Here is a 144,179-nt window from a genome sequence, read left to right as displayed (position 1 = left end):
TAAGAGATAATTATAAATTCCTTTGGTGGGATCCACCAGATATTTTCTGGAAAAAAAAAGTTATATGATGCATGCAGAACAACAAGAATAGCACTGGGGCAGAGGCCAGGTTTGAGCCTTTCCCAGCCCGCCTGCTGACCCTGGCTCAACCCTCTGCCAAGCCATAATTAACTATATTCAGTTGGTGTTAAATGACACCATAGCTGATTTTTCTCCTAAGTAAAAAGGTAAAATTAATAAAACAGGCCATCCTCCAAAAATCAGATGGCATTAGAGATTCTAACAGCATAAGAGGTAGTTATATATGACAAATAAATGACATGTCAGTTCCTCAAATTCCCTGGACCTTATCCTCCTTTATGGGAAGCCATTACTAAAGTTATGATCATAAATACCTTGTTGATTGTATTACTTGACTCCTGTATATTTAGTTGATTCTACAGATACCATCCACTGTGGGATAGATTCCAAGACAAAAAGCTAAACTTGGCCCTCAAACCCCACAGGGAGACCTTCTTAGCATGACTTTTCATGTTTTCAACAACAGAGATAAAAATAACAATCTGATCTTTTAGCAGTGAAACTTGGAGCTCTGAGACAGGTAAACCGACACAAGGTAGAACTGCCTGAGCCTCTCCTGGACCATGCTTCAAATACAGCAAAAAAAAAAAAAAAAAGTTGGGCAAGAAAGTGCCCCAATCCTGGAGTTCCTTTGGGCCCTTGCCCCAGAGCTATTAAAAGAGCGACTGTCCTAGCCACCAGGGAGTGGATAAGCCATCCTCTTAACTTCTAGCCCTCATGAGAAATTTCATCATCACCAGATTCACTGCTGACAGATTTCCTCGGACTTGCTGCTGAAGGCTGATGGGGTTCAGGGTCCACAGCCCCCATTAAGGTGTCCTTCTCAGAGCCCCAAGTCCCACTAGAGGTCTCAGGTAAGACATTCTCTAAACTTGTGGACAAAGAGGCCATGTATAGGGTTCTTCCTGAGTTTTCAGGCTGCTATATTAAGTCCTCAGTCTCTATAGGGGTGTTGATGGCCAACCTATGCAGCCTTTAGAGACAGGGCCTATTCCATGAAGGTTCCAAACTTGCTTCTTCTCTGGTTGATCCCATAGTTTGAGAGATACCTCCAATCCCACCTATGTTCCCCATGCCATGCCTATTTTAATTCATCTCAAGGATCCTTCAAATTTTTCTTGTGTTCCCCAATTCCTATAGCTTCCAAACATTTACAGAGACTCAAACCTATAATGAAGCACCTTTTTGAAAATGTTTTTCTTAAACCTACCCATTTACCCTGTAATACTCCCATTCTCCTGGTGCTCAAGCTTGATGGGTCTTATCCTCTGATACAAGACCTTAGGGTACTCAATAGTGCTGTTATCCCAATCCACTCAGTAGTGCCAAACCTTTATACCATACTCTCTCATATTCCTCCCTCCACCACTCACCTTACAGTGCTAGATTTTAAAAAATGCCTTTTTATTCCTTTGTGCTTATACAGACTAACCCAGACACTCTGAGGTCTCAGCAGCTTACACCTGTTATCTCTAGTAAAACTTCTCCTCACACAGGCTCCATTGAGATGCTCTGAATAGGAAATACACTCAACCCAAAAGAAAGTTAATACACTGAAAGTCAAAGATGAGAAAACAAAGCTATATGTGACAGGAAACCAGAGAGAAATAGGGACAATTCATCCAGCAGCCGCCGATAGACTGGAAAGCTACGACACTTTTGGACAGTGTGGAACTACACAGCTGGAAGGAAGGAAAACCCTATGACTTTAGTAAGTAAAGGAGTACAGCTCAAGATCAAACTCAAGGGTAAAAAGGTTCAGCAACACTCAGATAGACAACAGGCTGGCCCCCTATTCTAAAAACTAAACGGGCTAGTGAGACCCAAAACATACAAAGCATCCTGAGACGGGGAAAGGTGAAAAATAGCCTAAAAAAGGAAGGCAGAGGTCATTGTTAATTGTGTATCAGGACTTAAAAGTCACAGTAGTCTTATCTCTCTGTTTAGTGTGATTTTATTTTGTTCTGGTCTGTCCACTCATATCAGATTTGAGGGCACAGACATCTAACCCCAAAATAGCAGGTTATACCATGGTAACTATCCTTAATTTCCTATTAACTTAAACTGAAACCCTGTATTACTTACATTGTCTTACTATGACTGATCTTATTTGAATCTGGTTTGTTAGACTGAGGTTTTGCCTTGGTTGATTTTATTCAAATTTGGTATGCTTGATAGTATCAAGTCTAAAAGTAGAGGCAACTACTCTGAAGATGACAACATGTAAAAGATATCCATACTGGTTTTGATTATTCACTGCTCTCAAATTCTACAATGTCTTCAAAGTTGTGTTTTTATAAAAATAGCTATGTAATGCTATGCTTAACTGTATTAAGCCTGATGATATGGACAAGTCTATTGAAAATAACAAGAGAAAGCATAGTAACTATGGTAGATCACCTAATATTGTGGTCTTATATGTCTTTTTTATTGCATGTTTTTCTAGGAATTTGTTTTGTTGTCTTATAATGATCTGTTTTTCCTTATAATACAGAGAGGATAGATATGCATGTAGAAATTCATACATGGGAAGAATTTTTTAAAACCATTTACAGGAACAGATTATATAATGCATGCTGTAATGAACAGATACTCTAAAGAAGAGATACTAAGAAACCCAATGCTAATTCTGTAACAGTATGATATAAATTCTAGCAATACTATTATTACTGTTCAGAGTGATATTAGTCTAGTCTCTTAAGTTTAATATCAGCATATGTAAAGATAAGGACAGCTACTATGAAGAGAATGAGAGACATTATGGTAGTCGTTATTGATTTCCCCAATGTCAGGTCTTGAAGACCTAAAAAGCCTTCATCATCCTGTAATCATTTGATTAGTTCTATAATATGCAGTGTGTATTCAATGTATGTGAAGATGGGGACAACTATTTGGAGAAAACTAGAGATAATAAGATAGACAGTGAAGATCTCCAGTGGACTTGCTTTGAAATCTGTATTTCTTTAAATTGTTTCTTTATGAACTGTTTCGATATGTTTAATCTTACCCTCTTTAAGATAAAAAACAAGTGTGTAGGACTGATGACCATATTACTAAGTTTTTGTTGGATCATTGAGGAGAACTGTTGGCAGTATCACTATTTGAATGTCACTTTGTATGCTTTAATTTGGTAACCTGAACAGCTATTTCTAAGATGACAGTATGTAACTTATCAACTAGTGATTTCTTACTGTTTATTTTTCTGTAATTCTGTATTATTTCTATCCTTTTTTCTCTGTTTATTTTTGTTTTTTTCCTCTTTAAATAAAACAACAACAACAACAAAACAAAAAACAAAAAAATCCTCTCCTCAGGGATACATAGCACCCCCTTCCTTTCCTATTCATCAGTTTCTCAGACACAACCCTGGTCAAGAGTAACAGATAGGTTTTACACACATGCCCTGCCAAAAAACCCTCAAATATGTTTTCAACTTTCTTTGTACTTTTTCAGGATACTTACTAAAGAACTGTTATGGAAAATCCTCCCAAGGACTACAATCAAGATAAAAGAGCCCATACCTGGTCTTCTTGGCAACCCCAATAGTGGTCAAAGTTGCTAGACTGCCATCCTGGTTCTATATCACTCAAGTGGTGCCCTAAGTCTAATCATCTTTTTTGTCCACTCATCTCCACCTCACCAAGGCCTCACAGCCACATCCCTCAGGCTAAGTCAAGTTTTGTTATCCAATTTGGTTTCTAATTTCTTACATTCTATTAATTATCCTTTTTGCAGCAGGACTCTCAACAGTCTTTCCTAAAGATTCCCACATCATGCGTAAGACCATCTTCATATTTTTCCACACAACAACTGTCTTAGTGCTCTCTACCCTCAGCTGTTGGTAAAACATGACATCCTTAAAGGCTTAGGCTCTTACCTTCCCTATAGTGACACAGCCATGGCCATCCCCACCCCTCCTATTCTTTCCAGTTCAACTCCTGGTCCAGAGACAAGTTCTAACTACCTACCCTCTTAACTTTTGCCCTTTCAAATGGGGGAATAATCACCTTTCATAACTTCACTCCTCCTAACTGCACACTTATTTTTCAGAATTCTACCTCACCGTGGTAATGATTTTACATATCCAAATCAAAGACACCTTTCCTTCTACCTCATCTGGGTCCTTAAATATGACAGTGGCCTGCCTCCTCATAACACCTTGTCTCTTTGCTTTCCTAGTCTAACATGTGGGCATTCACTGATGATAAAGCTGTCCTGGCTAAAACACCTGGCACCAGCTTCTACATGGGCATCAACTGTCATCCCGTCAACCCTCCTAAACCCCAATACAGTACCCCCTTTCAGCAGGAAGTAATAAAAGAAAGAAAAACTTTGCCCTTTCCCTAATAATAAAAAGACAGGAATAAAAGGGTTTTGCCCTGAACACTGCAGCATTGGGAGGCTGGGAGGCGGAACCAAGGGGCTCTATCCTGAGGTCATCTTCCCCACCCCTAGGCAATTTACCTGTGGCATGAAATGAATTGCAGTGGGCTACTGGTGCATCAGTAATGCCTCTTAGGCACCACCCCAGACCAAAGCTATATATATGCCCCCACACCACGTGCCCAGCAGAGAGAAAAGCCAGACCTCAGTGGTCGTGGGGTTCTCTCTCTGTCTGAGAACCCCACGACCACTGAGGTCTGGCTTTTCTCTCTCTGCGTTATTAGAATAAAGGCCACTTTTATTTCCTATTTCTATCTTTTTAGCCACGCTGAAAATTCTGTCACTCAGTATGATCACTTGGGGCTTTATAAATAGGAGGAAACTACACACACACACACACACACACACACACACACACACACACATTTTGGGTAAGCATGAACCATGCCTCGGTACAGCAGTACAGCCCTCTCCAGTCATAGTCCTTTCTTTCCCACCAGGGGACCGGAATTCTGGGTATTGCTTTTGTCATTTCCTCAATTTTCTTTGACTGCTTACATGTATATTTCTAATGGTATATTGCTATGTGTTTTATGCTCTCCTGACACTACTTTGCCTCTCGACATTGTGTTTTTATGAGTCATTGATCTCACTGTGTCAAGCTGCTCCTTTTTCATTTCTACTGCTGCTAGTATTCTAGCTTTATAAGTATACAGCAATTTAGTCAATCTCCTGTTGATGGGGATTATTTTACCTTCTCATACTTGCTGTAAGTTGGTAAAAGTTCTGAAAAGATAAAGACAAAACTGAGGAAAAGCATTTCAAAGCATTCAATGTCTCTTTCTATTTACTTCACCTTCTTCCTGGCAAATGAATCGCTCTCACTGTCATGACCTAATTCCAAGGGCGAGTTCCTGGGTGGAAGGGATTGTGATGCTGAACATGTACTGTGTATTGTTCAGTGCTTTGAATAATGCATTATTGATGATGGATAATTATTAAATAACAACAGTAACCAATTTTATGTACTGTGGGGAGGTTAGGGCTTTTTGGAAAACAAAAACTCATACTAACTTAAATGGATATATATATCTCGTGGAAATTTAAAGGAAGTACTTAGAGCTTTCAGCTTGAATCCTGTGTCGCTGCCTTGCCTCACTCCCAGAAAGAGAAGCTTGTGGTGGAAATATGGTTACTGTTTGGCTCAAATATCTACTTCATTTTACTCATCTTTTTTCTGAGAAAAAGGGAACATCCCACTTCTTCCTAGTGCTAATATATGGAACCTGTGGTAACTGGGTAATATTTTAATGGACTTTGCTTAAGTGGATGCAACCCTGCTTGCTTCAAATATCCTGGAAATTTTAATGTAATAGACGAGCATCCTCTAAAGGACAGGATGCTAGGCATAAAAGAAGTCTCCTGTACCACATTGTTCAGGTCACGTTCCTAGGCTTTGTGTTTTTAAATATTTTGTTTATTATGAATATACTGGGATCTTGGACTAAACAAAAATAACCTTTAAAAGTATGTACTGCCAATTAATCATACCATTGGGAAGAATCGAATTTAAGTTTATAGTCTATTATATGGTTACACTTTTTCTTTGGGACCAAGAATGTTTTCAAATAAATGGAAAAACTTATGAGGCATTTTGTTGAGTGTTTGAATCATAAAAGCATTCAAGTTTCAGGTGCTGATTGTCATAGTATCCTTGCTGTGAAAATCCTTGTGATAAAACTTATTTTACTGTCAGTTAAGTGCTTCTCTGACAACGTGGGTATATGCTGATTTGCATCTCACTGTGCATGAAACTTGGTTGGGTTTATGTTGCCTGCTGCCTGGAGTGTTTCACAGCCCCTTCCATCCTCCCAATATCAGTCTTCCTCAATTATGACAGAACTTGGGAGAAGATTCTGAGTTACCTCCTGTTGCATTCTGTATCCCATCCACCTTATTTATCATTATTTGGAACCCTTCCCATGGTGCCAGTTATTAGGGGTCCCGGCAGTAAGTCCCCAGTCTCCTGCCCAGTCTTGCAGTGCACAGTGGAAAGAGAGAGCAAGAGGCAAAATAGGGGTACAGTGGGGCTCTGGGATGACCGGCTGTTCTCAGGGAACAAAAGGCCATCTTTAGTCACTACACTTGAGTCGGGGACAGTGAGTAAGGGCAGTAGGTGTTTCTGGAGGCGTAGTGATGACTACGGTGGGTGTGGAAGGAGAGCAAAGTGTTCTCCAAAGGACAAAGACAAGAACGAGATGTGGCACTAAGGATATGGTAGTTTCCCCAGGTGCCCTGTCATCTTCAGCAGGTCTTGTCTCTCCTGTGAGGGCCACAGCAGGCATTAGCTGTAGGGTTTCCAGCTGTGACCAGAAAGCAACAAAGCTTCCTCGTTCCAGACTGACTCAAAGGCAGGACAAGAACAGCCTTGGACATCCGCTAGACTCCATTTATAATTCCTGGTCCCCAATACCCTATATTCTTTTATTCTCTTGATTATGCAGGCTGGCTTTAAGGATAACTCTAGCATAAAAGACTCTGATGTTTTTACAACATGGGCTCACCAAGTTGCTTACACTAGTCATCTAGTCCATTGCTGACACCCACAGCTTATAGGAGGAAAGAGGTTTAATTTGGCTCACAGATTCAGAGGCTCAATCCATGGTTAGTTGGCCCCAAGAAGACCCTAGTGAAGGGCCTGATAAAGCAAAGGTGCTCACTTCATGGCAGTCAGGCAGCAGAGCAGTGAGAGATACCCAGCAGCCCAGGGACCCACCTCCATCTGGGCTGTACCTCCTAACAGTACACTCAGCCACGAGCCTCGAGGGATGAACCCGCCATGAATATAGTGGCCCAAAATCCATCTCGCCTCCTGGAGCCTTTTAATCCAATCGAACTGACCATCCAGACTGACTGGCAAAGTGCTCAAGCTGCTAATTTTCTTACAATCCATATTGAAGTTGCTGCAAATACAATTTTGCATGACTGTATTATTTGCTTGAAGATACTTATGCTGCTGTATGCTCAGCAGTTTTGAAATGCTTAATGCTTAACGCCTGCTGATGGATAATCCTCTTTACACATGGCTTTGTTGTTAAGTTATACTGTAAGGTGGATTTTAACCTTTTCTCTTGTGATTTCTTTATATACTTCATGAATATAACACTTGTCAAATATCTTCCCCAGCATATTTTATTTTGGCTTTGAGTTCTTTTCTGTATAGAGACCTCCCAAGTTTAGATACTTTAAAAGAAAACTAAGGAAGTATTTTCAAGTCATAAAGGCATTTTTTTCAAAAGAATGGGTAAAACAAGAAGAAAATTTATTAGTATTATATGTACAAATGTGCTAGGGAATTCCAGAGATAGAGATAATCAGATCCTGTATGGGGAATTATTAAAGCATTTTGAAGAGGTTCTACTGAGGAGAGGAAATATATCTTTCAACATAAACTGGATATAATTTAACAGTTATAACTAAGGAGAGTGAAGATGGTCCACTCCAGATCAAAGAAACTTCATAGAAAGTATAAAGCAGCCCAGGAAACAGAATTTAATATGGTACAGTTATTCATTTCTTTTAACAAATATTGGTGCTCACTCTGTAAGAAGTACTACCTATGTAGGCACTGGGTAAACAAGAGGTTAAGGAGAGTACAGGATGACCATCGGATAGTCTTGGCTTCTCAGGATTTCCTTTCCTCTTCTTGTGTATCATTCTCAGAATAACTGTAGCACACTCTTAAATGAACATCCTGATATGGAAGGGGTTACCTGAAACTGCTCATCTCTTCCTGGCCCTCTTGGGACAGGATGCCCGCCACATTTTGACCCAGGGGTCACCTGACTTCCAGGATATAAAGCCCAGAACAGAGTGCTTTCTGGATCTCTCCATGGGGCATGGATAGGTGGGACTTTCTCCACTCTTAGCAGATTGGGATTCTGTTGTCCTTTCTGCCCATCTGAGAGTAGTAAACCTATTTCCTGTAGAGAGAGAGAGAGAGAGAGAGAGAGAGAGTGTGTGTGTGTGTGTGTGTGTGTGTGGTCTGGGAGGTAGTAAGCTGGATTAAGATGCTGCAGCTGTCTTTGCTCTCCTGAGTGATGGAGTCCTCCCGTGGAGTGCTCTGCTTCCCGGATCCTCTGGAGAAGTTATCCTCCAAACAGACACGGCTGCCTGCTCAACAGCTCAGTCTGGATGTTTCCACTTACACACCTAAAATCGAACACATGCTGCTGCTCCTTGTGACTCTCTTCTCCTCTTGAGGCCGTCGGTCATTCCCACTGTAAGCTCAAAGTCATGGAAGCTGGTTCCTCCCCTGTTCATGTCCTCTTCTACAGAAGAGTGGACAACACATCACACATTTCACTGTGACAGTACTCCCAGGGCTTTAGAGCTACAGAAGTGAGGAAAAGAGGCACAGATAGTGAGAAATTCCTGGTGCCCCCATTCTGGCACTATCCAGCAGTATGGGTAGTGTCTGCGGTGCCCACGGCATCTGGCCCGGGTTTTGTGAAGAGTTGTGGTACTTAGTGTTACTCCCTCTTCTAGAATGATCTTTGTTTTCTTCCATTTTCCAAGTCTGGCCTTATAACTTATATCCTGCTATAGACTAAAGGAGTATGTCTCCTTGATTTCATATTTTGAAATCTACCCTCCAGTGGGAGGGTATTTGGTGGTGAAGCTTTTGGGAAGTGATTAGGTCACAAAAGTAGAGCCCTGATGAATGGAATTAGTGCTTTACAGAAGTCCAGCCCCAGTGGCTTCGCTCACAGTAAGAAACTGACCATAACTGGTGTTGAGGTTTGTTCTCATGGACAGAGCTTTGGAAGGGACTAAGTTTTGGGGGCACCATAGTTAAATGCGGTCTGGCTAGAGGAGGCTGTTTACTCTGGCACATGAGCTGGTGGAGTGTGTCTCCATTCCTGCTTCCTGCTTTGCCTTTCTGATTCCGGCTACCGTGATGTGAGCTGCTTCCCTCGTGCCAGGCCCTTCCACCATGCTGTAAAAGATTCAAGGGCTGAACAGACCAAGATCCTCCATTCTGAGAACTTCCTAAGTCTTCCTGTTTTTTTTTTATTGTGGCAAGAACACAACATGTGATCTGCCCCCCAACAGATGTTTAAGTGCACAATGCAATGTTGTTATCTATAGACATAATGTGGTACCTCAGATCTCTAGCATTTATTCATTTTTCATAATGAAACATTTAATTAGCAACTCTCGGTTTTCCCTTCCCCCCAGCTCCTGGCAACCACTATGCTAGTCTTCGCTTCTATAACTTTGGCTATTTTAATACCTCACACAAACACAATGACTCAAAATTTGTCCTTCTGTGACTGGATTATTTCACTTCCATAGTGTGCTCCAAGTTGATTCCAGTTGTTGCATATTGTAGAATTTCTTCCTAATTTGAAGCAGAACAGCATTTTGTTGTATCTTTTAGTGTAATAAATTTTTTTCCTTTTTATCGGTACCAGGGATCGAACTCACGACTGCCTGCTTGCAAGGCAGGCGCTTATGCCGCTGAGCTAAATGCCCAGCCCTAGTGTAATAAAATTTTTAACGTATACATTCATTGTAGTTTGTGAGTACCCCTCCCTTCACTGATGAACCGTCTAAGGCAATTCTCAGTGTGTCCTCCCCCACCCTGCTCACCTGATCTGGCACCATGTGACCTCTGGCTGTCCCCCAAAGTCAGAATGACCCTGAAAGGTAAATGTTCTTGACTGATTTGGGACATGGAGGCAGCCATAGCAGCTCAACTGAAAACTCTCATGAAAGAGGACTCTCAGAGCTGCTTCAGAGAGTGGTAAGACAGACTGGAGAGTACGTGAAGTGAGCCGGAGATTTCTGAGGGCGGTTAGTAACACTGTACCATTTACTGCAGTAAGCTTTAAGTCTTAAATATTTAATATATGTTTAGACCATGTCTTGTATATGTATATTTTTAGACTGTACCTTTTAAAGCCATTATGCACCAATAGACATACTGGCTGCTACCGCATCTTGACTATTGTGGTTATGCTGCCAGGCAGAGTGCTAACATCTCTTTAAAACCTTTATTTCTTTCTTTTGGATGAATATGCAGGACCAGGATTACTGGGTTATATGGTAGTTTTAATCTGTTGAATGTTTATGTGATTCTTTAAGAAACATCTCTCCAAGTCCTTTGCCTATTTTTCAGTCAAGTTAGGTTTTTTTTGGCTGTTATGATGTGGAAGTTCTTTGCATGTTTTGGAAATTAACACTTCATCTGATAAGGTAAAACTATCACTGGAATTTGGAAAGAGATTGAATTTGTACATTTCTTGGGTAGCATGGACAGTTTAACAATATTAAGTCTTCTGACTGATGACAATGGGATATCTGTACAATGGGATATCTGACAATGGGATATTTATATCTTCTTTAATTTCTCTCAATGTTTTATAGCTTTCAGCATATGATCTTATAATTCCTGATTGATTGTTTTTGATCATTGTAAATGGGATTGTTTTCCTAATTACCATTTTCCTCAGTAAGTACAGGTGGTGCACTAGAGTTCCATGCCGCGTCCCCTGAGTCTAGGTCTGATGCCAGCTGCTGCTGACCCGAACATTTCTATACTGAGTACATATGAGTACAAGTGGAAATTTAGTACAGTAAAAGACACATTGCCATGAGTCCTCATCAAAATCCTTCTCTCATTTAAACATACTTATCCCATCAGTCTTTCCGCAGCTCTGAAAGTCCTTTTTTCTGTTTTAGTTGTGCTGTCCTGGCTGCCTCCTTTTTCTGAAACCCTTCAAGACGTTTCCCTTTCACGTCATTTTGACTTGGTGGGAGACCTAGAGTCATATGGTAGCAGAGTCTGTGAATAAGTTGTGTGAAGATATACAGCAATATTTTTGTTTGGTGCTAGGGATCGAACTCACGACCTCACATTTGCCAAGCAGGCACTTACACTGCTGAGCTAAACCCCTGGCTAATACAGCAATACTTTTCCAAACCTACTTTTCACTGCATGGCATATGGCAGTAACATTCACCACATTTTTTATCATGCCTCATCATAACACTCAGGAAAGAGGACTCCCAGAGCTGCTTCAGAGAGTGGCAAGAGGAATGGGCTAAGTGTGCTTAAAGGAAGTATTTTGAGTGCAATTAATGGCAATGTGTCTTCTACTGTAACACATTCAAAATATTTAAACATTCACTGTACATGTTGCTCCCACCTTACACCATATCCCTTGACGTGAGTGATTTTTTTAAATAGCATTCTTTTCAAGGCCTTTTCTGGTGCTACATGAACCTGTTTGCGGCCTTACAACACAGCCTGAGAGTGTGGAGTTACTGCTCTGGGAGCTAACACAGATACGTTATTCCAGAAGCTCCTCAGAGGTTCTAATACAGCTGTCATCCACAGTGCAGTTGTGACAACCCATTCTATTCTTGGTTTTTAAGTTTATTTTTGCAGCACTGGGGATTGAGCCCGACAGCTCATTCAAGTGTAGCATGCTTTCTGCCCTGAGCGCATGTACACCTTTGATCAACTTTTAGATCAACTTTTCTAACTTTCCTATTATGCTTCGCACCTCTGTCAATCCAGCTTTGTGGTATCCACTCACAAAGTTCCGCAACTCCTTATCTCAGGTTCTGCCTTCGGGGAAATTTAAACAGATACTAAAACTAGTCTCTTTATTTTCAATCAAATACACAGATAATCTCCACACTGGTGTTCCATGTCTTGAGTAATAGCACCATTAATGGTGGGTAATAAGAGAACCAATCATCAGTCGTGTTTTGAGGATTAAATAGATTTTAACATGTTATGGCTTATTAAAATGACCCCCACCTAGTCTCATGTGTTCAGAAGCAGTGCTTTTGGAGAGTAATTGGATTATAGGAGTGTTTCTCTCATCAGTGAATTAATCCATCGATGAGTTCAAAGGTAAATGTGCCATGGGCATGGAGGGCCAGATTAGAAGAGATGAGTTACTACAGGCCGATCTGGAGGGTTAAATTCTTGTCCCCAGCTCCTCCCCTCTTTTTCTGTTTCCTTGTTACCATTGGTTGAGCTTTGTTTTGTTTTGTTCTACAACACCCAGCCACCATTCTGTTTCTGCCTTGGAGCTGGCCAACCATGAACTAAACCCTCTGAAACTGAGACTCAACATAAATTTTTCTTCCTTAATGCTGAAGATGTATTTTGTCCCATTCATGAAAAATTGACCAATGCAACATGTAAAACAGGTAAAATATGACCTGGAATATAGATGTATTATATAAGTATTGGTTTTAAAATATTATTAGCCTGTTACTGATTTCAGATTAGGCACTACTTTTTCAAGGAAAGCTTCCTTAACTTCTCTAAGTCACTCAAGATTATACATTCCGGACTATTTCCCACATTTCAGAACAGAACAGTAAAGTGAAACAAAACAAGATAGTGATAGGACAGTAGGAAATCCTGCATACTGTTATCCTCTAATTAGTTGCTCAGGCTACCAACCCCAGACTCGCAAAGTTAATCAAACTACTTAAATGTCAGGTCACTTCCTCAGTTCAGTTATTATGGTCTCAGCCTGTGTCACACCCAGTTGCTCACAGGGGAGAGAGGTGTGAGGCGTAGGTTCTCCTCGCCCAGCAAGGCTGCCAGCCCTGGTTTTCTTATTTTTGCTGAATTCCTGAATCTCTGTCTTCATGGGCTTCAAGTCTCAGTTCAGATCGCTCCTGTGTCCACGGCACCCGCCCCCTCCTCCTTCTCTTCCTCATGATGCTGTGTTCCAGGGTCTGGATATCAAACTTGGAGAGGTGTTTTCTCTGCTGCTCACATCTCCATTTTCCTGAAGACTCTCCCACATTTCCTTTAGAGTAACACCACAAAGTTCTGTATTTGTTTTTGTAATTTTTTTCTAAATCTAGAAATTGACCACATGGGAATTCATTGTATTATTTTAATTGAAAAGAATGGATAACATCAAATTTATACACATTTTATGATGCAATTGATACAATTAACATACAATAAGCTGCTTATGTTTAAAGTGAGAGTTTATAAGCGTTGATATAGTATAAAGAAATATCACCATAATAAAGCCTATCAAAGTTTTCTGTATTTCCACAGCTCTCAGTCTCTAGAAATATTGTTATTGTTGTTACATTGGCTGGGTGATCAGCATATCTTTATCTCAGCCATATTCTTAGATCATAGTTTAGTTTTGTGTAAAGTTCTAGTTTTAGATTTCTTTCAATTCTATGAAAAGATGACTTCATTTTATTCGCGCTTGCTGGTTTTACTCTTGTGTCTCATATGATTATTTCACTAATGCCTTTTTCTATAATTAGACTGTAGATTCTATGAAGGCAGAAATCATGCCCTTCTAATACATATTCATTAATGTTGAATGAGTTTTAAAATGAGGCAAGAGCACAAAGATGTTTGAGGTAATATTCTGGATGGCTTTTAATGCCAGTTTGAAGAGTCTATATTATATTCAGTAAGCAAGACGGTTACACAAAGTTTTAAAATAGTATAATGACATCATCAGACCAGCATTCTGCAATGCTTATTCTTATGGCAGCACCAGAATGACAGTGGGATTCTATGACAGCTGTGCTGGATACACTGGGGAGCGGAGACTGATGAGAAGACCAGGGTAGCAGTGTAGACGGGAAATGAGGGGCTGAACTCAGATGCTGAGGGTCGGCCTGCAAGTGAAGACAGAATCAAAGCAGGACAGAGCTTGACAAGGGCACGGACTCAGTCAACAGTGTGTTCTAAATTTCAGATCTGGAGGACTGGGAGCTGGTGCACCAAGAACAGAAATAGTGGATTTCAGACAAGCAGACAGATGGTCCGGGTGAGACATATGTTCTGAGTTAGCATTTAAATGGCTTTGGTTTGAGGTGCTTTGGGGATATTCAAATAGGATGAATAGGAAAAAGCTGAAAATGTGTCTGCAGAGCTCCAGGCAGAGGTCACGACAGGAGGCAGGTTTCGAACAGGCCGGTCAACTATGGCGCATGCTTATCCTGCCCTCCACCCACCAGCTGAGGCTGGGCTTTGCATTTTTAAATCCTGGTGGAAAATAATGTTTCCTGACCGATTAAAATTCAATACAATTTAAATCTTAGTGCTCACAAATGGTTTTATTGGAGTGGAGCAATGCTCCTTCATTGCAGACGAGCGCTTCTATCCTACGGTGGCAGGTAGAGAAGCCACCCTACAAGGCTTGCAAATCCTAAAATATCTTCTGTGTGCCTCTGTACTGATAAGCTTTTCCACTGCGGACCTACGCCGCTGAGTTGTCCTGTCCTACCTCTTGTACGGCCAGAATGGAGGACAAAATGTAGCAGTAGTCGCATTGCAAAAACACCACGACAGACATGTCACTTCTTTTACAATTGTAAGTATTTTGATGAGACACTCATACATATTTCTTAAAATGTGCACATAAAAGCTCCATTTTATAAACAGTATTGTATTAAAAAGACTTAAGTATTTTAGGCATAACCAAGCATATTTGCAGCTTGAATGGAGTCAGGTCCCAGGCCTGCAGTGGACACGCAGCTTATTACCATCAGCAGACGCGCTGCACCCGCCCAGCTCAGGCGGGGCGGGGCAGAAGGTGCGCTCCTCGGCCACACGGGGGCGCCGTCCGCAAGCGCAGCGCTCGCCCAGGCTAAAGGCGCTGTCTGGGTTTCCCCGAGCCAGTCCGCAAGTGTAGACTGGGAGCTCCGCCTTCCTACACCGAGAGCTGCCCAATGAGCGCGAAGAGCGAGAGTGCGGAGGGAGGCTGTGCACGTTTGTCCTCAGATCAGGATTTAATGATCTGCCTCTGCTTGAGTGCTTGCCCAGCGGGCCCGAGGCCCTGGCTGGGCTCAACCCCAGCACCGTGCAAAGAGAAAACAAAACCAAACTGACAAACAACATGAACGACTTACTATAAAAACAAGTCCAATAAATACATGGGCTGGGGATTTAGAGTGCTTCAAGCACTTGCTTGGTAGGCATGAATTTGTAAGTTCGATCCCTGGTACAAAAAAAACAAAACAAAACAACAACAAAAAAACCCCTCCAAAACCCCGCCCTCTTCCCCCCAAAAACCCCAAGTCCAACTAGAAGCTTGAATACACTTTCTGTTGCGGTTAAAGTGGGTAAACACAAATGAATCACTGTTCCTTTTTTGGGGGGGAGGGAGATTGATATAATTAACTCATCCTTAATGGTTTTTTGTAATTGAGGCTAATTTTATTTTTGTTTATAATCAGATCACGGCTAGCCGATTTGCAGAACAAGGCTCCACTGACAATGATTGGAATGTTCTTAGTTTCTAACAAGAACAAGGGTTCTTGTGAGGGTCTGCAGAAAGGCGACTCAGTGCTGAGCTGGCCCAGCAGGTGGTGACATTCTTGCTCTCTGACTGCAGAGCCTGCTCAAGCCCGCTGACCTCATTACGGGGAGGCCGTGGACAAAGCACAGGGCATTGAGAATTACAGTCGCTGTCACCTTGTCCTTATTCTTAATCCTTGAATTACAGGTGCAGAGAGAAAAAAATCTCAACAAGAGAGCTACACTGGGTCGCGGAGCTTCCCAAACTGGTTCAGTCAGAGCTGGAGCTGAGTGAATACCCATTGGAGGGTTCTTCTGAAGGACAAACTGCAGACATGACACTGATTCCAAGTGGAGATTGACTAAGACACCGCCTTGCTGGCCACCGCTGTCCTGACCACCCTCCTGTCTGAGCATTCGGTGGCTGGGCTCTAAGCAGTGGACAGGAAGTGCTGACCCGTGACTTCTGTGACATCCCCGGGTCCTCCTCGCCCTCTCTTGGATCACGGAGGAAAGGTCAGCAGCCATCAGAGCAGCGTGGAACGGAGGCTTCCAGCCCACGACCGAGGAGGCCACACCAGAGAGCTGCTGTGGTGTGCACCTGGCTCTCCCATCCGGCTCCACAGTGGGTGGGCCTGCACGTGCCAGCCACTGGCTGCTCAGAGACCCCAGGTCTGCAGAGACCATAATGTGCCACGTAGTTTTCCATCTTTATAGTTTGGGCTAATTTGTTACTCAGTAGTGGGTGACTAATTCATGGTTATGGGACACTATGCTTTATTGGCATAATATTTTCTATTGAAATGCTAAGTAAAAACATTAAAACAACACTTCTTATAAAATTATAAGCATTTCCTGAATGTGGAGAAGAAAGTGGGAGGTGAGGGGTTGAGAACGGTTATTCAGCGATCTTCTTACCTCTTGCCATTAATTAACAAGTAACCAAGTAATTCCAAAGAGTTAGATATTTTCATTGGAATTTGTCAATAAGACACTTAATTAACAATTTAGTAAGTACTGTGTATGTTTAACCTTAAATAAGTAGCTGTCATAGTAAGAGTGGTCATAATAACGTTTGAGTTACAGTAGCTAATACTGTGCATGGATTGTGTGATTTGTGGGCAGAATGTAGGCCATGTATTAAGTGGATATTAGAAGTGAGACTTTAGTCACATTCACACAAACTGTTAAACTATTACCGTAATGATGCTTGATGTTCAGGACAACTGAATACAGCAAATTGTCTTCACTGTGAAGAAGTTCAAACTTAGTGATAAAAATTCTAAAACAGCCGGACTCACCGTGCTACTATAATGAAAGTGTATGAAAAAAACACTTTTTGAAGTTTCTGTGCCCTGCTACTTCTGGTTTGGTGATAGACCCCAAAGTAAAATGTAAAAGCATTTCCTTGAGGAGATTTCAGGTGTGGTCAGGATGGCTTTAGTTTTTATGCTGTTTAAAAAGCAGTAATTATACCACTGTCTGTCCAGGACTCAGCCCCCATGATCTTTGTGCCCACACTCAATGCATGTGACCAGTTTGATACCTTGACTTTAGACATGCAAATAAATCACTGTGACACTTTAGAACTCATTGAGCTATAATTCATATCCTATAAAATTAAAACCTTCAAATTACATGATTTAGTAGCCTTTTAGCATACGATCACCATGCCTCAAAGAAACTCAAACCCATTAGGAGGTACCTTTTTTCCTTGGTGAAGTCCCTGGAATTCATTTTGTGAATCTGGGTATTTCATATATCAGTAAGTGAAACCAAAGGATATACAGCATCATACCAAAGCGACAGATGAGCACCCATGTTTATAGCAGCATGGTTTATAATAGCTAAATCTTGGAAATAACCCAAATGCCCATCAACTGGAGAATGGATTAAAAAAAAGAATGTGTTTTTTATACAATGGAGTACTACTTAGCCATAAAGAAGGATAAACTTGAGACATTTATAGCTAAATGAACCTTGAAACCGTACTCTTTTTTTTTTTTTTTTTTTGTCTTTTTTGAGACACGGTCTCGCTATGCAGTTCAGCCTGGCCTTGAGCTCACTTTGTAGCCTAGGCTGGTCTCGAACTCACAATGATCCTCCTGCCTTGGCCTCTCGAGTGCTGGGATTACAGGCGTGAGTTGCCACGCCTGGCAAAACCATACTCTTAAGCAAAATAAATTGGATGTCTTTTTGGTGAGAAACTGAAACTGTAAATAAGAACTAAAATATATGATAGGTGTTGTGAAATAGAAAGTAATTGTTCAAAGGGAACGGGGAACAAGGGGCAGGATAGAAGGCAAAAGAAAAAAATGAGGAAAAAGAATAAAAGGGAAACAAATCTTTGTGAATATCGGGAGAGGTATTGACGAGAGGGGAGAGAATGGGAAAAAGAAAGAGGAACTAAGATGTATCATGCACGGGTACAAATTCCCTATGATGAATGTGATCATTATGCACATCTCAATTGTACCAATAAACTTAATTAAAAACAAAACTCTAAAAACCCTACAAAGGACTGTGACTTTCTGTGCCAGTGTCTTTGGTTTACCTAATATTTCAAGGCGTGCCCATTTTGCAGCATGTGTCAGCACTTTGCTCCTCTTTGGCTGAATAATCACCATTATGCTGCCAGACCTCTTGTTTAGCCCCCCATCAGCTGGCTGGACTTCGGGGTTGTTTTCAGTTTGGGCTGCTTATGAATAATACTGCGATGAATATTCTCGCACAGCTTTTTGTGTAGATGTGTGTTTTCACTGGTTGTGGGTACATGTGGCAAAGTTCAACTGCTGGGTTGTATGGAAGTTTTGTTGAGGTCTTTGAGGAACCACTGAATGTTTTCCATGGCTGTTGCATGATCTCACATTCTTAGCAGTAGTGTGCAAAGTTTCCAGTGCTATCCTGACTCTGCACATTACTGCCTGCATCCGACTCTGGCATCCTAGAGGATGTGAGCTAGCATCTCGCAATGCTAACTTTCATTTCCTAATGACTAATTATGGTGAATATTATTTCAAGTACTTTTTTTACATTTGAAAATGAAAATAATTTGAACCTCATTCCTGTCTCCTATTAATCAAAACATTGGTAAGCATAAATATAAAAGTTTAAAGAAATTGTGTATGAACTTGCAATCTATCTATTATTATTATTATTATTATTATTTTTTTTTTTTGGTGCTGGGGATCGAACTCATGACCTTGCGCTTACCAGGCAGGCGCTTAAGCCACTGAGCTAAATCCCCAGCCCCTATCTATTATTCTTATGTTGGCTGCATCCAGTTGTATAGGCCCAGTCTTGAGTAGGAATTATGCAGAAATTAGTTGCACTGCTGTTAAGAGTGCTGCCTGCCCACATCCCTTCTTAGATACCCAAATACCCAGGAGTTGGGATTTCTTGTTTTGGGCAGCTGTAACCATACAGGAACGGCCTCTGTAAAATGTGGAATTACAAAGAAAACAAAAGACGTGAGTTAAAAATATATGAGAACTTCTTACGGACACCATATTTTTCTATATTTCTGACCTCGCTAAAATTGTAGAGAGCAAATAATGGTAGTATGTGTGGGAATGTTGATGCTACGAATCTTATTTATTTTGATTTATTCATTAGTATGTTGTCTATGTTGTTACAGAAATTTAACAATATCTATCTTGTGTTCATAAGATTAACACTCGTTTATTATAGAAAAATTTAGAAGCAAAAATACAAAAGGGCAGAGAAAAACAACCAGTCTTACATCCTTCAGAAATAGATAGGACACGTTTTAAAATAATTTACTTTTTTAGTTAGTTAATATACAGACCAAAATAAAAAAGGATGTTCAGTCTTTCTTTCATCCTGTGTTTCAGAAGCAACCTCTAAGAGCATCTGACACAATCTTTGAGTTATGCAGCCACACACACACCCGTGTAGATACACGTCTTCTGAATGTGCTTTAAGATTCCTCCTTAAAGTATTGATGAAAGTAATAAATTATAGAAAGTTTAAAGAATAGTCCATTTTCCTGTCCAAACTGATTTCTTTTTATTTTTATGTGCCTTATGTTGATCCTATTTTTGCCTAATACCAGTCTCTTTGTATGGATCCAAAAATCACTGTTTTCAATCCCATTTTGATTTGATTTTAGTGTAGGCAAGACATGTGGATCTATAGTCATTCTTCTGCACATGGACACTCATTTTTTTTTTTTTTTTTTGGTCTTTTTGAGACAGGGTCTCGCTGTGCAGTTCAGGTTGGCCTTGAGCTCACTTTGTAGCCTAGGCTGGTCTTGAACTCATAATGATCCTCCTGCCTCAGCCTCCCGAGTGCTGGGATTACAGATGTGAGCCACCATGCTCAGCTACTAAAGAGCTACCTTTTACCTGGCTTATGTTTTTAGTTCCTTTATTGGAGGCCACAGAGCTCAGCACGCCAGGGCTATTCCTGCATCCTAAATTCTATTCCACGTCTGTTTTTGCACCTGTACCCAGCTGTTTCTAGCACTGCGGTTCTGTAGTGCGACTTGAGATCTGGGATCCATTCCTCCTGCTTTGCTCTTGTGACTCAGGATTGCTTCTGGTTCCACATAAATTTTGCGATTTTTTTTCCTAGTTCCCTGAAGAATGCTGTTGTTATTTTGATTGGGATTGTGTTAAATCTGTATATCAGTTTTGGTAATATGGCCATTTTGACAATATATTACCCAGGAACAGGGCATGTCTTTTCATTTTTAGATGTTCTCTTCGATCTGTGTCACAGTGCTATAGTTTTTATTATAAAAGTCTTTCACTTTGGTTATGTTAATTCCTAGGTAGTTGATTGTTTTGAAATTATTGTGAACAAGATTGTTTTCCTGATTTTGTTCATGGTGGGCTTATTGTTGGTGTACAGGAATGTGACTGATTTTGGATCCTGTTACTTTGCTGAATTTATTAGCCCAGGAGGCTTTCCGTGGAGCTTTTTGGGATTTCTGTGTAGAGGATCATGTCACGTGTGAAAAAGGGTAGCTTGGCTTCTTTTTTCCCAGTATGGTATTCCTTTCATTTCTTTCTCTTGCCTAGTTGCTCTGTCTAAACTTTTGAGCAGTATATTGAATAGGACTCATAAGTGCAGACATCTTTGTTTTGTTCCTGATTATAGAAGAAAAGCTTTTAGTTTCTCCCCATTTAATATGATGGTAACAGTGGGTTTGTCATAAATGACTTTTGTCAGTTTGCAATAAGGCCATTCTAAACCGTTTTTGTCAGTGATTTTTAAAAAATCATGAATGGATGTTGTCTTTTGTCAGAGGCTTTTTCTGCACCTATTGAGAACTACATAATTTTTATTCTTATTTCTGTCCATGTGATGCGTTATATTTATTGATTTATGCATATTGAACGATCATTGGATCCCTGGGATAAGGTCAACTTGGTCATGACATGTGCTAGTTTAAGGAGTTTGTTGAATTCTGTTTATCAGTGTTTTATTGAGGACTTCTGTGTCTATGTTCTTTAAGGAGGCTGCCTACAGTTTTCTTTTTTAAGTCCTTGATCAGTTTTGCTCCCAGGTGATGCTAGCTTCCAGGAATGCTCCGTTCTTTTCCATAGTTTCTCTGGAACTCCTAGCTTTCCTGTTGGCTCCTTATTGATTCCTGCAGCTCTTTTTCTTTTTCTTTTCACTAAGTTGTTTTCTAGGTGTTCTAATTACAGGTCCTGGAGAGGCTCGCATGTGCTGCTAGACTTCACTCCACAAAAGTATCCCCAAGCCCAGCCAAGCCCAGCCAAGCCAAGCTAAACCAAACCAAACCAAACCAAAAACAAAAACCAGTATTAAATTTTTGTTGATGGTTTCCCTTAAGAAAGTTTACTTTCACAACATGTCCTGCAAAACAACTCCAGTAGTTACACAAAGAATGTTTTACCTTTCAAGACTCTCTTGAACCTGCTCCAAACACTATGGTGACCTCCTCTAGCAACTGGAAAGGTATTTGAAATTCTATTTCCTTTTGCAAAAGGGGCAATTTCTCAAGTAAGCCTTAGCTAAGATGGATTTCTTGTCGGGCAGCAGCATGGACATCACCTTGACAGTGAGTTACTGATAGTTGCTTCCTAGGACCTAAGATTTAGGTATTTCATTGTTGATGACTTATAGCCTAAAAATACACAGAAGTGGCACTATTTCTGTACTTTTGTTTGAATAGGCAATAAACTCAACTCTCTGGAATTTGTCACTGACATTTTAATAAATTCTTTCAAGCCCACAGCTTCCGCATGCCTGCCACACACTCTTCCCGGAGGCGGGTCCCCAGCCTGCTGCGACCACTGCCAGGAAATCTGAGGCGGTGTCAGACTATGGAACAAGGAATCATTTTCTTTCCACCTTTTTCTTTCAATTCTTTTTTCCTTTCAAAAAGAGAAAACTATTATTCACAAAACTAATTTTCTTTTTGTACCTTTCTCTTACCTGTAGTTCATAATATCTAATCATCTCATGGTATCAGAAATTAAAATTTCTGTAGCAAATTACTAGAGGCTCACTCTCTGGATTAAAAGAGGGGAACCCATATAATTTAAATACATAGTGTAATTTGAATTGTTTATATCTACAGTCTGCATTACTAATAAAAGTCTCTTAAAGCGATAATCATATTTATTGCATGCTTTTCTTTATCACAGTCAGTAATAAACTTTAAAAATTTAAATAATTTCAAAAGCATATCACTGAGTCATAGGCATTTCTCTTCAGTGGTCTGACTTCAGCTATAACATAAAGGCGCCAGGGAAGAAGGGAACCAGCACAGGACTAGAGCAGCTTCCGGTCCTGAGCAATGAAGCCGCGCTCACTTGGGCAAGTCGTTTTAGTAATGGAGCCATCTAAAGCACGCAGCTGGCTTCGATGATGTTCAACGTCGTTCTCAACTTGCGAGGCTGAGGTTTTAGCTCAGAAGCATTGACAGGCTGAGAAATAAGGCTCCGGGGTTGGGGGAGGGGAAACACTAGGGTCACTAAGGCCAAAGAGAAAATACCAGGGAGGTGCGCACCAGCAGACAAGGCCTGAGACAAACCTAGCTTGCATTTCCTTACTTACCTTTGAAAATCTGTGCGTGTTTTCAGGGCACAATGACTACGGTTATCGCGGGGAACTGCTGCCTGTGCATCACACATCTTAACTCTTTTTTTTTTTTTTTGGGTGCTGGGACTTGAACTCAGGACCTTGTGCGAGCCAGGCAAGCGCTGTGCCGCTGAGCTGCGTCCTCGGGGTCCTGACCCTTTACTTCCCTTTCCCTCCTTCCATTTCTTGCTCCCCCTCCGGTTAGAAAATCTCCCCTTCGCTCTTTATTTCTACCGCGAGTTTGCACACAGGCGCCGCCCCGTGGGACTGGAACCCGGGGTCCCATTCAGTGCACGTAGCGCCGGGCCCTCGCGCTTTCCCGCAGGCGCCCGCCCACTCCCGGCTCGCCTCCCGAGTGGCCGCAGGACTGAGCCGGGAGCCCCGCGGGAACGAGTTGCACATCCGGCCTGCGCCCCCTCTGTCACCCGGCGTCTGGGGCAGGCCTGACCGCTCATGTGGTGTCTACTGTAGCAAGTGAACATGCTTTGGAAATTTCCATGTTCAAGGCCAGCGGCCCATGGAAAACAAGCATTTTACTCACTCAGAGAAACTCAGCATGTTGACTTCCTTCTTAGGGATTCATAGATTTCATTAAAAAATAAAACTTTCCCGCAAGGCAGATAATAGGCAGAGGTTAGAGGAATTTAATGCACTGAATGGAAAAATTAGCATACATTTAAAAAGACCTTTTATTATTACAGAGTATATGTGCTGCATTCTAGAAATTAAGCAAAACTGATGAGAAAAATATACGTCAGAGACTTCCACTGTTGACACTTTACTGTCTGAAAAAAATTATATAAAAATTAAAATATGTAAACATAAAAACACAATGTGTGGTAAATATAAATAACATTAACAAAAATCAAGATATGTTTTAAAAATTACATCTCTGAGAGTTGGATTCAGCTGTTTACAAATAGGGAAACCAAGGCACAGGTTGACTCCGAGAGGGAAGGATTATAATACTAGCCATGGAGGGAGGCTGAGGCAGTCAGGATCACAAGTTCAAGTCCCACCTGGGCAGCTTAGCAAGACCTTGCCTCAAAATAAAAATCAAAAGGGCTGGGGACATAGCTGAGGGAGAGCGTCCTGGGTTGCCCGATCCGTGAGGACTCTTGCTTTTCCTCCATTGCACACACAGCCTTACAGTTAGGTCGCCTCCCTCGGGAGGATGCGACCTGGAGGAACAGCGAGCCCGCCGGTGGAGGCCCGCAGCTCCAGGCGTGCAGAGCTCTGCTGGGCGCCAGCTCCCTCGGCGAGAGGAAACAGGAGCTGCCCTCCGAGCAGCTCGCAGACCGCTGCAAGCACTGCACTCACAGGGCACCGGGCACCTGCTTGCCCGGGCACAGCCCTTGGCGACCTGCTGATGAGCTAACGGTACCCCCGGTGGGCCGGTCTGGGGGCGCAGTCTGCAGAGACCCTGCGGTGCTGCGAGGCCGGCAGGTGACACCCAGGTCTGCCCAGGAGTCTCTCTAAGGCGATCCAGCCCCGGCCCTCTAGCGGCAGGGGCAGGCACAGCCATCCATCCCTTCCCTGGGTCTTTCCGGGGTTCCCAGGAGGCGGGGACCCGGCCTGGCCCTCGGGGTCGCAGGCTGCAAGCTCAGAGACCCGGGAGACGCCGGTCACGCGGATCCGTCCTTGCGCGCCAGCTCACTGAGTTGCACCAGGATGTTTAGATTCCTATTCTCCCCCCACTCTGGAAATTATTAAACATTAAGCAAACGCTTACATGGAAAGTTACGCATCAGTATTTTTGTCAAACGAGTGTGCATTTATATGAATTTTAGCTTGCTGCCTGTCTTAGTTACTTTCTATAATTTTTTCTGAGGCAAAATACCAGACACCAAAAGTTAAAGGAGGAAAGGTTTCTTGTTTTTTTCTTTTTCTTTTTTTTTTAGTTCTCTTGATAGATTTTTTTTTAATTTAAAGAGAAAAAAAAAACAGAAAAAAGGGGTAGAAATAATACAGAATTTCAGAAAAATAAACAGTAAGAAATCATTAGTTGATCTTAGAAATAGTTGTTAAAGTTACAAAATTAAAGCATACAAAGTGATATTCAAATAATGACACTGCAAACAATTCTCAGTGATCCAACAAAAACTTAGTAATATGGTTATCAGTCCTACATATTTGTTTTTTATATTAAAGAGGGTAAGATTAATCATGTCAAAACAGAACAAAATAGTTCATAAGGTAATAAAGAAACACAGATTTCAAAGCAAGTCCACTGGAGATCTTCACTGTCTATCTTATTGTCTCTAGTTTTCTTCCAAATAGTTGTCCCCATCTTCTCCCACATTGAATGCATGCTGCATATTATATAAATAATCAAATCATTACAGGATAATGAAGGCTTTTTTAGGTCTTCAAGATCTGATTTTGTGGAAGTCAATAATGACTACCATAATGTCTCTCATTCTCTTCGAAGTAGCTGTCTTTAACTTTACATATGCTGAAGTTGAACTTAAGAGACTAGACTAACACCACTCTGAACAGTGAGTAATAGTATTGCCAGATTTTCTATCATAATGTTACAAAATTAGCATTGGGTTTCTGTTCATTACATTGTACATTATATAATCTGTTCCTGTAAATAGTTTTAAAAATTCTTCCCATGTGTGAATCTCTACATGAATATCCTTTCTGTATTTTGGGGAAAAATAGATCAAAACAAGGCAACAAAACAAATTCCATCTCTGCCTCATCTTCTTGTTTCTTTTTATTTGTACGTTTTAGATATTCATAGTGATCACAATCATCATGAGGAATTCGTACCTGGTGTGATATATCGCAACCCCCCCCCCAGCTCCTCTTCCTACTACAAAAGATTTGTTTCTATTTTTTCTTCTTTTCTTCTTCCTTCCTTATTTCTTCTTTCCCTCCTCCCTTGTTCCTCTTCTCATTTGAACATTTTCTTCCCATTTCTCAATACCTATTATACATTTTGGGCTTTATTTACATTTTTGGTTTCTAACACCAGGGAAACTATGTGATATTTACACGTGTCCAATTTATTTCACTTAACCAGTGTCTTAGTTACTTTTTACTCCTTGCTGAGATGAAATACCTGAAGCCCCAATTGGGAAAGGAAAGGTTTATTTCTTAGTTTTTGGAGGTTTCAGTCCACATTCAGTTGGCTCCAAGGCAGGCGGGCATGGCTAGGCCGCTGCAAACAGCAAACAGGAACCAGCAAAGAGCCAGCCACACCTTCTTCCTGCCATTACATCACATCCTGGCTCCACCCCTATGTGGGTGGAGCACTGACACCATCAGTCCAGGCACTAGACAATGAACCAATCACAAATGCACAGTGCAGACTTATGAGGCCTGGGGGCCACAAACATAAACCATGACAACCAGTATGTCCTAGAAGTGTATTCCCTTACCTAGAAATGTCTCAAGTTTATTCTTCTATATGGTCAGTTGGTAGGCATATGGGCTCTTCCCAAGATTTAGCTATTACAAACTGTGCCGCTATAAACAAGGGTGTGCGTGTATTATTGTGGTATGATGCTTTGGATTCTTTTGGGAAGCTACCAAGAAGGGCAATAACTGAGTTAAATGGAACCTCCAGTCTTAGTGTTTTGAGGAATCTGCACACTGATTTCCACAGTGGTTGCACCAGTCTACACTCACACCAGCGGTGGAGAAGGGTTCTCTTTACACCCTGTTATTGGTTGCTTTCTTGGCAATAGCCATTCTTTCTGGGGTGAGGTGGAATCTCAGTGTTGTTCAATTTGCATCTCTTGAATGACCAGTGATGATGAACATTGTTCATATATTTACTTGCCATTTCTAATTCTTTGTGTGAGAAGTGTCCATTTCAGATTCCTATTTTTGGATTGAGCCTTTCAATTTGGAGGTCTGATTCTTCTGAGTTCTTTATATATTTTAAATATTAGTCCTTTGTGTGAGGAACAGCAGGAAAAAATCTTACCCTCACTATGGGCCATTTCTTCACTCTGTTGATGGTTTCCTTTGTTGTACAAAAACTTTTTAATGAAATGAGATCCCAGTTGTTGATTCCATATGATCCTACGTGGGGTTTTGCTCTTAGTCTTTGGTTACATCAATGTCTTCAAGAGTTCTACCTACACTATCTTCCAGTAGATTTAATATTTAAATCCTTGGGGTCCATTTTGATTTTAGTGTAGTACATGGTGAGAGACATGGGTCTAGTTTTAATCTTCAGCATCTAAAAAGCCAGTTTTTCCAGAAGCATTTACTGAAGAGGTTCTCTTCTTTCTGGTAAAGGTATTTGACTCCTTTGCCAAAGGTCAGATGGATGAGTGTTTTGAGGGTTGCTTCTGCATCTTTTAATCTGTTCCATTAAGCCTCGGGTCTGTGTTTTTGCCCGTGCCATGTGGGTTTTTTTTTATAATTACAGTATCTTTGTAGTATAATTTCAACTCAGGGATTGTGATGGTCCACACCTGGCCTTTGCTGCCCAGAATTGCTTTTGCTATCCTAGGTGTCTTCTGGTTCTAAATGAGATTTAGAGTTGTTCTCTAACTTTGTGAGTTATGCTATTGGAATTTTTTGGGGATTGCATTAAATCTGTATAACAATTTTGGGAGTATGGCCATTTTCACTATATTGGTTCTTCCTATCCAAGATCAAGGAATATTTTCACATTTTCTTTTCTTTTTTTCTTTTTTGGTACTGGGGATTGAACTTACAACCTAGAGCTTTCCAGGCAGGTTGGCTTTGCCATTTGGTGCTTATGCTGCTGAGCTAAATCCCTGGCCCTTATTTTTTTCATTTTCTGATGTCTTCTTCAATCTCCTTCTTCAAAGCAGTATAGTTTTCAATGCAGAGGTCTTTTACCTCCTTTGTTAGACTGATTCCTAGGAATTTCCTAGGAATTTTTTGGATGCTATTATGAAAGATGTTGTTTCTATAATTTCTCTCTCAGTGAGCTTGTTATTTGTGTACAGGAAGGTAATTGATTTTTCAGTGTTGACTTTGTATCTAGGTACACTACTGAATTTGGTCATTAAGTCTGGAAGTCTTGGTGGAGTTTTTGGGGAGAGGATCATGTTATTCATAAATAATGAAAATTTAATTTCTTTCTTTCTAATCTTATTCTTTTATCTTGTCTAATTGCTCTGGCTAATATTTCCAGAACTATATTAAATAAGAGTGGTGACAGTGGACATCCTTGTCTTGTTCCTAATTATATAGTGAGAGCTCTCAATTTTTGTTCATTTAGTATGATGTTGGCTATTGGTTTGTCATAGATGGATTTTATCAGATTGAGATAAAGCTCATCTGTACGGTTTTTCATGAACAAATGTTGGACTTTGTCAAACGAATTTCTGCATCTATTGAGATGACCATATAGTATTTGTCTTTGGATGTGTTGACATGGTATATTACATTTATTGATTTGCATATACTGAACCTTCCTTGCATCCCTAGAATGAAGCCTACTTGGTCATAGTGTAATCATCTTGATGATTTGCTGTATTCTGTTTGCCAGTATTTTATTGAGGATTTTTGCATCTATGTTCATTAGGGAGACAGGCCTGCAGTTCTCTTTTTAAATTGGACCTTTCTTTGGCTTTGGTACCAGAGAAATGCCTGCATCTAAGAACTAACGTGGGAGTGTTGCTTCCTTCTTAATTTCATTGAAGAGTTTGAGAAGCAGTGCATTATGTCTTCTCTAAATTTCTTATAGAATTCAGCAATGAATCCAAAAGCCTGGGCTTTTCTTTGTTGGTAGGTTTTCCAATTACATCTTCAATTAAATTGAGTGATATTGGTTTAGATTTTTTATATCTTTTTGATTCAGCTTTGGTAATTCATATATATCTAGAATCTCTATTCTGTCCCCCTCCATCTTGTTAGAATACAGGTTCTTTAAGTAGGTATTAATAATTTTCTATATCTCTGCAGGGTCTATTATGATTTTTCTCTTTTCATTTCTAAATACATGCATTTGAGTGTTTCCTTTTTTTTTTTTTACAAACTTAACTGTTGGGAGCCACCACATTGCCGAGCCGCCGCATATAGCGATCATGCGGCCTGTGGTAAAGAGCAAAGCCTGAGTTAGATTACCCCTCCCATCGAGCACGTTAGTTTCCTGCTTACCGCGTAAACAACCCGCTCAATAATATGTTAGCCAATCAGCTTGCCTTGCTTACTTTAATATGATTGGACACTGTATCCGTATATATACTGGTGCCACCCCTGGGGGGGAAGTAGAAGCCCGGAAGGAGCCGCGGAGAGCGGACCGGTAGAGGCTTCGGAGCGAAGCACGGAAGGAGCCGCGGGGAGCGGACCAGAGGAGGCTTCGGCTGGGAGCGATCCCAGGGCAGGCTGTACGGAGAGAAAATAAAAGAAAAGGTTGTCCACTGCCAGACTTTGTCGTGTGTCCTTCCTGCCGGCCGGGAGCGACATCGACATTTGGAGGCCCGCACGGGGAACAACTGATCACCCCCGAGACGTGGTAGTGGACAACGTTCCTTGATACAGCACTGCGAGACAGGTGAGCAGGGGATAAACCTGGGCCCTGGGTGGCGCGCACCTACAGGGTTTTTAGACTCCCCTCAGGCTCACGCGTAAGTGGCGGATTTTTGGGCCTCACGCGGTGAGTAACATATTAAATATGGGTAACGTACCGAGTAACGACACCCAGCCCTTGGTACAGGTCCTCCGGAAGCTCTTAAAGTCCAGAGACCTCAAGGTGGGACGCAAAACGCTGGAGAGCTTTTTTGAGGAGACTGATAGTTTCGCTCCCTGGTTCTTGCCCACAGGGCACTTAAACCTGCCCTCGTGGGAGAAGTTGGGCAGGGATCTTTCTCTAGCGGAAAGGGAGGGCGGGGCTTCGGTCTTCGCTCGGCCACTGTGGGAAATGATATATGCATGCTTGAAGAGCGAGGGTGGTTGCAGGGAAGGTTCTCAAGAGCTCATTAAAGTGCGTAGGGCATTCGAACAGGCCCAGTCAGGGAGCTCCCGGGAGGGGTCCGTCAAAGGAGACAAAGATATAAAGGAGGAAGACGGGGCTCAGGCCTCGGAGTCGTCTGACTCCGAGAACGAGGAAGGCTTAGACAACGATGAGACCAAGGAGCCTAGATGCCAAGAATTGCGCTCCGCTCAACTTGGTCTGCGGAGGAGTAGAGAGCTCCTGAGCACCCCCTGGCGCGAGAGGGAGGCGAAGCCTTCCGCCCCACCTTGGGGGCTGTTCCCGGAAGCGATCCCTCGCCACGAGGCGGCCGCGTGGGAGCTCCCTCCCCTTTCGCCAGAACAGGAAGTGATGCACGGGCCCCATTTTCCGCCCAATCACGGCCGCCGTCTTATGCTCCGCCGCCGGCGGGTCGGTATTTTTACAGGCGGCTTTGGCAGGGGGGACGTTTGTCTCATGAGGTACATCCACCACCTGGGATAGATAGTGGCCCCTACGGGATATTTCCTGTACAAGTAGCTATGGGCCAGGGACGTAATGCATGGGAGCCTTTTGAGATAAAGCAGATTAGAGAACTTAAAAATGCAGTTACAACCTTTGGGCCGACTGCGCCTTACACCATTGCCATGCTGGAGAACCTGTCTTCTGGGCCCCTCACCCTCGCGGACTGGATTCAGCTGGCAAAGGCGTGTCTGCCCTCGGGTAGTTACCTGGATTGGCGAGCCTGGTACGCAGAGTTCTCTGCAGAGCAGGCTGAGAGAAACGCCAGTCGGGGAAACCGGGGGTGGAACAAGGAAATGCTTATGGGAGAAGGTCGGCACGCTGATGATCAGACTCAGTTCCCCGGCGCTGTCTATGAACAAATCAATGCCATAGGGCTCCGCGCCTGGAAGCAGGTAAGTGGTGCCGGAACAGCCTCCTTGTGTCTTTCAAAAATAATTCAGGGTACCACAGAGCCATTTGTTGACTTTGTGGCCCGAATGCAAGATGCTGCCAATAAAATATTTTCTGATCCGGGAGTGGCTCGACTGCTGGTAAGGCAGCTGATTTTCGAGCAATGTACAAAGGAGTGCAAGGCAGCGATAGCCCCTCATAAGAACAAGGACCTCAACACTTGGATTAGGATATGCAGAGAGATAGGGGGGCCGCTCTCCAACTCGGGAGTGGCTGCTCTCCTGGCCGCGGCTGTACAGCAGAGGGGACCTCGCGGGTCAGGAGGGGAATGTAAGGCCAGAGGGTGTTTTGCCTGCGGGGAGCCAGGACACATTAAACGTCACTGCCCAAACAATGCAGATGCTAGGCCCCGTCCTAGGAATGAAGAACCATATGTTTGTGGGCGATGCAAGAAGGGATCACACAAAGCTGAGGAGTGTAGGTCGGTCTTTGATGCTCAGGGCAACCGTATTTGTGGACGAGATGCTAGAGAGCCAAAAAACGGCCAGAGGGGGCCCCCCTCACAGGCGGGCCCCCGCCCCAGAGACAGGACAGCTCAGGATGGCAGCCTTCAACAAGGGCCACCCCTGGGTCAGCAGGTGTGGACCTCAGTGTCGCCTCCAGACTTATATTAGTGCCTGACATGGGTGTTCAAGTGGTTGAAACCACCTTTAAGGGACCGTTACCCGAAAATTCCGTGGGTCTGGTGATCGGGAGATCCTCCACGGCCCTTCGGGGTCTCACAGCAGTCCCGGGGGTCATAGACTCAGACTACACAGGACATATTAAAATTATGGTTCAATCTCTTGTGGGTACTATGGTAATCAATAAAGGAGACAAGATAGCGCAGCTCTTGCTGCTCCCCAGTCTCCACAAGAGATTTCCCTCAAAGCAGAAAATTAGAGAAAGTCAAGGTTTCGGTTCCTCAGGGGAAGTCTTCGAGGGACTCCATATGACACTTGATAAAAGGCCCATGCTCTCACTTAAGGTCAATGGCAAGAATATAACAGGGCTCCTAGATACAGGAGCTGACCGTTCCATTATCTCCAAAAAGGATTGGCCTTCCAACTGGCCCACCAACACTGCAGATAACACGCTGCAGGGCCTGGGGATGGTGTCAGCTCCTCAGGTTAGTGCTTCAACCCTGCTCTGGTGCGATGAGGAGGGTCATCAGGGCCATTTCCAACCATTTGTGTTGCAGTTGCCAGTGTCTCTATGGGGAAGGGACATCCTCACTCAGATGGATGTCACGCTTACGTCAAACTGCTCCCCCCAGGCTAAGGATATACTCAGGAACCAGGGATATACCCCCGGCAAAGGCTTGGGCAATGCCCTACAGGGTCGGACATCCCCAATACCAGTAGAGAACAAAAAAGGTAGGCAAGGGCTGGGTTTTTCTTAGGGGCCGCTGAAGAAGCTCTCCTACCCACTTCGATTAAAATCACCTGGAAATCAAATGATCCGGTCTGGGTACCTCAGTGGCCCCTGCCTAAGGAGAAGCTATTAGCCTTGTCAGAAATAGTCAGTGCACAACTTAGATTAGGACACATTAAGCCGTCGACCTCCCCATGGAACACCCCCATTTTTATAATTAAGAAAAAGTCTGGCAAGTGGAGGCTGCTCCATGATCTAAGGGCGGTCAACGCGCAGATGCAGTCCCTGGGGGCGGTCCAGAGGGGGCTGCCAGCTCTCTCAGCCATCCCTCAGTCTTGGCCGATTTATGTTATAGATCTTAGAGACTGTTTCTTCTCAATCCCCCTGCATCCAGAGGACACCCATAGGTTCGCCTTTACTTTACCCACCATTAACCAAGAAAGCCCTGATCTCAGATACGAGTGGATAACGCTGCCCCAAGGTATGGCCAACAGTCCCACTATGTGTCAGATTTACCTTGATTCCCTACTGGCCCCCCTACGGAAATCCTTTCCCAAGATAAGATGTGTGCATTACATGGACGACCTTTTGCTCAGCGGCAGGGACCCAGACATGCTAAATAATATGCTCGGCCAGTTGGTCGAGGCCCTGAGACAAGCCAATCTGCATGTTGCCCCCGACAAGATTCAGGGAGGAGAAATGGTGACCTACTTAGGCGCGAGAATCTCCCCTATGCTAGTCTCTCCGCAGAAGGTCACCATTAGGACGGATGGCGTTAGGACCCTAAATGACATGCAAAAGCTATTGGGAGACATTAATTGGATTAGGCCATATTTACATATACCAAATTCAGATCTCAAACCCCTGTTCGACCTTCTGAAGGGAGACCCAGATATAGCCTCCCACAGGAGGCTCACTCCTGAGGCAAGAGCTGCCTTACAGAGAGTGGAGGAAGCCTTAGGTGGGGCTACCTTACACAGAATTGAACCAGGGCGACCCTTTGATGTCTGTTTGCTACAGACTAGTCTACAGCCCACAGCGGTGATTTGGCAGAAAGGACCACTACTGTGGATACACCCTAAGGTCTCACCTGCAAAAGTCATAGAGCATTACCCGGAGGCAGTCGCTTCATTGGCCCTTGAAGCGTATGATAGAGCTGTCCAACATTTTGGCTCAGGACCACAAGCCATCCGAGTACCCTATACCGCCAGCCAGATCAAGACCCTGGCTGCCTGCATAGATACTTGGGCCATTTTGAGATGTGTTTTCCATGGGGATATAAACAATCAATACCCTAAAGACCCTATCTTGTCATTTGTTACTCAGCACCCTGTAATTTTTCCAAAGGTTACTGCCTCTGAGCCATTAGTCCCAGCAACTACAATATATACAGATGGCTCCAAGACGGGGATAGGCGCCTATGTGATCCTAGGCAAGCCCCCGGTTACCATACAATTTGAACCTGATCAGCCTCAGGTGGTGGAACTGCAGATCGTTAAAATGATTCTTGAACGGTTCTCAGGAGCCATTAACATTGTCTCCGATTCTAGGTATGTGGTCAATGCTATGCAAGTGCTTGAGACTGCCGGTTTAATTAGATCCACTTCCACAGTGGCTGGGCTGTTCCTGTCTATCCAGACATTGCTCCAGAACAGACACCATAAGGTCTTCACCACCCACATAAGAGCACATACATCCCTGCCAGGGCCTATGGCACAGGGGAATGCGGCTGCTGACACTGCCACTCGCCCGTTATGGATTTTTACCTTACTAACACCAATCGAGCGAGCCCGTGCCTTCCATGATAAGTTTCATGTCAATGCCAGGACACTAGCAAACCATTTCCATGTTTCCAGAGCAGATGCACGAGATATCGTGCGACTATGTGGCTCCTGTGCCACATACAAACCTGCCATACCGATGGGAGTAAACCCTCGAGGTTTGATCCCTGGTGATGTTTGGCAGATAGACATCACACATATACAGGAGTTTGGGACTCTTAAATATGTTCATGTTTCCACAGACACCTGTTCTCACGTCATATTTACAACAGCAGAAACAGGTAAAAAAGTGTCTAATGTGATCAATCATTGCCTGGCGGCTTGGGCCACATGGGGCAAACCAAAAATATTAAAGACTGATAATAGACCAGCCTATATAGGCAAAGCCTTCAATGAGTTCTACAAAATGATGGAGGTTCAATTAAAACATGGTATCCCATACAATCCCCAAGGTCAAGGAATCATTAAAAGAGCCCATAAAAGTCTCAAAGCAATTCTAGCTAAACAAAAAGGGGGAGTAGGCCAAGGCCTGGCCCCAAAGGCACGATTATCCATGGCACTATTCACACACAATTTTTTAAATTTAAATAATGATAATTGCTCCCCAGCTGTGGAGCACTGCAACCCTTCCCCCAACCATAAAGGGTGGGTGAAGTGGAAAGATGTCCTGACAGGACAATGGATGGGCCCGGATCCAGTGGTCAGCTGGAACCGAGGTGCGGTTTGTGTCTTCCCACAGGAATCGGGACGAGAACCACTGTGGGTACCGGAGAGACTGACACGGGCGACAAAGCCCTCGACTGAAGACCAGATCTGCCCTACCGGAGATCCATCACAGACCAACCAACAAGATGAATAGAAATAGCGGTAGCCCGAAATGGACAAGAAGATCCTCAGGCATATGCATGGCTCGCTCGCCTAGCCTACGACCGAGTCTAGGGACGGTGAGCTTCCCACACTCCTCCTCTAAAAAATTATGATATAGCAGGGTAGATGAGTCAATGACGGGTAAGAGCATGCCTCCCCAGCATGACTCAACCTAAGACAGGCCCTACCCCATACCGCACGAAAGCCGCTGAATTACTAGGTTCCGCCCGAAGCAAATGTCGCCCCGGGGGGATCATGCGGAGCGACATGAGTGTATGCCTGTGTGCATCCAGGTTCCGTCTGGTTCCTTCCTGGCCCTGGAAAAAGCACGAGGGCCTCGGGGCCTCGGCAGACTCGGGGACGGCCGACCTGGGCCGACGCCTAGAGCCCTTGGTGGGCCTCCTATCAGGGCATAGGCCTCTACACTCAATTCAGGACGGGCTGCGATGCGTAGACTTATTTAAAATAAAAAAGGGGGAGATGTTGGGAGCCACCACATTGCCGAGCCGCCGCATATAGCGATCATGCGGCCTGTGGTAAAGAGCAAAGCCTGAGTTAGATTACCCCTCCCATCGAGCACGTTAGTTTCCTGCTTACCGCGTAAACAACCCGCTCAATAATATGTTAGCCAATCAGCTTGCCTTGCTTACTTTAATATGATTGGACACTGTATCCGTATATATACTGGTGCCACCCCTGGGGGGAAGTAGAAGCCCGGAAGGAGCCGCGGAGAGCGGACCGGTAGAGGCTTCGGAGCGAAGCACGGAAGGAGCCGCGGGGAGCGGACCAGAGGAGGCTTCGGCTGGGAGCGATCCCAGGGCAGGCTGTACGGAGAGAAAATAAAAGAAAAGGTTGTCCACTGCCAGACTTTGTCGTGTGTCCTTCCTGCCGGCCGGGAGCGACATCGACACTTAACTAAGGATTTGTCAATTTTATTTACTCTTTCAAAGAACCAACTCTTCAATTCATTGATTCTTTGTATTGCTTTTGTATACACCATTGTATTAATTTGTTCCTTGATCTTTGTAATTTCCTCCCTCATGTGAGCTTTGGACTTGACTTGCTCTTTTTTTTGTAGAGGCTTGAGATTCAACATCAGGTTGTTTTTCTGATACAGCTATCTACTGCTATAAATTTCTCTTGTAAGACTGTTTTCATTGTGTCCCATAACTTCTGGTATGTTGCACTGGCATTATCATTTAATTTTAGAAATTGTCTAATTTCTTCTTTAATTTCACTTGGACTCATTGGTTGTTCAGGAGGGTGTTATTTAATTTACATGTGTTTATGAATTTCTTTTGCCATTAATTTCCAATTTCATTGCATTATGATCTGATAATATGCATGGGAAATTCCTTTGTATTTACTTAAGCATGTTCTATGAGCGACTGTGTGGTCTATTTTGGAGAATGTCCCATGTGCCATTGAGAAGAATGTGTATTCTGATGTTCTAGGATGGAACACTCTGTATATATCTATTAAGTCCATATGTTCAAAAGTTTGGTTAAGTTCTGAAATTTCATTGTTTCTTTTTGTCTAGTTGATCTCTCTATTTGTGATAGAGGGGTACTGAGGTCAGTCATTAAAATTAGTACTTATTTTTCTTGTCTGTTAATATTTGGTTTTTTTAGTTGAATGTGCCAGTATTTGGTGCATATATATTAATCATTTTTTATTCTTCTTGGATTATTATCTTTACAAGGATGTAGTAACCTTCTTTGTCTGTCTTAATCAGTCTTGGCTTGAAATTCACTTTTGTCGGAAAAGAGAATAGCTACCCCTGCTTTTGTTTTCCAGGTTTCTGTCCCATAGAGTATTGTTTTCCATCCTTTGGCTTTTAGTCTATGAATTCATTTTTTAATTAAATGTGTTTCTTGTGTGCAGCATATTGTTGGCTCTTGCTTCTTCATCCATTCTGCCAGTCTGTTTTTTTTTTTGATTGGTGAACTGAGACCATTAATATTGATGGTTATAACTGATATGTATTGATTTATCCTTGTCATGTTATTTTCCTATTGTTTGTTTCCTTTTGGTACCCACTGTTTAATTGCTTGTATTGCCTGTTTGATGCATTCTATTGTGGTTCATGGAATTACTGTAATCTTTGTTATCTCTTTCTAGAATGTCCTTCAGAACCTATTAGAGTGCTGGTTTGGTGGTCAATAACTTCCTCAGGTGTTCTTTGTCATGAATTATCTTATTTTTCCATCAATTTTGAAAGACAGTTTTGTAGAGTACATCAATCTAAGTTGGAGTTTGGGGCCTGAAATTCTTCACTCCAAGATTTCCTTGACTGAAGAGTTTGTGGTGAGGAGTCTGCTGTGACTCTGATGGGTGTCCCTTCACACGTGATTTGTTTCTTTTCTCTAACAGCTTCTAATACTCTGTTCTTGAGTTGAATTTCTGGAATCTTCACTACCATATTCTTTACTTTTGGTGAGCTAGAAGTCTGGGGTTGCATCTTGCTTGATCATAGCTAATTGGAGTTCTATACACCTCACTTATCTGTATGTCAAATTCTTTTTCCCTGCTTGGGAATATTTTTGCCATTACTTCTGTGAACAAGTCTTTCATTGACTCCAATCAATCTTATGTTATTCTTTGCATCATCTAGCAGGTGTTGGATTGAGTTTTCATGGTCCCTAGTTGTTTAAGAAATTGGTTTTTTCATGATCACTAACTGCAACACTGACTTCTGTATCTGACATTCTCTCTTCTCACTAGCCATTATGCTACATATAGGTTCAATGGAATTTTTTCTGGATATCTGTTTCAATCTTCTTCATGGATTTCATTTCTTTCCTATGTTGAGTTTTCATAATTTCCATCACTTTCCTAAGCTCCTCTATTTCTTTAAATCTGTAACTGTTCTAGAGTCATTGTGTCTTTTGTTATGGCCACAATCTCTGAAATTATCTGAAAAACTATTTCTGCTTTAATTTTTTTCTAGAGCTTCATTCATTTGCTTTGTTACTTCTTCTGTTACTACTTCAGAGAGTTCAAGTAGGTGGCTTTTGGATTGTTCTGCTTCATTGCCTCTGGGTTTGCTTTTGGTGAACTAGAAGTCTGGGTTGCATCTTGCTTCTGTGTCTTTTCATTTTCTTTCTTTCTTTTTTTTTTTTTAGCTAATTCTTTGTTCATGTTTTTAAAGCAGGTAGGTTTTTTGCTAGTATTGAGAACCCTTAGGAAATGACCATGTCTCACAGATATCTTCTAAGTGGAGCTGCTTTTTGGGTTTTGAGTCTGTTGCAAGATCCTGCCTCTTCAATTTATTAGGAATAAGAAGTTTCTATCTACTTGGCCCAGTCCCTGGTTCTTTGGCACTGCCCACGGTATTGTCATAAGACTCTCAGAACAGATTAGAAACAAGGCTGGGGGACAATGAAAGATTACAAAACTTTCTTAATTGCAGGCGCTCCTTTGCTCATACCAGAGGATTTGATTCTCACTTTGGATCTTTCCTGGGTCCCAGGGACTCGTTTCCCTCTTTCCTCTCTTCCTCTTGTTGCTGTGTTTCAGCTTCTTGACACGCTACCTTGGAGAGGCTCTTTCTGTGCTGCTCACCACTCTGCCATCCTCCTGGAAGTCAGGGAAGTTTTATTTAGCTCACAGTTTGTAGGTTTCAGTCCATCGTCAGCTGACTTCAAGGCAAGGTGGCCTGGCAGACAGGCATCACATGGGAAGACAGTTCATGGTGGATAGGAGATAGCAAAAAACAAGCAAGCACACAACAAGCTTCTTTCTGTCCCTTACATTTTGTTCAGGTTAGGGGCTGGGGATTTAGCTCAGCGGCATAAGTACCTGCCTTGCAAGCAGGCAGTCGTGAGTTCGATCCCTGGTACCGATAAAAATGAAAAAAAGACAAAAAAAAAAAAAAAAGATTCTCAGGCTGGTCGCAAGATTGTTGTACGTTTTGTTCAGGCTAGGGTGATGTCACCCCAATCAGTGAACTGCTTTAGTAATCATCCACCCTTAATCCTACTAACCCTAGCATTGCACCATGAGTCAGTTGCACACTGTAGTTTCAGACATCTTTGCAAATGTTCCACCTATGACCACATGAGTCTTTGGGGGCATTATCTTGATATAACCTATCATATTGCTGTAAAATAAAATTTAAAAAGAAAGGGAAGAAAATGAAGTCATTAGAAACACAAATTAATTTATAGAAAAGGGAGTAATGTAGTTACTGATATGACTAAGGTTTCAAATGAAATTTACTGAAATTATTATTATTATTGTTATTGGTACCAGGAATCAGACTCATGACCTCGTGCTTGCCAGGGCAGGTGCTTACGCTGCTAAGCTAAATCCTCGGCCCTTGAAAATTTTTAAATTTTAATTTTATACTAGTTTTAGATTGACAGAAAAGTAGCAGAGATGATAAAGGGTTCCTGTGGACCCAGCACGATTGCATCCTGTTGTTGATCTCTTGCCTTTGTAATGACCCATACTGACAAATGATCAGGGGTGGTATCTGGGATCCCCCGTTCTGCGCAGTCCCTGTGTCCCCTTAGTGCTCACTGGTCTGCCACAGTCTCTCAAACTGACTTTGAAGGGTTGTGGCAGTTTGGGGCAGGATTTGTGATGCAGCCTGGGGTCACGGGTGCTGAGTGGCAGTGTAAAGGGGAATCCTCTTCCCCTCCCATCAAGGGTGCCTGCTCTCCTCCCAGCTCTCCACAGTACCAGGAGCTCGGTGACCCAGCCAAGGTAGTTTGTGTCAGGCTGCAGCACAACCCTACCGCTCCCTCTGCTGTGTCCCACTCTGTGTTCTTTGAAAGGGAGAGTGGGGAGTTGGGCTCCACTGTTGGGGGGGGGGTCAGTATCTACATGATTGGGAAATGTGTTGGCCTTTTGCTGTTTATTTATATAATCATTTATTCCTATGAATACTTTGTGTTTTGTATTACTTTATATGTTTTGCTGTTCAGATTATTCTAGCTTTGGTTGTTGGGAGCTCTTTCAATTGGATTTTATTATCCCCCACCAAACACGAGTGTGTGTGTGTGTGTGTGTGTGTGTGGTGTGTGGTTTTAGCATTTCTTCACTCCCTGGCACTATATATTCCAGGCTAATTCTGTATATTTCCTGCCCAGCACTAGAATAAACCATTTCTCCTGGAAGGCTTGGCTCTTTTTAAAGGATTGGAAACAGAGATGTGAGGCCTGGTAGGCTTCTCACTACTGAAATACTAGTTACTTTAGGCCCTCTCCACTTGGAAAGATATTTGCATGAATTCATTCATAGCACACATACACATCTGTAATTATTTGTCTTTATTCATAAGCATCTTTGTTAAAGATGAGCTCATACTGCTGTCCATTGTACGATATTTAAAGAAAAAAACTGTCAACAGATGGTATCTCTTAGCAAATTCTATTTCAGTTTGCTGTGATTATAATCCAAATCTACTCAAAATTCAGTGTCTTGAGTCCATTCCCTAGGCCTCCTCTGACGATCAGGTTGCATGGAAATAGTTCTAGGAGCATCCCCTGTGCAGAAGCAAAGAGCAGTGAGCATCAGGAGAAACAGGCAGAGGTCCCATTCTTCTGGCGTGAGCATTTCTGGCAGTGTCTGACAAAGAGCCGGGCCTTACCTAGAAAAAAGAGTGGTTTTAGCAGCAGTTTGTCTTGCTTGATTTGGAGTTGAGAGGGCACCACCCAGCACCAGGAAATGGTGCTAGAAAAACACCTATAATCTAAAACAAATATGACAACCAACCTCTTTTCCTTTTTATTTAGGTCTTCCTCCCATTGCAAAAATAATGCCTTCTTTCTTGCTTTGGGGATTTTCATGCCAGATTGGTGCGTGCCATGGCTGCATGATGGACTTGGGTGTAGAAATAGGGTAAGGAAGGGAAAGCTCCACATGCTTCCATGGCAGAGGAAGGTCATTGTGAAGGTCAGGTCGTCAGGTGGCCTGCGAAGTGTCTCAGGAAGAAATGCCTGAGGAGAAGTGTGTTTGGCCAAGATCAGTAGCATTTGAACACCTTATCCAAATATCTGCAAACATAGCATGACAGTTACAGAAAATGTGGGAGAACCAGTTTTGAAATATTCTAAGAGACGGCATTAAAGATAAGCCATAGCTTTCCATAAAAATTCATATCCATAAACATCTGATTTGAAATGAGATTGGCTAAGAAACTTTCACTCCTTAGGCAGAAAGAAGAATTACTTTGAAAACCAAGAAAATATGAAAGAGAAGCCCAGGACAGAGCAACATAATTGAAGGCTTGCTGCAAGAAAGAAAGACTATTGGGCCATAATATGTATTTCACATGTTTTTGCAGACTAAAAAGATAAGATTTTCATGAAAATAATGTTTAATAATATGTGTTAATCACTTTACTTAGTATATGTGACCTGCTTATATACAGAGTGTACTCCTGTGTATACGTTTTGAGTAGGCATTACACTGGTAGAATTATATTTAATTTGATCAAATATTTTAAGTGCGTATTGAAAAATATAACATAATGGACTAAAAATGCACTCTGAAAACAAAGTGAGCTACAGGATGTGATTTTATGAATCTATCATGATACTCTTAGCCTGTGCATTGCGGTAAAAGTCAGAACTGCCTTCAGAATTGATTTCATTTTGCAAATGTTCAAACTCATAGAATTATGTGTGTTTTGCCGATTGTGGTTTTGCACCCAGATTTGCTAAGGAAAGAGGGGCTACAGAAAATCCATAGTACTGGGGTAAGTGCCTGAAACCAAGTACTTGTAAGGTGGGTAGCACAGAACACATTTCAGTTTTGTGCATTAACTTTTTGAGTTCATTTTTATTTTTATGATCATGTGAATTCATTATCACTAAGAGTTGGAATTAACAAGAAAATCCAGAGAGATTTTAGACATGAAAAATTGGGAACAGAAAATTGTTATAGAATTTCCTTTATTTACCTACCTTTCGACAACAACCAAGAGATTTTATGGCTCTCAGTTTGTGAGCTTCCCAAAGGTAGGGAAGAAGACCACCTCCTTTCTTTGTATGAATGTTTATATTGATAATAGTGACTCTTGGAAAAGTTCACACAGGCAGGGCAGTATGATAATGTATGCAGTGATTTATTCAGTCATAATTACCTCTTCACAGATAAGGAGTTAAAGGGTTTAGAGATCTGTAGTAATTAGCAGGACCAAGCCTCACATTCAAGTGTGACCTAAAGAATCTTTTATCTGAAAGCTTGTTTGGACATTGTCATATTTTCTTATAACCCGAGGGGAAAATCGTGCCTGAACACAGCTATAGGTTCGGTATATGACTGGCTCGGGGCCACTGTCTTGCTTGATCTTGCCTGCTCCTAAGAGTTTTTATCCAGGTATAAAAATAACTCTTAGGGGCCCCCAAACACATTCTGGACTAAGACTAGAGAAAGCTCTTTTAAGGAGCCTGCTGATTTACCAAATCTGGCTGCTGAGTTCCTCAGTGCTAAAAATAACTAGGAAAGTCATGGTTGGGGGCCAAATTTCCAAGTCATAAATCAGTTGCAATTGCAAGTGGGGGCGGGGGGCACAGGATATGATTTCTTTATAAGTGAGTTCTGCTCTGCCATTGAAGATCTTGTTTCAAACATCCTCCAAAAGTTTGAGGATTAAAATTGCTCGGGGACTTGAGGCAAGAGTCTGGAACGCACAGCAGAGGATTAGGAACTCTCATCTACTTCTAGGCTTGAACCTGCCCGGCCCCATGATACACTGGGATCTCTGCTTACATAGATTTTATTCTGTCCCAGTTTGTCTACTTGCGTTAGATTTGAGGGCACAGACAACTATCCCCAAAACATTAGGATATAGCCAGTAATCATATTTAATTTCCTATTAACTTAATCTGGAGCCCTGTATGACTTATACTGTTTTATCATGACTGATCCTAGGTAAATCTGGTTTGTTTGATTGCTGTTTGGTATCGACAGATTTTATTAAAAACTGATATGATTGATAGTATCAAGTCTGAGAGTGTAGGCAACTACACTGAAGATGACAAGACTCACTAAGATACACATTCTGTTGCCTGTTTTTGAAATTTTATACTATATACAAAGTTGTGCTTTTATTAATACTGTTAGGTACTGATATATTCAATTATACTATGTCTGATGATATAGCCAATTCTATTGAAGATAACAAGAGACAACACAGGAACTATGGTAGAACTCCTTGTACAATGGTCTTGTATGTCTTTTTTGTTTCATGTGTTTATAGGAATATGTTTTGTTACGTTTCTCCCTCTAATATAGAAAGGATAGAAATACATGTTAAGACTCATGCATGTGTAGAATCTATAAACAGTTTATAAGAACTGATCTTATGACACATGATGAAATGAACAAATACTTTGAAGAAAAAGAGATACTAAAGTACCCAGTGCTGATCTTGGAATGTCATAATGTGAAACCCAGCAACAGTACTATTCTTTGTTCAGAGTGATATTAGATTGCTTGGGTTTGTTCAATCCCACCATAATTGAAGATATGGATAACTGCATGTATGTTTAAGTGTATAGGATTGATAACCATTTTTCTAAGTTTTTGATAGATAGTTGAACAGAACTGGTTGCAATCTCACTGTTTGAATCCCCACTTTATATGCTCCACTTTAGTATCTTGAATAACTATTTGTAAGAGGACAATCTGTAATCATCAACTAGTGATTTCTTACTGTTTTTTCTTTGAACGTACGTATTATTTCTACCCGTTTTCTGTTTTGTTTAGTCATTATTTAAATAAATTTTTTTAAAAAAACACTACAGTACCCAGTGCTGACCCCGGAGTGTCATGATGTGAAATCCAGCAATACTATTATTTTTTGTTCAGAATGATTTTAGCCTGCTTTAGTTTAATTTCAACATAATTAAAGCTATGGATAACTGCATGTATGTTTAAGTGTATAGGATTGACAACCATGTTACTAAGTTTGTGTTGGATAGTTGAACAGAACTGTTTGCAGTCTTGCTGTTTGAATCCCCATTTTATATGTTCCATTTTTGTATCTTGAACAACTATTTGTTAAATGACAATATGTAAACATCAACTAGTGATTTCTTACTGTTTATTTTTTCTCTGAATGTATATATTATTTCTATCCATTTTGTTTTGTTTAGTTTTTCTTTAAATTACAATAAATAAATAAATAATTTTTAAAAAAAGATATGCTGGGATGAGGACAGTTTGACTTGATGTCTCCTGAGGCCCTGCCGGACAGCTTCTTAGCCTCAGTGTGGTCTGAGCAGCTTGTATGTACAGAATCTCACTTAGCCTCAGTGTGGTCTGAGCAGCTTGTATGTACAGAATCTCAGAAATTTCCCACTCCTGTAAGCAATGGCCTTTTAACTAGAGGAATCATTTGATTATCTAGTCCTGATAGCCTCGGGTCTTTGCGGGGTCCCTAGACTTACGAGTTAGCCAACTAATGCTACACCCGACTGGAGACCTGCTTCCTGGAAGAGGGGCCAGGCATCAAACGGAACAGAGGCCTTCTTAAGAAGGAGTTTGTGGCTGAGTAATTTTCATTTTTTTAACAAACTATTTTCATGAGTCCATGTTTGCAGTCCGCGATGACATGCCTTCTGCATCCAATGACCTCAGGTCTTTTTACCTCTCCAATCCCTACCTCCCCGTCCCCTCCACGGTGGGTGAGGAGAGAGGAGAATGGGATGCAGAGGATGCAGTCATGCTGCCCCATCCTCCCTTCTGAACTCATTGACTTACTCTGACGGCAGCTGGGTATGCTGCTGGATGGCAACCTGTGGCCTCAGCCTCCCTGAAAATCGCTTTTCAGCAGAAGTGAGCTGCTTGACCCAGCATGCGACATCCCTGAGGACCATGGCATTTCAGAGCACCTCAGGGGCTGCTCTGTGCCGCCTGCCTCTTGGCCCGAAGCAGGGATACAGGCCAGGCGCACCCTAAGCTGAAGTCTCGGGTCAGCTTCCCAGGAAGCTGCTCGTTTCATGCACAGGATGTCCTGACATCCACGTTTCCCTCACAGCTTCTCAACTTCGCATGGTGTGGAAGCAACACGTCTTTGATGGAGAGTCCACCTCGCATGCCACATTTGATCTTTCCAGGCCGGGTGCTGGGCAGTGGCAGGAGGCCACAGCTGCTGGTCCCCGACTCCATGGGTGAGCAGCAGAGGGTTACAGCACTGTGGTGCTGAGCTGGGCAGTTCTGCATTGCATTCATCAGGATGCAGCCACACGGTAAGCCGAGAAGTATCTGTATATTGGGTTTTCGTGTAGGATTTCAGTTAAAGCAAATTAAAAATCTTTGAAAATCTCTGGGTTCACATTAAACAAATGTTTCACTTAATATGAAAAGTTACCATTATAGTTTTATGTAAGACTAATATCCAAGGAATGTTTTCCATTTGTAGTTGTTCATCAACCTTTGCTTTTTAAAAAAAAGCCAATTTTTATTAAACTTATGTGAGTGAAAGTTTCCAGTAACTAAATTATTATTATTGTTATTGGTACTGGGAATTGAACTCAGGATCTTACACTTGCCAGGCAGGCGCTGCATCACTGAGCTACATGGCTGGCCCCACTAATCTGTGTTGATATGTGCTACCTAATGTGTAACCTTGGGCCTTTAAAAAGAGAAAATATGTTAAGTAATACAAACATAGCTATTTTAAATATTGCGCGCCTAAAACCAGGAAAGCGTATGAACAGAAGCAATCGTGATAGACCACAAAAGGGCATCTGGTGGATGGCACATTGCCTGGAACACATCCCTCTTCTCCCAGAAAAAAACTTATTTAAAGGTTTTGTTATAAATCATCTATGGGGTTAATAAGTAAATGATACGCAGACTTTTCTTCCATTAGAAAACTTCTACAAAAATGAATCAAACAAATATATCAAAGCATATCACAGAAAAGATACCTATAGTCTTATGATAAGTTACCTTATTCTGTGGTGTTTTGGAAAACTGGCAAAGAAATTTCCAACTAAGTTGATGAAAGGTTAAATGAAAAGACTTTACTTATTGAAAAGATAACTGAAATTTTGTAGGCATCTGAATGACTCTTTCTGAATCTTAGTGAGCCTCTTCAGAATTCACTCACCAATTCTAACATAGGTAATAATCAAGACAGCAGAAAGGAAAAAATATGGCTTGGAGGCAGAGGTCCTTTCCACTTCTCTTTTGCCCCAAAGGCTAGATACACAGATACACACATCAGACCTTGGCCTTCTGACCCAGCAGTGGGGATGAGACAAGTGGACAAACAAGGAATCTCAGGTCACTTTGGAAATTTCCAAGCTTGATGCAGCAACACCAGACTGACTAGTAGAACATCCTACTGGGAGTCAGGGACACTCAGAGACGTAAAAGAGCATATTTATTAGGAAGAATAACAAAGTAATTCATATACATGGCACTCAACATGTAACATGTGCATTACTAGACACTGAATTTATTCGCAGCCTAAAATATCAAGTTTAGAAATGTAAGAAGGACTGCTTCAGAGATTTTCAAAAAATTAAAATTTAGCAAAGGTCTATTGAAAAATATGGCAAAATATGAAATTTTAGTAGCATCAGTGACCAAATACACTGTAAAATATCCTTTTCGGAGCAACAGTGAGTCAACCAATGTGACAAAAGACAGATTTTTTCCTAAAATTACAAGTGTAGAGTAGCAATATGGTATATGCGTGCAAGCAGCAAAATTCTTCCATTAAAAGTGAATGAACCTTACAAATAAATGTATACATAAAACTACTTTCTTTATGCACAATATTTTTGGAGTCCAAGAGCTCTAAAGTCAACCAAATCTAGAAATTCTTTGTTAATGGGCCATGGAGAGAACATGAATACATGGAATTGATTTACTCACCTGACGTGTTCTGAGCACCTGTTCTGTGTCAGGTGTTGTGTCAGGCACCAGGAATGGGATTATGGACGTGACAGACACGTTCCCTGCTGTTGTAAAGTCCACTGGCTAATGCGGGAGCTGACAAAGCAGTGATTACAGTACAGTGTGAGACGTGCTAGCGGGAAAGCACAAGATTCCACACGTGGACAAATAAGCACACAATGGGGTAACAAGACCGGACTTGAAGGAGTCAGAAGCTTTCCTGGAGCACACGATGTCTAAGGTGAAGATTTAAGGCTGTGTGGGTGTTGGTCAGTTCCATAGGGAGGGATTAAAGTAAGTACATGTACAATGTTCTTAAAGTATGTTTCTTTCAAAGAACAAACATTTATTTTCAGTAGAGCTGACTCTTGGAAAGGGTTGGTACTATAATGTATTAGGTGTGAAAAAATCAGTTCTTGAAGAGTCTTGCAGAAAATGTTAATGGAGCCAGGGCTTTATCATAATGGCAGCAAAAGCCATTAAAATAGTTAGGTTATGATCAGAGTTATGTTTGAGAAAGATTGCTGATCACACAGTAGGAAATGAAGGCAGGGAGCTCAGAATCCTGTGATAGAATTCCAGGTGAGGTGATTATGGTAAGCTCTAAGGGATGCTGGGAATGAAGAGAAATAGATTTCAGACACTTTTAGGAATGAAATAGGACTTGGTACTGTGATTGGTTATAGGTGGGCGTGCAGGGGAGACTGGTTAAGGATCCCTCTCCAGTTCCTACTTGAGCAACTGAGGAGAGAATGGTGTCATTAGTTTGGAAGGTTACACAGCATAATACTTGGCTGAAGGGTGCTGAGCTCTTTCTGGACACGCTGCGGTCTCAGGGATAACCAAGTGTCAACACCGAGTAGTCTGTGTAGCACTCTGACCCGGAGAGACAGCGGGGGACTTGCTAGCATGGGAATGGTACTCCAAGCTAGGGTTGTGGTGACATTGCTCCAGGCAGGGTGGAGAGTGCTGAAAGGGCAGGATGTTGGACTGAGCCCCAAGAAGCACCGGACATTAAGTGCCGGGCAGAGAAATGGATTGAAAGGACTCTAGGTCTGCTACTAATCCTGAAGATGAATTCGTGTATTATTTTACATCCTTGGCAGTTAGCACTAAAGGTACTAACCGATATGAGTCTTACTTGGTTTGTTTTCTTCTTCCTTCACCTTGTAAAGCCACACGCTGGTACTGAGAGCATTTTATTTTATAGAGAATAAAAAAATACAAGTGATACAGAATTTCAAAACAAGATTGGAAATTGAGCTCATTTTAAATAACTTGAAATCAATGAACATTTGTAAAATAACTTAAAATTTAATCTACTAGCCGCCCTCGACTGCCCAGTGCCCGGCAATCTGGGCTTAAGTGACCGGGGACCCTGGCCGGAGTACCAGTGCCCGCTTCTGTGTCCAGCTCTGTCTGCATCCAGGACACCGCACCCTCAGTGCCGTTCCAGCTCCCCAAGCAGGCCAGGGTTTGCTCTGGGATCAGCGGATGAAAGGAGATGCTCCCGAAGGGAGCCATGGCTCTGCAGGGTCAGCAGGGAGACACGCACACGCGTGTCTTTCACACCACGACATCCCTTCTGGTTCTCTTTCCTGTCCACAGGCATGAAGAAGGCACCGGGAAGCAGCCAGGGCTGCAGGTCTGCTTGCTGTGCTCACCCCACCCCGCCGGATAAGCTGCAGACCTGGTGTCACTGAGGGCTGAAGCTGCACAGCGGGCCGCAGGCCAGTCCAGCCCCCGGCCAGGGCCCCGGGGCTCAGCATGGATCAAGCTCACCAGGACGGGCACTGAGCAGGTTTACAGTAATGGGAGGTTGATTTTCTCATGTAGCCACTGTATTCAGTATTCACAGATCTGACCCTTTCCTCTGGGCGAAGTACACATTAATTATCTAATAACCTTTGTATCCCATCTTCTGTTTCTTTTTGGCATTTAACAGTTTCTCTGGCTTAGATTTGAGGTTGAAATAACTAAGAATAATTTTCAATCTAATTTCTTATACCATGAACCAAAGAAATTAAGTTTCATGTCAAGACATTTGTACATTCTATAGTGTAATATATTTCTTTAAAGAAAATATTTAATCTTCCTCAAATAAACGTAATTTTCTCCTACATGAGACCAAAAGATTTGATGGCATACTGCATAAACCAACGACACAGGTAGAAAGGAGAGCAGCAGCACACTCCCCATTTCTCTCTCTAATCTAATAACACCCCATTAAACACCAGTGCGCAGAGGCACAGTCCGCACATCGGACTGAATGACATGGGAACTCGCGTACAGCAGGCAACCACAGGTGCTGGTGGACCCAGAGTGGTTATTATTATACTACATTGTTTTGCATTCCTAAGGGAAATTAAAAGTCCAGGTAGTTTTATAAAAGAATGCACATATTAATATTTTATGCAAATATCAAAAAAATCTCACATCTACTGAAAATCTTGCAAATGTACTGTATACAAATGAAAACGTTTTCCAAACGCACTTACACTAAGCTCATTAAGTTTGCTATAAAAATATTGTAAACCTAATAAAAACACAATAATACAGTACAAAGCGTTTTGTTTTTCAGAAGTCAAATTTTAAAAGATCTGTATTTATACAAATGTAAAATGCTTCTTTCTGTCCCTGATTGGTATTGTTTAGAGTTGTCTGATTTTAGAAATCTAAACTAAATGTTTTCCTTTTAAAGATTTTCTTTCAGCATAAAAGATGGTAAGAACTCGCAGAATAAATTTTTAAAACTAGATTGGTCAGAAACTTTACAGAGTGGAACAGCAAACACTCTTACAGGTTTTGGTTATTGCCACACCCAAAATGAAAATGCCCACTGCCTAGGTACTCAGACTTCTAGATAATTACCTTAACTACCATTCTTTTGTTCTTGAAAGTGTAAAGATTTTAGGTTCTCTAGGAAAATCAAAAATATCACTAAAGTCATATTCTATTTTCAAAATATACTTAAATAAAATCTCACACTGCTAAATTAATACACATTTATAACATGGCAGCCAAGTACTTAGTGATTTGGCTTTAGATTTGGAAGAATATTATAATTGGCTGTTAAGTGTCAAATTTAAGGATCTGATTTTGTATTATACTACTATACTTTCCAATACAGATATCAAAGAAAAGTGACCTGAAAGTTTTTCTTAGAATACCTATAAATTATAGATCAGTTTCGGGGGGGGGATTCATGTTAAGATAGTAAATATATAGTTTTAAATCTTAGAACAATTGTTATAAAAAAGTATAAAATTATAAATTTTTGAAAAAAATACACTGAAAATGTCTAAGAAAAATCTGCAACTTGTTGGATACAACAAACTATGTATTACCATGGGGTACAGCCAGCTATGGGCTTGGCTGATGAGACTTCAAACACTCACAAAAAGTAATTAGCACCAAAACTGTCTACAACCTCAAATGATATACTGAAGAAACTCTAGGGCCAGGCATTATGCTATTAAGAAAGAGTATTTAGCCTGAGAACTTTCCCCAGCAATAATAAACATATTCTTTTCAATCTTTAGAAAATGTGCTAGCTTTGTTCATTTTTACCACTAATTAAGGTAGTGTATGATAACTATCATTTAATCTTGGCTTGGGCTGAGCAAGGACAATACCAATACAAGTATTCCTCAAATAACAGAATTATCTGATGAAGTTGGAGGTGGTGCAGCTTTCAAATTAAAACTTTCAAGCTCATTTCCTTTTTCTTCTAAAATGTTTTATTGAACTCTTTATAAAAACTATATTGCTTGACTTGAACTTCATGTATTATTTCCCCTGCTGTCTGGTAGTGTTAATTAAGATGTAGCAGAGTGTCAGAGGTGTCTAAAAGTGGGTACAGATCATAGGAGCGAAACAAGGGTTTTGAAAAAGCTATGTATATTCAAAATATGTGTCCAACTTTGTCATAACCAAGAGTTTAGTTTTGTTGTGAACAACAGTCACTTAGAAATTTAATTATAAAACAGCCAGCCACACATTCTGAATCAAGTCAAACATTTTTGGCTTTCAAAAAGCCGAAACATATAACTTCATCTGTTACACACACTGCTACCAAATGTCCAGCAATTCAGTTGACCACGTTTTACTGCTGAACACAAATAATGACAATGCACAGCATAGCCACTAGTCCAAGGGCTTGTAGGCCAAGGAACCAAAGCATCAGCCAAAAGAAAATGACCACTACTGGCTCCACAATTAGCTCTCCAAAATACATCCTTGTGAAGCCCATGTTGAGGAGATTTTTGTTCAGTTCGCCAAAAAGTGTTCCCATCTTTTTGTAATCATCTGCAACAGGCTCAGCAGTGTGGTTTTGTGATTCTTCAATATCCTGAAGAGAGAAAAAAGGCAAAACAAAATATGAACATAAAATGGACTTATGAAAGGTCTTTTCGAAAGTAACAGCTATCTCACGATTCTTTCCTATCTTTGAAGATACTGGGCATACTTCTGATAATCATTTAGTGAGTGCTTGTTAACCCAACAGGAATGTTCCTTCTGCCTGACATATACAGCACTGCCCATACCTGCCCTCTTAGGAGGAGGACAGCACTAATTTGCCGACCTCTGTGGAATCAACATTGGCTGATCCTCCCACCACAGGACACTGATTTACAAATGAAGAAATGAGTCAGAAACTCTTTCTGATTCTCTGGTTTCTTGGAATTGCACCCAGATGGGTGCTTCAGTGAAGGCTCCTGTGTGGGATTCTCTTTGTCAGTGGCCCTGCTTATAGAACCGCTTCTGCTACTCCAGTTTTGTGAGTTGGACTTCTGCCTGCTGTCCAGGTAACTTCTCTGTAGTCCACTCCTCTAACGCCAAGACATGAATAAACAGTGCCTTGGCTTGTGAGCAGTTCTCAGCTATTACTGCCGTGATGGCTCAGCGTGAGCCTCCACGAGGCAGATCTCACGGTGGGCCGTGCACAGTTTCCTGTCTAACTGCTACCAAGCCCCAAGTGCCTCCTGTTAATCTAATAAAAACAAGTAGTTTGAAGGATTTCTACAGTAAGAGCATAAGTCTTATCTAGAAGCCAGTGCCAAGAAAAACTATTTACTATTTCTGCTATCTCAATCCTATGAACCATGATGCCGATTATTAAGCTATTATCTCTTAGCTTTAAACTCAGTTTTTGGGTTTGGATTCTGTTTCCCATTAGAGGTATGTTTGTTAGGAGCTTGGTTTTCAGTGCAGGGAGGTAAAAGCTATAACACCTGAGGATGCCCCTCAAAGGGACTAAGGTATTTCCTGGGTACCCTGGTTAATTCTGGCAAAAGGACTGTTACAAAAGCCTGCTCCCCATCCCACCCAGTTCCCTTGGCTCCCTGCCTCCCTGCGTCCTCTCTTCCTCTAGCACAAGCCCCTGCCATGCAATCCACCTTGAGCCCAGGCAGCCCTAGGGAAGCCCTTGCCAAGCCATCTAGGTTTCATTATCCCAAACTGTGAGTTCAAAAAACCTCTTTTCTTTATAAAGTGAGCCTGACTCAGGTATTTTATTTTGGTAATGAAAAATATCCACATTTTAGAATTTTCCAAACACTTCTGGCTCCCTGCTGGGTTCTGCCAATACAGGGAGTGGATAAACACTGTCTAGATATAGAAGAAAGGAGTGACTTTGGTCTCTTGTTGCCTTGGGTGGGTTCCTGGATCCCTGATGAACAGTTCCGCGCTCTGGTAGCAGCAGTTCCTTCCAGCAGTGACAAGCCAATGGCCATCCAGGAGGTTCTAAGCATCCACAGAACCTGCCTCAGTGTGCAGCCTTTGGATTCCCCCCTCCTCAGACATCTGGTGCTCTAGTCTGTGGGGCCTCCCTAAACTCAAAGACGCTGGGATTGGTGGTGAGTGCTGAGCTGTTCTCAGAAGCATGAGTTTCAGCATTATGGGGCCCTTCCTCAACCCTCTCAGTTTTAGTAAATTTTGTCTTTTGTTTGCTGCCCCCGCCCCAGGAGTAGTGGCTCCTTCTGGTAGTTGCTATCTTTGTGGTATTTAAACTTTAGCATGCCTTTGAGAGCTTGTAAGAGCAGACTGCCAGGATGAGGCTTGGACTCTGCAAATCTGCCTTTCTCACAAGTTTCAGGGAGATGCTTGTGACACTGGTCTTGTGACTATCATTTGATTACCATCTCAGTGCTTTCTGCTGCCTTCCATTCTCCAATACTTAGCTAGCAATTATTTTATTATCTCTGTTAAGTGGTACAGTGTCTCCACCAGCAGCTGGTGGGATTGAGACTACAGATGAAAGATCACCAAGAATGAGCTCAGGCCAGCTGCTTTCTCTTCTTTTTCTTTTTAATTATATGTACACATTACACAGAAGTACAAAAACAGCACAATGAACCTATCAACTTGATTTAATATTTACTGAAATTTTAACACCTTATTGCTGTACTTAAATGGAGCAGTCTAATAAAGTGGAAAAAATCACTACAAGAATGCTGTGATGTATCTTCACAAATGAAATTCCTTAGGAGCACCAAGGATATCCAGCCATGAACTGAACAGCAGGTTCAAACAATTCAGCGGTGACACTGGAGAATGTGTTAAAGGAAATGGGCAGTACTTCATCAGCCTCACTGCTGGGTTTTCTGCACCCCAACCAACTCCTCAATACCACAGTTCTAAAGGGAACAAAGTGGTAGGAAGGCCCTGATTTGCCGGCTTTATAGTGCTTCCCAATTCCTGCATTAGTACTCCCACTGCAGTCAATTTCTTGGAGAAGCAGGGGCGGCCTGCAAGTTTCCTATAGAGTTAGGGGCTAGGAGCTGAGGTCTGCTAGCAGCCAGAACCAGCGCTCCACTGCAGCAACAGTAGCTGAGTTAAGTTGAGATAAAGACTTGCATGGTTACAAGTAATGAGTTTGAGCCTCCCTTCTTCCCATCAATTGGTATACTTTTGTGTATCTTTTAAAAGTTTACCAGCATGATAAATTGGGATAGTTTGGTAGAAGAAGAGCATTACAAATTGAAATGAGGAAAATTGCACTAAACTGTGGCTTGAGCAGTGGGTGTGGTTAGGTAGACTGAATGCACATATTCTTCTTGTGGCCTCAGAGTGTCTGGCCTTGTTCTGTCTCTGTTTCAGGCACATGGTCTTTTCTGTGTCCTGAACAGGCTGGCCATGAGGACTTGTGTGTGCTGTCTTATTTGAAACGCCCTTCTCACTGTTCTGTGCTTAGTGGAGGTGTGTTCTTTCCATGTCAGCTTACACCTTGGCCCTGTCTCGAAGCACCATATAGTGCCTTTCCAATGCATCACAGTCGAATGCAAATGTGTGATTACCTGATTACTAACTGTAGTGCAAGTCCCATAACATAGGGGCAGTATCTACTTTTGCTACTGTTTTGCTCTGATATCAGTATAGTACTACAAATTGATTAGCTTTAAATAACACAAATGTACTGTTTTCTGATTCTATACCTCAGATGTCATGTCAGCAGGACTGCTTCCTCCTGGAGGCTCTTGGAAAGACACTGTTGCCACCTTCCCCGATGCTTAGGCTGCCTGGATCCCTCACTCCTGGACCCCTGCCACATCTCCAGACCCACGTGGTTCACCTCTCAACTGTTCTCACGTGGTTGCATTTCCCTCTGACCACAGCAGGGAAAGCTTTCCTGCTCTGAAGGACCTATGTGACTAGGCTGGACCTTCCTAGCTAATCTAGGATGCTCTCCCTCACTCAGGCCATTATACTCAACCACAACAGCAGATTTCCTTTTCCTGATCACGTTGTCAGGGCCTGAGGGCTAGCATGTGGATGCCCTTCAGATCACTATTCTGCCTACCACAGAATAGTTTACTTATATACCCATTTCCCCTCACTAGCTTTGAACTCATTAAGGCCCATAAATACGAGAGAAATGTCTTGGAAATTGTAACACTAGTACTTTTCATATCAAACCACATCTAGTCCATGCAGGCATGTAACAAATTATGTTGAATGAGCAACAGAAATATTCTATAAAAATATACTAAGCAAAAAAAAAAAAAAAAAACCCCAGGGTAGAAACAAAATTTTAATATCAATGTTTATTTTATTTTCCTGTGAGCACAGATGTGAATTTTTCAAGTGCTGATGAGTTCTAATTTGAATGCGAGGACTTAGTAGCTGTTAGCTGAAATGGACAGGGAGCAACGCTATCCCCAAGCACCTCCCGTCCCATGCAGCTCCCACGTATGGCATCCTACCTGATCTTTCCAGCAGCCTGTGAGGGAATACAATGGTTTCCCTCCACTTGTGGATGAGAGAGTGGTAGTTTAAAGGCGTTACCAGCGGACAGTGAGCTACACTGATTGCAGCGGAGGTCTGTGACACCAGCCTGGACATTCCTTCCCCAGGGACTGCACCACTAAGCCCTGACCCGTGTGCCCTCCAGTTGCCATTATGGTGTTCACAGCTAATGTACGGCTCCTGCAGCTCTGTTCTCAGAGGAGCTTCAAACAAAACAGCAGAATTTTGAAAAACAGAAATGCCATGGCAACACATTTTCATTTTATGCCACAAGAGTACACTTGACACAGCAGACGGAACATCAAAACTGTTTCTGCTTTAAATCTTTTCTCCAATTTAAAAGCTTATCAAAATGGCAAAATTACTAGATTTTTATTTTCTTCTTGTATAATCAAGTAGAAAGCTCTCGGTAGATTAGCATGTTTTCTTGGCTTTGTAAGTAGTGACTAAAATTCAAATGTCAAATACAAAACAAAACCAACCCCATAAGACTTCACATATAAATGGTGCACTGGAACAGAGACACAGGTGAAGCTTCCTTTCTGTGCTGACGTCAGCCACCCGGGCCTCGGCTGAGCCGTGCGCCTTGTGTGCGAGGGCCCAGTGGAAAGACACCTGTATGTGGACAGCTTCATGGGCTGTGACTGAAAAGGGTTCTCTCTAAAACAAGGATCTTATTCCTTTTGTCCACCATTAAAAACATATATAAAAAGCATGGTCTAGTTGAATCAAATTCTTCTGAAAGGATGCTAAAAAAGTGAACCCTTAAATAATCATGGCATTTTGGAGAAGGACCCTTAAGGATAAGATGAATCCCTCTAAAAATAAGGAATAAAGAGGTTACGCCACATGACCCATTAACAATAACAACAGCAGCAGCATAAAGTAGGCCTTGGCAGCAAACAGGGCAGAATCGAGTCCCGCCGCCGCATACCAGCTGCGTGACATAAGGCACGTCATCTACCTGCTGACCCTCAGTTTCCCCAGCAATAAACGGAAAATGCTACTTCCTCACAGTTACTATGCTAACAAAATCAGAAAATGTATACGGTGCTCTGCGTGTATACAGGAAGCACTCATGGCATCTAGTGTTATCACTGCATTTTGGTAGGACTAATGTCTTGTGATTTCACTTTTTTCTATTGTACCATGCTGCCTGGGATAATTAATACCTTAGTGACCATTCCTCTCATGATAATTAAATTCATCTGTATTTTTCTTCAAGTGTTATGACAATTTAATTAGATAGAACTGAGGTGGTTTGTTTTCTATGCAACCTCCTTACTCATGGAACAATCTGTACACATTAGTTCAGTGAAACCCTGGGAATTTGTTTGTAGAAGAGCACAAGGTATTTCTATAAACAGGCTTGACCTGAGTGGGTGATGATTTATGAATCACTTCTGGTGGTTTTCTCATGTGTAGTATCCTAACTCGTAGCAGTTTTTGCCTGTTTGCTACTTACTCCACTTTCTTCTAATAGCATCATCTCACCTTTCCTTTGGGAAAACCATTCTCTACCTGCTATTAGTCCAGGTGTTGGCTGAAGATGTTCTCAATGCCCAGCTCCAGCCTGGCTAATGATGATGCTTCATGTTCTTGGGCAGGTGCGTAGTTAAGGAAGGAGCATGTGAGTTAAGAAAGGTCAGTGATAGCTCTATTTAAGACTTCTGCCGCAATCATTGAAAAATAGACATGGTGCAAGCCATGTAGGGCCTGGGAGGAGAAACAAGCCAATTTGCTCCTCACATGAGCCTGTACAAGGCATGTGGAGTCTGGGAGAGATAACCAGAAGCCAGTTCACTCTTCCCATGAGCCAACTGGTGCATGGGCTGTTAGATAAGAACCATTACCATCCTCAAGCAACTTGATGATTCAGAGGACAGGCTGAGTTGATAGCAACTGAGGCACAAAAACAACTTAAAGTCTGTACTGTTTGATTGAGTTTCCAGGTCTAAGTCCAGTAGTCAGAGCATCTATAAAGAAGATAACAATATGCAATATGGCAAATATGGGGGATTTCCTTGTCTTGTTTTTGAAATCCAATATTGTTCTCATTATTTGTTCTGTTTTATTGTTTTGTTTTATTCAGTGTTCTATTTTGATTTTATTATGTCTGATGGTATGGGCAACAATGTTGAAGGTAACAAGAGGCATTGGGTAGCCATTGTAGATTTCCTATTATCCTGTTTTCAAGTCCTGTATCACTTTAAATGTTGTTTTGATTGGCTTTATTCTGTTTGGTTTTATTCTTTTTAAAATATGCTTTCATTCTTTTGTTTTGATTAGCTTTATTCTGTTCTATTTGATTTTATTATGTCTGATGGTATGGGCAGCTATTTTGAAGAAAACCAGAGACATTATAGTAGTCATTGTTGATTTCCTATTATCTTGTTTTGAAGTCTTATATTGTTTTCTTTGCTCTGTTCAGATTAGTTTTATTCTGTTTTGTTTGGTTTTAGTCTCTTCAAAATAAAAAAAAAGAAAAATGGGCACTTTAAAATACTAATTAGTTTCTGTCAGGACATTTTATTCATCTCATAGGAATTGTAAGAATGAAGTTAATATAAAATAAAGACAAGAAATAAATAGAAAGTTTCTATGTAGTTTGAACACTTAAGACTCACCTAGCACATCTATTTGTAGCCATAATAATAAGAAAAGCCAATAACTTCTTATATTGTAAAATCTGGTAGGAGCTGAATACTTGTTACTTGGAATCAAGAGTTCTGATTATCAAAGATGATGATAAAAATAATAATAGTAGCTACCATTAATTTAATGTTTACTCTGTTCTGTATTATTTTAAGCACTTTACATTGTATTACTTAGTCTCCATTTATTTTAATAAGTATTGACTCCAAAAGCTGTGTGTTTAACTATAGTGTTCACTACTTCATTAATTTGGCTCTATTATTGATAACAATGATTAATGTAAAAATGTATTAATACTAAACAAAAGGGATTAGGCAAGTAGAAATTTTTAGATGTAACTTTCTAAATGCTTTTTTATTATTTATTAAGCCTATAAAACTTCACAATTAATTCTCAAAGAGTAGAACCGAGTATTCCAGTTTTTAGAAAACATGTACCAGATTTCAAGTCCCTATCATCAAATGGTAGGGCTAGAAAGATTTTATAGAACAGAGCGCAACTTCCTTATTCTACAGATGACAAAGCCAGTGCTCAGAAATGACTGAAGGAGTTTCAGTGTAAGGGCTAGAAACAGGTTCTCTGAGGTCCAAGTCTGCTTTTGAATCTGAGCTGGAGCCTACCCTGCCTTGTCTCTAAATGTTGTTTTAAAAGAATACAAGAGAATATTTGGATAAATGGTTACTGTAAACATTCAGATGGCACAAAGAATCTTGAATAAAAAATCAAGGTTTGATTCTCCTTGTCACTTTGGTTGGCTGTCTCTAGCCATCAGGTAGTGCGTGCTCAGTAAAGCCCATGGAAGTCAGAGCAGGAGGGCAAATCACAGTATTCACAAGGTACACATCTAGAAAAAGGGAAACAATCACTGGATAGCATATTAGTATGTGAACTGTGGTGTTTCGAATGCATAAAAGAGAAGAAAAACAACTCAAACTGTGCTGCACCTTCTCTTTTTAACTTGCATATGTAACTACTCCTGTGGATTGTTTTCAACGTCATTGGATTTGGAGTCTAGTGATCTCTGATTTTTCTCTGTCAATCACTTTCTCTTCACTTCTCTATCAAACTTACTGAAGTTTCCTTGCATGTGATGTGTTGTTCTTTCCCTTGTGGCCTCAAGATTTTACCTGTGATGAGTGTGGGTGTTAATCTTTTCATGTTTATCCACCATGGATTTTGTTGAATTTCTTACATGTATAGCTTAATGTTTTTCATCAAATTTGAAAGGTTTTCAGCTATCTTATCTTTTATTAAAATACTTTTTCGGACCCTTTTTCTAGCCCCAGCTGCCTGCCCTCCTCCTGAGTCTCATATTTTTTAGGGGTTTCAATACATATGTTTTTATCATGATGGTCCTGTTATTTGTGTACTGATGTGCTTAGTCATGCCTCACGTTTCTTGGAGGTGTCCCCCACCTTTTTTTTTTTAACTCCATTAAGGTTGTATACCTCTTCTGAGGCATCCTTAGGTTCACTGGGGTATCTTTGGGTTCTTTTGCCAGCTGAAATAATTTTCATTGGATTACTTTATTTTTTAACTCCAGAACTTTCACTTAATTTTTAAAAAATTCTTTTTATTATAGTGCTAGTTGATGAGACACTGTCCTTGCACTTCCCTTTCATTCTTTAAGAATGATTTCCTTCAGTTTTTATAAAACATATTTATAATGTCTGCACTGAAGTCTTGGTGTCAAAGTGTATCATAAGGGCCCTGTCAAAGGCAGTATCTAACCTCTGTCAATTTATGGATTGTACTTTCCTGTTTGCATAGTTGATATTTGCTTGACAACTAGATATTTTATTTTACTTTGTTTTGTTTTGTACTGGGAATTGAATTCAGGATCTGGCACTTGCCAGGCAGGCACTTACAATGTTCAGCTATATCCTTGGCAACAACTAGATAATTTTAGATAACATATTTCAGCAACATTGGATATTGATCCTCCTAATTCCCGCCATCGCCAAGAGTGGTTTGCTCATTTGCTTAGGGATTGGGCTGGGGTAATTCTGTAGTCCATCCCCCTTCGAGTAAACAGTTTCCAATGTTCTTTCTCGTATTTTCTCCTTTCTCTTTTAGCTTCTCTTACTTAGAGGTGGTCCCTGGCTTATCATAATCTATTTACTGGTTCAAGGGTGTGCTTAAGTCACTCTAGCCAGGTAGGTTTTCACTCTATCCGGCATGTATGGGTGGGCTGGAGACTGCTATCATAGCTCACAGGTTGCACTTCCTTACCTGTTCGGCAGGGTACTAGGATCTTAAAGGCTTCCACTCTGCCTGCTCCTGAGAGGGTACTGCTTTAGGCATGTGCACAGCTTTGTGATATTATTTCTAAGTCTGCCTTCCTAGAGTTGCCCTGCCCATGGTAGCTTACAGCTCAGTCTGTGCTTGGTGGTCACAGATTACTCAAGCCCGTCTGCAATGGAGGCTTCTATTTTGGATTGGTGAGCCCACGTGCAGCACTGCAAAAGCTTTCAAGTCTACCCCACATCCTGCTATGATGGCTCCTGAGTGGGTGCAGCCCAGCACATGAACCCTGCTTTCCTGGTCCTCACAGTGACTGTGACCCAAGAGAGCTCTTGTCGGTTGATTCTTTTCTTGAATCTTCCTTTAAATCACCTGGCTGCTCTGTCTGAATGTGTTACAGTATTACCAGCCTCCTTGTAGCTGCTCTTCCCCAACATCTTTTCAACAACGAAATTACATACAGAATGGAGGCAAACAATCCTCCACTGCCTTCTAAACAAAGTCAGTCCTCTCAGGCAATCTACTGGGCTCTCCACTCATGTGGCTGCCACTCCCCGCGGGTGCAGTTCCACACCATTTGCACTTGTTGGGGCAGTAACTCACTGTCCCAGAGCGAAGACGCTGTTCTAATGTCAGGCTCTGGGGCTGAGGACCAGCCCCGGGTCTTCCTGGCTTGACTCTTCTGGTTTGGAAACTATGCACCCAAGTGAGTTATGGAAGGGAAGGCTGGGCCTCAGTGTTCCAGCTAGCTGTCCCTGGAGGCTGCTTGGGGAAAGAGATTTCGCCCCCTGGGCCATGTCTACCTGGAATGCAGTTTCTGTCAGTGGAGCTGGAAGGGAGGGCAGGCTGCAGCTCTAGACCAGGAGGAGTTGGGGGAAGATAAAATCTCGTCTTGGGTGGAGCTCCCGCAGTACAGCACCATGAAGGCAGCGTAACAGAGTGGGTTGAACCTCTGATGATACAAATCCTCACTGTTCTTCCTGAGCTTGAGTACATTTTCTTGAATAAATGTTTTTCCATTTGCTGTCTGTATTTAGGATGATCCTAGAAGCTTTATAAAAGATTGTTTGGCTGAATAATTTTTACCAGTTAATGGTTATTATGCAGGACTCCTCACTTTATCGTTCTGTAAGTCCTGCCTTGGTTTTCCCTGGATGTTAATTACCTTTGATGAAGAATGGAAGGGCACTTTCTACAAGGCTGTGCAGAAGGTACAGGATGAGTGATGGCTAGTTTTCTTAAGTGAGTCCTCAGAACTCTGACACTCTGAAGTCTTTATTACTCTCCAGATCTCCTGTGATGGTCGGTAACCTCTGGGCATACAAGTTGAACTTTTGAAGATTCATTTAGTCACACATTCTTCTACTAAGACTTTTAAAAGTCTTTAAATATTTACTTATACTTAAAGTTTAAATGAATAAAAACAATGGTGTTTTTCTCATTATTTTCCACACATACTATTAAATGGGCAATTTTCCTTTTTTGTTCAGCAGAGTCAACCAAATATGTTAGCTAGTAATTAACTCATTTTTTTCATTAAGCTTAAGGAAAGTTAATGGGAAACTTAAATTGCAGAACAGTTCTATTTTTCCTTTAGTTATATTCTTAGTTACATTAACTATTATACCATCTGTCATTTAAAAAAAGTTATAATATATAAAGTATATATATAGTATACTTTCTATCAGTGTTTATAATCATATAGAAAAGTTCTTAAGAATGCACAAGTGTCAGAATTAAGTCAAGAATGTTCTATATTAAAATCATCTTTTCTTTTTTACTCCCCACATTAATTCCCTGGCAGCCCAGAGGATTAAATAAACAAATTAACATAATAATCAAATAAAAATACCTTAAACTATCACATATACTCAGCACATTTACAATATTTACCTTAAAAACACTTATTAGGGCCGGGAGGTTAGCTCAGTGGCTCAAATACCTGCCTGGCAAGTGTGAGGTCATGAGTTCAATCCCTAGTACCAAAACCCCCCCTCCCCAAAACAACAACAACAAGAAAACCCAACCAAACAAAAATACCCATTTATTAAATGACTACATTATAACTTGAAGAAGCTAACACACTAGAATGGACGTTAGCATCTACATACTAATAAGTCTGTTTTACACCAAAATGTGATCAAGAGTTGCAAGATGCTTTGGCATTTTAGTTCAATTTGGACAAAAAATGATTTAGGAAAGCTGGCAAAAATACTAATTCAATGCTTTTAAAGATGTAGTTTAAAATGTAGTTAGATGATGTTCCAAACAGTAATATGGTCTGTTTAACTACTTCTGCTCTCTTACATACTAAGATAGATGTTTACAGCACTGATACACCACAAACTGATTCTGTGGTTATCAAAAATATCTTTACTTCAGCATTTAGTCACGTGCAAAGCATCATTTCTTTTTATTTCTCTTCATCTCAGAAGCTAGTCCTTTGTAGAAATGCTCTGAAATATACGTCTTGAAAACAACAAATAGATCATGTTAAATGTTTTTAATGACTTTCACCCTACATTTATTAACAGAAAGCAACATTTACTAAATAGCATGTGCAGGCCAGTGCTTTCAGTGCATTAATATTCAAAACATACAGGAAACTGGGGAGGAGATGTTATGTAATCTACTTAGGACCACACAGTAACTGGTGGGAAAGGAAAACACAAATTTGGTTAGGCAGGCGGGCTCTAAAGCCCGTGTTCTTAAGCCCTGGGCCAGGACGCTGAACCTTTTAGGGCTCTCAGCCATACAGGCAGCCCACGGGGGCACTCTTGCCACAGGTTTGCCACCACTGTTCTAGGGTACCGCACCTTCCAATAAACACGAAGTCAATCTGTGATATTCCACTCTATTTGATTTAATAATCAGTCTCTGACAGAACTTCAAATACCTGTTTTATTTAACAAAACAATAACTTAGAATGGATTTGTGGTTCACCTTTGGCTTGCTGTACTATACAATGCCTAAACTCAATTGTGATACTTACAATTTGATCAGGATTTAAAATACTTTTCGTTAAAAATTGAAATCAATGTCTAAACTTTAATGCCACCTCTTCTCTCAGGAGAAAACAAGAGAAGTTGGCATAAAGACTAAGCACATAGAAAATTTCCAAGGCAGGTATTATTTAGATCCAATGAAGGGAGAAAATGTAACTTACTTGGTCAGAAAACAGCCCCTCAAACTCTCTGAGGTGTTGTCTTTGTAGCGATGTGCTTAATGACTATGAACAAAGAAGAGTATGCTTCTAAAGTGAGCAGAATGTGCTCCCATGATTGTAGAAAGGCTGCTTCAGAGATAACATAATTTTTATTGAATATAGAGACTGTAAAAAAGGAAAAGAAGAATGAAAAGCTGGGTTTTAGTCTCTGAAGACTTTCATACTGAAAATTCTCTTCCCAAAAAGTTAATGGGAGTTTGCCCCACTTAACATACTCCATCACTCCACTCCACCCTCGGGAGAAAGGTGGCTTTAGATTTATTTGAAAAAGACTTTGTCATTTTTTTTTTAAGGGCAGAAGTCTTCCACTTGTGAAATGCCAGTAAGACATAGAATTATACAGAAAGAGAAGATAAACATAATGTATACTATGAAAGAAGACAGGGTCTCACCATGCACACCCACTGTGTAGCCCAGACTAGCCTTGAACTTGTGGATCTTTCTGCCTCAGCCTTCTGAGTGCTAGGATTACAGGTGTGTGACCCCCCTTCAGTTATGCATTTTAAAAGCCTCTGATTTATATATTTTGTTTTCTTGGTTTTTATTTTCTCCATGCAACTTAGGATCTAGAGTTTGCCACATGAACCATGCATTCAGAGCCATATGTTCTTTGCTCCCCGTCGACAGCCTCTGATTTCCCTCTTTTCCAGGCTGCTCCGTGTCACTGATGGAAGCTGGCACAGGTTCCTTGCTATCAAGTCATGTCTCACCATCCTGGTATGCTTCACATTTTCCCCAATCCTCTAGGCACCTCTCAATAATTGTCAGCCAGTTCCTCAAGTGTTTTGCATCAAATCGTTTTCACTTTTAACTTTTCCCTAGAAGTGTTATTATTTAAGGTTAATTTATAATCTTGAATCCTCCCATTCATACATTAAGTAGAACAATTGGGTCCTATACCTACACCCTTTCATTCCTAAGTCAAAGAAAAATATGCCAGGCATGGTGGTTACACCTGTAATTTCAGTATCAAGAGGCTGAGCCAGGAGGATGCGTGTGAGCTCGAGGTAACCCTGAACTACACAGTAAACCCTGTCTCAGGAAACAAAATGAAACATGTGTGATCCTGATTGGAACTGGAATATTTGTGCATTAGGCAGGACTTACTTTCTTTTGAGACAAAACTAAGAAAAGCAAAGATATCAGACAATTAGAAGTGCTGACAGAAATCTCAGGTACCATCTAGATGGGGGTTGAGTCTATCATTGAAGGTGCTGCAGTTGTTTGACCAAAATCTACTTTAAAAAATTATCACTTATAACTGTGAACATTCTTCTTGTTTAAAAAAATTAAATTTAGGAAGAGGAGTTTAGAGTTTGAGTTAGGCCAAGGCAGTGTGGCCGATCAGGGCGTAAAACTATTCGCTTACACTGTTCATCTTTTCCATATTACATTTGAAGAGTTAAACATGTTCAGATGGCCAGTATAGGTATAGAAATATATACAAACGATGTCAGAATTAAATTTTCTTTAAAATTAATTCCTTGAGTTCTTACTTCTAATACCTGTCTGTCTCATAGTAAAGTTACAGTATGTATGAATTTGACAAATTTTTAAAAGCTATGCAAATGTCATTAAAATAGCAAACTTTGGGAATTGTTCATTGTGTTCTGTACTATAAAAGCCTCTTGTTTATACATTGATCTTTTTGTCAAAGTGAGTGACCTGGCTGCTTTTTCTTTTTATTCTGAAATAACCACTGTTGTGTAATTGTTATTAAATGAAATGTCAATTAAGTTATGAATCACTTGGACTAGGAGGGGAAAAGGTTTAACAGCTTTTCACTGCAGCACTAAAAATCTGCAGGAATCCAGTACTGTAGATAAAAGTATGTGGGCTTATGATATTCCTAATAGAAAAATTCTTTGAAAAATAGTTTATATAAAGCCATTTGATTTTGTCAGAGTAGCTTAGTTGCTTTCATTTTAGGTGAACACTGTATAGTGGAAAACAACTAGACGCGCTGTGATTCCTGTAACACAGCTGCTGTCTCCCAGGGTCTGATGCTCCTCTCACAAGTCTGGCACCTGCATTTTATGTGAGAGGGCCTTGCTATTCTGGGGCAAGATGCACACAACTGACTGCTGTGCCAGACTGACCAGCGACTGCTTTCTTCAGGAAACCACACTGCTTCTTGGTGTGTGTCACCTTCTCCCTGGGCACTGCTTACCTTCCATGACTATACTCTAGCTCTGAGAATTCACAAATCTTGATTCAGAGAACAGGTGGGCTTGCAAAATAAACTCTCCAGTTGATTGAGTTCAGTTTAACAAATAATAGTCAATTCTGTACCATGAGCAAGCTGAGTGTGCTGGCACGCTTGGCCACTAAGCTGCGTCACATGTAAGGAGAGAGAGGTACACAAATCCCCACCGGCACATCTGTTTTACCTTTTCAACTCAATGTGATCCTTACTTTTACAAAAATTTCAGTTTTCTTTCAATTGTCTTCTGATAATTATTTCTCAGCTCAGGAACTCTTCAGGTTTCTAGACTTGTACGCTCAACTGCAAATTCAACATTTCTGTGTGAATATCTTACAGAAAGACCAAATCCAACATCCCTCATAGCAAATCTATAATCATCTGCCTTAAATTTGGTTTTGGGGGCAAAGGATATATCTCAGAACCCAGAACCTGTTTGCTAAGCACAATGTCTGGAGTGTGATTCCTGGTAGCAAACAAACAAACAAACAAACAAACACAAAACAACAAAAAATTAGTTTTCTCCAGGGTTCCCTGACCTTGACTGTTGCTGGAAGCACAACCAAGAACCACTTACATCCCCAGCTCCTTCAGCCCCTCTGCTCTGTTCTGCTGGTTCTCTCTCCTTCGAGACCGGGGCTTCATCTGTAGGTTCTCTGAGCTAGCACTTTATATACTCTTATTTTAATTTTTAAATTTTTTTATTTTATGGAAAAAAGGTAAAACAAAACTTCATGACAAAATAATAAGATAATAACAATAGTGAATACATCACATGTTATCATTAAAGTAGTTGCTTTGGTATACATTCTCTTTTGATAGAGACTTCATCTATCTTTTATTAATACTTACATAGTTTATATGCTGAAGATGTTCAATTTATAAATCATAACTTGAATATAAGAAAATTATTAGTGAAATATTTTTACTCTCTCCAGAAAAAAATTCTAGTAATTTTAATTTGATCTTTATAATTTAAAACTTTCCCTTTTTTTGTGTGTATTTGCCATCTAATTAAATACCTAATTCCAATTCGGTCCTCACAAAGAATCTGTAAGGCAGAGTTATTAGACTCCAGAGGATGCCCCAGAATCAGCCACCGGGATTAGAGAGCAGGAATAGTTTGATGACAAATTCTGATCTCATTTCAGTAAACGGTTCTACAATTTATCCAAACATGCCTTTTCTGGAAATGGGTTTTGCTCAAAAATAACTTACATCCTTGTTCTCATCCTTAACTCATCATATCAAGTAATCAAATCTCCAAGTTCCTTAGTACAAAGAGTTAAACCAAGTATTAAAAAGAAAGCATTCAAGCAAATTCATTACAAGGTATGACTATATAAGCCTTAAGAAATGCACTTTTACAAGGATGAAATCTGCCCACTGAAATAAGTTCATTATTTACTTTTTCCTATGATTTTTCCAGAAACAATTTGGCTTTGCTTATAGTAGAAACAAATGAATAAAATAATAATAAAATATAGAGAGAAATAGATGAAAGAATGGAGACTGTAAATTGAGAAAAGATGTTACTATGCTTACTAAGGCACAGCCTCATACTTGGCTCTCTCCTCCTGGAAAGTCAAAACAAAAGTAGGGGCCCAGCCTGGCAGATAATTCTCACGTGCTTTAGGTCTCCGCTCAACTCTCAGCTTAACAAACCCTTCCATGAGTACATGTCATGTCCTACCCAAACGTCCTGCCCACCTTTTTACTCTGCTTTTTTAAAATAGCATTTATAACCCATTTATAACCTCACCAATGTATTCATTCATTTACTGTTTCTCACTCCCAACTAAAGGACAAGATTAATGAGGGAAAAATTTGGACCTATTTTTATTTCCTTGTATCCTAGCTGAGAGCAAGGGCTGAAAAATAGCAGGAGCCCAACAAATGTTTGAATGAACAGGTGAAAAGCTATCAAGAAAGTATATGCTAGCCAGAAAGGATAAAAAAATACAGAAAAATTTCTGTAACACCATGATTATTGTCATTTTAAATCAATTAATATTCAAAATGGTATAAATAAAGAAAATATTTTCATTATATGACCAGGTTGTTAGATCAACTAAAGTCTTAAAATAGCAAATACAGAGTACCTGAAAGATTCAGTTTCCAAGAGCTAATCATTTAAACCCCAAGAGATAGCATAATCATCCAGAAAGTGGTAGAAGAATTACGCCTTTTTTATTACATGATTGTTATAGACTATAATAGTAAATTATAATTAATAAATTCAATAATGAAGGAAAACATTTGTAATTTAATTTTTCATTCATATAATTCTCAAGTGTTTACTGAGACCAAGGAAGGTCTCAACTGACAAGGAAGGTCATGCTACTTGTTAATTCTCAAACAATCATTCCATCCTTGCCTTTCCTCAAAAAAAAAAAAAAAATTTTTTTTTTTTTTTGGGTACTGGGGATCGAACTCATGACCTCACGCTTGCCAGGCAGGCGTTTATGCTGCTGAGCTAAATCCCCAGCCCCCACCTTTCCTCAAATTTAAAAGCTTACATTGAATGTGTTTAAAATATCCTCTCTTTAAGTGGAAAGAATTGTTGAGAGAGAGAAAAGTGGGAGGGCAAGGGAAGGAGATGTAAAGAGAATCAAGATGTGTTGTGTGCAAGCCAAATGCAATCATTAATGTATTACAAACATCTACCAATATACAGAAAACATTTAAAAGTGGTAAAAAAACCTGTCTCAAAACAATGAAAACTCAACATGGTGAAAATATGCTAGGATGACATGAACAGACGATTGATATTCCATGTTAAATATGGAATCCTTGGGGCAGTGATCTTTACTCTCACGAAAACTGGCTTCTTAGGAAAGTTCTCCATGTCAGGTTAATTTTTATTATATAACTGCAAAAGAATGTTAAAAGGAAATCTTTGCTTTTCACACATGTACAAATCATGTGCTTCACAAGAGATATATACACTAAGTATTATGGAAGATTAGGATAGAATTGATATTTTATAGCAGCACAAGACACTAGAGAGAGAGACTAAGTACTTTTGCTATCTACAGCTTAATATACATTGAGAAGCAAATTTTAGAAATTATCTTTTTCTATCACTCTATTTAGAATAAGAAAAAAAATATTACTGGGTGCCTCCATGGAAAATGGTACATTATTTAGAAAAATGTTTAACTTTCATGATCTTCAGGCTATTTTATGTGTCGGTAAATTATAGATAATTGATAGCAATGTGAAATTATTCCTATTTCTATACATGTAAATAAGTTCTGTCACACTGGAGGGTCAATTAACTTCTTTCAGCTGGTAGAATAAGCCAGTTTCATGTAAATTTGTAAATGTATTTCTCTATATTTCCCCCCATAAACATATTTTGTTCTTTGATTTGTCCCCTTTGAATTGGCTGTAATATTTGATGGGTTCTCTCATTAATGGTGAGGTAAATACAATCTTTAATATGTGTATATTTTATATTTAATCAGAGCCAGTTTCATCTCTTTTTGAAAATTATGCTTTAACATTGCCACAAGTGAAACGGCTGATCTAATTTTATCTTATTTTAGCTCTTGACTTCATTTGACTTCATTTTGTGTGTTTCTTGTTACTTTGAGTTTCATTTACTATCTAGGTTTTTTTTTTTTAACTATTTTATGTTGAAGAAAAACAAAAAAGTTGCAAGCTTAAACCAAATACATAATAGTTAATATTTCCATTACACTTGATAGCTTTTCACCTTCTTTATATTGTAGTGGTTTTTGAATACAGCATATTGTTCAATCCACATCCTGAACTGCAATGCACACCTAAAACCTTATCCTTGTGTCATAGGGATCTCTTTTTTTTTTTTTTTGTCTTTTTCGTTTTTATCGGTACCAGGAATCAAACTCACGACTGCCTGCTTCCAAGGCAGCAGCTTATGCCGCTGAGCTAAATCCCCAGCCCCTATCATAGGGATCTCTTAAGCTTGATGCATAGTTAACACTATTCTCTTTTCTTTTGATTCTGGCAAGAGAGTATATTTCTGTTCTATATAAATTACAAGCTTTTCCCTCTTTTACCAAAGTTAGTATCTGTCATGATAATTTTGCCTGAGAAGACACACTGCTTTGGCAAAAACATCAACTGAGATTATACTAGCAATGTCTTTGGAGAGAAGTTATGACAGACTCTATACTAGCTCAGAGATGTGAAAATAATTTTCTGAAGCATTTACTCTATGATGTAATCTGTAGTCTCATGGAAACTGTCTTACAGTATGCCTGTGAGGAGTGGCGAGTGGCAGAGAATAACTATATTTACAACAAGATAATTTCACATAGGGAACAGGGTTATGAGGCAAATAGAACTGGTCAATGAAAGAGGAGGAGAAGGGGCAGGAGGATTTTTTTTGTAGAACAGTCAGAGCTGGGAACTTTGACAAAGTAACATTAAGACGATGATAATGAAGATCTACTCAGGGAAGTCTGGGGAAGACTTCTAGGCAGAGGCCCCAAGACACAATTGAGCAGGGTGTGCTGGCGCAATGACTGTAACCGTGATTCACAGTAATAAATAATTTTATATTTTGACCAAAACACATAAACCTAAGTTTCACAAAATGACATCAATGCTATTTGTGATATGCTCTAGCAATTTCCATCTCATCCCATCCCATTCCATTTGTAATCTACTAAACTGCGTTGGTCAAACACTGGCTTTGTGGTTAAGAGTTTGAATTTTTTTTTTTTTTATATTGGGAACTGAACTCAGGGGCTCATGCATGCCAGGCAGGTACTGTGCCACTAAGCTAAATACCCAGCCCTATTGCTTTGAATTTTAACATTGCAATTTACTACCTGTGATACAGGTTGAGTACCCCTTATCCAAATGCTTAGAACCAGAAGACTGTGGACTTCAGATTCTGAAAGACCGACATATACATAATGAGATGTCTTGGGGATAGCACCCAAGATAGCTTACATTTCATAAACATTACCTGAAGGTAATTTTACACAGTGTTCTTAGTGTACCTGCATTCTGACTACAACTCATCATGGCAGGTCAAATGTGGAATTTTCCACTTTTGGCATCATTTTCGGGATCAAAATGTTTTGGATTTGGGGTTGAGTTCAGATTTTCAGATTAAGGATGTTCAACTTGTGCTTTCACTAGGTAACTTAATCTTGTGCTGCAGTCTGTTTGGGCAATGATAGTATCTATTGACAGCAGATTTCTCTATGGAATGACTGAAAACATTTATACTTCAAACCTTTAGCATATCCTTATTTTATACTCTATTTCTTTAAACTCATACCACTCATCCTTTTGATCTTTGATAATTTTATAGGTAAAAAACCATTCCTGTTTTAGTTTGTATTTTTGTTTTCAGTAAGGCTGGAAATATTTTCCTGTTTGCTGGATACTACATATAGTTGCAATTTTCAACACAGTATGAAAAATGACACACATAACATAAATGTTACTAACTGTATAAACCTTTCTGTAATAGCACTATGTACTATGTAATATAACCTTTTGTCACTATATTTATAAAATATTTATCATTAAATCCAAAGTTATACCATTGTTTTTTACTCATTTTCCACTAATCTACACAGCACCAATAATCAATGAGACTATCAGACAGATCTCAATTACTTTTTGAAGTCATTATAAACCAAAAAATACTAAAATTTATATTAACTTTTCATTTTTACTAATAGTTTAAGTTTTAAAAATCATAAGTCATAGATTCAAAGATATAGAAATAAAACAACCAGGTATGCAAAATATATACTTTCATTGACATTCATCAAGCATATTTATACGGTTTTCTACAAAATTATATCCTGCAATTTTTCTAACACCTACTTTCTTTTTAAAAATATCTTCAGTGACATTACTGACCACCATGTATGTACAGGACACAACAGTGCTATGGTAGCTGGATGCTATCACAAGGCAGGGAAGCTTCTCTACTCAAAATGGCCAAAATCAAACAATTTCTTTAGTTGTTGCTATAAGAAAACAGCAACAAGGAAAGATCTTCCCTTTAAATATGTGAAAATTTAGCTTCTACTAAAAGTTACTACCTCTAAAAGCCATAGGATAAGGAATTTTGAGCCAGTCAGACTGAGGGAATTTGTAACATGCAAGGCATAAACCTTAAACTGTCTGCCTCTGCAGATGATTGGCACATGTTTAAGTACAATTTTGACCAAGCAGATAAACAAGTCTTTTTTGTTAATTTGAAGGAATGAGAAAATTCTTAAACATAAAAATTATAAAAAACTTACAATAAAGAAAACCCATGTAGAAATTTACTTAATTTTCTAGACATTATTCTTACGTATTAATAATAATTCTGTCTTTCATTTTCTATAAAGTTCAAAACATTTGGACCAGGTGTTCTTTTTTGATCAGAACTCTGATAAACTGTAGTTGTTGCTATAAGAAAACAGCAACAAAAAAGGCCAATCATTTCCTCATCCTATGCCAAGACTAGGCGCAGCTGCCAATGAGGTTAGATGGAAAAACAAAAGAAAAAAACTGGAAAACCTGGATATGCCAAAAAAAAAAAAAAAAAAAAAAAAAAAAAAGAGATAAGGGTTCTGCATCAGGTTAACTAAAAATTCAGTTTTTGTGCTCAAATGAAAGTACTTTTTAAATGTTTTATCAATTCCCTAAAATATACACTAAAACAAACCTTAAGAACTCATAAGGGTTTTGAAGATGGGCAGCTGCTACTACAAGATAAGAGAAAAAGACAAAAAATAAGGATCGAATAACTAAGGCTGAAAGTGAAAAAAAAATAAAGGTAAAGACAGTCTCTGCTCTGCTCATGCCTTTTAGGGGAAGACTGATGCCCTTTAACCTTGCTTCATCACTTCTCTTGAACTGAGAAAAATGAATTAAAGATTGCTGATCCACAAGGGTAAAAAGATCAACCAAAGATCTACATTAAAAACAACAACAACATAACTTAGATGCATGGGACTTTTAAAGATAATTATAAAACAACTTATCTGATTTTTTAAGGACATCTTAATACTTCACTCACGAAATAAATACTACTTATTCTGTAAATTGAAAATTACATATACTAAAAATACAGTTCTATGATATGGCTGCTTGTGGGGGATAAGAAAAAGAGAACCTGGTGAAAAGATGAAAAGGATGGGGAGGAGGAAATAAAGGGCTGAAGCTTAGAGAGCCTACTGGTACTAGGCATTTTGCATCAAAATCTCAGTAACTCTTAACTGTTATCTATTACACAGGAAGAAACTGTCTGTGTGAGCGATTATGCAGTCAGGAGCAAGCCACTAAGGCAGGAAAGCCAGGATTCAACCTTGGAGTGCCACACTCCCAAGCCTCCGCTCTGTTTCTTAGAGATGCTTATCTTTCACAGAGAAGAGGGAGATGTGGAGAGGGGGAAACATGGACAGAGAAAAGCAGACAGCAGTGTGATGGGAAGGGAAGTACAGCACAGTGGGCGAAACGACCTCAATAGGGTCAGAAAGGAGAGCAGCAAAGGAAACGGGGCAGGCGCGGGAGGACAGCAGCCGGAACCAACTGCGGAGCAAGGCGGCCGGGAGGAGAGCCCCTTATATATTTGGAGCGGGCGTTTCTCAGCTTTGGCACTTACTGACATTTTGGGTAGACAATACAGTATTTTGCTGTAGGGGCAAAACTGCTCCCAGCTGAAAACTACTCCTTTAGAAGCAATGATTTAAATATAACAACATAAAAATGAACAAAAGACAACTGCCACACACACGCTTATTTCCCAAGTTACCAAAGTGACTGCCTGTTCTCAGGAACAAGATAAAGTTAAATTAGGGTAGAACTCACCTAAATGCACAGCACCAGTACAGTACAAATACAGTATAAATTGTATAACACAGTATAAATTGTAAAATACAGTATAAATTGTGTTTAAGGACCTGAAAGGAAGTGGGTATCAGTGAGTTTGGAGGAGCAGCATATTTGTCAGAAACTGTTCCCCATGATATTCTGGGCTCTTTGCCTATATGAAAGAACTGGCCTTGGGGTTTTGGTGATCTGGGATCTGGTTCGCTTTGGTACAAATCAGTGGTAGGACCTGGAGCCAGTCACTTGGCCCATTGGCTTCATACACGTTACCAAGAGTTTAAATAATGCTCCTCGGGGGAACGAAACTACTTAAGTGACTAGTTCAGATCCATCTGTACTACGGTAAACACCAACATGGTGAATACTGCGCATTTGTTTGCTCCTCGACCCTTTATTCCCTTGCCTGCTCAAGTGTGATCAGTGAGCACAGTATCAGCATCACTTGGGAGTTTGTCAGAAATGTAAAATTTCAAACCTTTATTCAAATCAATTACATCAAAATCTGCACTTAATAAGAAATGATGCCCATACACATTAAGGATGGGGAACAGGGCACTATTCTGCCTTCCTCAAACTAAAGGTTTCTAACTATAGCAGTTGGAAATCTGAAGTACTACCTCTGTAATATTTCTTTTAAATTAGCTTCTAGTTGAAAACTAGGTCAACAGCCAACACCTACATCTGCTGTGTAACAGGTACTGCTCATGTATTATTAACTGATGTGATCTCCCAATAATCCCATGAGGGTGATATACTTATGATTCCCACTATACAAATGAAGAAATGAAGGCCCAAAGGAGGGCTAAGTAACTCATTTAAAGTTCAGTAAAGAAGTGCAAACCTAGGCATTCTTGCCTAGGTATTCTCTGGAATATGTCATGATAAATCACAAAGGACACACAGTCCACCTTCCCCTCTTTCCTCCCATGTAGGACTTTGGTAAATCTTGTTAAGTGGAGTGAGGTAGTTCCCTTCATTTATTTACCTAAGTATCTAGAGCCAGCATTGTTATTTGGAAAGTTCCAGGCATTGCAAAAAGCACCACATACAAGAAAGGCATTATCATTGAAAAGGAAGCGAAATCATTTGCAACTTTGGACTGAATGACAGCATGAAAAGGAATTGAGCCTAAGAAAGATTACTATTTATTAGTATTAGAATAAAAGTTCAGAAAGGAATTTAAAACTAAGCATATAAAATACATAAAAACCAATATCTAAAACTAGTAGCAAAAGAAATGATGTGGGAAAAAAATTCCTATAAAGACTTAATGCAGGTTTTACTGTTTATGTATGAAGTGTACATGGACACATGTATGTGTATACATCCATAGTACTCTGCTACTATAAAAGATTATAGAGCAGAGGAGAAAGTGGGTAATTCAATGATGGGAAAAAATTAGCTCCATATCTCATACAACACAAGAAGTCCTTCTCCATAGGTAAACACAGCTGGACACAGAGCTCAGTGCAGTGCACCTATACAGTGTGTACCAGGCCCAGGTTCAACCCCTAGTACAGCCAACAGCAGTGCTTCAAAAAACAGATTAAACATGCAGAGTGGAAAAACACATGCACATATATGAAAGAAAATACAAGTGGCTATTTAAATGATAAGTAGGCTAGGTTAAGAAGGAATTTAGTACAGTTCTTACATATGTGTGTATTTGTGTGTATATGTGTAGTATTTATGACATTAGCAAAAAAGGAGTACCAATGAGTTATAAAAATTTAAAGTATTTCTATACCAAAAACACTGTAAGTAGAATTGTAAGGTAAACAGAAAGCAGGAAAGACAGTAAATGTGAAATAAGGGGTTAGTATCACTACAATGTCAAAGAACATAATAAAGAGAGATCTTAACTATTAGTTAGTATCTGCCTGTACTCCAACACTCAGGAGGCTGAGGCACGTTGAGAAGGATTAAGAGTTTGAAGCTATCCTGGGTTATATAAAGTTCAAAGCCTGGACTACATAGGAAGACCTGTGTCAAACAAACAAACAAACAAACAACCCTCGATCATCCCTTCAAAAGCTGGAGCCAAAGATTCTAAGTCAATCTGGAAACCCTGCACTGTGTCACCATCTGAGCAGATGCCACTGACATTACAGACACAGACTAAAAGCCTGGCAGTTCAACTCACCGCCACACAGCAGAGACACAGATCTAGCCACTCTGGCGTTCCCCAGCATTAACACACTTGGGTCACCGTCACACATGCAATTATTAACACATACACAGCCCAGCAGCCGCGTCCCACAGCTCCTGGGACAGCTCTTGAAGCCTCTCCTTTCCCTGGCTTGCCTTCTCTTGCAGCTCTGACTCCTACTTTAAACCTCACACAGTTCCCTTCCTTTCTCTCCAGGGCTGTTTTCCTGGGGTTCTTGATTTTAACCAGGCATCCTTTGTCAATCATCCAGCCAGGAAAGAATCAGGCCAGGACAGGAAATTCACTTAGCTTTCACTGAAACACAGTAATAGCTAAGGACAAATTGTAGAGTGATCCAGATGATACATTAGCTATTAATGAAACACCTGTATTAATCTTATTTCTGTATCACATGAAACAAATACCAAAATACATATACAATTTAGACTACTATTACAATTAAGAAGAGCCAAAGATAGATTGGCACAGTGAAAGCTTATGCAAAAGCCTTTCAGGTCTACACAAGGGAAAGGAGCAGCGAAGAAAGCTCTGTACGCAGAGGAGCCAGGGGAAGAAACCTACTTCACACAATTATCAGAAAAGGAAACTCTGAAGGAAAGAGAAACAGAAGGGATCTGCCACAGAACTCAACGCTGATGAAGAGCTGCTGAGCCCTGACAGGTGCCTCTGGCCCTCCGCTGCATAAGTGAGCACGCACCACCAGTCTTGATCCAGTTAAGAAGGAGTGGCCTGCTGCCTGCAATTTCCTCCTGAAGTCTAGGAGGCTGCCAAGGCTGGAGGGCAGCGTGCAAGCAGACAAGGCAGCAGGAAGACGCCTCTGCTTCGTTTCCAGCTAATTAGTTTTGGTTCTGTATCTGTTTGCATCATTGTTTTTATGGAAAAGTTCACTGTGACTTCTAAATCACCAGGTTAGAAACCAATTCAAAAATATTCTATTTGTAATAGAAGGCCTTGTGTCTTTACATCAACCAATAAAACAAAATAACAAGAAAGCATCTCAAGTATAAATCAAAGTGAGTCTTTGGAATGTTTCATGAGCTTCATTTCATTCTCTCTCAAAATCCTCGTATGTACAGAATTATCTCTACCATTATTACACGGCACGAGATAAAAATGTTTTCATTATAGGAATATGAAAACACTAGCTTTGTGAAACGATTTATCACAAAACTTTGCTTCTTACATCAGTGGGTTGTATTTCACCAATTTTGTTTTTTACTTTTTGATAATTTTTTTTGGTTTTGATGTAAGAAAATGCATATTTCAAGTATAACTTAAATTACTGCACCTGAAGGCTTAAACAACTCATGAAGTAAAAAATGATAAAAATAACACTTTCAAAGAAGTACAGGAAAATGCAATTTCATGAGTTACATGTGAGGAAACAGGTATGCCAAGAACTACCTGTACCTAGGCCCAAGAGGCTAGGGTATTTGTGTCATTTATTATTATTTTTTTCTTTCTTTTTCTCTGTACTGTAGCAATTTGGTAAGATCATATAGATGAAGCCCTCATATTGCTGAAGTCCACAGAATCTTAAAGGATGCATTATATAGCCTCCCTTAGTTATCTGACAGTTTATTTTGGAAATCTAGGTTCAAATGCACTCCAGTCTCCCAAGGGAGCTCTTGCAGCTATTTTCTTCACTTTTCCAGTTAAGCAACTGAGAGGAAACCAAGATTTACTGAGTCATGCGTGGTACAGTTGATGGGGAAACCCACCAGGAAGGAAATCAGGAAGACCTCCAATCTGCTTCAGTCTCCATGTCACACAGTGAGCAGTTATATTCCATACAATGATCAGAATTGTTAAGGCATGGTGTGTGCACTGCACACTGTCATTTGTTTCCTAACACATGGAAATAACAGATGTTATACTTTATTAATGCTGTACATGTAGGGACGATACCGGAGTTTGTGAAATGTGACAAAAGGGACAAAGCGACAGGTCCTGACTGTCCCTTAGTGCAGAGTGCAGTGAAGATCAATACTCATTGAATTTCTGCTGCTTAATATGATTCTAAACATCGGCTGGTCTCCGGTGTTTGTGAAGGGTTCCTTACTGTGCTTGGTGAAAATTCATCCCGTATGTAATTCAAGTTTTAAACATCCTCCTGATCTTAAACACTATGATGTCACAATGTCCATTCTCGCTGCCTAGTTAATGAGCTCAAACCCAGAAAGCTTAAAAAACCCAACTTTTCCTTTACACCCAGCCGCTCAGACGTCTTTCCCTTTGCTATCAATTGAAAGCAATTTTCTGGCTTTCTCACTTTTCAATGAAGTAGTTGCGATCCCACCTGTGCTCCAGTACAGACCGCGCCTTGGCGAGCCCGCGTGCCACCTCCTCGCGGCCTGACCGGCTCGTACCACCCCGCGCCGCCCGCCGGACCAGGATGGAGGCGGGGCGCCCACTGTCCCGTCCCGCGGGCGCTAGGGCCGCGCGGACCCCGCCGCCTCGGCCAGCTCACCTGCTCGCGCTCCGCCCGCGCCCGCCCGCTCGCCCCGGGCTCCGGCTCCGGCTCGGGCTCCGCTGCCCCGTCCTCGTCGCGCTCCCCGCCGCTGCCGCCGTCGCTGCCGCCGCCGCCCCGCAGCAGCTCCCCGGCGGAGCACATCCCGCCGCCGGCTCCCGCCGTCCCGCACGGCCGCCGGAGGGCCGCGCCACCACGCGTGAGGCAACGGCCGTCACCCAGGCCGCCCGGCTGGGCCGCGCTCGCTGCTGACAGGAGCTCGGGAGCGCCCGCCCGCCCTCTCACCGCCTCGCCCCGCCCCGCCCCGCCCGACGCCGGGGCGGGGCCAGCAGGGGCGGGACCCATTGGTGGGTGTGGTCACTGCGTGGGCGGGGCCAAGGGGGTGGCCAGGGGCTAGCAGAGTGTGTGTATGTGGCTATGGGAGGGGTTGAGTGAGTGTAAAACGCAGCATGAGACATTACGTGTGAAAAGCTATATATACATGTGTATACGTACATATATAAAAACGTACTGCGAGACTGAGATTGTGTATGGTGGAGCTGAGTGTAGAGGAGGTTGTGTCTGAGAGACTGACTGTGTGTGCAAGCTTGTGTGTGATCGTGTGAGACCATCTGTGCATAGCAGGCTGCTTGTGTGTAACGTCCTTATCTGTAGTGTAACGTCCTTATCTGTAGGCAGATTGCACATGCAATCGCTTGTGTGTAACGTTCTTATCTGTAGGCAGATTGCACATGCAATCGTGTGGAAGGGAGAATTGTGTGTGTGCGTGTGTGTGTGCGTGTGTGAGAGAGAAGATGGGCCTGAGGGAAAGGGGAGCTGTGTGTATGTGTGTGGTGTGTAACAGAATATGGACGTGGAAGACACTGGTGAGGCCGGCGTGTGGGGAGAGCAGCATGGCACACCAGCTGCAGGCTCAGCTGCGCAGGCCCAAGCTGGTGCCGGTCTGCCCTCGCAGGGGCGCCCGTCTCCCCTTCTTCTCTGAACCTCTTGGTGGATGTCGCTCGCTGGGCCTTGGGATCCTTTGCTGATGTCTGATTTTGTGTATACAGCTAAGAACATGTCTACCTCGGTGGTGGGAAGGGGAGCGCATCTAATTTATAATTCTTTTTCTTATTACCCCATCTAGTTTGTTAAAGGGGAGTGGAGGGACATTTAAATGATATTTCAAAGGTGTGAGTCTCTTGTCCGTATATTGAGAAAATGACGGGCCCTTGTATCTATAAATACCAGCGTATCTATAGAAAGTAAATATGCATGGGTAGGGAGAAGAATAAGAGTTATTTGGAAACTTCTGCTAAAACGCTTTTCAGGCTCAGACAAGGAATTAAAATAAGAACTCAGAGGCTCCTTTTAAAGACCTGTTTCCTGTTTTTCAGAGTCAGGACACTCCCTTCTGCTTTCCCTCATACACACGTGGTCTCTGTTACACACACGGTCTCTCAGGGCAGTGCACACATGGTCTTTTGTACACACATAATCGCACACATCGTCCCTTTTGCACACACACACCCTCTTACACACCTTCTCACAAACTCTAATAGTTTCTTCCAACCCCTGCAATCTCCCTAGGGACTGGAAAATATTTTGGATATCACAAATTAGAACATAAAACTGTTTTAATTCCTTTCTTAAAAGCGTTTAAAATCCTAAAGGAGGGAGGGGGAGAGAAGGAAGGGAAAAGGGATTAAAAGAAATAAAAGGGAAAATGGAAATAGCTTGCAAAAGGGGAGGGGAAGAAGGGCTGGAGGGAGGAGAAGGGGGAGGGTACAAAAGAGAAGGAAGCTGGTCCTGTGCATGTACAAATCCCCAGATGACTGGGAGTATTATGTACTGCAAACATGGACTAATCGTAAAAAAGGAAAGAAAACTAAAAGGCTGTAGGGTGCAATCAGAAATGACTCACCCTGGAAATCCAAAAACACCCCCGGTGGACTTCATCCTTTTCCTCTAAACGGCAACGTTTTTGAAATTTTGGTTTGCCTATTATTTCTTAGAAATAATGACACAGAGAACGTCAGCCCTTTGCTGCCGACTCTGGGAACTGAAGGCACATTTTGAAGCTGTCCCTCTTCTGCTTGTGTCATGGTTTATGTTGGTGGCCCCAGGCCCCATGCGTTTGCATTGTGCATTTGTGATTGGCTCATTGTCCAGAGCTTGGATTGATGGTGTCAGTGCTACACTGGCCTGGGGATGGAGCCAGGATGTAATGTAATGGTAGGAAGAAGCTGTGTGTTGGGCTCTGTTTTGCAGGTTTTCGCCATGCTGTTTGCATGCCAGCCTGCCTTGGAGCCAACTGAATATGGACTGAAACCTCCAAAAACTGTAAGAAATAAAACTTTCCTTTCCCAACTTGGGCTTCAGGTATTTTGTCTCAGCAATGAATATAAAGTAACTATGACAGCTTGTGTCTGTTAACTTGGTAATGGTAACTGGGTAAGTGGAACAGCTGTGCACGCTCAACCAGGTAAAGCCGCACCTCCTTGTACAAACTAGGGTTCAGAAAGCACAGAGCACACCAAGGTAGGCAAGGAAGGTTCATCAGCGCTTAGCTGTGTTCTGTCGGAGATCTTTTAAGAGTCCTTCATCCAGAGTACACTGTCTGGTCTTTTGTTGATTCTGCCCACTTGATGCTTTGAGAGGTATTTTTTTTCAGCCCGGCCAAGGTATACAATTGAACACCATGAGCCACTGGCCCAGATCCAGGTTCCTACTCTCACAAAACTTCAGTTTAATCTTCTAATTCTAATCTGCTTCTTTTGACACAAACCAAGAACTTTCACCATGGCGTGGCCAGAACCCTCTGACCCTCACCTAGAACTGATATGTTTTCTTTTCTTTCTTTTCTTTTTCTAGTGTTGTCTCCTATGGTATGTTCCTTTTAGAGCAGTCATTCTTTGTTCTCAGAGAGTCCTGCCTGCCTTGATGATTTAGAAAACTACTTCTTCAATCAAATCTAATTATAACATTTTACACAGAATATATTATGCCGTTTCCATCCAGATCATACACTTCCAACCACATCCTAGGGAAAGAGGGGGCTGCTTTTGCCTTAGTGCATGATATGAATAATACACAGAAAGCTATCATCCAGTTTCCCATGAGAGATGTAAGATTGGTAACTATAACACACTGGTCTCAAATTGTATGCAGTTTAGTAGTGGACAAAAGTACTTGCTTGTGTTTTCTCAGGAATCGGTAAGTGGCAAGGAAAAGATTTCTGACTAAGGAGTGGCTTGGGGTTTACATGTGTCTTGTGCAGTTGTTGAGACATTTAATTCTGCTTTTGTGTCTTTAACCTTGTTTTTAATGTGCTTCCATTTATATTTCATTCATTACTACACCTTCCCAGAGGAAAAAGTAAACCAGGTTGGCCTGTACTCACTAACAGTATAACCTTAGAAATAATGCAGTGATTTGTGTAAACTTCCTCAAGCTTCATTTTTGTTTGATTTTTGGCATCTAATGATGTTGACTTTGGTACAATTTTCATTTGTCTCATTCCTATTTAGCAGATCCCCTGGAATGGGGAATAATTTTTGAAATATTTGAATTCTTAACCAAAATTCCAGGAAACCCTCTTACCTTGGTTGGGTCTGGAGTGGCCCCTGAAGCCTGTAGGTTAAATGTTTGGTTGCCAGCCTGTGGTCCTGGTGGGGAGGGGTGGAAAGTTCCAGAGCTGAGGTCAGGCAGAACCAAGTTAGGCCATTGCTGTGCTCTTAAAGGGACATTTTGAACCCTGCCCTCACCCCTCTTTTCCTTTCCTGACTTCCATGAGATGAGCAGACTCATCCCACTGCACACACTCTCCAACATGCTGCTACCTCCCTACGGACCTCAAAACAACAGAGCTGACTGACCAAGGACAGAACCCTCTGAAAACATAAGCCGCCAAGCCTTCCTCCGTATAAATTGTTCATCTTAGATATTTTCTCACAGCAAAAGAAAGCTAACATACCTGTGGCTTGTGGAGAATGTATAGAATTTAAAAGAAAAAGAACTTAGTGGAAAATTCCTAATTCTTTAAGATTCTTTCAATTTAAGGAAACTGTACCAGGAAGATGCTGACCCAATGCTCACGCTCTGTTCTATTGGTTCCCAAAGAGTAAATGCTGATTTTGGGAAAAGGAGAAATTTGTGCCCTCTTAGAATTAATTTTCAAACTCTCTGTTTTGTTTCCTTTCTCTGGTTTGACCTCTTTGTACCACATGCATTGCAAACTTCTTTCCCCATATAGTAATGTAGAATAAGAACTGTACCCATTTTAAAAAAGCTTTGAGAAGGATATTCAAACTCACAGGTAGAGGAAAAAATGGCAATGTAAATAATAATAAACTACCTACAGGTATTTGCAAAAATCTTTTAAAAGTTGAATATTATCTAACATTGGCAATACTTTAAGAAAATGATTAAACTCGCTTCGCTAGTAACTCTGAAATTTATAGCGTTCTGCATTCTTTTGCAATAAGTATTCTGAATCATAAAGATATCCACCCCTTTGGATATGGGAGGCATTAATTAAAGGATACAAGGTTCTAGTTAGGCAGGAGGAATAAATTTTCAACTTTGTTGCATGGTGTGGTGATGATAGTTAGCAATAATGTATTGTCTACTTCAAACTTGCCCAAAGAATGTTTGTAAAATGCTCTCATTATTTAAAACCTGACAACTATTGGATGTGACAGATATGTTAATTAGCTTGACATAATCATTCCACAATGTATGCGTATATCAAAGTAGTCCATTGTATTCCATAAATACATGTAATCATTATTTGCTAATTAAAATAAAAATTTGATTATAGCAACAAACTGAAGTTAGCTTATATGTCCACTAGTACTAAAATGGTTCAGGAATAGAGATGTGTAACATCTTACAATGGTAAAAAAGATTTTGAATGTATATGTAGTAAATAGTTATAATAAGCGAAAAAGTGCAAAATGATAGTAGCAGGGTCAGTTACTGTATCACAGGAACTAGGCAGATAAAAAGAGTAAAAATGAAATTGAACATGTAGATCAAATTTAGAAGTCACATTTAAAACTTTTTGTACAATGTGCTTATGAGTGATACGCTTCTTTGTAAAATTAATTTTCATGCTGTAATTATAAAGTAAATCATTTTAAAAGATCTGTATCTATTTTCCTTACAAAATAGGATTAATGCCTCCCTATGTCTGGTAGATTCAGCTTCATAGCTGAAAGTTATATTATCTTTTGTTGAATAATTTAGTTGTTGAATGAGTTTGGATCTTTTATTCATGCTGTTCTCAATAATTTAGACTCTCAGAGTTGGAGTCTAAGAGGTGGTTTACTGCAAATTCCCATCCGTGTTGCAGTCTGTTCTGTGTCATTTCTGACTTGTGGTCACCCTTCCACTGCCAGAATGCTCCCAGCTAGGGAATCTCCTGACTTCAGGATACTACCTTTCAGCTCTGGCGGATACTAATTTGTTAGAAAGTTCCTTCATCTGAGTTGAATCTGTATTCGTGTCTTCTCTGTCTACGAGTCTTAATTTATTCCTGAAGTACAAGATAACAAATTCAGCCCCCAACAGTTCTTTGAAAGTGCTTTTTTTAAATTTTAAAAAGAATAAAATGAAGGAAAATAAAACAGAATAAAACCAAAATAAACCAGTATAAGTGATACAGAACTTCAAAACTGATAGGTTCTGCTAGCCTGGGGCTATGTAACATAACATACTTGGTACTGGACCCAGAGAAACAACTTCTCTCTCCAAGAGTTACTTCTAAGTTGTCCTTCTCAGTCCAGAGATAAGCCTCCCGCTCGCTTTTGCATGTGTGCTGAGCCCTCTCCAATCCCAAGACCCCACAACCACCTGAGCCTCCATCCCCAGGCTCCCGTAAATTTTTGTGTCTCCTGTTTTACACAGGTGGGTGCTTCTTCAAATCAGAGTTGATATGTCATTTTGCTCACCTCCCAAACTCCTCCCCAAGCCAGAACTGATGAAAATAGTCCCACTTCTTCATTCTAGCTGAGGGCCACTGCACTTGTAAAGCTCTCCCATGTCTTCATTAAAGGCCTCTTCCTACTTTGTCTCCTTTTTATCTCTCCTGCCTGCTTCAGATTATTAAGCGCCAAAAATAATCAAAACCCTTACAAACGCAACAAGAGTTACCATAATGCCTTTTTTTGTCTTCAAAATAACTGCAGATACCTTTGGAGATAGTAAAAATCGAACAGAACAGAAACAATAAAAAAAAAAACCAATGAATGCAATAAAGGACTTCAAAAGAAGCCAATAGTAAATCCAAAATGGCTACCATAATATATCTTGCTATCTTTTTAAATAGCAACCCAACCCAGCATAACATTGAAAATGATATGATTTCTAGGTAAGGATCTCTTCCTGGTGAGGCCTGGTTCTCTCCCTTTGCAGTCTGCAAATGGTGCTGACTCACGGAGAGAGGCTTGGGTGTGGCTGTCCCCACTCCAGCACTGACCCCCACATGGCGCTCAAGAGTGATTTTTAAAAGTGATTTTTATTGTCTTAGACTTTGTCTTTTGTTGTTTAAGGAAAGATGTTGGATTTTTGACATTGTTATGTGTTCATTCTTTTTTTTAAGCAAAACATATTTATTACAGTTAGGCAGTAAGATGTACCTATTTCTTGGATTAACACTATCCCATCCAATTTTTTTGCCCATCCAATTATTTTATTTTGAAAGAGTTCACACCTTCAGAAAAGCCTGGGATTTCAATGAAGATTATTCCTGAGTCCAGAAATGAAGAATGTGACATTTGTTAAAAATTTCAATGCATCTCTCCTGTGATTGTTCGAAGATTGGCAAAGAATAGGAGTCAGGCCAGTTAGGGCACAAGCACCTATCTGGCAATGCAAGGTCTTTCTGGCACCAAAATAAATAAATAAAAATTGCAAAATCAGAGTCTTTGTAAGACTGATGTGTGGTGAAAATAAACCCAGAACTTCAGGAGGACCATTTCACAAAGCCTGAGAATGAAGTCGACCCAGCTGAATGTGTGATGGAGGGATGAACATTTTTAGCCCACTACTCCATAGGCGGGAGCTTCCCTTGCATGCTTTCTTCAGGGATGTTAGCTGATCTGCAACACAGTGCCGCCCGTCCTTTTTTCCTTCATCCACCACATCAGACTGGCTTTCATCACTTATTAAAGGAGTCAGAATGATCCAGGCTATATGCTGGGATTTGATAGAAATTAATATTTCTATTACTTTCAGGATGCAGAAGTTTGGGGCAGTTCATTTAAAATTTCTGCTTCTGACATTCATCTTCAGTGAAATGAGCGGGTTGAACTAGACAATTGAAAAACCTCTTCCTGCTTCAAAAGTCTGTATGACTTTGCTTCTAAATCTAACTGAGCACCTCAGCAGTTGTCCTCTGCATTTTTTCCTATTAGTCAAGTTGTTCTTATTGGAGTTTATTCTTACAAGTTAAAAAATAGGGGGCTGGGGATTTAGCTCAGTGGCATAAGCGCCTGCCTTGCAAGCAGGCAGTCCTGAGTTTGATCCCTGGTACCAATAAAAACGAAAAAGACCAAAAAAAAAAAAAGTTAAAAAATAGAAGGAATATTCTCAAGATGCATCTTCCTTTGTCAGTCATTATTAAATCACCTAAGTTTATTTTCTCCATCCTTCTCACTACAGAAAAGAAAATCTTTTAAAATGTTTTGCTGTGCATATAAGCTGACCTATTAAAATTCTAACACATCTATAATTTTAAAACTTTATAATGAAGTACCCTATTTTACCAGGTGAAAGTAGGCTGATCACTTTTTTGCTTCCAGTTTTTTATTTTGAAAAGAGTTCACACATTCAGAAAAGTTGCAGTAGAATAATGAACATCCATAGAGCTTCATCGGGGTTGTCTAGTTAACACTGCACTGCATTTGCACTCCTGTATGTCCTTCCTGAACAAGTGTGTCACTCTCTGTGTGTTTTAAAAATAGCATCTAAGTGGAGGACTCCTGAGCACTTAGAGGTCTTGGGGAGTGGGTGAGGCCCAGGTAGGGTCTTGATCTGCCCTAATCCCAATCCTGACTCTAATTCTCAGATTTTATACCTGAAAAATACAGAGCATTATTGGCACCTAAATTCATACTCAAAAATATTAGCTAATATCAATATTTTGTGAGTGGAACTGATAATGCAAAGTTTTCATTTTTCATTGCATAAGGAAAAGCTTAGTTACATCTCAGTTCGTCAGATGAGCTCAGATCTTAAGTTTCCTTGTGTAGAAATAAATTAGAGGTTGGCTTAAAGGGAAATGAACAGTACTGAAATGGAAATGAAGAATATGCATGTCTTGCTGGGTGTCTTAGTTACTTTTTACTCATTGCTGAGACAAAATCCCTGAAGCCCAAAGTTGGGAAAGTAAAAGTTTAGTTCTTACAGTTTTTGGAGGTTTCAGTCCATACTCAGTTGCTTCCAAGGCATGGCTGGGCATGGCAGCTGCAAACAGCAAGGCAGAAACCCACAAGAGAGTGAACAGAGAAACAACTTCTAACACACCTTCTTCCTGACATTACATTACATCTTGGCTCCACCCCTATGTGGGTGTAGCACTCACATCCCCAATCCAAGCACTAGACAAGGAACCAATCACAAATGCACAATGCAAATACATGAGGCCTGGGGGCCACCAACATAAACCATGACTTTCCACCCCTGGCCCCCAGGATTCATGTACGTCCTTTATACAAAAAAAATTTAGTCCATCTCCAAGAGTTGCCAAAGTCCTAACAGTTTCAGCATTGCTAAAAAGTCCAAGTCCCAAGTCTCCAAGATCTACGGCAAACTCTTAACTGTAACCCACTGTACAAATGAAACAAGGTTAAAACATTTCTGAAATGCAAAGGCACAAGATAAACATTACCATTCCAAAAGTTACAAACAGGGGAATATAAATTATTGGAAACAAAGCAAGTCCAACATCCAGCAGGGTAAACATTAAGTCCTAGACTTTCATGCTCAGCATTTGAAGCAATCTGGTTGCAAGCTCCAAAAGGCTTGGGTGATTCCACCCCCATGACACTTCCAGGAATATCAGCTCCTGAAGCTTCTCTCTTAAACCCTCTCTGCTCACTTTTTGAAGCTTTCCTTGATGATTCCTGGCTTTTCCAAACTTCTGGGGTCTCCATTGCACCTTTGGCTTCACCCTTACATCTTTACAAATTGCCCTCTCAGGGGTACACTGCTTGGCCTCCCAGGCCCTTCATAATCAAGGTGGAAGCCGTCTTACCCTTAGAACCCGTGCATTTTCCTTGTACCTAAAATCAGCACCTTGTGGATGCTGCCAAGGTTTGCTGCCAGCTGAAGCAGTAGTCAAGCTTTTCTCTCTCTTGGCTGTAGGGGTTGATTGCCTGGATCATTGGGCTCTGTGAACCTGACTGTGAAGAAAAGCTTCTCTATGTTGCCACCATCTGGAACCTCATGTGGCCTCAGTCACCATTCTGGAACATGGTGCTCTGCAGCTTTCTCCTCTGAGCAAATTCTTTCACCTTTTCAGTTTTGGGGCTGCAAAGGGTGGAGATCTGCTGCTTCCTGGGATGTCCTGGGGCCATCTTTCTTATCTCTCTGTTTCTCCTCAGCAATCAAAGTCTTAACCCTGTCTTTACAATCCACAGCTTTCCTGGAATTTTCCTTCTGGTCAGATTCAAAGAGTTGTAAGTTATCCTGCTGGACTCTTTGCTCTTGATTTGCAACATAAAGCTGGCTAAAAGCCCCAACAATAGCCATGCCACAGCCTCAAAATTCAACTGCTTTGAAATTTCTTTTTCCAGATTAATCAGCCCATTGCCATTTGTCTTAGTCTCAGGCACAGTCTCTGGGCATGAGCAAAATGCAGACAAACTTACTGCCAAGCCATAACACACATTATGGAGTAGTTCTTCCCAGCAGAAACCTCCCAAGCCTGGTCTTTACCCTGAGGCTTTCTATCAGTTTTCTGGTCTCCTGAGCTCTGACCAGAATCTCCTCTTCAGAACAGCGTAAGCTGCTCCAGCTCTATGCATCCAGGCGACATGTCCAAACCGTTCCAAACTCTGCCACAAGCCATTTCTAAAGCCTTTTGGAAAGGATGGTCAGGTATAGTCACAGCAAATGACTCCACTCCTCAGTACCAAATTCTATCTTAGTTACTTTTTCTCGTTGCTGAGACAAAATACCGGAAGCCCAAAGTTGAGAAAGGAAAGGTTTATTTCTTACAGTTTTTGGAGGTTTCAATCCATACTCAGTTGACTCCAAGACAGGGTGGTCTGGCTGGGCCGCAGTTCATGGCAGCTGCAAACAGCAAGGCAGAAACCCACAAGAGAGCAAGACACACCTTCTTCCTGCCATTACATTATATTACATCCTGGCTCCATGCCTAGGCCAGTGTAGCACTCACACCCCCAATCCAAGTGCTAGACAATGAACCAATCACAAATGCACAATGCAAATGCATGAGGTCTGGGGGCCACAAACATAAACCGTGACACTGGGCAAGAAGTCAAACTCCAAATAGCATCTGCCCATGCAGTGCTAGTGGACGTAAGCCGAGATCCAGGCAGCAGATGGGTTTCATCTCATGTGCCAATGCCTGGTAGCAGCTCCCTCTGGTCTAAAGACCCCAGAGAGCTTACCGGGACAGGATAGCCGTGGTATCACAGTAGGTCACTGTGTGATGGCCTGGCCGCTATGGTCCGATAATTCCCCATTTCATGGATTGATGGGTTCATGTGTTCACATGCTGCAATGTAGTGGCAGTGACAGTGTTAGAAGGAAGACCTAAGGAGGGGGCGAGTATTGAGAGCTGATCACTCAGGAATGGGATTAGAGACCTAGTGAAAGGGCTTGGAGGAGTGAACTGACTCTCACACTGTCCTGCCATGCGAGGACACTGTATTTTTCTTCTTTTGCCCTCCCAGCTCCTCTGTAGTGTGGGGACAAAGGGTCAGGGTACCATCTTGGAAGCTGAGCCCAGGCCTCTCCAGACTATGAAGCACTGCACCTTGGGCATCAATTCCTGGCCTGCAGGGCTGTGGGAAATACATTTCCATTATTTTATAATTATGTAATCCCAGGCATTTGGTTATGGCAGGACAAAAGAACCAAGGTGCATGCCCTTGCCAGTTCTGCTTTACGTATGAAAGACAAAGGGTTGGTTTCAGGCACTTGACAACTAGTTGATAAATGCTGTCAAGGCTAACAGGAGTAAAAAAAATCTGGGTTGAAGCCAAGATTCCTCCAGCCCATTGGTAAACTAGCAAGGTGTGTGCACATCCATTCTAGTGCTGACCACATCAAATGACTCATGTTCTTCTCCCTCAGTTAGGCCACAAGTTTCTGGACAGAAAATTTACCATTATCACTGTGTTTTATGAAATGCCAGGTGTGTAGTAGGTACATAATCCATGTTGGAGCTGACCCAGCTATATCCTAGTTTTGATGAGGATTGGGCGGAAAGTCTACCTTGTGAAACCTGCCCCATTTCTATGCTTATTTAAAGCCTCTTGCTCTGATAAATGTCTTCATAAAAATGGCTTTGACAAATATTTTATCAAGTACAATGTTTGGACAATATTGTATCAAGGAAACTAAGAGCAGAATAATGGTGGTCAAATTTTTGTTGTTGTTTTTGCTTTTTGAGACAGGGTTTCACTATTAGTTCAGGCTGGCCTCAAACTCTGAGATCCTTCTGATTATAAGTGTGTACCACCATGCAAACCTGGTGTTTTAATCCATACAGAGAAGAAACAGTTTGCCCATGATGCTGAGCTATTTTTCACAGTTATTGTAGGATAGAGTTTAGGTAAGGAATAAAGAGGCATAAAAACCTCAGAGACAAATTTTAGGCCATTTGTGACTGTTAATCAACTTTGCTTCTGAAACCAATTAGATAGCTATGAAGTAATTAAAATACAAAATCAAAATTCTTTAATTGCTTGTCTTCTTAAATAATTAAATGATAAGCAGTCCTTGACTCTCAATTTCTGAAATTTTGTTCAAATTGTAATTTCCACATTCATTGACTTTCCTGAATAAAATGTGGACTATTGTGTTTAGCAGCTAGAGAATGATTGCTTTTAGTAAACAGACGAAAGGGACCAATAGCTTACTTTAGCTCAATTACTTTCTTTTTCTGAATAATAGCAACAATCTACTATTTAATTGAATTTTATTATGAATGTTCACAGATACAAAAGGCAATGTACTAGAAAAAATGTGTTTTTGATAATTTTGTTATAAATTTTTGTACATACAAAAGGCAATGTGGTAGAAAAATAAATATTAGGATCTGAATAGGAGCCACAGATCTTATAGACTCATCACAGTTGAGCAAAGGTCAAGATCATTAGGAATATTTCTAAGGCACAGTTTGTCATCAGCAATATGCTATTCAAACTTGCTTATCTGTATGGTTTAGTTATCAGGGAATGTAATAAGACTGCAGAGTAGACATAGGTCTCCAAATTATACCTATAGTGTTTCCTAAGTGATTTCATAATAGTACATGTGCTAAAATATTTTCTCAATGCTGAAAGCAATTAACAATTTTACATTGTGTATTATATGTTTAGACTTATATTTTAAAAGCCTTAATGCAGATGGTTTTAAGTATATCATGTAAAAATGCAGTGCAGTTTTTAGGTTGTCTTGAAAACTCTTTCAAGCAGAGCCAGTGCCCTCACAATTGTAGCTGTTTCATATTCAAAGCTGTGGTGCAGTTAGAGCTTTCCTCAGCTATTGGTCTCCCGGAGTGAATGTTTTCAATGTGCACCTGCAAAAGGTGACTGTACTCTTTCCCCTACACAAATCAGGAAGTATCTCATCCTTTGGGATAATAATGAGAGGTATCTAATATGAAACCTGGGAAGTAGCTAGGCATGGTGGCACACCCTTGTAATCCCAGCCTCCCAAGAGGTTGAGGCAGGAGGATTGCTGTGAGGCTGAGGGCTGCCTGGGTTATGTAATCGAATTTAAGGCCAACCTGAACTATGTAGTGAGACCCTATCTCAAAAACCCAACCAAAACGAGACAAAAGAAATCTAGGAAATATGTTATTATTGGATAGTTCAGGTTGGAAGGCCAAGCAAGTTCAAAGTGGGCAGTGCTGAGTAAATGTGTGGTCTTCAGCTGTGAATTTCAACCTAGCCTCTGCAATCAGTCTGGGCGCTAACTTCAAGTCTGTCATTTCTAGCCCTAGAGCCTCAGTCATGTTTCTAAATTCTGTATTCTTGTTGGAGAATGGATCTAAGGCACCTACTTCATGGCGGTAATTACAGGAGAAAAGACATGATGCACTCAGAGTAGTTAAGTTGATACCTTAAGATGATGTACTAATTATTAACATTGTAGATCAAAATCTTCATTATGAGCTATGAGATACTTTCTAATTAATCAAATTTATTTGCCTTTTACAAATACACTATGATTGTAACAGTCCTTTACTTTTTGTAAGCAGAAATCAGTATTTTAAAAATGTGTGCTTGTGTTATTCTAGCACCTACTGCCTTTGCTCTCATTTTGCATACCTTAAGCATTGTTTTATTAGTGAAAATTTGCAACATGGAATCCCGATGTTCATTGCGGGGAACTGGTACACGTCCGTAACTGTAGGGAGCCAACCTGTGAGCTTGTACCTGACCAACGGGCGACGAAGATAAAACAGAAAGAGACACAGAATGGGTTAAAATGTGGGGGCCAGGGTGTCATCTCCCTGTGACAAAGAGCCCTGAGTGACTGGCGCACCCTGGCCTTATTCACTCAGACACGGGCACAGGCAGTCAGAGTGGCACAGGCTCGGTCTGTCCACTACCCATGGTGTGTGTCCAGGTGACTGAAGGGTCTCAGCTGCACTTCCCCATCTCCAGCATTCTTCCTTCTGTCCCATAAAAAGCTAGCGTTCACCATCATAAAGAGCAGTGATCAAATTTAAGACATTTTCTGCTTCTCAGAATTCAGAATCAAGTCAGATTCCATGGGGCTCAGTTTCTTTCCCATAAGGCCATGGTAGAATAGATGCTCCTTAAGCTCTCTTCAAGCTTTGATCATCCTATAACTACACACTGAACATGAAGATTCTTACCAGAAGTATTTCTACATAAAAAAGGTTTCTGTACATTTTCTTTGTGTAGACCATAGTCCTGTCATCTGTGTGTAATTATAACTACTGCCCTTTTAGCTCACAAGGGTCTCACTTTGGGTGAAACACCATGTGCTCTTCCTGTTTAATTGTGTTTATATAAGCAAAGAGCAGAAGCCATCTGGTAAACTGTGGCCCGGGGAGATCCTAAAATAGACCACATTTTTTTCTTGTTCTAAAGTTGGGGAATAATTGGAATCACTGGACAGTGGCTCAGCACTCGCTTCATTTTCTTTCTGTGGTTTGCTAGAAGGAGAGTTACAAGTGGTCAGCTTGGTGATAGAAAGATCTACTAACCTGACGGAATTGCCACACGGCTGTGTGTGTGCTGGGAAGTGTGTCCCATTTTCTGTCACATGCTCCAAGGTGGCAGAGCACCAGGGAGCCTCAGAATCAGTGTGCCCTTCACAAGTTCCTGGTCCCTGCTGTCCTGTTGTGCTCTTCACGATCAACTCTGGAAGAAATTCACTCCAAGCAGCACTCTTATGATTAGCATGCTTCTATGAAGCTAAAGTTGTTCAGTGAACATTTTTCATCGAACCACATGAGATGTTGACAAAGTCTCTGGAGCGGGGAAGGTGCCTGAGAGGACAGCCCATTTCTAGGGTTGGAGAAGGATTCCGATATTTAAAGCCAGGGTAATGGGCTTCTTGCCAATTTTTGACCTGAGGAAATGACTATTTCTTATTTTTTAACTTAATGATCTCACAAATAAATTTAACTCATATTGAGACCTTGCTCCATCATACAGGAGGCTGTTGGAATATTTTTCCCTCCTCATTTTAGATGAATTTGGAGACCGGCGAACCAGATAGTTAGCTGACTAATGAATTGCACAGAGTCACTGAGGCATTCAGCAGCACAGTGGGTGCACAGTGGGACAGCAGGACCCACAGTTTGAATAGCGGTGTCTGTCTTGGAGAGCAGGTGGGTGGACAGGGAAGACCTCAGCTCCATTTGCTCAGGCGCTTTTCTTCCTGATTATCTTCTCTTCCTGCTCTTAAATGATTTCTTTTTTTTCAAGAGGGAAGGGAGAAAAGATTTCTCAAAGCTACCAGCAGAAAAGTGTGTGCCGTCAGAGTGCAGAGCATCCAGGTCCTGAGACAGGGTGCAAACAGCCTCTGCGCCCTGCACGCAGCTGGGCTTCTGCTGCGTCCTCCAGGGCAGGCTGAGCGGCTAAAGGATGTTTGCTTTGCTTGCTGTTGTTTCCTTAAAGAAAAATGCAGCGAATTTTTGAAGTGATAACTGTTAGAGAAAAAAAAACAGGTAGTTGCTCAATTTTAAATAACTGCCTAACTAGGGGGCAGAGTCCCAGGAGAGGGTTGACGGGAAATAGCATGTGCTTTCTTTAGTTGCCTGTATTTTAACTTTAGACAAGAAAAATGAAATGTATGTGCCCAAGTATGTGCAAGTATGTCTAGACCTAGAAGGCCTACCTTGATAGGTGGGTAGACTTCTTTAAAACAATGTATAAAAACTCTAATATAATAATAGTTTATATACATGGGCAGTTAGAATTATACATTTTAATCTAATGATAAGGGGACAGAGGCTTTCTCAGAAGAAAAAGCACATAATGAATATAACTCAACTCATACTTAGTATTTTTGGTCCCAGAGTAATTCTTATTTATGTTTATTTAAATGTCTTTGAAATTTTTATTCCAAAGCTAGTTTTCTGGGATAAATGATAGATGCTTGCAGATAGGTTATCTGTTGCCTTCCTATCTCACAGTTGAGGAATCCAAAGCCCTGAAGAGACGCGGTGGTTCTCCTGTATTTCCACTTGTTATTTTGTCCCATAGACTACACTATTCACTTGTTTTCATGAGTTTTCAAAATTCATGACCACCAATAATAAAGTTTTTTTAATATAAGAAATTGTCAGGTGGGCATGGAGGTGCACTCCTGTAAGCGCTTGGGAGGTTGAGGCAGGAAGACCACGAATTCAAAGCCAGCCTGGGGTACGTAGTGAACTCAAGACCAGCATGGGGAGACTCTGTATCACACACACAAAAAAGAATGTGTCTGACCTGAGATCAAAGGTGATTGATTGATTACATTTAAATTTTCTGTATTCCCAGATTGTTCCAAGAAGAGACAATTTTATTTTTTTCAATACAAGTTTGCTAGATATGACTAGATGCTTCAGAAGTTAAGAAGTAAATATTGAAATCTTGTTTGTCAATTTTAGACTTTATTCAGCTATAATTCACGTACCATAAACACCATCTTGAAGTGTCTAATTCATTGGCTTTTAGTACATGCACATTTTGTGCATACTTTTCCAGAACATTTTCATCTTTGCTTCTCATAAACCCACTCCTATTAGCAGTCATTTATCAGATTTCATTGCCCCTTGTTCCTGGAATCACTACTCAACTCTGTAAGGATTTGCTTATCCTGAATATTTGCTATTAATGGAATTACACAGTATGCAGATTTTGTGTATGACTCTTTCACTCAGAATGTTCTCAACACGTACCCACGTTCTAGCATGTATCAGTGCTTGGTGCTTTGGGTGGTCATAAAGCATCCTTATCACTCAGTATCCTTCGGGCATTAGTTCCAAGATCACCCTTGTTTGGATCCCCAGATCTGGATTCCAACTCTGGATTCAGTTCCTTATATAAAATGGCATAGCATTTGTATGCACCTAAGTACCTCATGTATACCTTAAAGTGTCTCGAGATTACTTATATTACCTACTACAGTGTACATGGTGTATAAATAGTGGTTATACTAAATAATAGTGTGAGGTTGCAATCCAGATTCATCATTAGGCAATAACAAGAAGGAAATCTGTACATGTGTAGCACAGATACAATTTTTTCCAAATATTTTTGATCCTTAGTTGTTAGAATCCAGGGACATGGCATGTGGATGGTATTTGACTGTATGGATAAACAACATTTTGCTTAGTTATCCTCAGGTTAATGGACATTTCAGTTATTTCTACTTTTTTTGCTGTTGTGAATAATAGTGCTATAAACACTTATGTACAGGTGTTTAGAACATACACTTTTAATTCTCTTGTTGATGCCTAATAGTGGAATTACTACATCACATGGTAAGTCTATATTAACATTTTAGAAGCTGCCAGTTTATTTCCACAGTGACTATACCATTATATTTCTACCAGAAATGCATCTTCTCCAATATTTATATCTTCTGATAATAAAATAGGCATCTTAATGGAGTTAAAAATGTAGATCCTTGTGGAATTCATATACATTTCCATAATGACTAATAACTTTGAGCCTTCTTACATGTGTCGATTGATCATTTGCATATTTTCTTGAGAGAAATATCTATTTGAGTTCTTTGCCCATGCTTAAAATTGGAATTTCTTATTGATCATCTGCAAAATTTCTTATACATCCTGGATACATGTCCCTGAGGCATATAAATACTTTCATTGGTTGCTTGGGCTGTGTTTTCACATTCTTTATGATAAACTTTGAGATATAAAGGTTTTGAACTTAGATGAAGTCCAACTTACTGAGTTATTTTATTTTGGCACTTGTTCTTTTAGCATTATATCTTAAGAATCCATTTCCTAATCCAAAGTCACAAAGATTTACTCTTATCTTTTCTTGAAGGAGTTCTACAGTTTTAATTCTTACAGGCAGCTCTATTATCCCTTTACAGTGATTTTTATACATATGGTGATAGATCGGGGTTCAGACTCCTTTTTTCTACATAGAGTCATTCAATTGTTTTGATGTTATTTGTTGAGCCCATTTTTTCTTCTCCATTGAATGATCTTGCATTTACATTAAAAATCAGTTCAAGGGCTGGGCAGAATAAAACGAATTAAGATGTGCTTTATTCATGCCCCAATTTCCCACCATGAAAATTTTCATTATGTATTGTAAACGTGTACTAATAACAATATAAATTAGAGAAAATAGAAAAAAATAATTAAGCATAGTGTTAATGACATATTTTTGCACTTAATTTTCTTCTAGCCATCTACATGTCTATCTTATGTTACTACCACATTGTCTTGATGACTGAAGCTTTGTATTAAGTTTTCATATCAGGAAGCATGAGTCCTTATACTTGTGTTTGAGGTTGTTTTGTATGTTTCGAGTCCTTCACATTTCCACGTGAATGTTAGGATCAAGTTTTCAATTTTTGCAAAATTATATTTTAAAAAGTTAGCTTGGAATTTTCAATATTAACTGAGGAGTAGTTAATAATAATAAGCCTGCCATGATAAAGTAGTGCATGCCTATGCTCGCAGCACTTGGGGAATGGTGGTGGTGGCTGAGGCAGAAGGATGACCTTGAGTTTGAAGTCAGCCTGGGCTACATAGTGAGTTCAAGGCCAGCCTGGGTTACGAAGGAAGTCCTTGTCTCAAAAGCCTCAAAATAATAATAATAATAATAATAATAATAATAATGCCTAGGTATCAGAAACAGAAACCTCAGCCCTTAATCTTAAAAGAATCAATAATCCAGGAGTTACACAAACACGTCAGTCATGTTTGCTGTCTGTGGACTTCACACCGCTCTTCAGTACACATTCAGTTGCGGCAGTGCTGTCTGAAGCACCTCTCTCCCAGCCACGGGGTCGGGCCCTCTTGGACCGCCTGTTGGGAGGCTGTGGGCTGCTGTTTCCTGCTGCTACCGCTGCACAGTTGTGAGCTGGAGTGAGACAGATGTGAGGACAGCCGCACGCCAGAGCCCGTACTTCCTGCATTTGCGGGCTGCACTCAGACACAGATCTCTCTTGGAGCCCCATGGCCTTCCAGTCTCCTGGGCCCTGGTCACTCAGGAGGCCCTGTACCCGTAGGGTGCTCCCCGTCCACCCAGAGACCCCAGACCAACCCTGAGCAAGCACAGCAGTGAAGCTTCTTGTTTCTCCTCCGGGCTGAAGTAGGCCTTCTCCACGGAGACCCACACCCCACCTGGAGGAGGGAGCCCCCCTCAGCTTTGCTCTTTCTTGGCTATTCTCCTTTAGCTATAGTTTTCCTAAACTTGATTCTGTATATTTGTCAGAATTTGAAGTTTTTATGATACTTCTTTCATTAACCCACTGTGATTGGACACACACTGATACAAACAGCAGTTATGAGTGAGAATATGATAAGTAGTTGTTGTAGTCAGGGGTTACAAGGAGAACAATTATACACAGGACACAGAATTTATAGTGTTATTTTACGATGGTCACCCAGAGTTAAAAACAAAAAAGTACAGGAAATCTGTCCACGACACTGAAGACCTAGAAAGTTCAATGGAGGGCCTGGATCCCACAGCAATGTCCTGCATGGGTCCAGCTGAAGACCTAGAGACCATGACAATGCTTCCCACGAATCCAGCTGGAGGCCTAGAGCTCACAACAAGGACTCATGCAAGTCCGTTTTATGCATCCATGTGGGAAGGCCCAAACGTCAGCAGTGGAAGTTAGAATGTTTATGCCAGCTGAGTGAAGGATCTGTGCCAGTAGGTTAAGGGTTCTACATTGGAGCCAGAAAGTGACACTCCAAATAAGGAACAGGACTCCCCTGAAAAATATCACAGTTGTCCTTAGCAACAATCAGATCCTGAGCTCCTCTGCATGAGAACAGTCAAGTACCTATCAGGAAGGCAGCATGACAACTTCTGAAGAGTAAACAGCAAACATCTTCCCCTCCAGAGCCAGAAAGTGATGTTCAACATAAGGACAAGAGCTACCCTAAAGGGAACCCCAGCCTTTCTTGCATCAGGGTCCCGAGCTCCTCCAATGAGAATGGCCAAATCCATATCCAGGAAGCCAGCATGACAAGCTCCTCCGAGGAACCAACAGCTCCAAACAGCAACACTTAGTGTTATCTGCAACACGTCTTCCTCTCCATGGCCCCTTCTATGCTGGCAACTTTCTTCGGGTGGGCCATCTATACTCAGCACCATGCTGATTTAATTCAGCGGGTGTTAAGCTGACCACCAGTTTTTAATCCACATCAGTAGTGTCCCTATCTCTCTCTGTCTCTCTTCTGAAGTACTGGGTGTTGAACCAAGGCCTTCACATTGAGCTGTACCCCCAGTTCTTTTTTGTTTTGAGATAGGGTCATGTTAAATCAGTAAGTTGCCTACCATGGCTCAAACTTGTGATCCTCCTGCTTCAGCCTCCCATAGCACTGCGATTACAGGCACAAGCCACCACACCAGCTCAGGAAGTAGTATTTTAAGAGCTGACAGTGAGATGAGGGTTTGGAGCCTGAGGTCCGTGGGCAGGATCAGGAAATTCTGACCTAACGAGGGAGTGTACTTTGGCACGACCCTGCAGCAGACAAGGGTTATCTCTAAACTTGGCACCAGGGAGTTTATATTTCTAAGACAGTTGCTTCAGATCTGACTGTGAATGGAGCTGTACTATTTTTCCAAACCACTGCCATTTCCTCCTAACTGAAGAGTCATTTGGGGTTTGCTGCCCAAAAGGGTAGGAGAGACAACTGGGCCAGGCAGTTCCTGACCCCAAAGGAGACTTTTATATTGCATCATCTCCTTGGAATTTCTTCACCAAATGTTTCAAAGAAAGGCTTTGATGGTTCAAAATGAACACCCACAGCCATATGTACCGATTAATTCCCTCGCCAAATGTTTTCATACTGTAAGGCGGCTGTGGCTCTGTGCTGGAAGGACTCCCGTCCTTTGAGGCACCCTCACGCTTGTATCCCCCGGTGTGAATGCTAAATATGCAACTTTTCAGTTCCCTTTTTGCTTGCCAAAGCCTCCTAATTTCCCTTCACCTCTTCACAAATATCTAGTCAACAACTGTGATTGTCGGGGCTTTTCAGGGCATCACCCCTGCTTTTCAGAGCAGACTCAGCATGATTGGGAGCTGATTAGAAAATCGAATTCATGTTTCTCCTCTTGGACTTCCGGCCCACAGTTTCTATAATGTGAGGCCTGAACGTGTGTTCACGTGCTTTCTTGGTGATTCCTGTCACCCTAACATGTGCAAAACACTAATGATGATCTTACCCATTGCATTTCACTTTAGACACCCTCTAGATTTTAAAAAGGATCTGAGATCTTAAAAGGCATCTGATCCATTCCAAATAGGAATGAGTGTCTCTAACATCCTGGACAGACTGGCCCCTCATGCTGCTTTAATGTTTTATGTTTTAATAGATGAGAATTCACCACCTCACAAATCAACTGGTTATAACCAGGGGCAATGCTAATTACTGGAAATGTTATTTATTATGCCTTCATCCAGATTGACCTAATTGCTCCCTTTATTCATTGTCTGTGGTCCTGTTCTTAAAAAGCATGAAATACATCTTGTTTCACCTGCGTGTGGTGGTGCACACCTGGGATCCCAGCACTAGGGAGGCTGAAGCAGGAGGATCACCGTGAGTTGAAGCCAGCCTGGCCTATACAGTGAGTTTAAGGGCAGCCTGAACTACATAGCAAGATCCTGTCTTAAAAACCAAAATCAATCAGTCAGTCAATCTGGTTTCTTGAATATCTTTTGAGAATTTGTATTTTCAAGAGGGAACATTCTTACTTTCTGTACTTTCCCCATTTGATGATGAGTTTTTGGATTAAAGGCTATCAGAATGGATTTACACACCAATATTCTGCTCAAACCACCTCCAGAGGCAGTTACAAAGCACTCTGGGTGGTCCAGTGAAGGCATCACGTGAAGTGGCCAACGATTCTGTATGTTAAAAAATTGGATTCCAAGCCTGATTTGCCACAGTGCGCTTGGGCAGAGCACTTAGTTTCTCTGAGTTAAAGCTCGGATTACTACTGTATGTGGCACTAAAGCTGAGGAAATGCTAATATCTTAAAGACAGATGTAGCCAATAGCACCTCCGAAAAGAATTTAAACAGAGGTGTGTGTGGGGGGAGGCAGAGGATGTGGAGAAAGTGTGGCGGTCTGTGGGCCCCTCTGTTGACAGGTGTGTCCTGCGGGGCTCCAGGGCCAGTGTCACTCACCTGAGTGCGTCCAGAGCTCCCGGCTCAGCTGCTTCTGGAGGTGGCAGTGTTCTGATGATGTCAAGATTACAGGAGGACCAGGAGTCCAAAACTGGGGCGCCTGGGCCTGCATGCAGAAGGCTGCTGGGCAGGAGAGGAGCTGGACACTGATGTCTGTGTCTGCCTGGTCTGGGCAGGGTGCAGCCTGGCGCAGCTGGCTGAAGCACAGGACCACTATGTGTTGGCAGAGTCAAGTGACACGGAATGGTCGACACAAAAGCAAACATGTAAATAAGCCAAACCCAGGAGGATGCTTCAGGTGCAGGAGAAAGTGGAACTTAAAACTGGTTAAGGAAAAGGGATGTGTTTGTTACTCATCTACAAAGCGAGAAGGGGAACCACTGGCCAGAATGGCGTCACTGAGGCCTGACTCTGCTCCTTCTCTGGGATCCGTGGCTTCCCGAGTTGAGTGTACCCAGTTTGCTTTCCCGAGGTCACCGGAGGCTCCTCACCCACTGCTTGGAAAGAGAGCTCTTGGCTTTCCTTGGCTTTGCCTAGGCTCAGCACTGTCAGAGGATGTGTTCCTTGAGTCCCTGGCTGCTGAAGGCAGAGTGACCTCTCACCTCTGAGAGTGACCACTGCCCGCTCACTGTCCTGCACTGCCCCACAGATGCCCAGATAGCTGGAGGACAGCTTCACCCTTCTCTTCCCTGCCCAGAGGAGGAAGGGGCCAGGCTGGTGAGGGTCCCAGGAGCCCAGCTGTGGGTTTGCTCCTGCAAGGAGATGGGAAGGACCTGCGTCTTTCAGAACCATCTGCAGTGAAGTCCCAGCTGCCTGAGGACAGCAACACCTTCTGCTCCAGAGGGTAACTTTGTGCTTACTTCTATCCATTGTAGGGTTTCTTTTTAAATGGATTTCAATAGTCTGTTGACTTAGATTGAAAAAAAAAAAAACCCTCACCTTTCTGTTACTCTTGTATAAGGAAGCAGTGATTTCTTGATTGTCAGTTTGCATCCAGATTATATAAAGAATACTTATAACTCAATAATCAGGAGACAAGCTGGCCAGTTAAAAATGTATAAAAGGTTTAAATAGGCTCTGTTTAAACAGGTTTAAACAGGGAAGATGTATAAATGGGTAATAAACTCATGATGGAATGTCCAGCCTTTCAGCCCTGGGTCACAATGAGCTATTATTATTTGGCCATCACAAAAAAGGTTGACCTTGTGGAGCTTTCATTAAAATACATGGAAATGGGGAATCTCGTCCACTGCTGACACTGGGAATACAGTGACACGGTGGCTTTGGAAAACAGTTTGGCAGTTCCTCAGAAAACTAAATATAGAATTACCCCGTGGCCTAGCAATCCCACTTGGTGCATATCCAAGAGGCCTGGGAATGTGTGTCCATATAGACGTTTGCACATAAATGTTAACAGCAGCATAATTTATAATATCCAAAAAGCTTTTTTGTCTTTTTGGTACTGGGAATCAAACTCAGGACCCCGAATTTGCCCATGGTCAAAAATCATAAACATCCAGGACTGCTGAATGGATAAACAAAATGCGTGTGTCCGTCTGCCAGTGAGCACTTTCAAGACTAACAAGGTCATTCTTTGCCTGGGTTGAATTAAAGTCTCTCCCTGCAGCCTTCCTTGGGAGCAGAGAAGAAGTGAGCTTTGGAAGGTGTGGGCTGTGTGACAAGATGACTCCAGTCTCTCCACGCCCCAAGGTCCTGCGTCGCCCTTGCCCGGCAGCCTGCAGAAGCCTCGTGGCTACACTGTTCCCCTGAGGGGCCGGGAGCTGGAGGAAGCAGAGTCTACAGGACTTGTGGAAACGATTGTCAGATTTGTAGGCATGGGGATTTCAAAACTGTTTCTTAGGTGTTTATGTTTCTCCAAAGGAATCCCCTCTGCCTCCCCAAAGCTTTACAGAAGCAGCTTCCCCCAAAAGTGTGTGTGGAAATGCGTGCACAAGTGCTTTGCTACGGGCATTGGAGGGCGGGATGGAGAAATCTAGATTCTGCTCCCTGTGTGGAACTCGGCCACAGGAAGTTGTGGTTGCAAACGGCCCCTAAATTGAAGAAAAGTCAAATGTGGTCACAGAGGCATCAGCTTTCTGAAAAATTCCTGGAAATTTGAGGGGGACAGTATCCGAAAATGAAAGTATCAAAACATTCTGCTTGATGAATAGATAAAGAAAATGTGGTATTTACACACAACAGAGTCAGGGTACTACTTGGTCACAAAGATCGATGGAACCAAGGTGTTTATGAGTAAATGGCTGCACCTCAAGATCATGATGTTAAGTGAAGGAATAGGGTAAGGTGTAGATTGGATTTTTTTGTTGTTGTTGTTTTTTTTGAGACAGGGTCTTGCTCTGCCTTGAGCAAAGTGAGCCTTGAGCTGGTCTTGAACTCGGGCAACTATCCTCCCACCTCAGCCTCCCGAGTGCTGGGATTACAGGTGTGAGCCACCACGCCAGGCTGGATTGGATTTTTTGTTTGTTCATTTTGTGTTTGTGTTTTCTGAGACTGGATCTCATTACCTAGTTCAGGCTGACCTTGAACTCACTATTTAGCCTAGAATGGCCTCGAATTTGCAGCAGTCCTCCTGCCTCAGCCTCCACACCTGCAATAAGATGTATATTTGGAAAGGTCAGACGTATTTATAATTTTGGCTATGTTAATACTATAAACCTAACACAAGAAAATCTTTAGAGGAGAGAATGATCGTATGTGTATATGGACAAAGCTTCCCTATGCTGACATTATCTTTAGTCTTAAGAAGATTAAAGGACTTGGGCCAAATCAAGCTGTGTACTTGGGAACAGACATTCTGTTTACACCCTGACCTGCTTCCACCCCGGGCCTGCTCTGCAGGCTCATTCCCTGGACCTTCTTGGTCTCTAAGTACCGGCTCCTGCTGCTGTTTGTCAGTGGGGCCTGGTTTCTCTGTCTCGGCAGTCAGCTCTCAGCCGCAGTCCCTGGGCCCGCATGGAATCGGGCGGTGAACAGGCTGTTGCAGCAGCAGCTGCTCCCAAGTAAAGAGGAGTGCAGCGGGCTGCGGGCAGCGGGCAGGGTGTGGTGAAGGCCCGGCCCGTGCGTCCCAGCACAGCCATGCTTCATCTTCTGCCCTTGGCCTTGGTGGCTGCGCTGGGCCCCTGAACACCAGGACCTTCTGGAGGCCCTGACTTTGTACTGGGCCTGAGCGGCCGCCCCAGAAACTCACAAGTTCTGGGTCCAAATCCCAGAGAAGGAGCTGCTTAGCTTTCCTAGTACTGGTAGGCTCCACTAAGCTCTCATGGCCAGCTCAGTTATTTCTGTTCCATCTTCTGCTCCACCAACTCTGTATGTCTCATCACTGTCCATGCTTTGTTTTCCTTATGCTTCATCTCCTTTTAATTTTTCCCTTTTTTTTCTTCACAGTTTGGGGCTTAAAAGAAAGACATAGAGATATATCAGATGCCGGGTATGGCGAACGCCTGTAGTCCCAGCACTCAGGAGGCTGAGGCAGGAGGATCGATATTAAATTGAGACCAGTCTCAGGTCCATAGTGAGACCCTGTCTCAAAAAACAAACAAACAAAAAAAGAAACAAAGACAAATGTTGAATTAGTTGAGTTAACTGGAGGTCTGTGTCTTTTTCGTCTCCACCCATATGTGTCCATGGGGTACATGTGACATTCCCTAAAATAATCGGTCAGAAAGTTTGAATAATATATATTTCTGTTCAAATAGCAAGAGGCAGAGTCAGGGCAGTGACTCTTGGGCCTGCTACAAGAGTCTAGGTGTGTGTGACTGGAGGGTGTGAGAATCTCCTGACTTCGGGTGCCATCCTGGGGCAAGGCAGTGCTCTGGGCCTCGGCCTGGGCTCTCATCCTGTGTTCAGCTTGTGATGACTCTGTTTTTTGCTTTTTTGGTACCGGGAATTGAACTCATGACCTTGCTCTCACCAGGCAGGCACTTGTGCTGCTGAGCTATAGCCCTATCTCCGATCCTTCTAGTTTTTGGACATTTCTTATCTCAAGAAAAGGTAATCCTGGGAAGGTCAGGGCTTGGAAATGGAAAGGAGCAACATGGAGTGTGTGACATTCAAGAAATGCTGCAGGGGAAATGAAGTCTGCAGCTGGCTCTGCAAACAAAACAAACCAAACCAGATCAAAACCAAAGCAAAGCACACACACACACACACACACACACACACACACACACAGCTCAGGAGTGTGACTTGCAGAGGGGAGGTCACAGAGGGAACAGTTTAGTCACGCGGGTAGAGCGTGGGAAAGGAAAACAGAACTAAAAAGCCACTTGCACTGTTAGTAGCTATCAGGGCTGATCCCGGACAGGGAGGACAGAGGTCAGGAATGAGGATGCTGGTCAGCTTTCCGAGGAGAAATTTATGATTCCGTCTTTAAATCATCTGCAGTATTCTCACATCCTTATAAAACCATGGTGGTAAAACTAGGGCGATGCCACACGGGCCTGGCCATGCTGTGGGCAATGTACTGTAATTTATGGAGCACAGGAGGCCATGTGTGCTGGCCTACAAAGACTGCTGGAATCGCTGCGCTGGGCGTGGTGGGGTGACTCTGGGTGTGACAGGAAGACAGCGCCTCAAAGCAAAATTACTGTGCTTATATGTGTATAGTATTTAATTTTAAAACCATTTATTTTCTCTACTTTATTGCATATATAAAAGTATTTGTATGACACAAGGATACTGCCATGGCCACTTGGACGGCAAACATTAGTGCACAGCCCACAGCTCTTACTGTTGACATATTTTATGCAGGTCTGATAAGCATGCAGAAAAGCAATCCTATTTTAATAGTAAAAAGTTAGTAACTTGACACTCCCAGGTCACCCAACCTACATCAAGACGCAGGAAATCCCGGTGTTGCCGGAGGGATTTGAGACCACTCAGCAAACCTGCAACCATCCTGGGTGCTACATTTGACCCCTTTTCCGTATTTCATGTTGTAGATATATTATGTTTCTAATTTATTTATTTCTTTAATTTTGAAGAGAGCGCTCACTATGATGGGTTGGTTGAGCAGATACTGGAGGGCTGGGATGAGCTCCACCATGCTGGATCCAGGCGACCTAAGGACCTCACAACTGGCTGTGAGAGGCACCTGGATGGCCCAGTCCGGCTACACAGCTGCTCCTGAGACCCGGCTAGCTGATAGGCAATGCTGAGGTGTGGGGTGCTGGTGGGGAGCAAATAGGAGCAGGAGAGGGCAGCAAGGGCACCCCTGTGCTCTCCCCTGGGGTCTTTTGCCTCCTTGGTCCCCTGGGCAGGGCCTGACACATGGTCACCCACTCAGTGGACTGATAAGTGTGGACCCAGCCTCAGCACTAGCAGCAGAGCACAGGCAGGCGGCTTGGAGCTGAGAAAAAACAACTGGAGAACACGCACTTGCTTCTGAGTCTCGGTTATGTCCAGCACTGCTGCAGTGGACATTCTGGTCTGTGTCTTTCGATGGACCTAGATTGGTGTTTCTGTTGGGTCTGCACCCAGGAGTGGCCCGCTGAATCGCGCTACTTCTGCGCCTGTGCCCAGGGGTCCCTGGGCTGTGTGTGAAGTTACCATGCTCTGCACATGGCGTCTGCAGGGCCACTAGTCCTTTGTCAGATGTCTGCACTGCACTGGCAGGATCCTATTCTATGACCTGCATGTCACTTCTTCACGGTGTCTTTTGATGGAAAGTTAAGATTGGTCAAAATGTTAAAAATTCTCTTTGTAGCTTTCACATTTTGAGTCCCACTGTAAAGCATTTTTGCTACTTTAAGTTTACGTAAATATTCTTCCATATTTTTCCCTGAATGCCTTTTAAACCACCTTTCACATGAAAACTAGAAATCTTTTGGAAATTTACTGAGTACATAGCATGAAATAATGATCTAGACATGTTTTAAAAACACCAAAACACACTGACTCAGCACTCTACTGACAAGAACGACCTTTGCCATCTGCCCTGCAGTGACCTGCTGTGTGTGCGTGGGTTTCTGGCCTCCATCGTTGGTCACAGTATTAATTTTCTACTGTTGCTTTTGCAAACTGACACAAAACTGGTGGCTTAAAGCAGCATTTGTCAGGGCGGAGACACAGCTTGGGGGAGGAGGAGTTGCCTTGCAAGAGCCAGGCTCTCGGTTTAAATTCCAGGACCAAAAAAAGTGTAAATAAATAAGCAACAGGAAACAGAAGGCAAGTAGACTCCTGTATTCAAGCCCAATTCAGTGGCTCAGATGAGGGGGCAGGCTCTAGGGACCAGGCCTCCTCCTGGGCAGTGCCCCAGGCCACTTTGGATCCCGGCCCCTGGGCACCTGGCTGCTTAGGTTCTCCTAGCCCTGAAGCCTTTCCTCTGCACTGAAGAGCCTGGGGTTGCACCCCCATACACCCCCGTTTGGGGGTCATCTGATCAGTAACCCAGTGAGCCCTGCCCTGCTCAGACTGGCCAGGATCAAATGAGAGTGAGCAGGAATGGAGGTCCCGATGGGCGAGGCCGGGCTCTGCTTCTGGTGGCCTCTCCTTGTGGTCCTAGTGTCCTGTCTCTGTGACCAGGGTTTCACAGCAGGCCATGCTGTTCACTGTGTTGTTAAAGGTTAGAATTGGAGTAAGAGGGAGACTAGGAGAGAAGCAGAAAAGCCCCTGAGAGATAGCGTCAAACTGCCCTCTAAAAATGTGCAACCATTAGGTGGCACAGGAGAAGGCCTGGCACCCCAGCATTCAGGAGGCTGAGGTGGGAGGACCCAGCTGGGGCCGTGTCATGAGTTCAAGGCTAGCCTGGACTATACAGATAGCCTGTCTCAAGACACCAAAAGAAAGAGAGAGAGAAAGGAAAAAAAAAAGAAAAAGCAACAGTAATATATGTGTCCCAGCCCCCATGGTGAATGTCATCATCACATCCTGAAACATGTACTTATTAGGAGTTTTTGACATAACGGGGAGAGAGAGAGAGAGAGAGAGAGAGAGAGAGAGAGAGAGAGAGAGAGGTCTTTATTGTGGGCACGCATGGGAGGGCTGAAGAGTGCAAGATCCCTCAAAAAGATCCCTCAAAAAGGGGGTGCTGGGGAATAGCCTTTATGGAGCTGGGCTGGGGGTGCAATGCTTGGGTGAATGCGGAGACTTGGGCTAGACGAGGGCTCAGTGCACCTGCAAAACTGGAGCGGGAGGTCTATTTTTCCTAGAACTAGAACCACACAGCACCGAAGTTACTTTGGAGAGATAAACTGTTTCTTGGGCCGGGGCCCAGATGGGCGGATGTCATGTTAGAGATAGCTAAGCCACAGGCTGGCAGAAGCAATCAGCACCAAGAAAGGTAAAAATTTAAAACATGTGCCAACAATTTACTGTGCATTAATAGTATATGATAAAGGCCTGTTTTCCTCTACTAAATGCTAGGTTTTAGCAAATGCTCATCTGATGATTATGTGCTTTTGTCATTTTAATTTTCATTTTTAAATCTAAGAATAAAATTAAGCATTTTATATTTGTAGGTTAGATCCATTTTTGTCTTATTCATGTCCAGTTGCCAACTGTTTTTTCTTTATTTTTTAAATTTTATTTTAAATAGAATAAAACCGAGCAAACTAAAACAGAATAAAGCTAATCAAAACAAAACAGCATAAGTGACACAGGACTTCAAAACAAGATAACAGGAGATCAATAGTGGTTACCAAAATGACTCTGGTCTTCAAAATAGCTGCCCATACCTTCAGACATAGTAAAACCAAACAAAACAGAACAGAATAAAACCAATAAAGAAAAAATAATGAATGCAATATGGAACTTCAATACAAGACAATAGTAAATCCAAAATAGTTACCATATCTTGTTACCTTTGAAATAGCTGCCCATGCTATCATATATAATAAAATCAAACAAGACAAAATGGAATAAAACCCAACCAAACAATGAAAATGATACAGGACTGCAAAACAAGATTAATAGGGAATTAACAATGGCTATCACCTTCAGAAGATCCCCAACAGATGCTACACTGCATATCATTATCCTCTTAATAATAATCATTATCTTTGCTGGTGATTTGACTACCAGCAAAGTCAGTGAAACACGAAACACCAGAAGCATTAAGTTGTATCTTACCTTATTAGCCATCATTACAGCCTGTGTTTCTCCAGATCAGCCAATCGCTTACCTGGGAAGGGGCACTGGCTCTTCTTGTCTCCCTGCCCACACCCAGGAAGCAGCAGGCATCTGGCCCTTCCCCACAGTCAGGCCACGCATGGTGCCGACTCACAGGAGGCCTTAGCTTCTTGCTGACTTCTGTGTATTTTTATTCTTTTATGCCAGGTCTTTCTTTGATTTAAAAGATCATCCACAAACCACCATGTCTGTAGACCTGCTTTCCACTCATGGCTGTGATGCAGGGTTGGATTCTATCTGGGAGCTGTTGGTGCTGGGTCAGTGTTCCGCCCAGACATGTGCATCATGCTCTTGCTCCCCCTGCTCTGGGATGTGTGATCCTCTCAAGTCATCAGGTCCATTGCAGGCACACAATGTGGGTCTTTCTCAGGTCAGGTGTTGCTGTCCCGTAGATGGCTCTTATCTCAGAAGCCAAGGAGGCGAGAGGCTGAAGTCAGTCTCCAAGACCTTGCCCCTGAGCTGCAGGAGCCAGGGGACCTGGAAGGGGGTGTGTTCCTCTGTTATCCCTGTCTCAGTGCCCGGACCAGGTCTCCTCTCCCTGGACCCAGCAGACTGGACTTGGGCACTAAAGGATTTTAGTTTTTTGCCATACAGAAGGTATACAATTTTATGAATTTAATGGCTTTGTGCCTTGAGTCATGCTTATAAATGCTTTTCCACTGTCAAGATTAAAACAGAATCCCTGAACCAGGTGAGCTGGCACACACCGGTAATCCCAGCTAATTTGAGAGACTGAGACGGGTATTCGAAATCAAGGCTGGCCTGGGTAATTTGGAACGGATTTGTTTTTTTGTAAAGGGCTGGGCATGTGGCTCAGGTATCATAGGTTCAAATCTCAGTAATGAAAATAAACAAACCTACATCAGGAGCCCTGGAATTTTTCTCAGTATCTTATGGTTTCTGTTTTGTTTTGTTTAAATCTTTATTTCTAAGTTTAAGTTTATTTCGGTATGAAGAGCTAAGCCAGTTTTTGAGGAATCTTATAAAGGTGTAAAAGCTTCTTCATTGTTTGAAGGCAATTTCCTCTGTCCCCACCTCCACCCTTCTCTAGAGTTTTTCAGTTTTGGTTTTGGTTTTTGAGACGGGGTCTCATTATGTAGTCCAGGCTGGTCTCAAACTCACAATCCTCCTGCTTCAGCCACCTGAATGAAGGGATTACAGGTGTGCGCTGTAAAGAGTTTAGAATGTGTGAATTGCAAAGTGCTCCTAATTCCAGCATAAAGCGACTGAGTCTTCTCTGTCTGCTGCTTTGGTAACTTGTAGGCCAGCTGTAACTCACTGCAAACTTCTTGGGTACAGCTGGTTTAGTCACAGCACATGAAATGCTCAGAATTCCCAGACGGTAGACCACGTCTCTTCCCTACACTGTGGAAGAGCTAGCAGGAAGCCGTGCAACTCAGTCTTGTAGTCCACTAGGTCATGCACAAGGAAGTTCTTAGCCCTGTCATGATCTATTCAAGAATGAAAGCTTTATTTCAACAGGCTCTACCAAAAGGAACCCAGTCTCAGAGGGTGACCTGTGGACAGGTCTGTGTGCAAACGCGGTGAGCTGCACCTGAGTGAAATCCTCTCTGAGCTTTCTTACTTCCACAGTGATGCCAAGAACAAAGTGACTTCACCAACTCCCGTGCAGCCTGCCTTCTGGGAGAGTGGGGATAAGACATAGCCTGTCTGAAGAGAAGGAGAAACACCAGGAGAATCGGTTGGCCTTTCGTTTTTCTGAGTGCAGCGGATCCTTCTCCCAGCTTTTCCTCTCCCAGGGAGCCTTCCCGGGACATACACTATTAGAGTTCTTACTAGGCAGCTTCTTTGTACTTCACTTTGCTGCCCACTTCATGAGGGAATGCAAACAAAGTCTCGGGAACCTCAAATGTTGAAAAGGAAGGAAACTAAAAGATCTGGTATGTTTTCCGGTTCAGTTGGCTCACACCAGTGTCCTGGAACGATTCTTCAAAGCTCTGCTTTCTGTGATGGAAAACCTCACTTCCAGGTAAGGTTTTCAATGAGTGACTTTTTTAGGACAGGAAATTTGTTTCCTGTTTCACCGTAAGCTGGCTCATCTTGGGGGGGACGGTCGTGGGGGTGGGTGGACCTGGAGCCACATCACACAGAAGGTTTGTAGGAGCCTGGTGTCACCCCTGAGGCCCGGTGCAGCACCGAGCCCGGCCCCTGGGCCTCTGGCTTAGATGCTGTATCATTATTCTAAGTTTGGTAACACATTACCTCAAACACAGTGATTCAGATGACAGGTGTTTATTGTTTCGTAGTTCCAGAGGCTGGAAATCTAAAAGCATTTCGTTGCAGGGTTGGTTCTTTTTTACAAAATGCTTACAGTCCATCATGGGAGTATATGAGAATTACGTTCACTGTGAGGGGCTGGTCCATGTGCGGCCCTCGGCTAACCCTTTCTACTTCCCTTTCCTTTCCTCTCGCTCTTCCCTCCGTGGTCTCCTCTCAGCTGTGAAAGATCTCCCTTTTTCTTATCTTTTCTTTTGCTCATTATTTTACTCATACTTTGGCTTTCTCATATAAGAGAAATCATGTGATATTTAAGCTTGTGCATTCTTCAGTTAACATTATGGTCTCAAGGCGCGTCTGTTTTCCTATAGTGACTCAAGTTTAATCCTTCTTTATTGCAGCGAGGTATCCATGGAGTGTAAGACCACACTTTCTCTATCTGTTCCTCTGCTGACGGACATGTAGGCTCCTTCCAAGATTCAGCTGTTATGAATTGTGCTGCTGTAATCTGTAATGATTACAGGCATGCATGGATCACTGTAATGCGACGTATTTGACTCCTTGGGGAAGACACCTAGAAGGGGAACAGCTTGGTTGAATGGAATTTCTAGGGTTCTTTTTGAGGGCTGTGAGAAAAGGATTTCATTCTCTCTGGCTGGTAGATACCTCTCATTATGTTCAAGGACTTTCTGTCTCCATATTCCCCCCTCCTCTCTCTGTGTGTGTGTGTTTCTCTAGATTTTTCCCTTTTCATGATACCAGTCATACCAGACTAGGGCCAACCCTAATGACTGAACCTTAACTTGATTCCTTCTCTAAAGAATTTATTTCCAAATAAGGTCGCATTTTGAATTTGGTAGGGGGAAGATAATTCAACTCGTAACAGATCCTTGTGAAAAAACTGGACCTGGAATAAAGGGACAGGTGGCAGCTGTAATCCTAGAGGTTATCAGGACAGTCAACCTTTTGCAGAATTCCTATTGTATTCATCCTTGCTGTGTAACAAATAATGATGAGTTATCAGCACATGATAGACGCGTGGCTCTGCTCTGGGATCCCGAGGGCCAGGAATCTGGACCAAGCGCAGTCCCCACGGCTCCTGCCCGTGGCCATGTGGGGCTTGGTCAGACGAGGGCTGCGGTCGTCTGGAGGTGTCCCCACCCTTGACTCTGGTAGCTGATGTTATCTGGTGGCTGTGGTGTCAGCTGGGATGTCACATGGCCTCTCCTCCTGGCTTGGTGACTTTGGGGCACTCAGGGCTTGAGAAGTTTGTGCCCCAGTGTGGCAGTGAGACCTGCACTGTGCTTTCTTGGTCAGTCACAGAGGCCACACAGCCAATCCAGCTGCATCACATTGGTTAAAAATGAATTATCCTCACACCCAGGTCGAGGGCAGGGGACATAGACAGAAAGCAAGTGGAAGGGACGGACTAACACTGTGGGCCTGAGGAACCTCTTGCTGGGAGCCTGGACTGCAGTCCCCTTGTGCAGCGCAGCATCCCGGGCCTCTGTCCTGCCCAGGCCACCTGCTGGTCCAGGCTCCCAGATCACTGTTCTTGGGTCTGCTCTCCTGAAGCACCAGGCTGTCTGTCCTGCAGCCCTGGCCGCTCATCTTCTGCCTGCCTTGTGCAGAGCTGAGGTTGAGGTGGTCTCGGGTCCCCTCACGTTCAGAGGCTCAGCTATCTGGGGGCTCCTGGGAGTCCTGTCTCCTGGACCAGGGTGCAACATGGACCCCTCCTGCCTCCCACTCCCAGCTCCGGGCACCCTCCCTTCATGCCTCAGTTTCCCCTGCCAGCTGAGATGTGGTGGGAGGGCAGCAGTCAGACTCGGGTCTCGAGATGCTCTGGGCCAAACATCAGTGCCTTATCCCACATCTTTCCAAGACTTGGAGGTCACAGAGGAAACCCCAAGATCAATGCGCCTTGGTTTAACCCTTGCACCTGCAGAAGTAAGCAGAGGATCTGCATCCCCGTAGCGCTGGCCACAAGCCCTATGAGTCCTGGCTGCGTGGAGTGGAGGGCTTTTAGGGGGGAAGTGCGAGACCAGCTGGGCTAGGCTGCAGCAGCAGTTAGGGGAAGTCTGTGCAGAGACCTGGGTGGGGAGCTGCTGGGGAGACACAAACCCATCATGGCCTCCTAGTTCCAAATCCTGGAGCATCCGGCTCTGTGGCATCAGCGGAGGGGTCATTGTGAAATGAATGTGTATTTGTATGATTCTTCTGTAATATTTTCTATGATTAGTTTACTTATTTTGTGCCACTGGGGATTGAACCCAGGGCCCTCACGCTGAGCTACATTCCAAGCTTTCTTACGTTTTATTTTTTGAGGCAGGGTCTCACTAAGTTGCTAAATTGCTCAGGCTGGGTTCAAACTCCTGCTCCTCCTATATCAGCCTCCCAGAAGGCTGTAACAGAGACCTACAGTACCACACCCAGCTAGATCTCAGGCTTTATCTTTTAAAGGAGATAGAAAGCCAGACCTGGTGGTCCACGTCTGTGACCCCAGCACTCTGGAAGGCTGAGACAGAACTGCAAATTCAAGGGCAACTTTGTGACTCAGCAAAACCCTGTCTCTAAATAAAGAACAAAAAGGGCTGGAGATAAAGCTCAGTGTGAAGGCCTTGGGCTCAGTCGCCAGTACTATAGGCAGGGGTGACCCAGGATCTTCAGTTTGCCGTGAAAGGCTCCTTAGGCTCTGGGGCTTGTCTCCTCGGAAACCCTTGTTCTCACCGTCTCCCTGGAGGATCAAGCACCCAGGGAGGGGGACCGGATGAGCAGAGCTTGCCCACATCCTTCCACGTCACTCAGATCAGATTCATTTGGGAAGACAGGAAAGGAAAGCAATGCAAAGTCATACAGAGGCTGGTGTTTCAAAAATCACAATGGACTGGACACTAAGGACTCAAAGTAACTGCCAGCCTGTATCGTCTGCTCCATCTGGTAAAATACAGGGAAAGGACATTTTTTATGCAGTGGGGCTAAAAGAAGGAAAAGCACGCCCAGAGCTTTGTCAGTTCTCTCTGAGTCTGGAGTAGTCGTTAGCAAGGATGGAGTTTGGCAGAGCCTTGGGGTGAGAAGCCACAGGTGGAGGCCAGGAGGATGCCGACTTGTATAATTTTGCTGGAAGCTTGAAATTTAAATTCCCATTGTAAATTGTGGAATAGTACATTTTCTACAGCAGCTATTCTACAATGGATTTTAAAGACAATTATTTTTTGGCAGCGCTGGGAATGACACTTCGCTCTTTTTTTTTTTTTTTTTTTAATCCAGACACAGCCCTCACTGAGCTGCAAGTCGCATTCCTGCCTTAGCCTCCCAAGTCCTGGAATCACAGGCTTCAACATCTGTGCCTAAAAATCACTTTAAACCCTGAAGAAGCAGGGCACTGGGGTCATCATCCACAGTGCTCCCCCGCTCCCACTGACACCTTGGGACCCCCTTAGCCTCCCCATGCTGTCCCGGACTTCGCTTGGGTTGCCTCTCTTCCCTGAATCACAGTCCCATCTTGGTGAAGCCACTTGTGGTCCCTCAGCTAAGGTGGGTGCCTCCTTATCATATATGTAGCATTTATTTTTCTTTTCATTTCTTGCTCATTATGATTGGTAATGATATATTTTTACTTATATATTTAATATTATAATTATATATCTATTTCCGTGTGTTTCTCTGCCTGATTCCTCCCCTGAACGGTTAGCTCCATGAGGGCAGATTAAACGCATTTGATTCATCACTCATAGCAACATCTAGCCCAGCACCTGACCACAGACAGCACCTGATGAATGTCTTTTGAATTGGGGAATAAACCAAAATGTCCATTGGGTTATATATAAATACTCTTAGTATTTCTTAAGAATCTCTTTTTTCCTTCCTGACTGACATTGCCAGGCCAGTAAGAGCAGGAGAGAGAATGAATGCCAGGCAAGTTTGGTGCAGGTGATATGTGGCATAAATTAAGGCAGAAATCAGATTCCTGGGATATGGGCTTTCCTAACACCCTCTGAGTGGTCCTGCTGAATGCAAGCTGGGTACTAACTATGACACAGGCCTCCTGATGCCGCCTCTAAGAGCGTCTGGAAAGGATACTTGCAAAATGAATTGTTCTCATTTGATAAACAGCAGTTGAATGGTAAGAATGAACATCTTTTCATCTTATTTAAATGATGTAGGATGGAATAGAGGACTAACATGATGAGGAATTTAAATCTATTCACAAGGAGTTAGAATCAAATAGTGACTAACATTATTGATAGTAATAGCATATAACACATCGTGGAATGAAAACTGGTTAGTAAAAGGAAAAAATAAAAGCCATTTTTCCCCCTTGGTACTGGAAATGGAACCCAGGGCCTCGTGTGTGCAGGTGGGTACTGCGCATACCTGACCCCTAAGGGGTCAACTTTTAGTTAGGCAACTAGTCACTGAATCCTGTAATGGAAATATTTCAGCATTGAGAGACATACACATGCACCCTTGTTGTTTAGGACCAGATCTTAAACATGTCAATTTACTCAAAGCCTGAAAAATGCAATTTTACACAAGGAAATTATTTTTTATATCTCTGAAAAGTAGAAATTGGGCAAAATTGTAAGACTGAATAAAAGAAGGTATGTATGCTTGCAGAGGGAGATTTTTTATTTCTGCCCACAAGCTGAGCCAGTTCCCAGACATCAATTCACAAGCCAGATTTCACAGGAAACGGCTGTTGACTTCTTGTTCAATGCTATTAAGCCTCTACAATTCAAAAACAAAAGTAACTTTTGCCTTGCTATGGGGGGGGGGGGGAGACAACGAATACGATCTTTAGTCCCAGCTCTTTTTAGGTGATATTTAGGTCTCTAGTTATCCGGGGCTCTGGTCATCCGGGGCTCCTTTCATCTGAGGCGCTGAGCATTTGGGGCTCTGGGCGTCTGGGGCTTTGAGAATCCATGTCTCTGGGCATTCGGGTCTCTGGTTATCCAGGCCTGTTGGCATCTGGAGCTCTGGGCATCCGGAGCTCAAGCCATCTGGGGCTCTCGGCATCCATGTCTCTAGTTATCCAGTGCTCTGGGCATCCGGGGATCAGGCTATACAAGGCTTTCTCCGTCTGGAGCTCAGGTCCTGTGGTGCCCTGTGCTCCAGATCTTTGGTTTTCTGGGGCTCTGGGCATCCAGAGCTCAGGCTATCAGTGCCCTGGGCATTTGGAACACTAAGCGCCCAGGGCTCAGGCCATCTGAGGCTCAGGCCATTTGGGGCTCTGGGTATCCGGGGCTCAGATCATCCAGGGATCAGGCCATCTGGGGCTGTGGGCATCAGGGGCTCAGGCTGGGCATGCAAAGCTCTGAGCATCCGGGTTCTGCTCATCTGGGTGTCTGGCCTTCTGGAGCTCTGGTCATCTGGGTCTCTGGTCGTTCAGGCAGGGCTTTGGTCATCCTTGAAGGCATCATGAAGACCAGTTTCCTGGAGTAGCAAATAATATGGTTGATATCTAACTTTGAGCTCTTCTCCTGTACCACTTGCTAGGGGCTAGATTCATGTGTGGGCTAGTTCATTTAATCTTTATCAGATATTTGTACTGCAAGTATTATCATCACCATCTCCATTTTAAAGATAATAAAACTGAGGCTTTAGAGAAAAACTAAATCATAGGGCTGCATAGCTAGTAACTAGCCGCAAGTGGGTCTGAATCCTGGTAATTTGATTCTGAATCTTGCTTTGCCTCCCTTAGCGGCCACCCTTAGGGTACTGATGCATGCTATGCAAGCGAAACGGCTAGAAGACCAATGTTAAACGGTACATGACCGACATTAGACTTCTTCAAGGGTTTGGAATTGTGTGGAGGTGCACGAGTCACTATTACGTGCAAAGTATTGCCAGATACTCTGCTCCTGCCTCATCCCCCAAATTGTAAGACTGTGATGGGCCCTGGAGGACAAACAGAGACTTTTTTTTGTTCTCGTTCCTGTAAAAGTACATGAGGTAGACAGCTGCCCCTGCCATCTCTCTGAGACGCTGAATGAGACTCACATCTGTCCGAATTAGCCCTGAATAAATGGTGTAGTGCGGTGTGCCAGTCTCCCCTAAGCTGGATTAATGCAGGGGCTCTGGGAAGTGTTCCTCCACACAGTTACTTCTGTGCCAAAAGTCTTGGAGATAAATAGTAATTTGTCCTGCAATGTGTGTAAATCCTAATTTGACTTTAGCTCATTATTACTACAGCTGGAAATCCAGATAGCCACTATTCTACACTTTGTTTCTTGCAGTTTTAAGTGTTAGAAAAAGCCTATGGTGAGGATCAAAATACCAAGGAACAGCTCCCCACTGCGAGCATACCTAATCTTCACAAATTATGTATCCTACAGAAAATGAGAGGTAAAGTTTTAAAAAGCAAATAATATAATTTCAGGTTGAATGAAGGACATTTTTGTTTCAATAGTATGGAAAGTGTACTACTTTACTATGTTAAGTACTTTAATGTTAACATTGCTTTACTTTAAATGACCACTAGATGGAGCCATACTTTAATGTTAAGGTTAAGTTAAATCTTAAAAAAAACGTTCTCCCATCAAATGCTTGCACTCAAAGACTAGGAAAAAAAAATCATGGGACATGGATTTGATTGAGGCCATTTCTGCAGCCTGATTGTGTTCAAAGGCATCTCACATTAAGAAAGAGGGTCCTGCTCCTGACCCTTGATCCTTGGCTTTGACCCCGGCTCCCAGACAGCCTAAGCTGCCCGTTTCTCCTTTATATCTCTCAGAAATGAGCTAGGAACCCTTTCCTTATTCCCCATCAATCCTCGTGAACTGCTGGCCTTCTGACCCTTGGATTTGGGATTATGGTTAAAGGTATCATTATACTATGCACTCTTACGTGAGACGTTAGATCCTCAAACTTTGCAGTCATGTGCTTCCTTTTTTCAGAATTAGATCCTGAGAACAATGGCAGCTTTCTTCTGTTCCTGCCCTTCCCCTTTGACAACAGCAGAAACCCACAATTCTCAGAATGAAAATACTCTTTCCCATAAATTAGTTTTACTTCCTTTCTCTACCTTAGGAATACTCTAGGTGAACACTTAATTCTCTTTGCCTTCAGGGCAGGTTTCTGAGTTTAAGTTTCCAGAGACACACTGGTCCTACAATTTGGTAATTACTCATTACCAAAAGAATCAGGTAAGGAACTTTTTCTTTTTCTGTTGATGACAAGCAATTAAAAAAATTTTTTTTCTGCAACATTTGAATACAATTTTAAAAGAACATGTAAAGCTCACAGGAATTTGAATTTTTGGTAAGGAATTTGAATTTGAATTTTGGGCTGTATTCACCCTCAAATTCATATGATTCTAGTTTTCCTCTTTTAAAGTTTTATCTCTTTTAAAATAGCCAGACTTATTCTTTTTGTGAACTGATCCACTGGACACAGCAAACAGAACTGTGACACTTTAGGGGCTCCAAAAACAGATGAACGCTAAATTTCTATGGAAAAAGGAATATGATAAGGACATTTAATAATTAACCCAGCTTGGAATAAATATTAAAGCAGTCATAAATCGTAACTGTGTAACTATATATTTTTATGTTTAATGGAGGAAGGGGTTATCTAGAGCCCATGAAAGTTCTACACACATTGAAAATAGCTAGATGCTTTATAACAAATAACCATTTCTTAACTGTCAATCACATTGATATTCTTCAGTTTTTATGTCTGTAGGTTTCATGATGGTGTGAACTGTTGCTTTTTGTTTTTCTGCCTAGCTTGTGTGCTATATTGACCACAATTTAAAATTAGAGAACTGTGTAAAATTCTGAGCAACAGGATCACATGAAGGCTCAGGTATTGCTCTGGTACCTTAATTTGATTTTAGTCTTTTAAGAAACAAGCTTTTACAAATTTAATAGAAAAAGCTGGGCGAATAAGGTGGGCAGGAGTGGGAAGTGCACCTCCTGTAATCCCAGCACTTGGGAGGCTGAGGAAGGTGGATCTTGCAAATTTGAGACTAACCTGGGCTGTAAAGTGAGCCCAAGGCCAGCTTGAATCACGCAGTGAGACCCTGTTCAAAAACACCAAAAAAATAAAAAATAAGAGTTGGGAGTCCATTTATTTTTGTTATTCTGCAAAGCTATGGCTCCATCTAGTGGTCATTTAAAGTACAGTTCTGGATGCCTGGATTCAGGGGAATCAGCAGTTGAATCCCATATATTTACAAAGTGGAGAGACCACTCTGCTTGCTCTCTTTTTGATGCTTGTGTGTCTCTTTCTCTACTTTGTCTCTTAAAAGCCAATGTCCGGCTCCTTAAGCAGCAGCATCTATTCTTGTAGTTTCTATTGACATTCCTGAATGTCGCAGCTGCTAAGCCATGCCCCAGGCAGCGCCCCGAGGAGCTCAGACCTCTGCCTGCCTCTATTCCTCTAGGACATTTCTCTGTCTGCCATTTTCACTTTTAGAAACTGCCATTCATGTCTCTGTCCAGCTTCTGGTGTTTTCAGGGCAGCATGTTTACCCAGCTCTCCTCTCTAAGGGTGTCTGTTAGTGCAGACCAAGAGGTACTGGGAAGCTCTTGATTGTGCTAAAGCCCTTGAAGCCCTGGGCCCTTCTCCTGGGCTTCTGTGCTGCAGGTCTGGAATCTGCATTTTAATGGCACCCCAAGACAGCTAGTGTGCAGCACAAACCACTCCCCTGTGCTCCCGTTGGTCTGTGCTTGCAGGTTCCTCTTTTGCTGTCTGTACCCGCCTTGCCTTCACACGCATTTTCTAATCTTCTTTCTCTTCTTGATCCTTCTGAACTGGGAAGTTCCTTCTCACCTTTTAAGTCCCCAGCCAAATATCACCTTCCTGTTGTGGGGGGTCTCTATTCCTCTCCTGCTTTGGCTTTGTGTGGGTCACCAGGAATCTTTGTCAGCCGGGCCTCCTGTCACAAGGTCAGGTTCAGGACCCAGAGGTTGGTCACTAATGCAGTTCATGGTGGTGAAACCACTGCTGCCTATTTAAAGGCACTGTTCTGCTATCAATCAGGCCTCCCAAGAGTTTATTTACTTATTAAACCCATTTACTAATTAAACCGTGGGTCTCCTTTCAGTTTCCTGGCCGTAGGAAATATTAAAATCCTAAGATTAAGAAGGTGATTTTGTATTATGACCATGCCATGTTCATTTCCTCTGGTTGGTTCCCATCCATTCCTTGAGGACCAGCCCTGTTTCTTATTTCTCCTGAATCTATTTAAAGTCTCCAGATGTTTCCCAAAAAATATTCTCCTTTTTCATCTGGGGAGATTTTAATAGGTAAATGGGACTCAGTATCTTCATATTGTTCTTTAGTAGACAATAATGGAATCACTGTGAATTTTCTATCCTGGGTCAGTTCCGCATGGAATTCGTTTTCCCATTGACTTACATGACAATGCAAACAATATAACTCTGTCTGTTAAACATTAGGCATATGTTTGAGGAAGATAACCTTGCAAAATAGAGACAGTTTAATTACAGTCTGCAGTAATGATTAAACACTTAACAAGAGAAACACAAAGCACCAGCTATAGACCCTACTCTGGAGAGATTTATGAGGCAGGTAGAGAAAAACATTTCATTTATTACCAGTATGTAACCAGAGATAAAAAGTATTTCCTGATTTCAGCTTTGAAGCCAATCATAACATTGGAGGCAAACACAAATAGTTAGCTTTCCTTGTTAGTCCCCTTTCCACTTCTGTCCGCCAGCAGTTTCTGTGTTTACCACCCAGTCCATACCAGAGATTGTGTATCAGTCAGTGTTTCCCTGGAGAAGCAGATGTAACACAAGCTATACCAACATATAAAGATTTACAAGATTGGCCTACAGTGGCCTTCAGGTGAGCAAGTGTTCGGAGAGCTTCTGCACACTGGAGCCCCGAGGGGCCAGTCCGAGGCCTGGAGTTCACTGCAGTGTCCCTGCGAGTCCGTATTAGGAGGTCGGTGGGTCTGTGATGGAAGCTGACAGTTCACACTGGAAGCCAGGAGATGACATGCAAAGGGGAGGTGAAGACCAGAGGGCCTCTGAAAGAGGATCAGCTCTGTCCCTCCTCAGTTCCCGCAGGTCTTCCAGGCAGCGAGCTGCCCCAGGGTGCACCTTCCTTATCCAGCGGGTAGACTTGCTGAGCTGATTCAGTTAGGTTTCTCTTGACCTCATTTTTCAAGTTGACACAATTGCTCAACCATCACCAACTCATTTGCAGATTATTTTTCTAAAAAATTGTGTTTCTGGTCATTATCTAGAAGTTCTGTTTCAGTTTTACCTTGCTGCCTATTACTGCCCGAGTTTCACTGTCTCTGTTAGCATTTGTTGGCTGAAGTCTGGGGACCATCTGCCGCTCTATGGAACTGAGCACCTCCCTCCCAGGAATCTTGTGCTCCAAGTCCACGGATACAAACTTGTCTTCCTGTCAGGACCCCGCCCGCCCGGGTACCTTGTTACTGTGCCTGGAGGGCCCATTCTGCCTGTGCCTGCTGCTCCATTTTCCGGAAGCAGGCGGGGTGTCACCTGGTGCCTCCCGGCTCCTGCCCACAGCATGGGGAACCGACCTGGCCTCCTGAGCTGCTGAAGCTTCTATCTCGTGTGGGAATAACCTTTTACAGGTCCGTCTCCTGCCCTACTAGATATCTTGAGCTCAGAGACCTGTTTTATTTATTTTCACATCATAGTATATAATAGTGATCAGTGATGGTGACTTTAACTGTTTCAAGATAAAAGCTCCTCTGTGAAGTTTACCCCAAGCCCAAGCTTTCCTTCCCAAACCCAGTCGCATTTCCCTAATGCAGGCTCACGTCACATCCTGTTGATGCTTTTGTGCAGCACCTCTTTCTATTGGGAGTGACTGAAAATCCAGCTTTACCAGAAAAACTCAAAGGAGTTTATTGGGTCATTAATCCACAAGTCCACGTTGTAGAGCTGTCTTCGGGGGTCCATGGTTTCAGGAAGTCCCTGAATGTGAGCAGGAGCCAGATTTCCCTTTGGCTTAGCTCTGCCTCCCTTTGGCGGCCCCTCAATGTATAGGGGTGCAACCTCTTTGATTTAAGTCAGTGGAAAAGCACGGCCCCCTCCTCTTCTCCCCATGACCCCCGTGAAAGTATGGGGGCCGACCCTGCTTTGGCTACGTGTCTGTCAATAAGGTAGGAGACAGAACACCACCCTATTGCTGGAAAAGGGAACTAGAGGGTTATTTTAATATGGCAGCAAGGCAGATTGAATAACATAACATGAGGATGTGGTAGAGTAGCCGCCAGGTCTTGGCAGATGGCCCAGGTCTCCTTGTCACTTTCCTTCCCCGCTGAGGTCCTCTAGGGGTGGTGGCACAAAGCAGCACTCTGTGCTTTACAACGCATGGAGCCATCACAGTGAGTCTGCCCGTGATTCCTTCACAATAATAACAAAAAAATGTCTCCATTTGCTTTCAGGCTAACTGAGGAGAGAGGACTGATGACAGTATTAAAATATCCTTAAAATGCAAGGAAATACCAAGATTTGGAGAAGAGTTCTTCCTTTGTGGTAACACTGTGGGAAGTGGCAGAAGCTGGTTGATTGATTGCACATGCAGGGTTAAAGCAAAGCCAACCCTGAGAACATGGAGAGCCCGAGGTGGGCCAAGTGAACAAGCTGTTCATGCTCCAAGAACAGGAGGTGCTCAGGCAAGCCATACAAAATTGCAAATCAGAGGGGCTGAATGACATTAACCTGGGTGTATAAATAAATGCACTGCACTGCCATGAGCTGTTCCTGTCCTCCCATCCGGAGGAGGGCTCCATCAGATCCCAGCTTTCTATGTCTTGTGTCTATTTCTTTACCTTCTCTCTGCCCTTCATAGCCCTCGCCCTGGGAAGGTTGAGAGCTGTGCGGGTCACAGCGTAACACACATCTTTGACCCATTCACCATGGCCAGAAGGTGGGTCATCTGCTGTTGTAAACCCAAAAATCGAGTTCAGTCATCCAAGTATTGTAATCCTCTTTCTAGTCTTCGTCTCAATCCAAAAAGTTATATTTGTAATCCCATTGAGACGTTACTGGAATTCCAGTCAGTCAATTCCAATCTACCACCACTAACCCAACCCACGGCGAGAGTAAAAACACAAAGACATATTCCAAGTTAAGGGCAGCCAAGGGGACCCAAGTCCATTTCCCGTGAGGACATGTGGACAAAGTCCACAGTCCTAGACCTCTCCCAGCATTTATTCTCTTGTGAAGAGAAGGGAGGGGTCGCTCAGGGCTGAGTGATAGTCAGGATGTGGGGGATTGCTGAGTAACCTGAGCTGGCTGGCCAGGTACAAGGAAGGCATCTCTGTAATTTGCAGAGATAAAGACATGCAGAAGGATCAATTTACACAACCTGATTAAGGTAGCAGGGGAAATGTTTTGGGGGGCTGTTGCTTCAGTTTTGATATGCAAACTCTTGTGCCCTGGGGAGTCATAGCCTCTTATCTTGAGGCTCCTTCCCAGTTGATGTTCCTGGAGTCTGCTCTGTGTCTCACCAGCTCAATTCTGTAATGTGGAGAGCACCATGTGAGGAAACGGGCTGTCTGATGGCCAGACTTTGCATATTAACACCTTGGCTGGCCTTATTTGCAATGCTTAGAGCCAATTGAAGAGAGAAGGCAATACCCTAACCAGCCTTTCACATATCAGTATAAGGAAATGAGTCTCCAAATATTCAAAGTATTGTTTTTGGATTCAAAAGGAGACTGGAGTTGTGTACCACAATCTGCTCCATCTGTGGAGTAAAGTTTAGGGTCCCAAAGATCCACTTGCAGTCGTGCATGAACATGAAGACCATCCAAAGATCAAAGCAACAGAAAGAGGATTCTGATCAACCTCCAGGCAGGGCCAACCTGTCCTCTCTGCATATGTCCCCAGTGCATAGCCTCCATGAAAGGACAAAGTGGCACAGGATTCTCACCTTGCCAGGCCTAATGCTGAGTGAATCCTGTTCATTAATCACAGCTCCTGAGATGACCTAGTACTGACCACCATCCCATAGTGCTAATCAAGTTAAAATAAGAATGCCTGACTACAATATAGCAAAAGCTACAGGTATGATCAAAAGAGCGTGTAAGTTTAAGTAAAATAATCATGGTATAAGACACATTGCCATTAATCCCCCTCAAAACACTACCATTCAATTTGAACACACCCCCACCTTCTTACAACTTTCTGAGGCATTTCTGAAGTTCTCTTTCATGAGTGTCTTTACAAGAGATGATAAAAATACATGTGAATGGCTCTGCTGAGTGCCATCAACAGAAAGGAGGCTCATAAAAACATCACCATGTGTCCTCAGCCACCTCGTTTATCAGACCTGACACCATGTGACTGGTTCTTCTGTAGTCAAGATGACCATAAGAGGTAAGTATTTCAATCAGTTTAGTACATTGAAGCAGCCACATCACACAACTAAAGACACTCATTAAAGAGGACTCTGCTCCAGAAAGTGGCAGGGAACATGGATGAGGGTGTCCCAAGTGATGGGGGCGTTCTGAGGGGTGCTAAGGGAAATGTGTGTTTTACTGTAACAACTTTTAAAAATGTAAACATTCACCATGTATTTCAATTGCACCACATATAAAAGGTCCATACCTTTGAGACAGAAATTTCCCTTCTAGAAGTTTACCTTAAGGATGTGAAGAGACGTCCTGTGTGGTGTCTTCCTCTCTGCCTCCTCCTGTGTCAGTGGAATGACGAGGAGGGAAAGCCAGTGGGCAGAAGGAAGAGTGAATTGAGGGCCATTGGAGATCAGGTTGAATTTAGCTTGTGACAGATCCTTTCTGATGTGGACAAAGAGCAATGCTAGACAGTTATTCCACGGAGATAGCTCAAAGCCTCTGGCCAACTTGCAAACAAGACCAACCTCTCCACAGGCCACCACAAGAAAAAGACAGTAGAAAAGAAAGTCACAGAGGTAAAGGAGACTCTCGACCTGGGGTGGGCCAGAGGGCAGGAGGCCCCTGTCTCTGCCCAGCCTCTGCTGCTGAAGACGGCTCTCTCTGGGGAGTGGAGGGACCTGCGACAAAGCACTCAGGGGACAGATGGGGCTGGAGGAGTCCAGCTGGGATCCTACAGATAGAAGTTCTCCTCAACAGAACAGGACGCCCAGGACCAAAAGAGAAACGAGCTCAGGTTGTCAGGCAAATGGCCCAGTTGGGCTGGGTGTGTGACATCCACCGGTGTCTCTGGAGCTTTGGAGACACTGGCCATGTGTCTTTTATAGCTTGTTTACTGTTAATTATGAATTGTAAATTCACTCTCTTTGTTTCTGTCTTCCTGCCCTTTCTCTCTTTCTCTCTAGGTCCTGGGGAACGAGCCTAGGGCCTTCGCACTGATCTACATCCCCCAGCCTCCTTGAAAACTTTTAAAAAATTTTGAAACAGGGTCTCACTAAATTTCCCAGGCTAGACTTGAACTCGTGATTCTCCAGCCTCAGTCTTCCTGAGTGCTAGGATTGTAGGCAGTGCTCCAGCAAGCCGGCTCTATTATCTACAATTCTGGTATATACTGAACAGGCCAGACGAACTGCTGAATAAAAACTTCAGAACTTCTGCAGCTTACCGGTGTTCAGGATTATTTCTTGCTCCTGTGAGACTTGTGCTTTAGTGTCCCTGGTCTCCCCCATTTGCGAGTGGGGACCCAGCCTTTTCTTTCCGGGGATTCCACTGGACCTTGACGCTGGCCATCAGTGAAGAGATGAAGTAAATCATAGGAGGTTTGCAGGTTAGGGGTCTGGCCTTAGCATGTTTCTCATCTTCTTCTGCACGGCTGGGAAATGCTATCTGGCCCAGTGGTCAGGAGGAGGGAGAGACGAGGGTTAGGGAATGGATCCGGGTGGCATGTGGGAAGCAGGATGTTGGGTTTGGATGCAAAATAGATTTGAATCTTGGCTTCTCTAGTATGGTAATAGACTACCACTTAGAATTCAAATAAATGGGCTGGGGAATTAGCTCAGTGGCTCAAGTGCTTGCCTGGTTTGTGCAAGGTCCTGAGTTCGATCCCCAGTACAAAAAAAAAAAAAAAAAGATACAACACAAATGAACCGGAGGTCTTAGATACCTGGCATTGTTTTAAGTTTAAGTGTGTGACTCACCCAATCAGAGGTAGAAAAAAACCCTTGGGAGGCTTCTCGGAGGAGATTTCCTCTTAACGTGGACTTATAGGACAAACAGGTGCTCACTAGGGAAGTGGTTGAGGGAGGACATTTCTCTGGAAGGAAAACTTATGGCTGAGTCAGGGCAGGCAGAAAAATCACACTCAGGAAAGTTGTAAAGTTAAACAGAAGGAAAAACGGTAAATGTGAACCAGCCAGATCTCATATAAACACCCTGGGAGTTCACCTTTGAGCAGACGAATCATTTCCCTCCCAGATGACGGGAACTGCAGGCATTTAGGGGGGCAAAGCAGTCACACGCGAGGTCAAAGGTCACCAAGAATAAAACATGCTCCCTTCTTGGAAAAGTTCTTGAACAGGCGCCGTGGTGGGACCTTTCCCAGCAGTGTCATCGTGAGAGTTTCACAGTGATGACTCATTTAGGCTTTCTCTGGAATGTACGAGTGAGTGGGATCCTCCATGCAGACCAGAAAACAGGCTGCGTGTGGTTTGCTGTGTGTGTGGTTGCTGAAGCAAACACCCACAGCCTCTTTTCCACGTGCCACTAACGTACTCGCACATCTCAGCTGTGGACATACGTGGAGCACCTACAGATTTACGTAAAATTCAGCCAAACTGAATGTCCATGGGCCACATTTTACATAAAATTGATTCTTCCCTGTCTGTAGATTAAGAGCCACAATGCAAGTTCTTCATATGCATACCACTAATCAATGTTCCTTCCCATAGTAGAGATTAAGCTTCAGTCTTTCTAGAAACCACGGGATAGTGACTAATCCACATGTATGAGGAAAAATGAAAATATAAGGGATAACAGCGTTTAACTCCAGTGCACATAGTTGCCAGGGCATTGCACCAATTAGGAGATCTCTTATCACTTGAGTTGTCCTTTCTGTTCTCTTTCTATCCACTAACTCTAAGTGCAGATAGTCTTGTGCTATTTTATCTACTCAGTTAGACTTTAATGTGAAATGTATTGGCTCTCCCAGTAGTAAAAACTCTCTGGCACTTGATTGGTTTGTTCCTAGGGAGGATGAACTACTTATAGATTTTGCCTTAATGAGCACTAGCTTTTTTTTTTATTTTTTAAATTATGTAAAAGGTAAGAGTTTTAAGATCTCTTCCAATTTGGTTTTGCTTAAATTTTTCCAAATGCAAGTAGAAATTATTTTACTTTTTCTACTTGTTTTCTTGAGGAATGTGAGAGTATCTGTCTTTATTACTTTTTGTTGCTGAGACAAGATATCTATCACCCAAAGTTAAAAGGCTGACTGTCGCTCAAGTTTGTGGAGGTTTCCATCTGGAGCCAGCTGGCTCGGGGGCAGGCAGCACAGCCGAGCGGCACCACAGAGGGGCTGCCTGTGGCAGGTCAGGCAGAGACAGCGAGCCTTCTGGACTTTTATTCTTGCAAGCTGCAAGCGCATTGGGTAGTGCCAACCACACTGGGGTGTGGCTTCCCGTTATCCAGAACTGCACTAAACCAATCTGTGGACCAATCCAGTTACCACACAGCCTGAATCCACATTTACACACTTTAGGTCCAGCCACCTCCAAAAAAATCCCACCTGCAAATGCATCTTAGGGGATGTATTTTGGGGGGCCATATAGACACAAGCTGTAACAGTTTTCTAATACTCATAATCATTAGTATTGGAGTTTTCCTCCAATCTTAAAAGTAGTTATGTTCCTACAATCATGAGAACTTTGTCACTTAGTTGTATTTTAAACATTTTATGTGGCTAACATTTATTTCTTTCATAAGATTTTTTAAAATCGTGGTAAAATGTACACACCTTGCACTGGTCATCTGAACCACTTCTAAGTGACTAATTATACCAACATCACCGTGTGACCATCACCTCCGCTCATCTCCAGAACATCTCCCCAGTCCGCAGCTCTGAACTCCTGAGTACCCAGCTCTACCTAGGACACCACTCTGCATCCTATGGACGCAGCCATGGAGAATCCCCATCCTATTCCACTACTCTCCCCCCATCATGTAAGTGGAATCAAACATTTGTCCTTTTGTAGTTGAATTATCTCACTGAGCAAAACATCTTCAAGGTTCATCTGTGTCATAGCATGTCAGAATTTCATCCCCTTTTAGGCTGAACAATACTCCACACTGTGTGCATGAAATACAACAGCATGAGAAATACAGCTATGGTTCATCCATTCACCTGCTGATGAACATTTAGGGCGTTTCCAACTTCGGGCTGTTGTGAATGATGTTACTATGGAAGTGCACGCATACTCATTTTCAGTTGTACTGTATATATGCCCAGAAGTGGAACTGTTGAATCCTACGATAATCCTGTTTAAGTTTTGGAGGCAGCATAGCACTTGAGACATATTTTACCATCAGCTGTGCTGAGTGAATCTTACCTGATTTTAATCTTCAAAAGGAACTTTTGTGTAGCATAGTTGAAGTCTTGGGTTGGAGGCTGTCTTTATAGTCGGTCAGGGCTGAGGGCATCACTAGACAGGATTTGCTTCAGTAAATTGAGCTTATTTTGAAGTAGGCTTTACCACACTGTGTCTTTTTTTTTTTTTTTTTTTTTTTTTTTTTGTACCAGAGATTGAACTCATGACCTCATGCTTGCCAAGCAAGCACTTAAACCACTGAGCTAAATCCCTGGCCCTACAATGTGTCTTCTTAGGTAAATATATGCATAACACCAATCACATCTTTGGCTCACCATGAAAGACACTATAAGTTCCTGTTTCTTTCCTCGCTTTCTTAGGTTGGCACTTTTTTTTTTTTTTTTTGGTCAGGGTCTTGCTATGTAGCACAGGTTGGCTTGGGCTCACTGTTACCCAGGCTGGCCTTGAACTCGTGGTGATCCTCCTGCCTCAGCCTCCTGAATGCTGGGATTACAAGTATATGCCACCATATACCTGCACCATAAGGTTTGCAACCAAAAAATTCTGTGGACTTAAAAAATAGTGTTTTTTTTTTTTTTTCTTAAAACACAAATGATCATTTTGGCCGAAGTGCAGCTACACCTGCTTGGTCAGATGATCCCTTTCGGGTTCCCTGCATCGGCTGTCAGTTAAGAGCATCTCTGCTCATGGTGGGATACTCCTAACAAGGGATGCAGAGCCCAGCTCAGAATCACCTTCAGTTTCTTCTTTGTGGGTCTATTGTGAGATCAGCGGAGCCTGCCACTTAGTGCTTATAAAAGCAGGGCAATCAATACATACATGAAGGAAGGAAAGAGTTGATTTCTTTGATGGCCATTTCCTTTAGGCAAACTCTACTGTGATCCTATAAAAGTTATTTTTTAATCCTTTATTTTAGATAATGCCAAGCAGACAACTTCACAGAAGATACATTATAATATATAATAAAATAGAAGAATATAGAAAATGACAAATTTTTAAACTTCTGTGGAAAAAACCATAACCATATTTTTTTTTGGGGGGGAGGAAGACAATGGAAAATCCATGGAAAATTGATTATTAATAGATTGTCAAAATTCCCCATTAGAAATGGACATTCTCTTGCCATTTTTTACACCACATTCATCATCTTTCCATCAGAGAAAGGAAATGTTATCCAAGTCCTGGTTTCAGTGTATAATTGGCGTTGAGATGGCCGTGCTTCATCGAGGAAACAAAGTGTCTCCGACAGGTCAGGTAAACATCTGTGGATTCTCAGTACCCAAACAGATTCCAAATTACGTGCTGATGGATAAAGTTGACTTCTCCTTGATTCCTCCCCAAATAACCCCTTGCCTGCTTTAGTGCACAGTAATCTAAAAATGCAAAGGATTTAATCAGAAAAAAGAATCTTCAAGAAATTCAAGTTTATTTCCTCATCCTATAGGCAGCTGAGCTGAGCAGTGGTACAGAGAGCTGGAATTCGCTTTCCGGTTCTTAATCCGGGGTCTTTTTCTTTCTGTGGATGGTCTCTTTGTTTCACTATCACTAATGTGAAGAAAAATTGGCTGTTTTATTTTTCTGGAAGATGCAATCACCCTCATGTGTTTTAGGCTGGTCCTGCCTTAGACTGAACAATTTATAAACAATTGATGTTTATTCATTTTGTTTTTATTTTTTATTAGTCCATGTTGCGGTACATAATGATTAAATTCCTTGTGGGGTGCGGGTATGTGCGACACATCTCAGGACTTTTTTTCATTTGCTTCTATTCCCCGCCACCCTCCCTCCCTCCTCCTCTTAAGGGAGATCTACTTTTTGAGTTCTTTATAGAGTCTAGATGTTAGTCCCCTGTCTAAGGAATAGCCAGCAAAAAATTTCCCCCTATTTTTAGATTGTCTGTTTAGTCTGTTGATTGCTTCCTTGGCTGTGCAGAAGGTTAATTTGACGTGACCCCATTTGTTAATTCTTGATGCTATCACTTGAACAATTGGGGTTCTAGTCAGAAAGTCCTTGCTTGTGCCAGTGCCTTCAAAGTTTTACTATTTTATGTTCCAGCAGATGAAGCGCTTTTATTTTAACATTTAAAACTTTGATTCGTTTTGATTTTAGTCTGGAACATGGTGAGAGATTCGGTTCTAGGCTCAATCTTCTGCATGTGAATAGCCAGGTTCTATGGCACTATTTATCAAAGAACCCATCTTTACTCCAGTGTGTATTTTTGGCTCCATTGTCAAAGATCAAATAGCTGAATGTAGCTAGTGTTGTTTCTGCATTTGTTCTTCTGTTCCACTGATCCATGTTTGTTTTTGTGCCAGCACCATGCTGCTTGTATCACAGTAGCTTTGTAATGTAATTTCAAATCTGGGATTGTTATACTGCCCACATTTACTATTACTATTCCTCAGGATTACTTTTTGTAACCAAACTATTGAACATTGTAATCCAAGTTTAATCTTCCTCACAATCCAGAAAGTTATATTTGTAATCCCATTGAAATGTTATTGGAATCCTGGCAAGTTAATTCCAGTCTACCTCCTCCAATGCAGTCCAGGCGAGAGTAAAGACATCAAGACATAGTCAAAGTTAAGGGCAGCCAAGGGGTCCTAAACCCCAATCTGAGTGAGGATATGTGGACGGAGGCTATGCTCCAAGGCCTCTCCCAGGATTTATTATCTCACGAAGAAGGGAGGGGCTCAAGGGTGAGTGACAGGGAGGATGGTGAGTAACTTAGGGAGAAATGCATCTTCACAGTGTGCAAGGAGATAAACAGAAAGACCAGTCTGCATGACTTGATTGGGATAGCGGATGAAAGAATTCAGGAGGCTGCTGCTTCACTTTCTGACGTGTAAACTTTTGTACCCTGGGCACTCAGAGCCTCTTTGTTTTGAGGGTCATATACCCAGCTGACATTCCTGGAGCCGGGAGGCTCTGCCATCCCACTGTGCTCGGATGTTTTTATAGACAGCACTGTGCCAGGAAACAGGAGACTGTTAGGCTGGCTTTAACGATCGTATATCAGCACATCAACCAGCCTTATTTGCACTGCTTAGCATCAGCTGAAGAGAGAGAAATAACACAGCCAGTGTATTGAAATAAGTCTCAGTTTAACTAATGTTGCAGTGATTATTCTGCATTCAAGGAAAGGTGTCCAGGTAGTCTTCTACAATTATGTTGGCTATTCTGGGACTTTTTTGGGTCCATATGGGTTTTAGAATTGTTTTCTCTATGTCTGTGAGACATGCTGCTAGTATTTTGATTGGGATTGTATTAAACCTTTATATCATTTTGTGCATGCAGCCATTTTGACTCTGGTTCTGTCTATCCTGGAATTTGACTATCTTTCCTTGTGTGATATCCTCTTCAATCTCATTTTTCAGAGTGTCGTAGTTTTCTTGTAGAGGTCTTTTACTTCCTCGTCAGGTTAATTCTTAAGTATTTAATTTTTCTTGACACAATTTTGAATGTTATTATTTTTTCCCAATTTCCTCCTTCGCATGTTCATTGTTAGTGTGCAGGGATGCTATTGCTTTTTGTTTATGGATTTTGTATCCTAAATTTGCAGGACTCTTGTGGTGGGATTTTTTTGGGGTCTTCTGTGTAGAAGATGATGTCATTTGCAAATAATGATAATTTGACTTTTTTTTTTACTTATACATATCCTTTTTATTTCTTTTTCTTGGGTGATTGCTCTGGCTAAGCACCTAGTATTTGTAGCTCTGGTATTAACAGCTCTGGTAGCTGGACAGTTCAAGGTCAAGGCTCTGTTAGATTTAGTGCTTGCAGCGGGCTCACTCTCTGATTCCTGAAGGAAGGGTTCTTATTGCACCCTCACATGGTACAGGGCAGGGCAGCTGCCTAATGGGTGCAAGGGCGCTGATCATATTCAGGAGGACAAAGCCTCGCGGCCAGGTGCCCCACCGGTCAGTCTACCACCTTGGGAATTAAGCTCCGGCATATGAATTTGAAGGGAGGCCAACATTCAGACCATGGCAGAGTGGAAGGGCTAACACACACTTTTAAAAGAAGGACTGAGTCTCTATAGTAAATGAACGCATCCATCTGAATACTCACAAGTACCGATCACCAAATGCATTCTGAGGCCCTTGGAATACATCAGGGGTTCAATGCTGGTCAAAACATCAAGGCACCTCTGATTCCAAAGTGTGAAGAACGATGAGGAGCAAAATTAATAAATGAATCACAATAAATCGTAAGAAGTTCTAGTTGGGGATGATTCTTTGGAGGAAAGGTTCTCTGGAAACACTTGACAGAAGCAGCTGATTGGGGTTTTGGTGGGCAAAGGCGATTTCCGAGGGGCACAATCTGCTCACTGACACCCATGGAAGAGTGGGCCTCGGCAGAGAGAGAAGAGGGGCGAAGGAGGCGGAACCCCAGCCCTGGGTCAGGAGAACGCACCCGAATACCCGGGCGCAGAGGGCTAGAGTATGCTATGCCGTTTCACAGAGGTGTGGGAGCCGGGCAGCTGCAATCCCAGCGGAAGGGCCTGGCAGAGGGGAGGACGGCCAGGCGGTGTGGACCGGGGCTCAGGCTCTGCAGAGCGGACTGAGGAGAGTTAAACGGTGCGTGCAGTGTTGGCCGCAGCATGCGTTCCACGCGCGTGGGGACACCCGGGACCCAAAGGGAGGAGGAGCCTGCACCTTGGCGGAGGAGCCACGGTGACCGAGGCATCCTAGGAGGGGAGGGCAGAGGCTGGACCGACGCCTGGGCAGTGAGTGGCATTTTTGGCTTGAGTGTGGAACTGCAGACACGGTTCCGGGCGGGGTGGGATTTATCCAAGGGGTTGAATCTGCCAGGATTGGGCAGGTGGTTCCTGAAATAAGCCAGCTCCTGGAATCGACACCCAGAGCTCTTCGAAAGAAGAATTCAGCTAATTTTTCCTCCAAAAGACACAAAATTTGACACTGACAATCACTTGTACATTAATTAGAGGCTTTTTATTTTACGTTTTGTATTCTTGAGACAGGGTCTCCCTCTGCAGTTCAGGCTGGCCTTGGGCTCACTTTGTAGTCCCGGCTGGTCTCAAACTTGTAATGATCCTCCTGCCTCAGCCTCCCAAATGCTGGGATTACAGCAGTACACCATCACACCCGGCTTTAGAGTAAGCATATTTAAATAACATTTCTTTAAAGTACCAAATAGCAAAATTTCCCTTTTTACCTTCACTTAATTTCAGTTTTTTTTTTTTTTTGTTACTGAAACATCCATGCTGAACCGCATATTGCATTCATATACTGAAATTAAAAGCATTATCTTTATGGAAGGGAATGACAATGTAATAAACAGACCATAAAATAAAGTTTAATGTTTGCCCAGTAATTTATGTCATATAAGACTAATATATTCTGATGTTTTTCAACATCCTTATTGCTGTAGCCTCATGAAATATGCTTAATGAAACCTAATGAGCTCAGCATTGATATTAACAGAAAATTAAATTCAAATAATATAATCATTAGCCACAGTCAAATATGTTCTATATCCATATTGCTAAAATCATGCAGCAGAAAAAAGACCGAGGCGAAGTCGGAGTGGGGTGATCTGATGAGACACACTGTCCACAGACAGAAAGAGAAAGCAGAGCCCGGGAGGAGGCAAAGCAGCCGCCCTGTCCTCGCCGGCCCTGCTCTACCGGAGAGGGCCGCCGAGGGTCCGCGTGAGGCCGCAGGAGCCGAGTTAGTACTGTTACTCGGCGATTTTCTGAAGACTGACCAGTACAGTTTGATGGCATCCCCTAACTCAATACGTCATGTGTACCTTTTTTCCCCTCTTTGCACACATGAAAAACAATTCATTTGTATTCATTTTCTTTCTAGCAAACCCAGTTAAAAGCAAAAAGCAATAATCATATTTGAATATGCATGCGAGGGCATACATTTTATAAACTCATCTCTGTTGTCCTTTTGTCTTCCTAACGATTTAGTGACCCTCTAAGAAAGTTTGAATTCTGCAGAGGATTCGCCTGTGTGACCACTGTGCTTGGCAGTAGAAAGCTGTTTTCTAGCTAGGAGGCCGCCAGGCGTCCCTGTGCCACGAGGGACACAGCAGCTCAGGCCTCTCCCTGCGCCCTGGCAGGCTCTGCGGGGTGGGGTCCAGGCGCAGAGGCCCGCGTCCAGGTGCCCCTGGGGACCCTCCCCTGACACCCCCCCCACTCAGTTTCTGGGCCCGGGGCGGGCTGTCCTGGCGTTGGTCACGCAGAGTCCGGTGACCGCAGGGCCCAGCCTCGGTGTTCACTGTTTTGGGGCCGCTGCCCCCCAGGACAGGCAGGCGGGCAGGGAGGCAGCAGCCGGTCCCCCGGAAAAGCGCAGACCGGAGGATGGAAGCAAGGACAGGGGACGCGGGGCGGGCGCCCTTGGCTCACAGTCACGATCGGGGAGAACCGGACCCCCGAGTGGGCCGTGGACGCGGGTTTGCACTCAGGCCCGGGAGGACGCAGCCCCAGGACGCTCCTGCCCGTCGGGTGGTGCCCATCGCTGCTCCGCTGCGGGCCTGCTGGCCGCAGGGGGAGCAACAGCAACCGGGCAGGGAAGGCTTTGCAGGCCTGACCCGGGCGGCTGGCCTTCTGGCTGGCCTCCTGGCTGGCCTCTGGTGTCCGTGGCCCGGAGCTGGGTGCTGAGCACCAGGCCGGACAGGTGCGGGCTCCATAGCTGCTGGATGGCAGTTTGATCACTCACTTGCTCCATATGGCACAGTCGAGGACTCCCACAGAGATGTTCCTCCTGTTCGTGGACATTCAACAGGGATAGTTCAAAAGGAGTTAAATTTTGCATAAATTTTTGTTAGTTTATGCCTTCGTGGCCAGGTATTGTCTCCTAAGAGCATTGTTTACTATAGATTAAATCGTGAGTGTTTGTGGAGTCAAGCGCTGTTCTGTGTGACCCAGGCCTACTGTAGTTGGTGTCTTATTTGGCATTTAAGTCTCATGAAATTTCTTTGGTCATGCAGCTATTCCCCTTCTAAGTGTCTTTTCGAAAGAGTTAAAGGTAGCATATTACAGTGACCCAGGCATACTCAGGTGAATAGCTGCATAACTCATCACAGCTAAATCCTGGAAGCCTCCTCTATGGCTATCAGCAGGTGAGTGGATAGAGAACCCGGCATCCACACACCAGACAGCACTACTCTGTAAAGAAAGATAGACTTGAATCATTGTAGGAAAATGGTTGCACCTTGAGACCATAATGCTGAGTGAAGTGAACAGACTCACAGCATGAACATCACATAGTTTCCCTTACATGAGAAACTAAAGAGCAAAATAAGAGCTTTTGTGCACGGTCAGGGAACCACGATGGAGGAAGAGTGGAGGAGATGAAAGGGTTGGAGACGAGATGCACACGGGCACCAATGTGATTATCATGTATTGCAAATGTGAACTAATAAAAATAAAAAATAAAAATAAATTGAGAAAAATTTCTTGGGTCTTCACTTGGAAGAATGCAAGGGACTAAAATGCAAAGTTCCACTTTATCCCTTTATCGAACAAACGTTTACTGTGAGTGTGCCGCACACGGGCCAGACGCCCGCATCTGCTGGCCAGCGAGCTCTGTCGTGGGCCTTGCAGTTCCCAAGGGTGAGAGGTGCTGTGGAGACGCTGGCGCAGACAATGACGTGACCTCTTCTGGGTGCACGAGGAGTGTGGACTCTCGTGAGACGGTGTCGTGGGGTCTGGGTGCTGGGCAGGAGCCCTGGCAGGAGACCAGGAAGAGGAGGAGCAGGAGCAGGAGGACAGGGATGAGGTGGGCCCGGAGGTTGGTGCTTCAGGCGGCGGGAACAGCGAGTGCGCAGGGCTGGACCAGCTGCTGGGAGCAGGGAAGGAGGCCCGGACCTAGGCGGCCAGGGTAGGAGCAAGGGGCGCTGCGGTCAGCAAGAGGCCAGCAGGAAGGGAGGGACTGGGCAGTGTGCTCGGCTGCTTGTCCCGGGACGCTGTGCAAGGCCGTGGCCGGGCAGGCAGGAAAACACAGCGTGGGGCGGAGGTGGAGTGAGTGGGTGGGTGGGGGTTAAGGGGAGGGGAGCGGAGCGTCCACGCAGGAGCAGGGACACGCGACCCTGCGCGGACTCCAGGAGCAGGCCGCGGGGAAACACCGATCGGGTGAGATTTTGCGTTTCATTCTCCTGCAGGAGTCACGAGAGGCGCCTTCTCATCCTTCTTTCTGCGGGGTGTTGACGGATGAAGAACCAAACAGAGCCGAGCCGGGAGAGCGCCTCCTGGTGGAGAGAGCCGCCCAGGTCGCAGGAGTCCTTGTCCTGCGCTGCAGCGTGGCGCCGTGGTCTGTGGCACGTGGCGTGGCCACGGCACGCAGCAGATGCCAGGTGTGGACCGGGTGCCCATGACGTTCTCATAACGACGAACCGCCCAGCGACGCCTTGCTCAGAATGTTTTTCTGCCATTAAGCGGTGCACACTTGTGTGCTTTTCGGTTCATAAATACTCTGTAGAGAAACTTTAGAGTAGACTTTTTAGAAAAAAGGCTTATAGCATATCAAGTAACATTTTTACTACTAGGTCTATTTCTGATCAAATTTTATTTTCAGACTTTGTACATACACGTGTGTGCGCACCCTTGTGCATGAACCCTTATTTTCATTTATTTATTACAACAAATTAATAGGTTTGTGTTATATTTTTCTTTTTTGCTACACTGAGTATTGAACCATAGGCCTTTTCACTGAGCTACTTTTCCAGCAAATGTTTTACATTTTGAAAGCTGGGCTCCAACTTGAGATCATCCTGCTCTAGCCTCCTGGAATGCTGAGATTACAGACCTGTGCCCCACACCTGGTTTCTCAGCCTCTTAAAAAGGAGACTGAAGCATACATCAGTTACTTTGCCTCAAACTGAGCAGCTCATTTGATGATGTAGTCAAGAGATAAGCAAATAAGCAAATACTGACCCTCTGTCCCTGTGGGTCTGGCATTGCGGATTCTGTCAGCCGCAGAGCAGAAATACTCCGAAGACATTGTGACTGTGGTGAACACTTGTAGACTTTATCCTTGTTACAAACAGTTCTCTGTTATAGACAGTTCAGTATAACAACCATTTCCTGGTATTTGCACTATATTGTAAGTAATCTAGAAATGATTTAAAGTATATGAGGATGGAGTATGGTGGCACACACCTATAACCTCGGCACTGAGAAGGCTGAGGCAGGATGATTGTGAGTTCATGGTCAGCCTGGGCTATAAAGTGAGTTCAGGGTCAGTCTGATGTCATAGTAAGGCCCAGCATAATATATATAATACACACACACACACACACACACACACACATAACATATACATGTATGAGACTACATGTGTGTTTTATACAGATATGATGCCATTTTATAGAAGGGAATTGAGTATCTGAATTTTAGGGTCCATGGGTATCCTTGGTTTCAGTCCCCCACAGACACAGAGGGGTGATTATACAGTGTTTCAAGATAAAAACTGAAAATTTAATTATGGGAGAGCAATAGATCTAATCCCAAACATAAACTTTATCCTACTTTGAGAAAACAGTATGGAGCAAGAATGCTACTGTACCAACCAGCAGTGTTTAATTGTCTGAGGACTCCGGTCTTTACTGTGTAAACTCCTCCAGCTCGCCTCTGTGTGGTTACTTTTCCAGAATATTTGAAGTGATTTGATTTACACAGCTCTGTGGCTTCCGATTCATTTTTTCACCCTCAAAATGTTGAGGAGAGGGTCCTGGACACAGTATCCATAAACCATGGTCCGATTGAAGAAGAGTCCCTGGGTGTCACAGGTCACTGCACAGGAAGGTCTGAGCTGGGAGGGTTGGAACAGTCGTCAGCTCTCCAACAGAGTCACAGATGAGAAAGGGTTGCAAAGCTGGGGCACAGAAGAGGCAGGGGCACAAGCACACAGAGGTAGGGAGCCCCGGGCCACACCCTTGTCCCATGGGAAGGGCCTGGCCCTAACTCGGGGCATCTCATTTTTGTCCCTGAGCTTGGTCTACCCTGCCTTCCTCTGGCTTTCTTCATTGTGATCCTTAACAGAAAACCCAGCTCTGGCCTTTTCAGACCATAATCTGAAATAAGAATAGTTGAAGCAACACAGGCAAAAATAACACAAGCAGCTTGTCCTGCCACCTCCTAGTCATGAAATTGGTCCTCGCTTTGTTTTTAGGGAAGAACTTGTTAAACTGCAGCCCCTAACCCTGAGTAACACAGAGTCCAAGAAATGCCTGGCTGTGTGCATAATTACATGTGCATATTTGGCAAGAGTTTACTGCTTTTATTAGATTTGCAAAGCTTTTGTGAACAGAGAGTAAAAGCTGAAAATCTGATGTATATTTGGAGGCATAGTATTTCTTCATTAATTCAATAAATGTGTATTGGGAACATAATACGGCACGGACACTGTCCGGGGGCTGAGACGCAGCTGTCAGCCAGACAGATAGAGGCCTTTCTTTCCTTGAACTTAGGGAGCCGGGAGATAACATTTCACAAGAAATGTCATGGGAATCAGTTAGGGAAAGCACAACGGCGGCAAAACGCTCAGATTCTAATCTCAGCTCTGTGTGCTGCCCAGGAATATAGCAGGGCAGTGGGTCTCGGTCTCGCCTCTGCAGAGTCAGATGTCTGAATCATGGGCCTAATTTTTCACTGTGCTCTGGATTCTTTACACATTGTAGACATAACTGTGGTGTCTCGAGTGATCTAGTTTCCTCCTTCTAAATGCCTTTGCAGATTTGGCACTCTAGGAAAACTCTGCTGGAGTGCAAGTTGGTACAAGGCCGTCCTAGTGTGTTGGAGACTGACCATTCACTGATTTACATTTTTTATTTTTTATTTTTGCACTCCTTTCTAGCTGGAGTCCTGCTGGCCAATGGCCACTGGATGGCGCTAGAACATCATATAAGTAATCTCTTTCAAGCAGCAATTTCTCTGATATTTAGCCATCTTTCAGCTGCTGTATGTTTTCCCCAATTTTTAGGTTACAACATTTTATTACTTATTTGACTGTATTGCCTGAGGTTTTACCTTACAGAGTCCTAGAGCACACTGTAAAAAATTAGGGTACTAATTTTGTTTTGACAATTTCATCACACCCCTGAAGATAAACCGAGAGAAATCCTGGGATGTAGCAAACCAGTATTGGTAATTACTGGCCTAGGTGTGTTACATGCTGTAAATATGTGTTTTATATGATGTTAATAACTAGTGGCATGACTTAAACTTTTCCTGTGTAGGGGATTGTTCAGTGCTTTCCTGTTGTCTTGAGATAAACTACAGAAATTCTAGAGTATTTCTCAAATTTTCACTGGTGTTCATGTACTAGAAACTACCTCTAGAAAGATTGGTGTTATTTTCAATGTTGTGTTAGAAAACTTTCAATTTATGTGCATATGTATCTATCTATAGATTTATTTTGTTTCTGTTCCTAATCTGTACTCTAATTCTAGTATTCTTCCTAATTCTAGTACTCTTTAGTCACTCTCTAACGAGAGATATTTATTGAAAAATATTATCGCTTGAATTCTATATTCAGTTATTAATTTCTGAACCGCCAATGTTGCATTTAGAATCAGACTTGTTATTTTTTAATCCGTGCAGAATAATGGGTCTCACTGCAGTATTTTCATACATGCACACCCTGTATTTTGATCACATCTACCCCACACGACCTTTACCCTCCCTTCCCACTCCCATGATCCCTTTCTTCTCCTCCCTTCGACTTCCCTGTCATCTTTTCTTTCTAGGTTTTACATATGAAGAAAATGTGCTATTTGTCTGAATCTCCCTTATTTCATTAATTTAATGATTTAACCCATTTTTCTGCAGATGACATGATTCCATTCTGCTTTGTGGTTGAATGATACTGTTTATGTGCACCTCGGTGTCTGTCCATTCACTCCCAAGCACCGTGGCTGCCTCTGCAGCTTAGGTGGACTGCAGAGCTGTAAACGGTGGCTCAGTTACGCAGGCCTCCCTGTGGCGTGCTGGCTTTTGCCCGTTAGAATATCCCGAGGGGAAGTATGACCGGATGGAGCCTTAGTGTTCCGAGGACCTTCCATACTGGTTTCCATGACGGCTGCTCAGCGTTCCCCCAGCAGTGTGTGTGTCCCTTTTCCCCACAGCCTCATGACCTTGGGTGCTTTCGGTCTTCTCAAGACGGTCTGACAGGGGTGGGATGGGATCGTGTAGTTTTGGTTTGCATTTCCTGATGTCCTGTATATTTTTTCATAGATTACTGGAGAACTGTCTGTAGTTCATCTGCCCATTTGTTGTTGGGGTTATCTTTTAGTGCTGAGTTTCTTTTCAGTTTTTATGTAATTCTGATATTACTTCTCTGTCAGAAGAGTATTTGGCAAAAGCTTTTCTCCCATTCTGTGGTTTGTTTTTTCATTTTCTCCTTTGCGGTGCAGAAGCTTTTGAAATGGATGCTATTTCATTTGTTGACTCTTGTTATTTCCTGAGCTATTGGGAATCCTAGAGAGGAAGTTGTTGCCTGTGCCTATGTTTTGCAGCATTTCTCCTGTGTTTTTTTCTAGCTGCTTCAAATTCTCAGGACTTACTTCAGATTTTTAGTACCTTTTAAGTTGAATTTTTTGCTGGGTGAGAGACAGAGATAGAAATCGAGATTCAGGTTTCTTCTCTAACATTTTCAGTGCCAGCACCATTTGTGAAAAGTGTCTTCAAAACACACTTTTGGCACCTTTTGGAGGATGAGATGGCTGCAGGTGACGCATGGGTCTATGTCTCGGCTATCTATTGTAGACCGTTGGTCTGTGTATCTGTTTTAGGCCAATAGCTTGATATTTTGGTAGCTATGGTTTTGTAGTATATTTTGAAATTGGGTTTTGTGTTCCTGCCATCATTGCTTTGTTTTGCTCAGACTCTTTTGGCTGTCCTAGGTCCAGGGTTTTTTGTTTTAAATCTTTTTATCTTTTTTCTTTTTTTTTTGAGACCATCTTGCTTGCAAGTTGCCCATTTTGTGATCCTCCTGCCTCAGCTTCCTGTCTGGTTGAGATCACAGGAGTATACCACTGTGCTCAGCTAAGAAATTATTTCTTAAGGTTAAAAGTTATGACAACACACTCATAAAGAATGAGATGGTTCCTTCTCATTTTAAAAGTACAGTTTATAAAACATTTAAAAGGTATCATTTCCCAGGATGATAGGGTAAAATCAAAACACATTTGTCCAATTGACTGATTTTGCTGTCTAAAATTCATTTCTTGAGCAATACAGAAAAACAAGAGTTTACATATTAAAGGGATAGAATGCAATGCTTTAATGTATATATGCTAATTTCTTTTTGATTCATTTACTCATCAGATGCCATGGGTAACCACATCAAGTCAGCTTTCCTGTCCCTGAGACACAATGTCCCTTCACATCCACAAAATAAAGGATCTGAGGTTTCACTTGGCTCACAGTTCCAGAGGATTTAGTCCCTGTTGGCTGTCCCCAAGACAGGGGTATCCCGGTGGGGTGGCCTGGGGGAGCACGGTGCTTAGCTCATGGTGCAGGGGGACACTAAGAGAGGAAAAGGGGCAAGACCCACCCAGACACACCCAGAAGTGCTCCTTGTGTGCTTCTAGGTGTCTCTCAATCAGTGAAGCTGACATCGCAGGAACAGTGGCAGTAAAATTTGATAGTAACAGTAGAATAATTAGAAAGAATATGGGTTTTCGGGTGGACAGATCTGATGCTGAAGGCTCCACCTCTCACCTCACTAGTCTAATGCTAGCAGAGAGGATGGGGAGTATCTGAAATATCAGCCAGGAAATGAATACTTATCAGGACACGACTTAAACGCCATGACTGACAGAGTCTTGAGACAAGAGATCTTATGACTTGAATAAGTTGCCACTCATCCCACCTTCAAGGATCAAAGCAGAGCATTTGATTGGCTGGGCATTGCAGCATGCCCATGTCTTGACTGCCATTGGGTAGAGAAGCCAGCAATCTCTCCCTTTTACTCCCTTAATAAAAACGAAGACTGCACCTTGCCAACAACACGTATTGTAGGAAACTAACTACCCCCAAAGACGAAAGGAGTTCAGATGTTGGCTATTGAGATGGTTAATTAATTTCTACCTCCTTGGGTCTAGGTTCTGTGGCTGATTTCATTATGAACGAGCCACACTGCTTAGCATGCAGTGATCATGAACATTCACAGCTGATGGCCCGCTTTGTACCAGACATAGTCTGCCATTCTCAGATGTCAGGAAGCTTAATTTGCTATGCAGAGACAGAACCTAAGTTATCCTCAACTTCTCAGTTACTTTCATAGTCAAGTTCATTTGTGTTCTGGCCATCATCCTGCTCTGTCTTCCTGAGCTGGTGCTGCTGCTGGGGCTGAGCTCCCACTGTGGGAGCTGGGAAAGGAAGCTCTGGCTTTCAGTCTTCCACCTGAATTTGCTTGTTCTCAACCTACACTGGTGATCATAGAACAGAGAAATAATGACAGAGAGGTTGGACTTCAAGTATTTCCCCTTTCCTTGGGCTGGAGATATTACCAAACAGCCAGCAAATGGAAGGTGAGCCAGAGAAGGAGGTATACTTTCCGGAATCTCCATTCATTATTTAATTTGGGAATTGAAAGGATTCTGAAAATTTTGCTCAGTAAAACAGAATTTCAATATGTCCATGCATAATTGATGCAATACTTTAATCTCAACAAGGCCATTTGGGGGTTCGGTATGGAATGCTTTCCTTTAAGGACTCTCCTCCATGGGAACTCAAAGGATTAAGATTTAAAGATTTAGAACTCCTAGCTAAGTTACATATGACTCATACTCTGAAATGTTTCCCATTAGGAAAAAGAATTGATCTTATGGGACTCGGACATCTCTTCTTGGTCGTTTTGTGTGCTTCCCAAACTGCTAGGCCTTCGTTCTGTTTTTTCACATGTAACTTTGTGATAATAAACTTAAATATTTATCCACAACATTTCAGATGGTTCATGTTCGCTAAACTGACACTTTCAAACAAAGTGGGGAATAATTGCTTCTTAGTTCTTGCTAGCCCTAAATAGGAAAAAAACAATTTCTAAGTGGAGAAAAGGCTCCCATCCAAAAATAACGTCCTGACGAAAGCAGAAGAAATAGAAAAAGGAGAGGTGATGCCTTCTCTTGGAAGGAGTGACACCTCTGTGTCCCCTAACGCACTCTGGTGGGGTCAGCCCCTGGGGAGCCTCCCTGCAGCCCAGGCTTTGGAGGCTGGTGGTGTTAGCAGTCTGTAGGAACCAGCATGGAAATGCAGTGCAGGAAAGTGAAGACTGGCTGCATGAGTCCCTGACTTAGAAACGTATGATGATTTGACTCAAGATCTTTTTAACTGCTTTTGACTTTACTCTGGTGTGTAAGTACTGCACCTTCAATAAAGAAGTTTGATCTCTTCCTAGGCTTGCAGTGCGCCCTTTCGAGACGTCAGGCAGTGGCAATGAGCATTGTGAAGGCAACCCTGGTGCCCACAGTGTCCTGAGTGTGGGGCTGGGGCAGCCCGTGGGTTATGTGCATTAATGCATTTTTAACTTTTATCTTAATATGTGATGGGTTTATCAGGACACAACCTACTACAGTTCAAGGGGCATCCATTCTCAATTCAGCATGGAAAGGAGAGTCCTTACTAACTTTTCTAAATATGTCTATTTTCAACTGAACGTACACTGTGCTCTACAAAAGCCATGGAGGTATACATGGAGTTCTTAAATATGCAAAAAATTATATTTCCCCTTCATCCCTGAAAATAACTTATTGAGATTAATGTACCTTCATATCTCTTTACATCTCTGCTGTCTTTTGGAAATGCATCTCCCCCAAAGCTTCTATATTTAATCTTTTCATGGCATGCAGTTTATCTTTAACTTTGCTTCTAAGAAGTCACTTATATTTTTCTTAAGCTATTGAGGCTTACCAGATCATAAAGATACACAGAAAGCTGTTTGTCAGCTTTTAAAGTCCTGGCTTTGATTTGGGAACTCTGTCTTTTTTCCATTCCTCATTAACAGACTGATAAGGCGGATGTTGTGGGACAACCAGGGTGGGGAATTTTGAAGTTTTTTAGTTTGAAATTTGCAGCAATTATCTTTAAAAACATTAATCTCTGCAGTGCCATCTTGTGGACCAGTTATATTTTCTATAGACATCAAACCTATTAAATGTGATAAAGAATAATTTTGGGGAATCATTTTAATTATAGTTGAGCCTTTAATTTGCTTTAAATGCAATGGTAAAATAATTTCTTCTATTCTACTATACGACTCAAAAATTCTAAATATTTGTTATTCTTAGGAGGCAATCCAAAGGTTAACCTGATAAATCTGAGGTCACTGTAATAAATAATTCAAACCAAGACCAGCCAGTAGAAACAGATGGTGCTCCTGGAAGAGCTTGAAACTTTTCCACTCTTAAACGAACGCAAACCTTCTGCTTGGAGCTGTGCGACTAGGTGGACTGAGGCACAGGCCTGTAAATCTAGGTGGTTGCTTTTTTCTGTGGTCTTGAGTCACATTCTTTTAATTTGGTGCTTCTCTAGGTATGGGAAGCAGAGACTAACTCAAAACACAAGAGTGCAGGTTCTGGTTATTCTCAGTTTGTGTTGCTCTTTCCTCTTCCTGTGCTTTTTTCTGCTTCTGTGTTTTGCATGTGAGAAT

The 144,179-nt window shown here is 42.3% G+C and overlaps 1 protein-coding gene and 1 long non-coding RNA gene across 11 annotated transcripts; one reads left to right on the top strand and one right to left on the bottom strand.

The window, feature by feature from the left end:
• Positions 1–47,770: 47,770 nt before the first annotated feature.
• On the bottom strand, positions 47,771–77,983 carry Fam241a (family with sequence similarity 241 member A). 8 transcript variants are annotated; one of them, XR_010051424.1, is made up of 5 exons: positions 77,639–77,983; positions 65,347–65,462; positions 62,897–63,061; positions 60,896–61,043; positions 50,805–50,935 (listed from the first exon to the last, which is right to left on the bottom strand). XR_010051424.1 is itself a non-coding variant. In XM_063260630.1 (2 exons), the coding sequence occupies exons 1-2, from the start codon at positions 77,780–77,782 to the stop codon at positions 50,690–50,692; spliced, it is 390 nt and encodes a 129-aa protein (XP_063116700.1). In that variant the 5' UTR covers positions 77,783–77,929; the 3' UTR covers positions 47,771–50,689. The 8 variants fall into 8 exon arrangements, 1 of the variants encoding a protein (XP_063116700.1); XR_010051429.1 differs by lacking the exon at positions 60,896–61,043 and adding an exon at positions 54,789–55,034 and having other exon boundaries at positions 50,807–50,935; positions 62,897–62,959; XR_010051426.1 differs by lacking the exon at positions 60,896–61,043 and having other exon boundaries at positions 50,796–50,935.
• A 1,985-nt stretch (positions 77,984–79,968) lies between these two features.
• On the top strand, positions 79,969–124,615 carry LOC106027284 (uncharacterized). 3 transcript variants are annotated; one of them, XR_010051431.1, is made up of 6 exons: positions 79,969–100,537; positions 101,321–101,522; positions 109,435–109,831; positions 113,347–113,613; positions 121,478–121,962; positions 124,357–124,615. It is a non-coding gene; the product is annotated as an uncharacterized LOC106027284 (long non-coding RNA). The 3 variants fall into 3 exon arrangements; XR_002790769.2 differs by having other exon boundaries at positions 121,478–124,615; XR_002790770.2 differs by lacking the exon at positions 109,435–109,831 and having other exon boundaries at positions 92,583–100,537; positions 121,478–124,615.
• Positions 124,616–144,179: the final 19,564 nt, after the last annotated feature.

This window comes from Cavia porcellus, unplaced genomic scaffold (assembly GCF_034190915.1).
Source record: "Cavia porcellus strain 051 isolate PalLab524CR breed Dunkin Hartley unplaced genomic scaffold, mCavPor4.1 scaffold_14, whole genome shotgun sequence".
Lineage (NCBI taxonomy): Eukaryota > Metazoa > Chordata > Mammalia > Rodentia > Caviidae > Cavia > Cavia porcellus.
The sequence above is the reverse complement of the archived record's forward strand: the minus strand, read 5'-3'. Positions and strand labels throughout refer to the sequence as shown.

What these genes read in the sequence shown, in the direction of transcription:
- Fam241a (XM_063260630.1), bottom strand. Translation starts at nt 77,782, where the DNA reads ATGTGCTCCGCCGGGGAGCTGCTGCGGGGCGGCGGCGGCAGCGACGGC. An exon ending in CGCGGGCGGAGCGCGAGCAG is followed by an intron (nt 50,936 to 77,638) that starts GTGAGCTGGCCG and finishes TTCTCTCTTCAG; the next exon opens with GATATTGAAGAATCACAAAA.